Genomic DNA, 144,179 nt, shown 5'->3' with positions numbered 1-144,179 from the left:
CATATATATGTATAATACACACACACACACACACACATAACATCCATTGGTGTACCAAGGGCAGGGCAGTAGAAAAGTAAGTCCTGGGTGCAGACAATAAAACATCATATTGTCTGTGAAGAATGTAAAAGCAATAATAAAACTGACTAAAAGCCGGTATGTACTTTACTACCGTGGGCTGGAAATGCTAAACAATGTCATAATGAAATACTCATCTAGGAAAAAACATCATTTGTTGGTATAAGTTCTAAACCTGAAATATGATCCACAGACCTAAAGTAACCTGAAATCCTTTTAGAGAGTCTATAGGGTAAAAATATTTTCATAATAACATAAAACATTCTTTGCCTTCTCATTGTGTCGACTACGTGCCCTGATGGTCCAGAAACAATGGTGAGTAGAGCTTCTTGCTCCACAGTGAAGGAGTAGCACAAATCGTGCTGGTACACATCTCATTCTTCACCACTAGACACTCACAGTTAACAAAAATCTAGTGTTACTTAAGAATGTCCCTAAGGAAACAATAAAGAATTTATTATATCTCAACCCTTGAGCACCCATCTTTTTTTTTTCTTAAGCACCCATCTTTTTTGAGTAATGAAGTCTAAAGCACTCCGCTAACCGAAGGAGGAGCACTGTAGTGATTATTTCAATTGACAGTTGATCCAGCCACTTCTATGGGATACCATTTTGAGTTATAAAAAAATATCTGATGGGGCGCCTGGATGGCTCAGTTGGTTAAGTGTCTGACTTCTGGTCTCAGCTGAGGTTTTGATCTCAGAGTCCTGAGTTTGAGACCCACATTGGGCACCATGCTGGGTGTAGAGCCATCTTAAAATATATATATCAACATATATAGCTGATAGACTATAGTTATTCAGACCTAGTTATTTAGCACTATTATCTCAAAAGTGATCTAAGTAAGCCTAACATTATCAAAGAAAACAACTTAAATATTCATTACCTAAAATTTGAGCTTTCAAACCAAAATTGAATGTTGGAAATCTGAATCTGCTATTGTGAGCTTAAAAGCTTCCATAAACATACAGTTTTTCTGAGAACAATGGTGAAATTAACAAATGGGATCTTGACCTGGATGGCTCAGTGGGTTAAGCCTCTGCCTTCGGCTCAGGTCATGATCTCAGGGTCCTGGGATCCAGCCCTGCATCGAGCCCCTCATCAAGCCCTGCATCAGGCTCTCTGCTCAGCAGGTAGCCAGCTTCCCCAGCCCTGCCCCCCTCTCTGCCTGCCTCTCTGCCTACTTGTGATCTCTGTCTGTCAAATAAATAAATAAAATATTTTTTTAAAATGTGATCATTTTGCTATTGTAAAAAGAAATGTGTCAACATTTAGAAAAGCTGCATTAATTGCAGGGAATAATATTTTCCAAATCACCAATGCCCAATGTTACAAAGTCATGCATGAGAAAAAAGATGCATTTGGGATGTAAGATAAGCCAACAGATTTTAATGTAACAGAGTATGAAAAGTTTATGTGGTTTCAGAACACATTAAAACTAACCTGAAAGAAACTATTTCTTGTCAAGTTTTAGTGTAGCATCAAGTCTTTGATATCTATAATTATTTCAATAGGCTATTAAAGACCCTCTCTTCTCCAGCTACATACTTGTGTGAGGCCAGATTCTTTTCATATACTTTAACTAGAATAACATATTGCAACAAATTAGATGCAGAAGCACATATGAGACTGCAGCTGTATGAATATGAGAGGATGTCATTCTTATTAAAAATTTGTGTTTGGTTTTGGAAAATTAATTATTTTTTATAAATTTGTATTATGTATGTTAATAAGTAGTGAATTATGCATTTTTAAGATGGAAATTTAGTTTAAAAAGAAATATTTAAATTTTTTTCAGTTTTAATTTCTAATAAGGTGAATAGATATAACACACAAACCAAAAGCAAAGGGCTCAATGATTTGTAAGAATGCAGTAACATCCTAAGAACAAAAAGGTTTTTTTTTCGCCTGAAACCAAAAAGTTTGAGCACTGTTATTCCGAACAACGGTAGCTACTATTGCTGAATTTTAGTATTACATGTAAGTATCAAGTTAGCAAACCTTTATAACTTTTGCTGTAATAAGCATTTTATTTGTTGTGGAAGCTAGTTCAAAGAACTTCACTTTTTCTTTTTTTAAAGGTTTTATTTATCTATGTCAAAGAGAGAGAGAGCCTGCACAGGCAGGAAGAGCAGCAGGCAGAGGGAGAAGCAGGCTTACCTCTGAGGTAAGAGCCCAGCTTAGGACTCAAACCTGAGACTCCCAGGATCATACCTGAGCCCAAGGCAGATACTTAACCAACTGAACTTCCCAGACATCCTCAAAGAACTTCATTTCTACAATTATCCAAATACACACAGACTCAGCTACTTGCATTCATTTTACAGAATAAGTTCTTAACTCAGAATCATTCAAGCTTGCTTCATGCATAGTTCTTGTCTCCACCTCTGTGGAAACACATATTCCTACATTTAAAAAGTGGATTCAAAATAACACGATAGAGCAGTAATCATAATAAAGACAAACAGAGTTCAAGTTGCTTCAATTCTGTAATTCTATGTGACCATTTGGAGCTTTTATATGTGTTTAAAATTTAACACAATGAAACTGGAAACTGTGAGGTACAATTTTTTTTTGAAGGGTGAATTTTAGTTCATAAATGAAGTATTTATTAAATTTCAATAGGGATGAAATGTCTTCTTTTTAAATTGTTCATTGTTTCTTAACCTAAAGACCAAATTTAAAAAATAACCAATTTTACTACTTATTGTTGTTGAAAAAAATTTTGTCCTATTAAGAAGACAAATGACATTCTTCAGTTGTTGTCTGTTTATTAGGTAATCACCACCAATGATGACATTTTGGATACTGTCCTCCCAAGTTCAACATCAGGGCTTGTGTTTTAAGGATGCCCACAGAATCTTCATATGTCCCCTTTGTGTCTGATTTTTTTTTAACTACTCAAAATTATGACTGAAATTCATCCATGTTGGTGAATGTATTTGGAGTTCAAGTTCTTCAGACTTCTCAATACAGGGTCATTTTCCACAATGTTGCTCTTGTCACTCTTTAGTGAAGCCCTCTCATTTCCTTATGCAAGTAGGCACTCCTTCTGTGCTTGCACAACATCTTGTAGATATTCAATTTAGCTAAAAGCTCTTACCACATTGAAGTAAGTTTATTATCTCCTTTTATGCTAGAGAGCTGGGGAACTCACCTCTTAGCACAGGGTCTGACATGTAATAGAATTGCATTCATTGTATTAGTCAGGAGATACATATGTATATGTGTATATGTGTGTGTGTGTGTGTGTGTGTGTGTATATATAAATCTATAGCTGGAGACACAGGAAACCTAATACTGTGGTTCCCGTCTGAGTGGAGAAGACTAGGAAGGACCAGGGTAGCTAATGGTGTAGTTCTAGTCCAAATGTCATCAGGCTTAAAACCCAGGAAGAGCCAATGTTTCAGATTAAGTCCAAAGGCAGGAAAAAAACTGATGTCCCAGCTTGAAAGCGGTCAGGCAAGAAGAGTTCTTACTCAGCCTTTTTGCTCTATTCAGCCTTCAGCTGATTGGATGAGATCTCACCACATTAGGGACGGTAATCTGCTTTACTCAGTCCACCAGTTGAGACATTGACCTCATCCAGAAACACCCCCCACAGAAACATCCTAAAGAATGTTTAACCAAATATCTGGGTACCCTGAGGCCCAGTCAAGGTGATACAGAAAATTAACCATCACATTTCTTAATGTTTCTCTGCCTGCCCTGGTCTTTGCCATCAATAACTCAGGGGCAGAATAACCATGTAGAGTTCCTACTTGTAAGGCAGAATGAACCAGGGCTCACGCAGGGTATATAGAAGGCAGGTTTCACTTCATCGAAGAGTTAACTTCTTACTGGAGGAGCAAAGATGAGTAAGATTTGGATGGGAGGAGACGAATGAAGTGAAGGCAAGATCTTACAGACAGGAAGCAGCTTCAACGCAGAAGGCTCTTCGGCGGGTGGATCAAGATTGCATTTGTAAGGCAGTCTTTGGCTAAAGAACGTTCCAGAGACTGGTGCTCAGATAACTAAACATACAGGGCCCTTTCCAACCTGGGGTAAATCCAAAAAAATGTTCCTGTGCTGGAATAACCACTGTTGTTAGCCTCAAGGATCAGTCTTGGCCCTGAGTTAGTTACCATGGAGACCATCTAAATCTTGTGCTTTTCCTTAGTGATGTCCAAGAAAAGTCAGACTGATAACTATTCAGAAAATATTCTAATATATGGCTTTACACCAAGATAGATGATTAAGTCCTTGGTAGAAAACGAAAGCAATGGTGCTTGTGCAAGAATGTGAAGGCCAGAGTTCTCTGAAAATGCAAAAGTTGATGAATATCTATAATCGCTGTTTACATTTTATTTCACTTTTCTGACTTCTGAGTAGAACATGTTTATTTTAGAAAATTGGGAAAAGACACAAAAACATAGAGAGGAAACTTAAAATCACCCCTAGTCATTTTTCTCCATTTATGGTGGGAAAGAGTATAAAGAAAAATATTCAAGCCTTTTCCTCCTCCCCTCCACGCTCACCAGCCCCATGCCTGAGATAACCACCTTCATCAGTTTAGTCCTTATCAGCCTTGCCAATTTCTCTCTTGTTTATTCATTTATTGATTTAGCAAAAATATATGGAGTAGCACCTTGAGCGAAGCCCTATTCTAAATGTAGCCTTTTCACAGCTAAATAAATCTGATAAGATCTCTATTCCCATGGGTTACATTGTAGTAGCAGAACACCTATAAGAAACCGGTAAACAAACGAACAAACAGGAAAACACTTGCCGGTAATGAATGTTATACGGAAAATAAGATGGCACTATTGTGTCTGAAACTAGACTGTGAGGATAAAATCAGCCAAGAGGACTGACAAAGAGTACGGGGAAAGGCCCTGTGGTCGATACAGAAAGAAAGCCAGTGTGGATCTATAGCATGGTGGGGGTGTAGGGCGGGAGTTAAGAGGTTGGAAGGGTGAGCCTGGGACACAATGCCGAGGGCTTTTGGGGAGGAGAGTGTCAACAGAGTCTCGCCTTTAAGTCCAGGAAGCCACTGAAGAGTTTTAACAAGGAAATGACAACCTTTAATCTACATTTTTAAAATTTTCACTCTGGCTTTACTGTGGAAAGTATATTTAGAGCTGAGATTCCCAACAGGAGGTCTACAGACATGCCCAAGCAGTCCACAGATAGCATTCAAGGGGTTTATTACCTCGAAAGGGATAAAACCACCTGGCCCAGCCCCTGTGGGAAGTAAACATCTCAAAATTATCCTATTGTGTTTATTCTCCAGTTTCGGTTCCCAGAATATTAAAATGATCCTCTCTGGTTTCCCCAGTGCCCTAGTGGCAGGATCTCAGTTTTTTGGTTTTTTTTTTTTTAAGATTTTATTTATTTACTTGACAGAGAGAGAGAGAGATATCACAAGTAGGCAGAGAGGCAGGCAGAGAGAGAGAGAGAGAGAGAGAGAAGCAGGCTCCCTGAGCAGAAAGCCTGATGTGGGGCTCGATCCCAAGACCCTGAGATCATGACCTAAGCCAAAGGCAGAGGCTTAACCCACTGAGCCACCCAGGGGCCCCAGGATCTCAGTATGACAGGAAGTCTCTTCTTTTAGTTTTTTCATTTTTCTTTTAGGGGAGTATTTCCATCTGAATCCCACTGCAGTCCCACTAACTTAAAAGGCTTAGATTCAAAAAATGAAAGTGAGCAGATTAAGAGGGACTGTGGGGTCAGGGCCAAAGAATCCTCACAACTCAAACCCCGTACTTCCATAACTTGCCCCAGCTGGCCTCAGATTCTGGTTCCTTGCTGCTAGCTGCAAGAAGCAATCAGACTTAAGAAAGACCTTTAAGAGGGCAGGTCAGTGGGGCATGGGAAGCACACTTATAAAGAAAGAAGAAATAAAATGCTTCTTGAAACTGCTTAGCAGTCTTTCCCAAACATGGGCACTAGTTAAAAATACAAATACCTGCGCTCCGCCCTAGACGTCTTGACTCAGAGTTTCCAAAGGTGGGGCCTGACCATCCCTGCTGGTGATTATAATGATCAACCTGTTGAGAAAGCACCATAAATATCTGTGGGAGAAAGTCTAGGAGACCCCATGGAACATTTGATTAGCAGGCCCAGACTGAGAAAGCACAATCTTACTCTTCTAGCCCTCATCACTGGTTTGTGGCTTAAATAATTGTGGGCATTTTCATTGGCAGATCGTTAGAAGGGTGGCTGATCAGCATATGAATAAACCAAACAATTGATATTTGATAAAACCGCTGAGATGGCTGACATTGAAAAAGAGAATGACTGAATTTATCGTTCATTGTGCCCCTCAAGATGTAAAATTCTTTTTCTTCATGCTGCCAGAACAAGTGGACTCCATTTAATGTGGCCGAGGACCACACAATTTATTAAATGATACTTGGAAGTCCTCATAAAAGTGATTAATATGTATGCACTCAGAGCTCTGAGTATAGTCATTTTTTAGACAGTCCATTGTTCTACATTCAAAGAACCAACCTGAGTGTGTCTGCGCTTTGTAGGAGGAAGGGCTGTTTTTCAATACTTCTTCTTCTTCTTTTTTTTTTTTTTTTTTTTTTTTGAGGTGTGGGGCAGAGAAAGGAGAGGGATTCCTAAGGAGATTCTGTGCTGAGTGGGAGCTTGAGGTGGGGTTTGATCCCACGACCCTCATGACCTGAGCCAAACCAAGAGTCAGACTGGGCTATTTTTCAAGAGAATCACAGAATATTACAGAATTGTAGTCAGTGTTCTCATGTAGTCTCTCATGGCCATCAATGTTACCTATACACTCCTACCCCTAAATTCATACCTCTGATTCTTACTGCCCCAAACCTCAGATTCTTATATCCAACCATTTACATGTCATCTACACTTACTTTAATATGCATCTAAAACTGTAAAAGGCTACAGCTGAACATCAGCTCTTCCCCTGCATCCATCACTCTTTTCTTTTCCATCCAGTTATTAAGAACTCTGTTTTTCTAGTTGTTTCGTCATCCTTGGTTCTGGTTTCTCTCCCATTCCACCTCCACATCCATGAACCAATTCTTTCTACCTTCCCTCCAGAATATATCCAGAACTTACCTACTTCTCTACATCCTCACCTTAACCATGCCAAGCCACTATCAACTCTCCCCAGATAAGTGCAGGAGCCTTCTAACTGGTCCCCTTGGCTTCTACATTGGCCTCTCTTCCATCTATTTATAACACAGCAGCTAAAGGGTTCTTTTCCATTTCTTTCATTTTTATTAAGGGAAGTTTTAAACAAATACAAAAGAAGAAAGAAGAACACAGCAAAACTCTGTACCTGCTCATCATTCAGCTTCAACGATTAATTATCAATGCATGGTCATTCTCGTTTCCCCTGTATCCCCATCCACTTTCTTCCCACTGCAGTGGAACCTTGTTTAAACCCTCCAATGACTTCCTATCTCCTTCAAAATAAAATCCAAAATCCTTTCAGTGCCATACGGGTGGCATAATCAGTCTCCCTCATCTCTCTGCTGTCAGGGAGGAAGAATTTTCTCTGCCCTTCAAAGTCCTGCTAGCTGGAACTAAGAATCAAATTGACATGAGACAGATTAACAAGAGAAAATCAAATTTAATAGCATAAAAATTTAATAGCATATGCACAGGGAATCTACATAGACATGGAAATTCCAAGGACAGTCAAGTAACATGACACTTATATGAGCTAAGGAGAGGAATAAATGTCAGAGGATACAAACAGAAAAAAGGCCATTCTCAGGAAGGTGAGAGGAGAGGTTTGGGAAACAAAGATTGCCCTATTAGGTAGATAAGTTTCTTTCTTTCTTTCTTTCTTTCTTTCTTTCTTCCTTCCTTCCTTCCTTCCTTCCTTCCTTCCTTCCTTTCTTTCTTTTCTTTCTTTCTTTCTTTAAAGTAAGTTTCTTAGGTAAAGAGGAATCTCTGTGGACAGCTCTCTTCCTAGTACTAGCAGGCAGTTGAGGTAAAGAGCCTATTCTGAATCTGCCGGCCTTGGATAGCTTTTACTTTAGAATAATGTTCACGCCAAAGTGGCCCATCTTGGGAAGACCTGCCCCTGACCCACACACTTGAATAAACATATAGGCCTGACACGGTCTGTTTCTGAAGTACAGCAGTGGTTTCGGTAAAAAAACAATTATTAGAGTTAATTTTTTAAATAAAAATGCGTGTAATGCGAGGATTTTGACAACATATATGATAAGCTGTATTATAATACTATGTTGATAAGATGGCAAAATGTGGTTTGTATTGGCGTACAGAGCAGGGAACATATAACTTCTTGAACAAGTACGCCGAAACAATATTCACTCCATTAGTGTTGACGACTGGTTAACACAAACCCTTCCTATGGACTAGTCACCAGACTAAACACTTTACCTGCTTTAATACCATTGAATCTTTTTATTATTATTATTTTTTATTTTTTAAAGATTTTTATTTATTTATTTGACAGACAGAGATCACATAGGCAGAGAGAGAGAGGAAGGCAGAGAGAGAGAGGAGGAAGCAGGCTCCCCGAGAAGTGGAGAGCCTGATGCGGGGCTCTATCCCCAGACCCTGGGATCATGACCTGAGCTGAAGGCAGAGGCTTTAACCCGCTGAGCCACCCAGGCGCCCCAATACCATTGAATCTGGACCGCAACTCTATGGAAATATTACTGATTTACAAATGAGGAAGGGGAAGCACATCTTAGTGAAATAACTTCCGGGTCATAAAGCTAGTTATCATGGAGCTGGGACTTGAACTCCAGCAGATTTCATATTAGTGCACTCACGTGTAATTGCCATGCATCCTCCCTCAAAAGTAAGCTGATTACTTTGTCCTTATCCTATCCTACACCATCAATTTTTATTAGTAATTTGGATAATGGTATAGATGGTATGCTGATCAAATGTCGTTCATAATCTAAAGCAGGGAGAAGCTATGGTGTTAGAGATCAGAGTTGGGATTCAAAATTATTTCAACAGGTTTGTTTGGTGCTAGAACAGTTAACAACGGACTTTGCAATTTCTCAGCCTCAGTACTATTAAGATTTGGGGTCAGTAAATCTTTGTTGTGAGGAGCTGTTCTGTGCATTGTAGGATGTTTAGCAGCATCACTAAATCTCTACGCACTAGGTGTGAGTAACAGGCTCAAAGGGTGACAACCAAAAATACATTTGCAGACATGGCCAGTGTCACCTGGGAGGCAAAATCACCCCCAGCCGAGAACCTCTGTTTTAGTCTCTTGCCACAGTCGTTTTTACTTAACTCTCATCATTCTGATAAGAGGCAGATTGATTTGACATTGAAACCAAAGTTATCTGATTCTGGGTGCCATGCTCTTGTCAAGAAGAAATTAAGGAGAGATGAATGTGAATTCCCGCACTTAGATCGAAACAACAACAAATACGTAAGGCCGTGATGGGAGAAGTGTAGGAGGTAGCATTTGTGGAAGGAAACTTGTTTTTAGATGGGTAAGGACTAAGAACCTGAGCGAACCTTTGTTAATGATTTATGCTTTTACAGATTCTAATATGTGCTATGTACACAAGCTCATTTAATTCTCACAGGTAACTCCATGAGATAGCATTATTATTCCTGTCTGAGAGTATAAGAACATTGAAGCTTAAAGAAGTAAGGCGGTAAAACATAGTGGCAGAGGTAAAGTGATCCTGTCAGGATTTGAATTCAAGCAATTTAATCCTAGAGTCAGTGCTTTTAACTATTTACTAACACACACACACACACACACACACACACACAAATCATCAGTGTAATATATATGGCTGGGATAAAAAATTCTAGGGTACATTAATAGATGTCCCAGACAAGAGTGAGTCTCGTCCTCTTCTGCCCTGGTGGCTAGGGGCCATACCAGCTTAATGCACAGGTCCCAGCTGACCTTGCACAGGCCCTGAGGAATTTGATTAGCAGGAGCTGAATCTGTAGTCTACATCTGAAGGAAGGTGGAAGTCCCTTCCCAAGAGTTCCATAGATGCCACTGTCTCTAAGCTTCTGTTGTGCACAGACTGTATTTTGGGCTACATCAACCCAGATGAGGAGCTGAGTCCGTTTCTTAAGGTCACAAATCATACAAGCTGACCCAAAGCTTTCCAGGGTATAGTAAATGTCATTTGTCTGTCATGGAGTAAACAAGGCCCCAGAGTCTAAAATCTAGGGGCACGTGGGTGGCTCCGTGGGTTAAGCCTCTGCCTTCGGCTTGGGTCATGATCTCAGGGTCCTGGGATCGAACCCCGAGTCGGGCTCTCTGCTCAGTGGGGAGCCTGCTTCCCTCTCTGTGCCTGCCCCTCTGCCTGCTTGTGATCTCTGTCAAATAAATAAACAAAAATCTTTGGAAAAAAAAATAAAATCACACATTTGACTATTCTGTACTGAAATTCCTTCAGGCAGAAAACACCAGGACCTTCCCTGGCATAGGCTTTGTTAAAAACTAACCAACCAACCAACCAACCAACCAGGCCCCAAATGAATTCTCTTACCACCACCCCAACAGCAAACCAAGACTTAATTGGAGGAATGTGACCTATAACCAGTCAATCTGGAATTTCCTGATCAGCACTAGTGAGGTAATTTACATGATAGAACCCCCCTCTCCCTCCCCCCAAAGAAGGTGACCTTGTCGGAAACAATCCTTTCTTTTCTTTTAGGAATAACTTCCTCATCCCACCTAGTTTCTGCCTAGAAAAGCATTCCATTTTGTACAGCAACTTCTTTCTAATTGTTAGATGGAATGCTGCCTGATTTATGAGTCGTCGAATAAAGCCAATAAGATCTTCACATTTATTAAGTTGAATTTTGCTTCTTAACACCCTTCCTCTCCCTGCTCTCATCCTCATCCTCTCCCTTCTGAACTACAAATAATCTTTCCTTTATTATGGTGAGCAATCTGCTCTTCCCCAGGTACGAAGATCTTTTGTTTTCCAATAGGAAGTTTAAGTCCTTGTTATATTTGGAATTTCATATTTGTTTGTTTGGGTGGGTGGCTAAACCAGTAGTTCTCAGCCAAGAGCAATTTTGTCCCCAAGGGACATTTGTAGGAAAAGGTCATTTATTACCATTTACTAAAACCTTAGTCATGAGACCCTTCAGATGTATATCAATGGGCCATATGCTTGGGCGGTGGTTGCCAACATGGATCTTGGAGGTTTAGAGATAAAGGAAGTTTCCAAAAGAACTCTTATAAGTTAAAGTAGGCTTGGGCACCTTGGTGGCTCAGTCATCAGGCACCTGCCTTTGGCTCAGGTCATGATTGGGCTCCCTGCTCCACTGGAAGCCTGCTTCTCCTTCTCCCACTCCCTTTGCTGTGGTCCCTCTCTTGCTGTGTCTCTCTCTGCCAAATAAATAAATAAAATCTTAAAAAAAAATAAAAATATAGTAGGCTTACAGGATCCTGGATTGGGACGAGGTTTAGGATTGCCTTTTGCCCTTAGCAAAGTGTCAACATCAAGGCAGTTGAGTTTCTAGAGGAATGTAACTCTGCCTGTTTCAAGGACCTGTCATAGGACTTGTAGGTAGTAAGGAACTTTCATAATTTTTTTCTGCCTTTGTTTCCAACATCAATTCCCCCACAGCAAAGAATTATCTGATTCCAAATGTCAGCGGTTCCAAGATTGATGAACTCTGGGCCACTGAAGAACAAAAGCTACTCCAGAGGAAATTCGAAGAAGATAATAAAAAAAAACTTGAAATTGTACACATGGAGAATGGCTGAAGGAGCCACAGCTGTTTAACATGGAGAAGAAGAAATCTTGGGAGAGCACGAGAACTGCTTATGAAAATCTGAAGAGGGTCAAGGGCCATGCTGGATCATGGAAAAATGGTGGTACAAGCAGAGTGGCAAATTTCATCTGGATTACAGAAAGACCATCCTAAGGAAGATGTTTGAAGGGGCCCCTGGGTGGCTCAGTGGGTTAAGCCTCTGCCTTCGGCTCAGGTCATGATCCCAAGGTCCTGGGATCCAGCCCCTGAGTCGGGCTTTCTGCTCAGCAGGGAGCCTGCTTCCCTCTCTCTCTCTACCTGCCTCTCTGCCTGCTTGTGATTTCTCTCTCTCTGTCACATAAATAAAATCTTAAAAAAAAAAAAAAAAGAGGAAGAACGATAGATCAATAGATAGATGTCTGAAAAGAAAATAGGTTTCCATAATCTTTCTGTTGTTAAGTTGTTAAGGGAAGAGTTAAGTAATAAGCTCAACCACATCGAATTTCTATTTTTATTGGTCAGAAATGGTCGCACATCAGCAATTTCATAAAACTTGTAAACTAGTATTTTTAAGATCTCTTCACTATGGAGAGCTTGGGTGGCTCAGTTCATTAAACATCTGACTCTTGATCTCAGCTCAGGTCTGGATCTCAGAGTTGGGAGTTCAAGCCCACATTGGGCTCCACACTGGGTGTGGGACCTACTTTAAATAATAAAAAAAAGAAAATCTCTTCATTCTAGGATTCAGTAAGCTACAATGATGTCTATGGGTCTCTTAACTCAGTACTGACCAGGATTCTCAGTATTTACGTAATTGAGCAAGCGCTATGACAATAGAAGCAATTTGAGGGTGGCATCTCAGTCTTGAGCCTGTCTTTCCTTTTTGTCTATTTGTATTTATATTCTTGGATAATTTCAGCATGGTGAAGAATTATTTTTCATTCCATAGGCAACTACCCTGTGCAGGACTCCACAGAGTACCTCAGTCCAAATAAGACTTCTGCTTCTATGCAAGGAGCTTGGTCCATAGAGTGTGTGATGCTATGAAGACTAAAGCTTTTACTTCCTTTCCACTTCTCTGGGCTGCTGAGTTCCTACATATTCTTAAGTCTTTGATATGGTTTTATAAGTTGTAGGAAATAATGGCAGGCTAACAAATAAAAATTGAAGTTTTATGTGTCACACTTATGTTTTTATTATGAAAGCTTTGTAAATGCAGGAGGTTGAAAGAATAATACAGGAGTGCCTCAGTGGCTCGGTCATTTAAGTGTCTGACTCTTGATGTCGGTTCAGATCATGACCTCAGGATCATGAACTTGGACTCTGGGCTCAGCACCGAGTCTGCTTGAGATTCTCTCCCTGTCCCTCTGCCCTACAGAGGGCTCGCACACTCTCTCTCGCTAAAACAAAACAAAACAAAAAAGAATAGTACTATAATCACCCACATACCAATCATTTATATAAAAAAAATTTTAAACATTTTACCCTTTAAAAATATATTTTACATGCACATTTGTATATATATTTCTTTTCACTAATCCATTTGAAAAGAAGTTGCAGACAATCTATCAGTTTATCTCTAAATATCTCAGTCTGCATTTCCTAAAAATAAAAATAAAATATCCTACACAACCGCGAAGCCATTATTGTATGTAAAAAATTAACACCAAATCTCTATTTTTTTTTATTATTTATTTATTTATTTATTGAAGATTTTATTTATTTATTTGACAGAAATCACAAGTAGGTGGAGAGGCAGGCAGAGAGAGAAGAGGAAGCAGGCTCCCTACTGAGCAGAGAGCAGGATGTGGGGCTCGATCCCAGGACCCTGGGACCATGACCCAAGCTGAAGGCAGAGGCTTTAACTCACTGAGCCACCCAGGCGCCGCCTCTCACATATTTTTAATATAGAATGTTGTTTCAACTCATCTTTGATGATGTTGAGTATTTTATGAGATCGGGCAGTTGTGTGGTAGAATGTCCTACCTTATGGATTTGATCTATGGTTTTCTTACAGTGTGCTCAACTTGATTCTCTCTTACTTGTATATATAAACTGGAAATTCAGATCTAAAGACTTTAGTTCAGTTTGGGTTAAACATTTGTGGCATATCTATTTCATAGATGGCACTGTGCATGTCAGATTGCAGGCAATTACTAAACAGCCTACTATTTATATTTCTAAATTTGATGACTGGGTTAAGGCGATGACTGTCAGGTTGCTTCAAAGTAAAGATACTTTTTGCCTTTATCTGGGAGAAAAGCTTTGTCATCGTGAGAGTATTCTGTTTTTGACAACTTTCCACTCAATTATTTAGCAACTATTGACGACTCTTGCCTACATCAATGATCTCATGAAACAGGGGGACACAGAATTCTGACTTTCGAATTATTTTATCTTTTTTACATTTATTAGCTGATATTCTTTTGTAAAGGAGCATTTGTCCTCATTAACAAGCACTGAACTACATTTCTTTCTAAAAAGGCACAGTAAATGCTTAATTCTTTCCCTCTAATTAAGAAAAATGAGGATTTTTAATGGTTTTTATTAAGAAGTTTCTACTCTTTGAAATAGAGTAAAAATTCTCAAAACTAAAAGCAAGAAACTGTCTCTAATCTTCTTGGAGAAATAAAAGGAAAACAGAATTTTAATTACCATCTATAAAATGCAATTTATTTCTGTAATTCCTATGTCATTACATAGGAATTAAACTGAAAATTCACTATCTTCAACAACAGTTTCAAAAAGCAATAGACTGACCAATAACTAATTATCATATATTACTGCAGCAAACATTACTTTAAGAACCATGTTAGAATATCCTTCATTAAAGAAATGAACAATCAATTGCAACAAATGAAGGTTTATTTGCAAAAATGTGAAATTATTAGCCATAAAATTAAATTATATTTATTTTCCTTTTATATAGTTCAGTGCAGTCAAGTTTAAAAAGTCAAACCACAAGGAGTTGTGAAGGAAAATAAAATACATATAGGAAGGTTAAAAGGAGAACTAATATTTCTTAAATAATTGATCACATGGTTTAAAAAAATTAAAATTTCAGTGCAGAAGTATCTACAGTCTCTAAAATTTACTTTGGAATTGGCTCCAATAAGTATTCATTCCAAGAAATGACCTAAAATTATATCACAATAAAATAATAACAAAACCTGCATAACCCAATCTCTCATGCCCATTTGGCACCTTTTCCTATACTGCCCCATTCCTTCCCCAATTACAGAAATATGAAGAAATTTTCTTCAGAAATTTGCCACACTAAGGAGATACCGCACCCATATGGCCAACATTATAAATGTTTTATCATTTTTATTTTCCTGTGGGGAATAGAAGACTCAAGGTCTTCAAGGACAAAAGAAATGTATTCCTAAATGGTTAGCCATTCCTGAGAAACTTAGAATTTCTTTCAAATTGACCATCTGCAGGGGAAAGAGGAAGAAAAAAAAATTAAGTAGCCACAGTGAACAACCTGAAAAATCAAAGGAACAAGGCAATTCTTCAGATGGCACCAATTTCTCTAGAGAATTCCCTTTCAGTTTTGACCACATAAGATTAGTATCAAAGACATGTTTGATTCTACGTCATTCTTTGGAACACGTGGGATGTGATCAATTCATACACATCAAGGAAATGAGATTGCCAGCGCAGGAACATCCACGGTACAAAATCTTTCCTGGAGTGGGGAGTGAGTCAAATGACGTACCAGGCTTCCACAATCTCACGATGTATTTTTTCAGTGCTCCTTGAAGGGGAGGTGGAGATTCCCTTTGTTATTCTGTCAGTTCATCTGAAACTTCAAATTATTCCAGTGCAATTGATTTATTAGGGGATGACTTCAGCAAAATGCAAGTTTTGCATTTGCTTATGTATAATTTTGTCTGTGAAAATACTAAGGAAATGCAGAAAACGATTTCCAGCTTACGTGGACTCTGAAATTGACTCCTTGCCCGTTTACACTGCGGCTGTGATTCCCATGGAGTATAGCCAGCCAGTGACTACGAGCTGCAGAGATCTAAGGCAGGTCCATTCCTAGGAGATGGGGGATTCATTTGACTTGTTACTTTGGCTTAAGAATTCTCCCTCAGCTTTGCCGAGAGTTTCTTAAAACCACAGCGAGGTCTAAAACTTTCCCTACCCAAACTTCCTTCTTCCTTTCTCATCTCCACAGAGGTTAGACCTCGTGCTGCAGTCTGACGGTTCTCCAAGTCTCCTCTGTCTCCCTTCCCCCAGAGCTATTTTTCCCAATAAATCTCTTGTCCATCTTATCCTGTCTTCACATTTACTTTTGGAGTACCAAACCTAACACAGCGATCAAAGAGCTATGTGTGAAAAAAAAAAAATGCCCCTCTATGGATAACTGTTGAAGGTAGGTGATGGGTATATCGGACGATCTGTGTACTATCAAACAAATAGGAAGTCCATTGTACTGCCTATTTTAATTCTTTTAAGATTTTATTTATTTGAGAGAGAGAGAGAGAGAGAGAGAGTGTGTGTGTGTGTGTGTGTGTGTGTGTGTGTACTAGTGGGGGGGAGGGGCAGTGGGACAGGGAGAAGCTGACCCGCACTGAGCAGGGAGTCCATCGTGGGGCTCGATCCCAGGAACTCGGAATGATGACCTGAGCCAGGCAGATGCTTAACCAACTGAGCCACCCAGGCATCCCTATTATAAGTCTTTTTCAAAAAGTGAAAAGTTCAAAGGAAGAGAAAGGAGGGAGGATGGAAAGAAGCAAGAGAGGGAAGATAGAGTAATAAACCTGGGTGAGATGCCACTTAATTTTAGTAGACCCTGCTTTGTGATCTTTGGTTTTCCAAGAGAATATGCATTTAAGAAACCAACTGTGTGTGAAGCTTTCATTTTTGTATATGTGGCCTTAAACAATAGTCATTACAGTCATCTTTATTTCTCTCCCCCAAGTTCTTGGAAACCACTAATCTACTTTCTATCTCTGTAGATGTCCCTATTCTGGACGTTTCATAGAATTGGAATCCTACAATGTGTGCCTTTTATGTCCGGCTTCTTTCAGTTAGCAAAATGTTTTCAAGGCTCATCCATGTTGTAACATGTCCTTTTATTTTATTTTATTCCTTTTAATTTTATTCCTTTTAATGGCTGAATAATAATCACTATATGGATATACCACATTTATTTACCCATTCATTAGTTCTTTGACATTTGGGTTGTTCCAACTTTTTGGCTGTCATGAATAATGCTGCTATGAACATTTGTGTCCAAATTTCTATATGGACAGATGTTTTCAATTCTCTTGGATGTATCCCTAGAAATGAAATTACTGGGTAATATAGTAACTCTATTTTAACATTTTGAGAAACTTCCAACCTGTTCTCCAGAGTGGCTGCCAATTTTGCAATTCATCCAGCAATGTACGAAAGTTCCAATTTCTCCACTGCCCCCACAACACTTGATAATGTCTGTTTTTCTTTCTTTCTTAATGGTGTAAAATACTATCTCAAATTCTGATTTGCAATTCCCTAATGGCTAATGAGATCGACCATCTTCCCATGTGTTATTAGACATTTGTAGATGGTCTCTGGAAGTATATCTGTTCAAATGCTTTGCTCATTTTTTTTTTTTTCCCGAGAGAGAAGACTCAGGTTATGATTCTCAACCTGACCCCATCTTTCCCACTTTTGGCTCCCACACTACACAGAGCTGCCACCCACACCCACCCTCCCCCATGTCCCTGCCATAATAGTGAAGCCTCTAGGAGGTGAAGAGGGTAAACTGCAAAGTGAGAAGGCCTGTGAAAAGCCAAGGTCGTACAGTTCTCAAACAAGGAAACAAACTATAAGAAGGGCTCATTGATTGGACACAGTCACTGTGAGTTGGCCAGTATTCCCTGGACATGGCCAAATGCATAAATAAATCCCTGGCTTCTTGGCCTCCGTCATCATCCAAGGTTGAGGCTAGCAATGCTTTGATTTCCACAGGGTCATGGACATCATCCATGACGTGACAGGCTCTGGCAGGCTGGAGATGCGCAGGGCCCATCTGGTTCAAGGTCCTGATCTCTTGCTAGGGCTTGGGCTTGCGCAGCTTTGGGCGTTGTCCTCCAGATCATCTAGGAAACTCTCCTGGGACATAGAATAAAAGGCGTAAACATGAATAGCGAACACCAGAACCAGGTGCCCACGCAGGTTACCATGTTGCGGTTTGCTGCCATGGCAGTCTCCTGTCACTGCCGAACTGCACCTGATGCACAAACTCCTCAGAGGTCAGCTTGTCCCATTTGCGCCAGCGGAGACTTTCCATTCTGAGCATCCACAGGGTCACCAGTTCCTAGGGCCGCCATGTTGCTGCTCTTACCTTTATCCTTTTGCTCATTTTTAAATTGAATAATTCCTTTTTATTTTGAATAGTGAGAGTTTTTTGCATATTCTAGATGCATTCCATTATCAAATATGTGATGTGCCAGTAATTTCTCTCCTTATAACTTACATTTCTTTGATGGTGTCTTTTAAGGCACAAAAGCTTTAATTTTAATGAATATCAGCTTTTTTTTTTTTTAATGTCACTTAGGCTTTCGTTGTCATGTCTAAGAAACTGATGCCTAACCCAAACTCATGAAGATGTTCCCTTCAAGGAGTGTTATAGTTTTAATCCCTACATTTAGGTCTGTGAGCCATTTTGAGTTAATTTTTCTATGTGGTGTGAAGGAGCATTTCAACTTCGTTCTTTTACCTATGGATATCCTGTTGTCCTAGCACCATTCATAGAAAAGACATTTTTTTCCCCGTATTGAATCGTCTTGGAACCCTTGTTGAAAACCAGCTAACTATACATGTAAGTGTTTATTTCTGGACCCATAATTCTGTTCTGTTGACCTACAGTATCATCTTGTCTTGATTAAAGTAGTTTTGCAGTAAGCTTTGAAACTGGGAAATGTAACTCCTCCAAATTTGTTTTTCTTCTCAAAATTGCTTTCCTATTCTGGATCCCTTGCATTTCCATATTAATTTTATGATTACCTGGACAAATCTATGAAAGAGACTGCTGGGATTTTGCTAGGCATCACATCAAATGTGTAGATTAATTTGGGGAATATTGCCCAATATTGTCTTCTAATGAATTTTCATTTGTTTAGGTCTTCCTTAAGATTTTTTTCTATAATGTCTTATAGGTTTTTTTTTTTTTTAAGATTATTTATTTATTTATTTATTTGACAGAGAGAGAGATCACAAGTAGGCAGAGTCGCAGGTTGAAGGAGAGGGGGAAGCAGGCTCCCTGCTGAGCAGAGAGCCTGATGTGGAGCTCCGATCCCAGGACCCTGGGATCATGACCTGAGCCAAAGGCAGAGGCTTAACCCACTGAGCCACCCAGGCACCCCAGGTCTTGTCCTTTTTTTTTTTTTTGTTAAATTTATTCCTATTTATTCTTTTTGATGCTACTGTAAATGGAGTTATTTTATTAGTTTCATTTTTGGATTGCTCAACACTAGTGTGTAGAAATACAATTGATTCTTATATATTGATGTAGAATTCTGCAAATTTTCTAAACTTACTAGTTCTGATAATTTATTAGTGAATACCCTAGAGTTTTCTATATAAAAGACTGTGTCATCTGTGGAGAGACATGTTTTTATTTCTTTCTTTCCAACCCAGATGCCTTTTATTGCTTGTTCTCGCCTAATTGTTCTGGCTAGAACCACTGGCACAGTGTTTCTGAGTCAGAGTCAGTGAGCCTGTGGGTTGACTGGGAAGCTGTGCTTCAGGCTTTAGTTTGGTTGTGCTTGGCTGGGCTCAGTTGGATTCTCTTAGCACTTTAGAGAGGCTCCAGATTCCAGAATGCAAGTTGAGTTTAGGTCTACTCCACACATCTCCATATTCTCTTGGGCCTGCGGCTCCCACTGATTGTGAACCACAAATGTGCAAGACTAAACCCATACCATGGAGACACCTTTAAAGCCTCTGATCATATCAGTGAGAACGTAAGTACATTCTGCTCATGGAGAGAGGACATTTCAGAGGTAGGTGGAAAAGGGGTGAATGTCTATTTTTATTAGAGGGGAATGAGTAACTGGGACAATAGGCCCAATTTTAAAAACTGTGGGCATAAAGATGGAGTCAGAGACAGGTTAGAGAAACACATTAGATCCTCAGAGTTCTATTTTTCTGCTTATATATTTCACATGGGCAGGGTTTTGTTTTGTTTTGTTTTCCAGACCCTCTAAGTAATGAAATTAGTTCATTCCTTCATTCAACCAACATTTACTTCTCTTATCAGGTAACTTCCTTCAGAGCTTTCTCCTTACAGATTCCGGGAATGACTCCCTTGCCCCTTCCTGTCTAGAGGTGATAGGTTCCTGCTCTAGTCTTTGTGTGCTTCCGTACAATCTGCCCACATCTCTGTAGTATTTTTATTAAACTCTCCTCAAATTATTCCAGTTTAAGGGCACCTGGGTGGCTCAGTGGGTTAAGCCTCTGCCTTTGGCTCAGGTCATGATCTCAGGGTCCTGGGATCGAGTCCCACATCGGGCTCTCTGCTCAGCAGGGAGCCTGCTTCCCTCTCTCTCTCTCTCTGCCTGCCTCTCAGTCTACTTGTGATCTCTCTCTGTCAAATAAATAAATAAAATCTTAAAAAAAAATTATCCCAGTTTAAGACTCTTTTTTGTCAGAACCATGACCAATATACCTATTAATAGTTTCCAGCTAATAGTGCCAATGTAATTACTAAATATAGGACTACCCAGTATGAAGTTTATTGTACTTCTTTTTGTCCTAACAACATATCCCTCCAGGAATATACAGCCAACGTATAGTGTTTTATACTGCATTACTTTTCTATTGCTGCCATAACATATCGCCTATCGCCACAAATTTAGCAGGTTAAAATAACATAAATTTCTCATCTCACAGTTCTGCCGGTCAGAAGTCCAGTTTGGTTGAGCTGGTTTCTTTGCTTCGGGTTTCACAAGGCCAAAATCGAGATGCCGGTCAGCCTGGACTCTCATCTAGGGGCTCTGGAGAAGAAGAATTCACTTCCAACCATATCCCAGTTGTACAAATCGGTTCCTTGTGAATATAGGACAGAGGTCCCCCACTTCTTTGCTAGTTGCAGACATGGGGCCACTCTTGTCTTCCTGAAGCCCCTATTCCATTCGTGCACATGTGTCTTGCCGCGTCGGTGCCCCCCAAAATATGTTGAATCCTTGTCGTGCTTGCCATCTCTCTGACATCTTTTGTGCTCCACCTCTCGTTTCCAGCAGAGAAAGTTCTCTGCTTTTAAGGGTTTGTGGGATTAGACTGGACCCACCAAATAATCCAGGAAAATGTCCCGAGTATCAGGTCCATAATCTTCATCACACCCTCAAAATCTCTTTTGCCATTTTAATGTAACATCCTGAAGGTTTCAGATGTTCAGGTGAGGACATCTTTGAGGGGCTGCTGTTTTGCCTACCCTACAGACATTGGAAATTTCTCCTATCATTGTGCCACCAACTTGATATATAATTAAGATTATTTGCTTTGGTTCTTTTTTGTTTTTTAATTTTGTTTCAAAATAATTTTAGACTTACAGAAGAGTTGTAAAGGGAGTACAGAGGATTCTTTATTCCTTTGTGTGAGTTAGTTTTTGATTTTTAGGAATTCTTTTATTAAATATTAAAAACTTTTGCTTTGTTTTTCGTTATGTAAACTAACTTTTACATACATTTACATGGTTTACATGGTTCCAAAATAAAAAAATTATTAACCAGGTACCTTGCAAGATTTGGTTTTCACACGATCTCTCCTTCCTTTTCTTTTTCTTCCTTTTAAGAACTCCACCTGCCTCTAATCTGCCAACACTCCCCATTGCTGTTACATCCCTAAGCCGCTCTTACCTGAGAAGGTTATTCTTCAAGGTTGTTTCCTCTTTCCTCCCATGTCTTCCATCAGGAAAGGGGGAAATACAATGATAAAGGTTAGTGACATCCACCACCTAAATAGGGCAGAGGCTGGTAGAGGTTTCCGATGGAACATACAGGGTGTGTTCCTGACCACCAGCCACATACCCACCTCTCCTTGAAATCCCTGGATATCAATAAAGTTTATCAGAATTACTTAAATGGACCATATTTACTGTACTATAAAACATCACTGAGCACCTGGGTGGCTCAGTCATTAAGCATCTACATTCCGCTCAGGTCATGATCCCAGAGTCCTGGGATTGAGCCCTGTGTGGGGCTCCCTGCTCAGTGAGATGCCTGCTTCTCCTTCTGCCTCTCCCCCTGCTTGGGTATCAAAAGCATAGTTCCACATAAACAAGCACATAGACAATAGGGTGCATCCCAGTTTCAAAAGTGTAAAAAGTACAATATAAAAATATATCTTAGAACAAGAGAAAGGGCTATGAATAACATAGTCCAGATCATTCCATAGTTAAATTAGGTCCATTCTAAACACTGTCTTCTTTCTAATGTTGACATTTTTTTTTTTCAAATTTATTAGGGAGATACCACAGCCTGCACCTTTCTTAGAAATACATATTATATTTTCAGTTAAATATAGTTGTTTCTTATTATTCATGGTAGTTATTGTCTGTACTGTATCTGCAAACACTAAATTAGTGTTTCAGTGAATTTGTGAATTAGTTTTAGTGAATTAGTGAATTAGCAAACACTGAAGTAGGAGCCATTCCTTCCAGGAGAAATCCAGATTTAGTTTCCTCTGAGACTTTGGTCACAGAGTTTTCACCAACCCATCAATATATAATCTTGTTCTATGGATGTATCTCTCTAATGACTCCTTATTTAATATCTACTGTTCATTCGTTAACACTGAGCTAATGACCAGCACTGTAACCCGTGCCTGAAGGCAGCTTCTGTAACACACACCCTCTTTCTCCCTAAGACCTGCCACAGTCTTAGCCAGCTTGGGACACTGGACAGTATTCAGTACTCCATCTAAGGGCCATTTTAAACCGTGGAAGTATCAACAGAAAGCATAAAGATGCAAAACAGGAGGCACTAGACAGACGACGAAAGCGATACTTCTTACTGTATAAAAGCTGAAACAAACAGGTTGAGTGTTCCCCTGTTCTACCTTCAGAATGTGTGTACCAGGTGACTCCAATTTTGCAACACTGCACGTGTCTGCAAAATACCGAAGCAGCACTACGTGTATTGATCTGGGGGCGAAAAATACATTTTAGGGAGGAGGGAAATTCACAAATATGGAATCCGCAAATAGTAATGACCGATTGTATTTGAAACACCCAGAAAAGTATTAAAACAGCTTGCCATGCATCTTCCAGCCTTGTGAAACCTTAACATTTCGTTACATTGGCATCCAATTTTTTATATACTTATTTTTATTTTTATTTTTTTAAAGATTTTTATTTATTTACTTGGCACACAGAGATCACAAGTAGGCAGAGAGGCGGAGAGAGAGGAGGAAGCAGTCTCCCTGCAGAGCAGAGAGCCCGATGTGAGGCTCGATTCCAGGACTCTGAGATCATGACCTGAGCCAAGGCAGAAGATTTAACCCACTGAGCCACCCAGGCACCCCAACATACTCTTTTTTTAAAAAAATATTTTGTTTACTTATTTGTTAGAGAGAGAGAGGGAGAGAGATAGAGCGTGAGCACAGGCAGACAGAGTGGCAGGCAGAGGCAGAGGGAGAGGCAGGCTCCCCGCCCAGCAAGAAACCCGATGTGGGACTCAATCCCAGGATGTTGGGATCATGACCTGAGCTGAAGGCAGCTGCTTAACTAACTGAGCCACCCAGCCGTCCCCAACATACTTATTTTTAAAAGAAATAAAACATTACAGACACAGCTGAAGCCCGCTGTTATCTTCTCTTTCTTAGAGGTAACCACAATCTTGAAATTGGTGTTTATCGATACACATGACGTCATATATACACGGCATATGTAAGTACTCACCAATGATGATTGGTTTGCCTACGTTTAAATCATATTATATGTACTATGTTTCTGCTGCTTGTTTTGTTGTCCCTTAACATATTTTTGAGAATTATCTATATGGATACATATTGCTCTAGAGAATGTATTTTTCTTGCTATGCAGAATGAGTTTATCTATAAACTCTCCCACTGATGAACATTTCTTTGTCCCCAGATTTTGCTGTTTCACGCAATTCTGCAAAAATTCTTGTTAATGTTGCCTTGTGTACATGTGTGATTGCTTTCCAGAATGCATACTAAGGAATCACTGGATTATAAGAAACATCCATTTTCAACTTTATTATTACTTTTATTACTATTTTATTACTATTTATTACTATTAGTTAGTATTACTAAACTGTTCTCCAGCTTACCGTTCTATCAGCAATGAGTAAGACAAGAGTGTTCTCGTTGCTTCATGTTCTCACCAACACCTAGATTTAAATTTTGTTGGCAATATGAAGGCTATGCAAGGGTATTTTATTGTGGTATTAATTTGGATTTCACTTACTAGTAGTAAGAGTGAGCATTTTGTCAGCTGTTCATACGCAGTTTGGTCTTCTGCTTCTTTCAAATTGTCTGATCACTATCCTTGCCTTTTTTCCCTCTAATGGACTGTTTTGTTTTGTTTTGTTATTCACATATGGGGTTGTTTATATATTCTGGACACTAATACTTTGTCAGTTATAAAAGATGCAAACATCTACCTGCTATATGCAGTCTCTTAGGGGTCCAGGCAGACAGGGGTTCTGCCATCTTGAGTTTGTGCTCCCTGCGGGGGCTCTGAGGGTTACCATTACAGTTAGCCATAAAAGAGTAAAGAGGACTATGCTTAAGATTTTTTATTCTTCATGTGTGGCAGTGGCATACATCACTTCCATTTAGATTCCACTCTGGGGAACACGATTGTATTCCCATGCCCAAATGCTAGTGACGTTGGGAGATTTTGTCTGAGTGCCTAAAAAAGGAAAGAATAGTTTTGGTGGGTACTTAGCAGTCTAATGCCTTCAAATTAATTTCTTTCTTTCTTTCTTTCTTTCTTTTTCTTTCTACACTGCCATTTTCTCGTTTTAGGATAAAGTTTATTGTCCTCATAAAATAGTTGTGAGTTATTTCCGTGTTTTCTATTTTCTGGAACAGTTTGTATAAGACAGGGATTATTTGTTCTCGAATTGTTTGGTAGCACTCTCTTATAAATCTTTCAGAGCTTGGAGGAGAGTATTTTTTGGAGGAACATTTTAAACATCTGCTTCAATTTGCTCGATGGTTACAACCAGGTTTTCTATTTGTTCTTGGCAAATAATGTTTTTCGTACAAAAACTGTATTTTTTTTAAGATTTTATTTATTTATTTGACAGAGAGAAATCACAAGTAGTCGGAGAGGCAGGCAGAGAGAGAGAGAGGGAAGCAGGCTCCCTGCTGAGCAGAGAGCCCGATGTGGGACTCGATCCCAGGACCCTGAGATCATGACCTGAGCCGAAGGCAGCGGCTTAACCCACTGAGCCACCCAGGCGCCCCCAAAACTGTATATTTTAACTACATTTTTTGTTTCTTGTCTTAAAATTGCTTATAGGTGTTTCTCCTTACCTTTTTTTCCTTACTGTCTCCTACTAGTTGTTTATCTGGCATTTTGCTACTTTAGCAGCATCCCTTGTGTTTGATTAGTAGATTTTAAATGATCATTGTTATAAATGTCTGTTAATTTTCATATTTAATTCACTTCTGGCCCACAATTTATTTAGAAACTATTTTAAATTCTTTAATATACATAATATATATTATTTTAGTTATATCTTATTAATTATTTAATATTTAATTGCATTATTATCAGAAGGCTTGATCTTGGTTTTATGGCAAGGCAAGGAATCATGTTTGGTAAGAGTATAAGTCCTATAATGAAGCCATTTTCAGTAAGAATTGTATATATCAGGGCAACTACATAATCCTAGCTACTGAGAAAAGACTCTTCTTTACAAAAGAATGACAGCTGAAATTACTGATTGAAACTAGGATCATCCATGGATGTTGAAATCATTAGGTCAAGTGATGACAGGAGACAAGATGACAATGTATCCGTTGCCATGATGTCGCCCTGTCTATTATTTGTTGGGAGAAAAAGGTAAACCATAGGCAAGAGTGAAAACTGAATGTCACCTCTTTAACTCAGAGATTAATCTTAGTGTCCATTTTTAGTCAACACCCAGACATTATGTTCTTCCTCTATGTGTTACGATGTGAAGCATACAGCATCACCTATGAAATATTCTTGTTAAGAATGTTTAACTTGAATCTGAACAAGTTTTACACCTAAATTCTGGTTTTTAGGAAACACAAAGGGCAGAAGGAAAAGTTAAAAACCATATTAAAGGAAGGATTGGGCAAATCTAGAAGTGGGGTATTGCATAAGTGTCTTCAGCATTTTAATGACATGAGAAAAGTGATGAAAGGGCTTTATAAAAATTAGAGACTAAAGAGACCCAGAAAATGCAATGCAGTATGTGTGGTCTTTGGTTATATCTTGGTTTGAATAAGCAAGTTGTAAAAAACATACTGGTGACAGTCAGGAAAATGATGATATCATTAGGGTACTAAGGGGCTCCTGGCTGGCTCAGGCAGTAAAGCATGTGACTTTTGATCTTGGGGTTGTAAGTTTGAGCCCCACATTGGCCATAGAGGCTTACTTTAAAAATAGAGTACTGTTACAGTATGGAGTCTTCACTGATAGTAAGGGAATTACTGTTAATTTTTATTGGTAATAATAATTGTATTGGGGTCATGCAGGAAAACTATTTGGAGGGAAACATTGTAATGTCTCTATTTTACTTTAAAATATCTAAGCCTACCACTTTCTTCTTTGGAAAGAAAAAGACAACTGTTCTGATTTATTTCCTACAGGATGAAATCCAAATTCATTCCTATGGCATTAAAAAAAAAAAAAAAGCTTCAAAGCTGGTCACAATTTACATCTTTAGTCACTTTCTCTCTTGTGGCTCATGTTCTGGCCTCATTAAGTTTTTCATTGTTTTTGGTTTGCCATTAGCCATAGTTTCCTCATCAAAATGCCCTTTCCTGGGCGCCTGGGTGGCTTAGTCAGGTGGGCATCTGCTTTCAGCTCAGGTCATGATCCTGGGATCCTGGTGATAGAGTCCCGTGTCAGGCTCCCTGCTTGGTAGGGAGTCTGCTTCTACCTCTCCATCTCCCTTTGTCCCTCCCCGCACTCAAGCTTTCTCACTCTCAAACAAATAAATAAAATCGAAACACACACACACACACACACACACACAAACACACACACATGCACACATACAAACAAAATGCCTTTTCTTTCCTTCTCCAAATAACTATTAACATGGATTCCCATGTGTATGTTCACTTTTGCATATGCATCCTCACCAAAACAAAACATTTTTAATAATCACAAGTATTGGCCATCATGAATATGTAAAATATAAACTGGAAGGAAACCTGTCTATCGTGGAAAAGAGGCAGGGAATCAAACTGAGTTGTTATTGTTCTTTTATTTATTTTATTATTATTACATGTTAAGTAGGCTCTACACCCAGCATGGGACCCAACACAGGGTTTGAACTCATAACCCTGAGATCAAGATGCTGAGATCTTGACCCAAGTCAGTGCTTATTTGACTGAGCCACCTGGGCGGCCCAAACTGAGTTGTTGTTAAAGGAGACTAACTGTTTGAGTACACTGTCGTTTTTAGAAAAAAGGAAAATGATAAAAGAAATATGGCCAAATTGCAAAACTTATTAATTTGGGGTGTTGAGAATGTGTGCTTGTGTGTGTCTTATAAAATTTTCTCTCTAAAGGAAAAAATGTGCATGTCTACAGACTGCATTATTTTGTACTCCAGTCCTCCAATTTGTCATTTGAGGAGCTGGGGCAATTTTCTAAAATTTTTTTTAGCCCGAGTTTCCTCATCTTAAAAACAGGGATAAAAATAGTTACATACTCAAGTAGGGTTGTTCTGAGGATTAAACAAATGAACACATGTGAAGCAGTAAAGCATTTAGCCAGCACCTGGCACAAGGCAAGCACCTAGTAAATATGGGATTTTGTGTGCTGAGACCTGCTCTGTGGCTTAGTTCATTACCACTTTTGGTAAATTATGTGCCTGAATAGAGTGCTTGTTTCATAATTGTTGGGTGTAGGTATACCTACACACACATACACACACACTTGATCAAGCCTGTTAATTGTGTTTAAATCTTTCATTCTTTTTAATTTTTCATTTGCTTCATCTTTCAATAGAGAGATGTGCTATGATCACATCTATGTGATAAGGCATTATCACAGGAAGGCATTTTGGAAAGGCATAAGGAAAAGGCATTTTGTTTGTATGTGTGCGTGTATGTGTTGTGTGTGTGTGTTTAGATTTTATTTATTTGTTTGAGAGTGAGAAATCTTTCAATAGAGAGATGTGCTATGATCACATGCTATGATGATTGTGGATTTGTCAATTTTCCACGTGATTTTGTTAATTTTAAATACATATATGTGAGGCTATATTACTACTACTTAAACATAAATTAAACATTATTATTTAAACAAATTTTTAAAAAAATTTTCATGGTTATTTGTTCCTTTAATTATTGGATGCTTACTTTCTTTTATATCTGACAGCACTTTTGATTTCTTTAAGGGGTTTAATCTGACTTCTTCAGTTTTCTTTTGATAGGTATCTGTATAATACATCTTTTTTCAATCTTTTATTTTCAAATTTTTAAGTCTTAACAGTCTTGTGAGAAAGATGGCTAGGTTCCCCCCCGCCCCCCGCCATTCTGGTTATCTCTGTGCTTCTATAGGTAGGTTCAATTATAGTTTTTATGCTTTCTGATATATATGTACAAATTTCTACAATCTTTGGGTGTATGTGTGTGATTTTTATCTATTCTGATTTTCTCTTGCTCTTCTCTTCTTTTATTTTTTTAAACTTCCCAGTGGATTGAACAAGTATTTGCTGGTTCTCCTTTATTCCCTTAACTGATTCGTGTTAAAAATTTCATTCCTATACATACCTTCAGTGGTTTACTTTAAAATTTTAACGTGCATTACTCAAAAAAAGAAAAACAGCAAGTGAATCATTCTCTTCACTCTCCTTTTGAACATCCACAAAGGCTTTAGAATGCCTTAACTCCAATTCCTCTCTCCCATTTGTTGTTATTTTCCAGTGTTTTATTTTTCCCTAAAATGGCAATTATTATTGTTGGTTTTTAAACTCTCATATTCATCACCATTATTTTTTATATTTTTTACACTTATGTAGTCAGTATTTGTTTAAATTTAGACACTTCCTTCCAAGTTACTTTGCTCATGGTTCTTTCTTGTATCTTGCTGCTTCTAGAAGAACATCTAGAAAGTCTCTGAGCTGGACTGTGGTAATGTATTTGTCTTAAAATGTCTTTAATTTAGTCTTGTTCTTTTTTTTTTTTTTAAAGATTTTCTTTATTTATGACAGAGAGAGCTAGAAAGAGAGGGAATATCAGGGGAGCTGTAGAGGAAGAAGTAGGCTTCCTGCTGAGTGGAGAGCCCAATATGGGGTTTGATCCCAGAACCCTGAGATCGTTACCTTTGCAGAAGGCAGATGCTTAATGACTGAGCCACCCAGGTGCCCATAATTTAGTCTTATTCTTAAAGAGTATCATAGTTGTGCATAAATTCCTATTATAGTCATTTTCTCTTAGCACTTTGATGTTATTATTGTATTGTCTTCTGGCTTCCATTGTTGCTATTAAGATGTCTATTAACACTCTAATTATAGATAATTGTCTTTTGAAGTAGTCTCTGTTTTTGGTTTTCTCTCTGGTTTTACATAGGATTGTTTTAATTTTTTTGCACTTGTTCTTCAGTTTTTACCAATATATGTTTGAATTCCTCTTGATATAGTTCTATTTTTATTTGTCCCATTCTATTCTTTTTTTTTTAATAGGCTCCACGCTCAATGTGGGGCATGAACTCATGATCTTGAATTTAAGATCGAGAGTTACACAGTCTACTGACTGAGTCATCCTGGTGAAGCTATCCTATTCCATTCTTATTTTACTCTTGAATATGACCATTCATATTTTTCTATCAATTATTTAAAGTTCATAGCCATTATTACTTAAAATATTGCCTCGATTATTCCACTTTGTTCTCTAATTCTGAATACCTACTAGATATATGTGGGACCTTGCTTTTCTTTTTTTCTTTTTTTTTTTTAAAGATTTTATTTATTTATTTGACAGAGAGAAATCACAAGTAGTCGGAGAGGCAGGCAGAGAGAGAGAGAGGGAAGCAGGCTCCCTGCTGAGCAGAGAGCCCGATGCGGGACTCGATCCCAGGACCCCGAGATCATGACCCGAGCCGAAGGCAGCGGCTTAACCCACTGAGCCACCCAGGCGCCCCAATGGGACCTTGCTTCTCTAACCTTGCTCTTATATCTCTGTATATCTCTGTGCTGCATTCTAATTTCCTCAGATCTATCTTCTAATTTGCTAATTCTCTCTTCAGCTGTTTCTAGTCTGCTCATTAATTTACTCCTGGAGGGTTTTTAAAAAATTATTCACTTAATGAAAAACTGCTCAGCTGGCAGTTCAGGTGTTCCCAACTAAAATAAGAGAATGCTGAAAGAATAAAAGCCCTGCTCTCATGCTCCTGCTTCTTAGATAAAAATAACCAAGATATTCAGTCACCAACTTTCCTCCACTTTTTGACAATATCTAACTCAGAACTAACCCTTGCCCTCTTAAACCTTGCTTAGAATCACCCAGTTCAAGCATAAATCCTATAACAAACTCCTCCCACAATTTCTGTGGTATACATTCTCCTTGTTGCAAGCTAAAGAAAGTTAGCTTTTGTGGCTGCATGTGTGTTCCTGATCTTTGGTTAATTGATTTTTAGCCTACTATATATCTTAAGTTCCAAATATTTTCTTTGGTTGCTTTGTAATTTGTACTGTCCTGTTTTCAAGTCTGTTTGTGTGTTTTTCTATCTTATGCTTTCTGAACCTTCTTTTATGGCTTTTATTTTAAACATACTTATCTAATCCAACTCTCTCCAACACTTGTCTTAACTGAAATTCTAGAGATACCACCCTTCTTGTTCTTGTTCTTCTTCTTCTTTTTTTTTTTTTTCAAAGATTTTATTTATTTATTGGACAGAGAGGGAGATCACAAGTATGCAGAGAGGAAGGCAGGGAGAGTGGGGGAAGCAGGCTCCCTGTTGAGCAGAGAGCCCAGGACCCTGAGATCATGACCCGAGCTGAAGTAAGGGACCCAACCCACTGAGTCACCCAGGTGCCCCACCATCCTTCCTGTTCTTTACTGTTTGTTAATTTTTATTTGAGAGGGATTATTTCTCTGTGTATTTTATAATTTCCAATTGTAATCCCATTTTCATTTTGAGACTGTTTCCAGAGGAAAGTTTTGCTTATTTCTTCCAGGTTAAATAGAAATACTACCATCTTCATGCCAAATATTTTTGTTAGTTTATTTTCTTGGTTGGAGTTTACATAGGTGCAAATACCCTTTTTAAGTATGTTTGATGAGATTTGGCAAATATATACATTTGTGTAACCACTACCACAGTGAAACTCTAGAACATTTCCATCATTCCCAAATTTCCCAAACCAACCTAACTTTTAAGATGGGGGGGGGGGGATTTTTTGGACCATGTAGGTAGTATGAAGTATATACGTGAAATCCCTAACTCCATGAGGCTTAGGTTTAGATGATAACTTTTCGAAAGGCTTTTTTTTTTTTTAAACTCTGAAACCAGTTTAAGGCAAACAAACTTCCTTGTTGCCTTCCTGTTTGCAGGTAAGAAACTTTTGGCATGGTGTGGCTTTTTGATTGGCATTTTGTAGGTTCCTGCCTTGTATGGCCCCAAGCCCCAAATTCTGTCCTTGATGGGCATTAAACTCATGATTAACAAGCCCCACAATGCTGTTGCTCCAGTCTCAGCAACCAGGTCATTACTGTGGTTTATAGTGACTCACTCCTCCCCCCGCCTTTTTTTTTTTTTTTTTTAAGAATTTATTTATTTATTTGGCAGAGATAAAAAATAGGCAGAGAGGCAGGTGGGGGGGTGAGGAATCAGGCTCCGTTCCAAGCAGAGAGACTGATGTGGGGCTCCATCCCAGGACACTGGGATCATCACCTGAGCCGAAGGCAGAGGCTTTAACCCACTGAGCCACCCAGGGGCCCCTGTTCTCCCCTTTTTTGATTTATACATTTTGTTGAAGTGCAAGATACATACAGTAAAGTACATAGATCATAAATCTATAGCCCAATATCTTTTCACAAGTGAACATATCTATGTAACAAATAACCCTGACAAGAAAAAAATGTTATTAGAAATCTTCTAGTACCCCAAACACTATCTCCTCCAAAAGACTATCATTATTCTGATGTCTAACCTCATAGGTTAATTTTGCCTATTTTTGAACTTTATATAAATGCTATCATACAGTATATACTCTTTTGTGTCTGTCTTTCTTTGCTTATTAATATATTTGTGAGGTTCACTCATGTTGCTTCATGAAGCTGTAGCTTGCTCATTCATGTTGCTGTATATTATTCCATTCCATGAATATAATAGGATTTATATTGTAGGTGAACATTTGGGTTGTTTCTAGTTTTCCTCTTTGCTTTGGAGCCTGGGATTTCCCTTTACTTTCTTTCAAGTTATGCTGTGCCTTTAGTATCATTTAAAAAAGCATTTCTGGATCAGGAATTCAGTAAGTTCTGCGTCAAGACAAATTTTAGATTTTCTAGGTTGCCAAATATCTAGACATAAATCATATGTTTCATTTTTTGTTTTTTATTTTTGAAATTCTTACTTGATTCTCATCTAATTTAGCTGATGACATATCTTTTTTGTCTGTCATTTGTAGAGACAGTTTTGATCTCTTTGAACGAATGATGAGTGAACACAAACAGGAGGATAGAGGTGAGATATATAATAATCTTGTAGTCATGATCTTTTGCCAGAGTGGGATGTGGGGTATGCAAGACTAGTTTGACATCAATAAGTGTAAAATATTGAAAAACAAAAACAAAACAAAACAAAATGTTAAAGAAATGGGGTGGTTGGAGATAAGCAATAGTAGGATGGATGGATATATTTCGAAATCAACTATTTTTTCAAGAAAATGATAACACTAAGTGGCCCATTCTTCTATGATTCTATCTGAATTCTGGCACTCTGATAGCCAGCTCATATTGGCTCATTCCTATTCTTTTCAAAACTGCAACAACGGGTCTTGCCACCACCCACAGAACCCATTCCGAGTTTGAATGAAATCACTAGCATGTGGCATTAATGTAACTAGGTATGTACAGCAATTTATATATAGTCATAAAAAATAAACAAAACTTCCCTATGATTTATGGCATTATTTTAATTTTCCTATTGGAAGGTTCAAGGCCATAGAGTAAATCAGCTGCACAAAGGGCATTAGACAAAGAAAGATTGTGGTGTTGTGCCTATAATTAGATTATAAGGTATTCTTTTCCTTTGTCGTTATATTTTGCAGCTCGAGTTTAGGGCAAAGTTTAGGGCAAAGGTAAATTTCATTATTTCTCCCATGGAAGTGATTATCTAAATATGTCTTCTTCCTCCAGGCAGCACACACTGCCACCTATCCTGATTCATTTCCCCTAGAAAGCTGAGAAGGAGTTTTATAATGATATTATTCGTTTTGTAACTAGTGTTTCCATTGTAATGTTATTACTGAACCAATGTTGTGATAAATGGTCTGTTTATAAGGGGAATCACTTTTACAAGAAATAGAAAATTAGACACGCTTCTGCTTTGCAATAACAATAAAAACCACAGTGAAAAAAATATTCCCCTGTTTATTCCCATCCGTATCAGCAGGGAAGCTTTAGAAGATGGCTTTCCCCCCCCCAAAGTCTTCTAAACACAATTACTGCCTACAAATCCCATGTCAAAATGCAGTTTTCCTCCAGATTCTATTCAAGACTAATACATGTTTAAGCTTCCTATAACATGGGCCCTTTAAGAAAGTCAGGCGCTTTAAACCCCACCCCCATGCTGACTTGAAGGAGTCAGTCTTTCTGAGGTAGTTGGTGATAGAGCGAAGAGAGAGCCAACTTGCCCATTGCTCTGCCTGGAAGGAATGTTTCCGTTGCAATAAGCTCTAAAAGTGGAAGCTTTAAGATACTATGGGATAGGGAACAATAGAAACTTGTGAAGTATGGAAGCCAGACCGGCTCTAAGATTCTATCACGGAGCTGAATAAAGTGGAAAGAATGCAGTTAAATCTGAGTTTCTCCCGGGGCTGCCGCTCCTTGCTAGGTTTACTCTCCCCATTCCACCCAGCAAGTGAGTTTCCCAGAAGCTGTTTCTACTTGAACGAGCTGCTTGTCTCAGGTACCAGACCCCAAAAAGAAAAGTCAGGAAAAGAAAGAGAAGTGAAGTTTCAGGGAAAATTACACTGGATCACTTCTAACAATTTACATTGGCTATATGCCTCTGAAGAGCCAAACCCATTCTTTTTTGTTGTTGTTGTTGTTGTTTCCTGCCACACCAACCCTGTTTAAGTTCAGAAGTCCTTTAGCACCAAAAAATAACTAGGAGGGTTAATTGCAGTTGGCATTTCTCAGCTGTCTGCTAGAAGCAGCCATCTTGGTAAGAGATGATGTCATTTGGAACACTTGGAGTTGTAGTTTGTTCCGAGGTACCAGTTTCCATGAGCCACTGAATGACAGTTTAATCATTAGATCAAGTTTAGGTTTAAAGATAAGGGGAGGAGCGAGAATAAAAAATCATTAAGTCCCCCTCTTTATTCTTCCTGACACATTATAATGGTTTCCAAAAGTTCAAAGCAATAGAAAATTTTCACACTTTTTTTTTTCTCCTCTATTTTCTGCTTCCAAGTGTTTGTTCTTTCCCTGACTAAGCTCAGATAATAACTAGTCTGGTCAGTTTCACTTTCCAATTTTTATACATAAGTGAAAGCTGTTTTGTGTCAACAGTTTAAAGATGTTTAGAATCATTTCACCTGCTGGGCGGACTTCCTGCAAGACTTTCTTTGGGAGGGCAGAGGGGGAATCAAAGTTTTGATTTCAATTATTTTATACTTCAAAACTAGAACCCTGAATTAGATCACATTAGACTAATGTTTTATTTTTAACCTAGTAAAAGTTTTTATGGTTATGCCGTATTCCCACTTGATCATTATTTGTATAGCAAATGCTATGTCTAAGGAAAACTAGCACTTAAAGAGTTGGGCTTTAATCCACAGAAAGTGTTTCTTTTTTTCTTCGTGGATTAGACAAGTGTTAGTGTCTCAGTCCTATTGCGTGACGCGTCCTGGCACTGTTCTCAAGATGCAAAGAGGAAAAGAAAAAAATAAGTTGCACCTTGTCTGAACAATTGAGCGCCGTAAGGTTTATGAGATTATTAGGAGGAGGAGTAAAGAGAGCGGCGTGTCTTTTCCGTAAATTCTTAACAAGGTTAACCTGTGGCCGCTGTTGTTGTTTTCCCCCTATGGGCTCCCTGCGGGGGAACTTTCTGTTCTCTTAGAGCTAGTATCCTAGGCTTCCCCGTGAAGCTCACCGAGAAGATAAAACTGAAAGAAGCTGCGTCTGTGTTTGAAGCAGACAGAGGGAGACAGGAGCACACGCAGTCGGCGGAAGATGGGGCCCCCACTCGTCCAGGGCTGGATGCGGGAGCCGGCGTGACCTTTCCACGTGTCCCCAGCACCTGCGAGGCTAGCGGGGCACTCGGTTTTCTTTTCTCGGGAGCCGGCGCGAGCCCGGAAGAGGCTGGGCGGCCGGGGACTTAGGTCTGGGGGCAAGAAGGCCCTCCCTCGGAACACGTGCGGCGGGCGCGCAGCTGGCGCGGGGGCTGGCCTGGCGTTGCAGCACCCGCAGGGCCCGCGCGTCCTAGGACCAGGGGCGGGCGCCGGGAGGCGGGTCGCGGCGGCGGCGGCGGGCGGGTCCTGGAGCTCTCGGCCAGCTTTGTAGGGCGGCCTAGCGCGCGCGCCAGGCCCGGCTGGAGCGAGCCCCAGTGCAGTACTGCCCGAGCCCGGGCGGGGTCTCTGTTCTCTGGCAGAGGAGGTCCCTTGGCAGCGGGAAGCTCCCTCTCTTTCTCTTGCCGCCGCTCGGAGTCTGCGCCCTGCTGCCAGGCGCCCAGCTCGGCGCTCCCCTGTGCTCGCCCGGCGCCCACTCATTCGCAGCCCAGCCTTCGCCGCCGCCGCCGCCTCCCTGCTCCTCCTCCTCCTCCTTTCCCCAGCCCGCCGCGGCCATGGCGGACAGCGCCAGCGAGAGCGACACGGACGGGGCGGGGGGCAACAGCAGCAGCTCGGCCGCCATGCAGTCGTCCTGCTCGTCGACCTCGGGCGGCGGCGGCGGCGGCAGCGGCGGAGGAGGCGGTGGCGGTGGGAAGTCGGGGGGCATTGTCATCTCGCCGTTCCGCCTGGAGGAGCTCACCAACCGCCTGGCCTCGCTGCAGCAGGAGAACAAGGTGCTGAAGATCGAGCTGGAGACGTACAAACTCAAGTGCAAGGCGCTGCAGGAGGAGAACCGCGACCTGCGCAAAGCCAGCGTGACCATCGTGAGTGCCCCCCGGGGGCGCGCCGCGGCGCCGACCTCCGCCCGCCTCCGGGAGAGGCTGCACCTGGACCGGGCAGCCCCCGAACTCCCCGAGGCTCCCGAGAACCCGCAGCAAACACACTCTCTGCCAAGAACTGTTGGCTCCCGGGGGGTGTGGGGGAGGGAGGTGCCCCTCCGAGGCCACGCGAATCTGGCCTCTCCTGGGGGTCAGACTCCTCGCGGGGTGTGGGAGAACGCTGCTGGACAACCACGTTCCCGTTTCGCCTCTGGGGAGGAGGCCCCTCCCGGGAAGTGCTGGAGGCTGGTGGCGTGGCTGGGGGGCGGGGTGGGACTTTTTTCAGTCCTAGCAAGCCTAAGGGGTGCATCCAGAATCTGGGGCTCCCTAGGCTGTGGGAGAGGGAGGAACCCGGAGTCAGTTCCAGGGGCCTGACTGGGGGTGCTGGGGGGGTGCGTAGCTGGTCTGGGCACTTCGCTGGCATCTGGAAGGCGCTAGCTTGATCGCCCGGGGAGGGGGCGGGAGAGAGTGGCTGGGAATCCGGGAAGTGGAGTTTTCTGGCCAGGATTGAGAGGGAAGGGCGGGTACCGTAGCTGAGGCTCCCACCTCCGTTGGAAGTCCTTTCCTTGGTAGGGGTTGGGGTGAGGGGTGGCAGCGGCATTATACAGCCGGGCGAATGCAGCATCTCGTACTATACTGGATAGAGTGAAGGGTATGAAGCTTGGACGGGCTCAAACCATGGTATTGACTGACTCCTTTTCCCTTACGGAGCAAGATGTACGTGTGTTTGCTTCATTGGTGGTGGAGTGCCTGGGGGTATTTTGTCTGAGTCCAGATTCTTGATGAAAGAACAGGCTGTCTGTTCTGTTTCCACCTAGCCTCCGAGGCTCCCCCGAAGAGGGTAAGATTAGGTGTTGTCTTCTCCTTCCTACTGTAGCAGGCGATTAGAAAGGCCACTGTAGCCGTGATGAGGCGAAACATAACTGGCAAAAGTACACCGTGTGCTCTCACCTAATATCCCTGCCAGCTAGCCACATCATTAACATGCAGAATCCCCATACAGACAACTCTATTCAGATCAAAACAGTTTCCCAGCCAGGAGCAGAGAGGAAAATGTCAAGAAATCAAGGGGATAAATTACCATAGTTGCTGCACCAATAGCTGATTAGCCTGAATCTTCAGATGGAGGAAAAAGGCATGAATTTGGGAGTGGATCAAAAATGACAGTCTGGGAATGAAATGGGGCAAGTTTAGGATGCCCCTGTGCCAGCAAAAGTCTTTAGCGGAGGAGTGAGTGTGTATGTGTGTGTGGGTGTGTATGCTCCCCCAGTGCTAGCTCATACGTGGGACCTGGATGGCATTCTGAATTTGCTTAGGAAGCAGATTTCCACCAAAGTTTCAGTGTAATTGGCAGCCTAAATAGAAATTGATTGTAGAAAGACACTTTGCATGCTCAAATCCAGTCCTGGTGAATGGAATTGGAGCAACATTCATGCGTTTCCAGACTGTCAAGTTCTTGAAGTGCCCTTTCGGTAGGAAGAGGGAGGAATTTGCAGAGGCAGCCACTTCCAAGCCTCCTCTGTAGCTTTCTTGGCCGAGAGAGATGTCTCTTCTGAGTGGGGGCTTGAGAAGAGGGGGAAGTTGGTAGAAGCAGTTTATTTAAGGTTTGAGTTAGTAAATGAGAGGGTTAGTCTCTTGGAGAATGTGAACCACGGAAAGTAGTAAAACTCTATGAAACTGAATCCCTAGCTTCTTGCGAACAGTGAGCAATTCAGGCTGTTTTTGTTTGTTTGGGAGAGGATTAGGGGGTGGAGGTACTATGAAAGGGTATCTGTTTGACACTTGACCATATTATAAGTAGGTCTGTAAATTGTACACAAACATGTTGGCTTTGCACGGACAAACATGTTCATTCCTGGTGTATAAGATCAGAGACCTTCTGAACACTTGGTTTGAAGAGTGTGTAAGGTGGTGGCTTTATTTCTTAGCACTTACCCTCAGCTAAAACTGACATCCAACCAAATACACTTTGTGAAATGTTCTGTGGCCTTACTGAGTAGAGTTTTAAAATTGTTTTAGATGACAGCCTACAAGTACGAAAAGCCGCTCAGTTCTTCTTTAATCTCTGATTCATATATTCAGGGAGACAAATAAAAATGCCTGTGGTTTACCTGGTTCCCTAGGACTTGGCAGGTGTTATTAAAGCAAACGCAGAGAAGAGATCCCTCTAAGCTTTTGAGAGTTTCGGTAACTGGTCTGGGACCCAGATTGTGTTGAAGTGGTTTTGACCTCTTAGGTATGTAAGTTGGGTTGAGAAATGTGTGTGACTACATGAAATGGGTCTGTGCGTGTAAGGGGTCCATTGAACAATACCATATCATAATTTATTGTTGCGGTTAAACTGCACAACCCATAACAACTCTAACTTAAACATAACCCTTGTTAGTAGCTGCCTAGAAAGGCTTGTGTTCAATTAAATAAAGGCCTTGCTCGATTTTTCACTATTTTAGTTAATCTGAAAGGAAAATGGCACCATAATCCTATTACTTGCCTTCCTGCCTTTTATTATTTCCTCTACCTATAATGTTAACTTTCATGTTCTTGGGCACTAAAGATAATTATGAATGTCTTTCCTCCCCCCTGAACACGTTCAGAAAGATACATTGCTCATTAGCCACACCCTGGAGGAGAGGTACCCTCTTAATCTGTCTCTCTCTTTAAACAGTTTATTTTTCAGAGCAGTTTTAGGTTTGCAGCAAAATTGAAGGGAAGTTGCAGAGATTTCTCTTAAACTCCTTATCCTGCTTCCCCTCCCCCATTATCAACATTCCCCTCCAGAGTGGACATTTGTTACAACTGATGAACCAACTTTGACACATCATCATCACCAAAGTCCATAGTTTATATTAGGGTTCACTCTTGCTGTTTGTACATTCTGTGGATTTACCATTATAGCATCACACAGAGTAGACCAAGTGCCTTAAAAATCCTCTATGCTCTGCCTTTTTATCCCTCACTAACCTGGCAACCGCTGATCTTTTTTACTGTCTTCATAGTTATCCATTAACCTACTGAAGGACTGGGTTGCTTCCAACTTTTGGCATTTTTGACTAGAGCTGCTACAGACATCTGTGTGCAGGGTTTTGTGTGGACAAAAGATTTCTGCTCCTTTGGGTAAATACCAAGGAGAGAAGTTACTGGATTTTATGGTAAGAGTATTTTTGATTTTGTTAAAACACTGCCAATTGCCCTGTGTGTAACGGGGGCCGGGGGAGTGGTGGAGAGAGAGTATCTTTTTCTTTTTAAAGATTTTATTTATTTATTTGACAGAGAAAGACACATCTGGAGAGGGAACATAAGCAGGCTTCCCATGCATCAGGGAGCCCTATGTGGGGCCCTGGGATCATGACCTGAGCTGAAGGCAGATGCTTAATGACTGAGCCACCCAGTCCCCCCCTTGAAAGAATATCCTTAAGCAGACACCCCACTGAGTGTGAAGCCCAGTACAGGGCTCTATCCTAGGACCCCGAAATTGTGATCAAGCCGAAACCAAGGGTTGGCCACTCAACTGACTGACACGCGCCACTCCACTCCCCATGTGCCCTCTTTTAAAAACAGTCCAAAGGCTAATAGAACTCTTAACTGTGGTAATTTCTGTCTGTCTCTTTTGGTATATAAGTACTTGTTTGGGTCAAGCTTTCCATTTAATAAAGGGCTGGTTTCATGGGCCTGTGTGTTCCCAGCACATATATGATAGAGGTAAGCATTATGTGCAGGGAAGAATCCTCTGTATGAGGCCCTTCATGTGTCCCAAGTGCCTGAAGCATCTGGGAGTTACAAGCTTGACCCTGGGGCTCTGGGGTGAAATGGAATGTTTGGAGTGGTTATCCAGTTTCTTCTAGTAAATCGGTAGTGGAACCAGGTTGCTGATTATAGATCATAATTTCTTCTTTGGAGTGGAGAAAATAAACAAAAAACAAATGCTCAGTAACTGTTGAGTAGCTTTTAGATGTTAGGCTAGATCCATCAGCTTGTATTGTGGGTGAAAAATGTAATTGGAGGTGATCTGATTCGTTGTCAGGAGAAGTGTCCATGGGTGGTGGTGTCCGAGCAGATGAGGAAATGCGTTAATGGGCATTCACTGGATGACTTCACGGTTCTGGACTGGTTAGTTGCTGGGCTTCTCAGAGTATAAGCAGAGCTTCATACCTGGCGTGGCTAGTTCTCTAAGGTGTGGGCTTTTCTGAGACCAGTTCAGACCTTCAGCATGTGTCTGGCTTGAAAATCAAGGCCTGAAATTAGTCACTAGTATTGAAATATCTTTCTCTAACTATAAAATTAGTACTTTATTATAGAAGTTTAGGGTTACAGAAATAAAAATGCATTTTGAGGTTATGGTAGAAAAACAGGTTGGTATGGCACGATTAGAAAACCTGGCTATTTTAAAGATCAACGGTGTAAGGATCTCATTAACCAGTAAAAGCCACCGTATAGTAAATGTTGTGGATATGGGATTATTTACTCTGGAAGCCTAATACACTATTTTCCATTTTTAAGACTTCATTTTGGCAGACTCTGATGCTTTTGGATTAACATTGCCCTTGTAAAGAGGTGTAGTGTGTCTTTTTTTTTTTTTTCCCCTGTTAAAAAAATTTTTTCCCCTTAGATTCTTAATGGAAACGCCCAACTTGAGATGCAACTTTGAGAAGTGTATGACCTAATTGTACACAAGTTCACGCTTCTTAAAAAGGCTATATTGTTAGATTTCTTCTGCAGTTAAAGTCCTTCATGTTCATAGTTCCCTTCAGTGTATCTCATATACCGTATTTGTATTTGATTAAAGAAACACAAAACATTGGAGGAGATTATGTCAGTCTTTTGCTGTGTTCTCCTTATTTGTTTTGCTGGGGATGAGGAATAGTTCAGAGAATCACCAGGATCTGGTTTGTGATTACTCTTGTTTAAGACCAGAAAGACTGGCCTATAGCAAAAATCTGAAATAGTTATTGCTTATTAAAAACTTTGGATGGCCCCCCATTACCCTCTGAATCCAGGTAGACTTTCTGGTTGTTTCCCAGGCTCTGCTTGGTCTGGCCCTTGTGTGTTTCCCAGAGGTACCGGTCATGTTCATACCCCTCACTTGGTTGAACTGCTGGTTCCTGGAATTTAGATTTCTCTGACTCCTCTAGGATGTACTTCCCAGCCTTAATCTTATTCCTTCCTCCTCCCTTCCCTGCTACCTCATAAATGCAAGTAGACTAGATTGCCTTTCCCACCCCCACCGCAGTGTGCATGGCATTGCCTCTTCGCCAGGCACACAGTGGATTTTGTGCCCATTCGTGTGGTCCCACAGGACCCATCTGTTGCTCCTTCTACATCCCCATCACATAGGTCTCCCCCGGCAGATGTGTAAATTCCTTTTTGGGGGGCAGAATTTGCTTTGTTCACTCCCATTCCTCAGTGCGGGGCATGTGGTAGATACTCAAGGGTATATTGGCTTGACTCTGGAGGCATTGGGTGGTGGAGGTTTTTGTTTTTGTTTTTAATTGGATGAGGGTGCCCGTACTGTCTCCTGACTTCACTAATAGGGCCACTCTCCTGCCTGTGTCATGAGACACTGTCTTTGCCCTGGTTGGTTAAGCAGATCAGATGGATGGATGGATACACTGTATACTTTGGGAGACTACTACAATCAAGGGGCCTCCCAAGCCTTTGCCCTCTAACCATGGGTGATGTTGTAGGCTACCTTGTAGCATACATCTACATGTTCGTGATACATTTCACCTCTGAAAGGGGTACAAAGTGTCTTTAGGTTCACCTTTCCATGGATTTTTGAGCCAGGCTTTTAGGGGGGAAAAGTGGCTCAGTTGGAAAAGTTCAGATTCACCCCTTCACTTTTGGTGATTGATCACTCTAGTGTTTCTCATAACTAGTTAATGGTAAAATGCCCCACAGCTGCCTCTGGGAAGCAGCTTTGGGCTATAACGCATCTATGCAGGTACCCCAGTAACCCGAAGCTCCAGTTGGGGGAGTATTTGCAGGCAGGATTGGGAGACTTGCTGAATCCTTGTGGATGACCACGTGTGGCTTACAGAGTGGGGTTCCAGGGAGTTGATATAGTGTCCCACACAGTGTACTTTTTTTCTTAAATCCTTCTTTGCAGAGATAATTGCATTTACACCTAGAAATGCTAATCTGAGCTTTTAAACCCCAGCCAGGCTGAACAAGGAGTAACAGTCCTCTTCCTCTTTTCCTCCCATACCTCTTCCCTCCGTGGGTAGGAGTTGGTTTTTGTTTTCAATCACAATGCCGCTGCTGTTAGATAAATTGGTGGTGAAGTAAGGTGGTGAAGTAAGTGTTCACAGGTTCAGGGTGTTCTTGCTTGGTGGTGGTTGAAGCTTTTTTGACAGGGAAACTAATGCTTGGGAAAATGTTTCTAATTGTCAGGATCTTGGAGGGGTGTTAACTTGCAGACTCTTCATTCTTCCCCCAAACTGTCCAATTTTCTTACCTTTTTTTGGCTGTCAGGTTTACAGCTAGGGATTTTATTCCAGTGCTCATTCTAGTAAATTAGAAATCTCGCTTTGTGGAAGTATTCTTTTTTATGGAGAAGAATGCGTGAAAGGGTTAATAGTTTGATTTATGGTTATTTAGAAATAACTCACCCTCTTATTTACTATTGGTTTCTAGATCTAATGTATGGGGTGCAGTTTAGTGATTAAAATTCATTATAAAGTCTTTAAAAAACATATTTTATTGTTAGAGAGCACGAAGGGGGGGCAAGGGAGAAGCAGACTCCCTGCTGAGCAGGGAGCCCAGCATGGGGCTCAACCCCAGGACCCCAGGATCATGACCTGAGCTGAAGGCAGATGCTTAACCCACTGAGCCACCCAGGCAACCCGGTTTTATAATACTAACTTAATGATGGGAAATTGTCCGTGATTTCTCTCCCCCTTTGCCTCCTCAGTACAGCTACAGGTACTTAAGAACGGCCTGCTGTGTGCCAGGACTCTGAAATCTCCAGAAGGAATGTAAGGGCCTTTCTAGCAGCCAGCCAAGGGTCGCACTTGACTCTCGTCCAGCTTGGCTCTGGCTTAGGTGCTGTAGAGAATTAAGAGCAGAGGGAATGGTCCTTCTTCCCTCTCCAGCACTTTCCAGTCTGAAGACTTGGGAGGTGCAACAATTGCCTGCATGTGGGGTGAGGAGCAAGAAAGGAAGTCCAGACTTTTGTCTGGGTTCCTGGGAGGGCTGTGTTACCCTGTTTTGTTGAGTACCTTGAAGAGAAAGGATGTGTCATAATTCACTCACAGTTTAATTAGCCCGTAGTTTATTTTGTGAGGCAGAGAGATGGGGAGAGCTGTTATTCAATTTGTCTGTGTCAAGGTGGCACTGGGAGGCTTTCTGTTTGTTTTTAATTTTCTTTTTTATGTGGTGATGATTGAAAAGAAATGTCATTGATGTTTTAATTTCATAATTTGCATCGGCCGGTAGATCGAAATTATCTAGGTAGTTTTGCCTCTACCCTGTTACGCCCTGAGGCTGACCCACGTTCCTTTCAGGGAATATTGTTGGACGGATCGAATTTCCTAAGTCTTTTTAATCCAGAACTATGTGAAAGTAAAGACTTTGTAAGTTAAAGTTAATTAGAGATACTAGTTTATGTGCAATTCCAAATTCCAGTTTTTTAAAAAAGCAGTGTTGATGGATGGGATAATCTTCCAGGCATCTGTTCCTGATCAAACCAGCCTCCTGTGGGTGCCAGGTGTGTGTCCAGAGGGATCTGGTTAATACCCTCCAGGACATCTCAGGGCACTTGGGATCAAATAAGGCCACTTGGTACTGAGGAGTGGAGCTGGGATATTCAGCCAGACGTTGGTCATGATTCAAAAAAGTTTTCCTGAAAAAAAACCAAAAAAGTTTTCCATAGAAGGAAAGAGGAAAAGTGAAAGAATGAAAACATGGAGTGTGCCTGAGCTAAAGGAAATTCTTAGAAATCTAGTACCTGCACTAGATTAAACACAGCTATGCCTTGCTTTTCTAAGCCAGAAGTCTTCTCTGTGCTAACGGCATTTTTGGGATTGGAGTTAGGCTAAAATAGTATTGAGAAAAATAATTTATTTGGTGTTTAATTAAAGAAAGAGTTTCTCGACTTGTGACATTATTTGTGTGTAAGTGGTGATTTTTTTTCCCCTGTTATCCTAATATACCAACTCAAATAATAACTTTTATTCTATTGAGGATTTTTTTTGGTCTTCACTAGACAGGCCTTAATTTATCTAAACAAAGACATTTGCTGAGAGTCAAAACATTGTGTCTCTGCTTCATTTAGTAGCTCCTGATTATAGAAACACTAAAATTTGAGGGGGAAAAAATTGGTAAGATGATTTTAACATCTTTGTTAATGAAAGAGTACTATTTAAATATATATGTCATTAAGTAGAGGCTCAGACTCAATCAGGTACAGATCATTAACTGCTAAGGTGTCATTTCTTTTGTTAAGTATATTAATTATTTCACATCGTTTTGAACCTTGAATGCATGTAGCCTTTTTTTTTCTTTTTTAAGATTTTATTTGTTTATATGAGAGAGAGCGCAAGATGAGCGGGTTGAGAAGGAGAAGCAGCCTCCTCGCTGAGTGGTAACACCCCCCCACCCAAGTGGGGCTCAATCCCAGGAGTGCTGACATTATGACCTAATCTGAAGTCAGATGCCCAGCTGCCTAGGCCAGCCAGATGTCCCCTGTAGCCTTCTTATTGAGAAATACGTGCCTAGTGAAGAGGGCCAGTGACTTTTGTGTGTCATTTAAAAAACAAAAATTATGGTAAAATACATAACATCAAGTTACCAGTTCAACCATTTTTAAGGGTACAGTTCAGAGGCATTAAGTACATTCACAGTGTTTTGCAGTTATGGCCTCACCCATTTCCAGAACTTTATCATCCTAGACAGAAACTGTCTCTGGACAGTTATTAAACAAAAACTCCATTTTCTCTTACCTCTAGCCCCTGATAACCTCTATTCTGAGTGACTTAAAACCCTTCTTTTTTTAAAGGAGAAAGTGTGCACGGATCCCCAAAAGTAGCTAGCTGGCTTTTGTTTGTTTGTTTGTGGTCCTCATGTTGAAGTTATAAATTTGGTCCTAAAAACATTTATTTTTTGAAAGATTTATTTATTTTCGATAGCACAAGTAAGGGGGGGTGGGTTGCAGAGGGAGAGAGACTCCCTCTCTCCTGAAGCCGACTGCCCACTGAGCAAGAAGGAACCAGAGGAGAGGCTCTATCCCCGACCTTGAAGTTATGACTTGAGTTGTGGAAACCAAGAATTGGCCACTCAACCGACTGAGCCACCCAGTTGCCCCTGGACCTAAAAACATTTAATTTTATTTTTTATTTTTAAAGATTGTATTTGTCAGCGCACAGGCAGGGGGAGTGGCAGGCAGAGGGAGAGCGAGAAGCAGGCTCCCCACTGAGCAGGGAGCCCATGCAGAGCTCCATCCCAGGACCCTGAGATCATGCCCTGAGTGGAATGCAGATGCTTAACCCACTGAGCTACCCAGGCACCTTTCGACCTAAAAACGTTTTAATTAAAGTGAGGTTGATATATTGCTCCATTGTCAGTCTCTGTGGCTTGTTGTCTCTCCCACATCTGGTTCTTTTCTGTCCTTCAGCAAACATAGACAATAGACTGAGCCCATGCTTGGGCTCAATGCTTTGGTCCTTTTGTACTTAGAGTAAGTACCCAACGGTGGAGGACCTTGGGAGGGAATAACTTGCTGCGAAGACTTGTCCTCTAGGAAAGGAAAGCACTTTGTCCTGACACCTCATAAATAATGGCTGCTTTAAAAATTTTTTCTTATTCTTTATTTTTAAAAAATAATTTTTAAAGGTCTTATTTTTAAATTTTTTTAATTTTTAAAACTTTATTTAAATTAAATTAACATAGTGTATTAGTTTCGGATGTAGTGTTTAGTGACTCATCAGTTGTGTATAACACCCAGTGCTTCTTACATCATGTGCCCTCCTTAATGTCCATCACCCAGTTACCTCATTCACCCGCCTTCCCTCCAGCAGCCCTCAGTTGGTTTCCTAGAGTTCAGACTGTCTTATGGTTTGTCTCCCTCTCTGATTTCCTCTTACTTTATTTTTCCTTCCCTTCCTGTATGATTGTTTTGTTTCTTAAATTTCTTATATGAGTGAAATCATATAATTGTCTTTTTCTGACTGACTTATTTCACTTAGCATAGTAAAAGATTTTATTTTTTAGTAATCTAATGTGCAACTCAAACCCACAGACCTGACATCAGAAGTCACATGCTCTGCCCTCCACTGACTGCAGCCAGGTGCCCCTCTTTTTTTTTTTTTTTTAAGATTTTATTTATTTACTTGAGAGTGAGAGAAACAGCAGGAGCAGGGCAGAGAGAGCAGCAGACTTCCTGCTGAGCCGGGAGCTCCATTCCGGGACCCTGGGATCATGACCTGACCCAAAGGCAGATGCTTCACCAACTGAGCCACCCAGGCATCCCTCCCTTTTTTTTTTTTTAATGAAATGTGTTGTAAGCATTTATTTTCCTTGGTAGCATTTCAAGTAAACCGTAATTTAAGAAAGTTCGAACAAAGGTTGAAGAAATGAATAACAATTCTTATTTACCAGCATTGCTGTGTTTCCAAATCCTGTTGTGTTGCTGTGGTGACTGCTCCTGTTCATGAAATGCTTACTGTGGGGAAGGCTTTGCTTAGAGCTGCTTGTGGAACCCTCGCTGCCCTTCTGTGGGATCAAGGCTGCTGTCGGGCGTGGCTAGGCTCAGAAAGGTTCTGTCACTTGGCAGCCCATCCAGGTCAGCCAGGTGGGGCTGGGATTTGAACACAGGCCTGGCCTCAGAGCCTAAGTGCCAGGCTATCCAGCCCATGGGAGGGTTGGCTATAAATCAGCTTATGATAAGTTTTATCTTTATTTTGTTGTGGGCATTATCCTCCTAGTTGTTTCTTCAATGAGACTGGTCAGGGCTACCCCATTACTCCAGCACATTCCCAGGATGCTGGGCCTAAGGGAGTGTTTCCAGGGTAGCAGACTCCCTTGGAAAAAAAGCAGTGATGGAAGGGTGCTATCTGTTCATGGAGGTGGGGCAGTCCCTGCTCCCATTTCTGTCTTGGTCACCCTCCAGGGGTGGGCCTTAGCCGGTCCACCGCTGTGCCCTGCCCAGAGCACCCCAGGAGGTTGCCGCTCTGCTTACAGCACAGCCACCTGGGCTTGCTCTTTTCCCTCCCGTCGCCCCAGCCCAATCTGGAATCGATCTCTTTGTACTTATTTATAACCTTTACTTAAAAATAGTCTGACTAGCACAGTCCTAGTGGATTTTATTTTATTTTTTAATGTATCGATCACCTGCGGTATACAGGCAGTGTTTCATATATAACAACTGGGACGAGATAGCGCATGGGAAGTTGGGGAAGGGCCCTGACTCCATCTGGAAGTGGGGAACCGTAGGCAAGGAGGGCTTCAGCTCCCTCAGAAGGGGATTTTTAAGCAAAAACCTGAAGGATAAATGGCAGCTCATCTAGAGGAAGATGGGCCCAGGGGCGTTGTCGGGAGGGACACACCCCCCCTGACTCTGAAAGCTGAACATGGGATCAGAAGGCAACCTGGGGAGGAGAGCAGGACCCTGCTGGGCAAGTCTGGTGGGCTCTGTTCCTGGGTTCCGTCCAGGGGTTAACTGCAGAAGAGGTGGGGAGGGAAGGAGAATGGGGGGAAAATAGGAGCATTTCTGTTTTCATCATCTGCTCTGGCTGCTCGGTGCAGACCTTTGTGTTTTCCTTCTACTTGAAGGCAGGTACTTTGGGACTCAACACCTGTGAGATGATCTCCCTTATTCCATGAGAACAGTAGCTGCATGGCACAGTCTTAACTGTGTGGCTGGTACGGTTCCAAACACTTAAGTTAGGGACTTGCAGCAACACTTTTCCATCTCCGTGTCCTGGGTGAAGCAATGAGGTGTGGGAGTGTCAGCAACCTCTGGAAGGTCACGGTAACTGCTGGGATCGGGGTTTGAACTCAGGCAGCCTGAGGGTACCTCGTATGGTGACTGGTGCATAAAAGCTCTGGCTTTGAAGGATCACCTGCAGCTTTCTACATCCTTGTCGTTCAGTCAGTGTTCATGACACTCAGTAGATAGATGCTCGGTGGACTTTGTGGAATTTGTTTTGTGGGGTGCCCAGGTTTTCTTTTTGTAAACTGATGGGAGTAGGATATGCTTACAATGAAGGGCATAAGATTTGAATGCACACATTTATGCTGAATGAACTTACAGATGAATTCACCAGTGTACTCCTCATCCGCTCAAGATACATGCTATTATCAGCATTTCCTCTGCCAAGCTGCCCTGTACTGTTCCGGTCACTGCGCCCCCAAAAAGTCACCTTGTACTGACTTCTGTCACTGTAGATTTGCTTTGCTTATTTTTAAACTTAATGTAAGTGGTTTTGTGCAGAGTGTATTCATTGTGCACTGGATGCTTTGATTGTTGCCGGAGTTCATCTGTTTACTTATATGAAACAGTGTGTCGTTGCACACAGAGCTGGTTGTTTTTGTTTTTTTTGTTTTTACTGCGGGGCAGTCTTCCACCATATGGGTATCTGTGGAATTGTTTTGGAGTGTACCCTCGGAGGCACCCCACCCCCTGTACCCTTTTGCTCACTGTGTGAAAGGAGTGTGGCCCACCAGAGGATACCAGGCCCTGCAGGATGCAGGTTCTAGTTAGTGGAGGTTCTTGGTGCTTTACTAGGTAAGTTATATTGCACTGAGAGCCGTTGGACCTTGGTGGACTTAACCTGGTAAAACTACAGTTTTTAGGGCTAATACCGGTGTCACTGTTGTCTTTAAGGGTAAAATGAGACAATACACATCAGAGTGTTTTGGTAGGTTGTGTATTATTATTCCTGTGGAAAATGGGATTTAAGATAATTAGTGCCCCCCTAATACTTTCTGATGTTTTCCAAAATGTATTTCAAAATCAAAACTGTTCTTGATACTTCTGTAAGATGGTGGTATCAAAATAATGTCTGGAAACTGATGGGAGGAAGTCAAGGCAGCAGGCCCCGAGCTCTGGAGACCTGAGCCTGGGGAGCTCTTTGTCCTGGCTTCTTAGGGCCTGCGGTTCTCTGGCACTTGGTGGGGGGATGCCTGGGAACTTGGCCCATACCCTAGGGTTTGGTGAGCCAAGATTAAGCCAGCCTCTGCGGTGGTGTCAGAAGGCAAACGCGTGTTTCTAAAAGATCCATGTTTTTTTTTGCAGGTTGGTTCTAAGGCTCTTTCCGTTATTTCTTGGAAAAAAAGGCCAACGTGCATTTTCCCAGTTTTCTGTCTTTAGCACTGGGGGCAGTAGACAGTCAGCCTGCTTCTCAGTCCTGTGACTTTTGACCCCTTTCTCAAGGAGCATGGATTCCAGAGGGTGGGCTTTGATGGATGGCTGAGAGGAGAGAGCCACTCTCGTCTAAAGAACTCCTGGTCTAAAGAACAGAAGCCACATGTGAATGTCTTTGAAACTGACTGACTTCGCAGGTTTGCAGTACCTACTTGGTGGAAGGACAGCCACAGCTTGTGAGCCAGGGACAGGTCTGTGGGAGGCCAGTAGTTTTCTGTTTGCAGGGGACTCCTCCAGTGACCTCTTTTCTTTCTGTTGCCTCTGGGTCTCCCTCTAGCAATAGAAGTGGTTGCCTCAGGACTTTGGAAGGTCGAAGGAACACGCTTTTCACCGGAGCACGGATGTACTTTTATTGCCCTGGTGTGGAGGCTTTTGGGATGACGGAAGGGGGCAAGGTGGACAGTTTGTATAATTCAGGAGCTCAGCTGGCATTGTAAATAAGGTAAAGTAAGCCTTCTTGAACCCAGGAAAGCCCTTAGCTCTGTCGCTGAGGAGGTGTGGCTGTAAGCCAAAACTATTTGAGTCTTTTGGTCTCTCTGCAGTCTGCCTCCCAAACTACTTTGAATGCCTTCCCGTTCTTTTTCAGGTAAGGGAGATTAGCACTAATGACTTTAATCCCTTATTTGGTTGGTTCTTACTTGGCCCACAGCCTGGCAGCTCTGGGTCATTGGAATCTCTGTTGGGCTATGTGAAAAGGCAATTGGAATTCGCTTGTTAGCCCACAAATGAAAACCATTAGGCTTTGCTGCTTTCCATAAGTACAGTGTACTCTTTCTGCCGCTCTCACATTCCTGTGGGTCCCACTGCTCACCTTTGTTTTTATGCTCTGAATTTTATGTGTTGCAGATTAGCATTCTCCATTAGGCCATCTGTGTGAATTGTCCCTCCTTTTAGTTTTATTCATTAGCTCCTTACTGTTTTTCCACCCCAGGATTCTTTGAGTGAACTTGGTGTAATGGAGAGAGATTTGGAAACCAGATAGGGTTGCCAGCGTTAGCAAATAGAAGGAAGGATGAGGAGCCATATTTAAAGTCCAGATAAACAACGAGTAGTTTTTTAGTATATATATGTTCCAAATGTTGCATGGAACATACGTATACTAAGAAATGAACTGAAATGCAAATTTAACAGGGCCTCCTGTATTTTATCTGGCAGTCTTAAAGCCCATAGGACTTAAAAAAAAAAAAAAAAAAAAAAAAAAAAAAAAAAACCTCAGTTCTGCTTCTTTCTCGTCTGTGATCCTGTGGCAGTTTACCTGACCCCTAAGACACCGGTCTTCTCTAAAAATGGGTCATAGTCTCTTACCTCTCCAGTGTGAGGGAGCCCATGTCTTTTCTCCTCTTTGTTCAGTGATTATGGATTTGCCCATCTTCTTTTTCTCTCTCCCATGAAGCCATCTAGTGTCCTTTTCTTATTGGGGCTCTTTTTTTTTTTAAACCTTTGTGAACCAAAGGACATTATTTTTTTAAGATCTTATTTTATTTTTCTAAGATTTTATTGATTTATTTGACAGAGAGAGAGAAATAGTGAGAGAGGAAACACAAACATGAGCAGTGGGAGAGGGAGAAGCAGGCCTCCCATCGAGCAGGGAGCCTGATGCGGGTCTTGATCCCAGGACCCTGGGATCATGACCTGAGCTGAAGGAAGGTGCCCAACGACTCAGCCACCCAGGCGCCCCCTTAGTGGGGCTCTTTTGGGTTTTCAGGATGTCAGCCCCTCTTCTTCCTCAAGCTGCTGTCAGTTTGCTTTCACTTTTTTCTGCCCTTCTACCACCGACTTCCTTATTTCTTCCTCTCTGGAAGCTATCTTTGACTGTATGCCTCAGGTGTCCCTTTTATTTGGCCACATGTGACCAGCCCTCTTGTTTCATTTCTCCTTTCCTTCTGAGCCTCAAATGGCACAGAGGGAACGGGGCCTCTTACTGTTTGTGGGACCAGGCGACACTCACACATCATTTTGGGGCCTCTGCTTTCGCTGCTCACTGGGAGGGCTTGTTTAGAGATCAGGGATGGCAGGCTTGCATTTGGCCCAGAGCAGGTGGTTTTGCGTCAGAGTTTTGAAAAACTCCTGCAGGGGGCGCCTGGGTGGCTCAGTGGGTTAAGCCTCTGCCTTTGGCTCAGATCATGGTTTCAGGGTCCTGGGATGGAGCCCCACATCAGGCTGTCCGCTCAGCGGGGAGCCTGCTTCCCCCTCTATCTCTACCTGCTCCTGTGCCTACTTGCGATCTCTCTCTCTCTCTCTCTGTCAAATAAATTAATAAATAAAATCTTGATTAAAAAAAGAAAAAGACTCCTGCAAGAGAGTGTTGTAGGAAAGGCATGGATGCTCTGGTTAGTCTTGGCATCACCCCTCCCGCTTCTCACGCCTGTGGCTGCACATGCTTGTTTTCTTCCTGTTCCGATGGCAGTTGAATTGGGGACCCCTGGAGCTATGCTGCAGATCGTGACTAATGGTGGCAGTATGCACTGAGTTAGCTTTTGAAACCAAACCACAGGCACAATTGTTCCAGCTTTCCAGACTGCGAGCGCCTAGGTATGGGGAAGGTAACTTGCCAGGTCTTTCAGCTGGTAGGTGGGGGGGCCGGGATTTGGCAGCCCGCCCCCTGGAGGCCCTCTCACAGTAACCACTGTGTCTTCGCGCTGCTGCAAGATTCTATGAAATTCCTTGTAGGAGCTGGAAATACAGACGGTTTTGTTTATTTAAATTCGTAATGTAAGTCTTTGCCCTACTGTTTGGGAAATTGCTGTAATTCATGGGTGGTGAATCCGTAGAATCAGTTTCCCCTCCGAAGCATCCTTCTTCTGTCCCTTAAAGATGTTTCCAAGAGTTTTCTCTTCCTGTGGCCTTCTTCTAACTTTTATTTATTTTTAAAGATTTATTTATTCGTTTTAGAGAGAGAGCCTAAACCATGGGGAGGGGCAGACGGAGGCGGGAGAGAATCTCAAGCAGACTCCCAGATGAGTGGGGAGCCTGATGTGGGGCTCCATCTCAGCACCCTGAGACTATGACCTGAGCTGAAACCGGAAGTCGGACACTCAAATGACCGAGCCACCTAGGTGCCTACCCCTTCTTCTAACTTTGAAAAGATTATGAGGTATCCTTGTGTTTATTTAACTCAGTAGCTTTTGGATACCTGCCAAGTGCCAGCTCTACACTTGAGATGTCCTTTAAGGAGCAAGGCAGCCTCATGAATAACTGCATCCCCCCTGCCCCAGGCTCAGGGCGTCAGAAGCCCAAGCAGACCTCAGGGTTTGGAAAAGCAGGACATCACTCCCATCTTCCTCCCGGAGGGCAAAGTGGGAGGAGGTGTTATCAGAGCCCAGGGACCCAGGTGGGCCTAGAGACAGGAATGCTGCAGGAGGTGGAGAAAAAAAGGGAAGAGACACCCTGATTCTCCCTTCTCCCACCTTCCAGGCTCTTGCTAGTGCTTCTTACTGGCCGAGTCCCGTGGAAGTGAGTTGGCTTCAGGGACCTGGGAGTTGCAGCCCCTAGAGGTCACCCCCACCTTGCAGAGCAGGAGAAGGACAGTGGAGGATCCTGGGCCGGACAGACCAGGGACTGGCTCAGGAACAAATGGAAATGGAAGGGCTATGTTTGGCCTGGGCAGTGTTGAACACTTTACAGATGATAGAATGTTGGCGAACTGGTAGGGTTTTATTTCCCCTGGAGGATGTGAGTGAAGGGCATTCCAGGGAGAAGGATCTGCATGGGCAGACTCATGGCAGCTTGAAGCCACAGGCCCCACTCAAAGGACGCCTGCAGCTCTGAACGGCTCCATCCATCTCAAGCTCTTTCTTCAGCCTCCAGGCCCCTTTTGTAGATGGCTGTCTTGTGTGTCTGCGTTGTCATTTATGGCTGACAGGAATTTTCTCTCGGGGGAGAGCCAGGTGGGGAGTTCAGCACCCTGTATAACCACAAGTGAAACCGCTTCGGACAGCTCCGGCTGCTGCACCAGCGAAGAGAGGTCCTGGCCGCTGCCATTTCTGTTTGGTACCTGTGGCCTGACTTGGGCCCCAGGGCTCCGGTGACGATGCTGCTGCCTTGAGAGGAAAACCCGCTGCACAAGTTGGTGACTTCGTGGCCTTGTCTCCTCCTGGAATGTCTGGCACGTGATCATGCTGTTAGAATACATTTCTTACATTCTCCTACTGTGAAATTTGTTTTTATGATGCTAGAGGATTTTGTTTAAACTTTTTTTATTATGGAAAATTTTCTGCATACGCAAAAGGAAAGTGAATTTATAAACCACTGGGCTGGACCTGTTATCAACATGTAGTCAGTCTCAAAGTTGTTTCACCTATAAATAGTTCAGTTTGCATCACTGATAAGGATTTATAACCACATACCATTACATACCACATTTTAAAAAAGTAATATTTCCTCTAGTAACTTTGTGTTGGAAAGGTAAACGGGAGAGTCTTTTCTGGACTCAAATGTGTTATCCTTCCTTCTCTGCTTTAAGCCTTTACCTCTGTGCTGGGAGGCTGCTGGCTCCAGATTTAAATCTCTTCCTGCTTAGTGTGCTGGCAGCTGGTATGGGGACCTTTTACCTGCTGCTCTGCTTCTTGGTACTAGTCCCCCCAGCATCCTAGTCACGCTGGTTCTGCCCTCAGGAAGGTATGCAGTCTGGCCTCCCTGCCCTCATGCTGTACAGTGGGATGTGTCTCAGGTCACTGGCTCTGGCACACGGGGCAAGCATCTTGGCTTCTGCAGTTGTGCTGCAGAGAAATCTCAAGTGAGGTGTCCTTTGCAGTCTTCGCCTGGAGCTTTTAGCTGCGAAATGTCTGAGCATTGTGGACGAAATACACCTTAGGAAGACGGGCTAGCATCTAGAGCTTCTAGAAAGTCTGGCATGGTGTTGTATGTGAAGCCATCTGGGGCTGGCGAGCAGCAGACAGGAAGCTGTGGGCAGTGTGTGCAGACGGATGTCTCCTGGACAGGTAGAAAAATGAGCATCTTTGCCCAGAATCTGCAGCTCTGAAATCTGCAACTTGTGCAGCACATAGATTCAAAATGGTTTCAACTTGGTTATTTCATGAGTCTCACAGGAAGTCTGTGGGGTGGGTCGTGGGAGTCTCGACTGAAAAAAGACCAGGTGAAATGTGTATAAGTTATTGGCCATGGAACAGTGCTGATAAATGGAACAGTTGAGAGTGCAAGGTAGATGGCCAGGGTTCTTCCAATCTGTGGGGTGGGAGGTGGCGAGACTCCTTTTACCAGAAGTTCTCCAAATCTTGGCTGGACCTCAGCAAGAGGGACCAGTCCAGGTGGTAATGAAGCCTCAGTGGAGGGTGGTGCCGGGTGGCCAAGCCCTGAGCCTAGGAAAAGAAATGTGCCGAGGGATGGTCTAGACAATGTTACTTTGCTCTTTTTTGCCCAAGTCAACTAAGATTTAAAGTGGGTGGCTGACTAGGGGTTTGGGATTTGGCTTATTTTTAGAGCAGTTGCTCTTTGATGGGATTAATTTGGCCTCATAGCTAATAGTGGCTCAGCTTTCAGTCTGTGGGTCCCAGACGATCCTGTCCATCCGAAGCACCTGGAGAACTTCAAAAGTCATGATACCTGGGGTCACATCCTTCAGTGTCTGAGGATGGGAGCCCCTGGCATTGGTATTTTTAAAAGATTCCCTGGTAATTCCAAAATTACAGCAACAACATTTTGGAACCACTGGTCTGTACATTTGTATGTACAGTATTTATTAATTAAGGCTTGAAAAAGATGTTGCCAATAAAAATGTTTTGGTTTTTTTCCCCACTAGTTATTTTTTTCCAGCTTTCTTGAGCTTATAATTGACATGTAGCACTGTGTAAGTTTAAGATGTACGTGTCGATTTGATATTCTTATATATTGTGAAATAATTACCCCTATGGCATTAGCTAACAACTGCGTCAAGTCACATAATTACCTAAAAAATTCTGATTTCTTAATTGGCATTCTTTGAATAGAAAGGCATCTCATGATATGCGCTCCCCTTCCCTATTACACCAAGAGTGGTGTAGATGACTCCTTGTTGTATGCCTTTTTTCTCCTCCACTTAGTTATGCCTTGGAGATTTTTCCTTAACAGTACATTCATTATGTCCCCATTCTTTCGTGCAGTTGCATGGTAATCCGCTGTATGGCTGTCTCTTACCATTGGGGATCCAGTTTGCTGTCAGTTTTTGGTCTCACATTGTTCCAGTGATCTTGAACATGGATCGTTTCGCGTGCGGGTGAATCTATCTGGGACACCTTGCATTTGGTAGTGCCTATCTAGTATATACCATGTATATGGGCCACTCCCTTCAACCTTTTCCTTAGATTGACTGAGTCCTCCCATCAGGCCGTGAAGTAGCAGTATCTCCATTTTACAGATGAAAAAACTGGGACTTAACAGGATTTGGGTGACTAGCCCAAAGTCACGCCCCAGAGAGAGGCAGAGCCAGATTTCACACCTGGACAGGTGGACTCCAGAGACATTTCTTTACTTTGAAATACTGCATTTCTGGGTAAATTCCCAGGAGTGACATTGCTGGGTCAGATGCACTATGTATGCTGTGATTTGAATAGATGTTGCCCAGTTGTCCTTAGTGGGGCTAGTGCTAATTTACATTTCCATTAGCAGGATGGGAGACAGAGTATGGTGGCCCCAGACCACACTTTTATCCAGTTGGGATTTTGTCAATATGGTAGATAAGAAATGGCATATTGGTGTGATGGGCATTTCTCTCAAGGGGATGGGCAGACATTTTCTCCCATGTTTGTAAAGCGCATTTGTGTTTCCTTTTCAGCAAATGCCCACCTCGTAGTCTTTTTGATTGCCTGTTGGGATGGTGGTCTTTCTCTTAGCCATTTTCTCAGCGCTCTGTATATTTCAGAGACTTGCTCTTTTTTCTAATTTTGAGTTGGAAAACAGTTTCCCACTGTCACTTATTTTTTTATTTGGCTTTTTATTTTTTTTTTCCCCCCACAATGTTTTTTTTTCTCCACGCTTTCTTACATAATTTATAATCTCAGGAAATAGTATTATGATGTTAGGTAAAAATTTACTGTGTATTTACTCCTTTGGAAAAAAATGTAGGATGGCTACCTATTGTGTTTTTGTTTAAATGATTCACAGTGCATTTAAGAGAGATTCAGAAGAAAACGTAGAAGCAGTCATATTATATATTATTTTAAACTGCTGAATGACTTAAATTTATGGCTGAATATTAGAGCACATCTCCTGGTGTCTTTTAGAGTCTCCCTCATCTTTCTTTATACTATCACTTCATATTTCATGTACAATCCTAAGTTAGGATAAATCTTCCATAATGAATTGATTACTGCATTATTTGCATCTTGGATACTATTAGTGTAACCTTTTCCTCTCTCCAGAACCTTCTTAAATGGACTTGAGGTTAATTGGCATTATTTCTCTCCTGGTCAGTTTCAGACTCTTTTATCTGGTGGTTTTATTTTACTCTGCAGTATTTTCCATTTCCCCTGTTTAAAGATAGGTTGAAAGCTCTAGACCTTAAATTAAATTGAACCTCCTTACCACTTAGCCAGTCATCTTCCTTCATCTCTGAAGTATTTCTGAGGCCATTGTTTGTCAAGCACCATGGTAGGGTCTAGGGAACATTCCTGCCTCTTAGGGCTTATGTTCTGGCTGGGAGGAGAGGAGGAATAGATATCTGACAATTAGTTTTAAATTGTAGATTTAAGATTGTGATAGAAGAAGGGGTGCCTGGGTGACTCAGTTAAGTGTCTTGATGTTGGCTCACATCACGATATCCCTCTTCTTCCGCCCCTCCTCCTGTTCCTGCTCTCTCTTTCTCTCAAATAAAATCTTTTTTTTTTTTTTTTTTATTATGATAGATGCTTTCAAAGAGATGGTTTTCAGAGGATACAATCAGGAACTCAGCTAGTTTGGGGCAGCCAGGGAGAGCTTTCCTGAGGTGCATTTAGGCTGCTATCATTTGAATGATAAAAGTCACCGTGGAGGGGACTGGTAAAAACATGTTGTGGGCCAAGGGAACAGGCCATGCAAAAATCCTGAAAGCAACAAAAGCATGTCGGGTTTGAGGAACTGAGAGATAAGTGTGGTCAGAATGTGATCTGGATGTGGCCCGAGGAAGGATCTGGAAGTAGGTGGGGCCAGTTTTGACAGGGTTCATAGTCTGTCTTCTGATGGCTGCTGTGAATAAAACCCGAACCAGTGGTAAAATATGGAAGACATCCGTTTGAAGGGAAGAGACTTTTTAGCTTTATCTCTTATGGTCTTCAAATTCTGGAGCTGAGAATACACTAAGTGTCCTTTATTGCCAGTCTAATGCTTATTTTTACAAAGGATAGACCAAGGAAATGATACTGGTAGCCAGGAGTTTCAGAACTTGAAACCACGTCTCTTAATAAACTGTTCTTTGTACTCTGCACTTTCTCTTCCCTCTGAAAACATGCATTCTGACTAAAAATTGAAATTTGTTCTGATGTGTGGTTTTATCCTGATTTATATGAGAAATATTAAGAAGGTATAAAAATTAAATCACTTAAGAATTTTGTTGAGTAGTGTTTATTGTCTCACAGAAGAGGAGACTGTCTTCTAGAATGTGGACTCTACTGATGTCATGTCCATGCTTCTAATGCTACGGCTTCAATACAACTTTTAGTATCTAGATCATCTACTTCAAGGAGCACTGCTGGCATATGTGCTTTTTAAATTAGGTATAAGTTTGATTCCAGTGACTATGCCATTCTAGAACTTTCTTCAGATGAATAAATTTGGCCTGCAAAAATAGCATTTTAATCCATTCTTTTTTAGTTTTTCATTAGGATGTGTTTTTGCCAATAGTCTTCATATTTTAAAATCCAAATGTGGCAAAAAGATTTACTGCTTGTTATGCAAACTTTCTGACTTGGTTGGGGGATTGGAGAAAGAATGAAGATGGAGAGTCTGTAGATAGAGGAGTAAATGTATCCAAAATGGACCTCCCCTGCCTTCACACTTTGTTCTGTGCTCATTCTAGTTAAAAGGTAAATAAGTAAGTAGCCTGTTCTTTGCTTTCTTTGTACAAGGGAAGAGAAAAGCGGGAGATGACAGGGGTTATGTTCTTCCCACATTTATTAGAGTCTTAGATCCTCATGTGATAGACTTTTTTTTTTTTAAGATTTTATTTATTTATTTGATAGGGAGAGAGCATGAGAGAGAGAGAGAGAAAACCCAAGCAGGGGAACTGTGAGAGGGAGAAGTAGCTATCCCTCTGAGCAGAGAGCCTGATGCAGGGCTGTATCCCAGGACCCTGGGATCATGATCTGAGCTGAAGGCAGACGCTTAAAGACTATGCCACCCAGGCGCCCCTGGTAGACTCTTTGCATGCCCGTAGTGGGATTTCTTGGCATCTTAGTAGTGTGTTGAGGAGTGTGTTGTCTTTAACCTGCACATTGAGTGAGTCAGAGACTTTAGACCTTCCTTTATTGGAGCCTGTGCATTTTTGTGTTACAGCTAACTCCAGAGTGTCTCATGTGCATTTCGGATCTTGACTGTTTATGTGGGGGATGGAAAGGGAGCCTAGAGGAAAAGGTGGGTTCACTGGTACTACCATTGAAGTAGGCTAGAGGCTGGGGCCAGAAGGGAGGTTATAGTGGGTGGGGATGATCCATTAATAATTAGAATCTTGGGTGCACCTGGGTGGCTCAGTGGATTAGGCTGCTGCGTTCTGCTTGGGTTGTGATCTCAGTGTCCTGGGATCATGCCCCGCATCACTGCTCACTGCTCAGCGGGGAGCCTGCTTCCCCCTCTGTCTCTGCTTGCCTCTCTGCCTGCTTGTTATCTCTCTCTCTCTGTCAAATACAATAAATAAAATCTTTAAAAAAAATAATTAGAATCTTGGTTGGGGTCTCGGCAAGGGTCAGATCTAGGTAAAATTCCTTATGTATGGATCTGGTGCCTGGGGAAGTGGAGAATAATTGGGTTATCTAGGGTGTGGTCTGGGTTTGCAAGGATACAGGGAACCCCACCCAACAGGGCTTTCTTACCGCCCAAGTTTGTAAGGTAGAGAGAGAGCTCTTCTGTATTTCCCTGCCCAAGGCTGTTCTATCTCTTTGCATATTGGTGGGTTTAAGTCTGTAGGTGAAAACAGGAATATCCTATTGGCATTTCCCCCAAAATGCATTCAGTCATTAAATATTGTTAACTGCTCATCTCTTTTCCCTCTACTTCCCCCTCTTTGTGGAGATCATCTGAGACTCCTTTTCCACCAATAGAAAGTGCATAGGCTCCATGTTAAAACTGAAAGAAGACAGTTTTATATATTTAGGAAAGATACGTTTAAAAAATTAATGTAATTGGTGCATTTGAAATTGGAGCCATATAAAAATGAAAGGTAATGTCTTATCCTTGACCCTGGTTTGTCTTCATAGGCATAACTGCTATTATTGGTTTCTTAGTCATTTTCCAAAGTGTTTTCCTGGGTATATTTTATGCTGATACAATTGTGGGCCTATATTGTGCCCTTAAGAAAATACACTGAAATGGGAGCGCATTGCATATGCTCTTCTCTGTCTTGCCTTTTTCACTTAATGAAATATTTGAGTTTCATTCTTGAGTTTTGAAGGGATTGGCTTTCCTTTCAGAAATAAGTGCCATGTTGCTTATATGTATATTTTTCCTGGAACTTAGTCAACTTTATTAGCAATGCAAACTCTCCTTTTTGCCTAAATAACTTAGATGGCAGCGAGAGAACAAAGATACATGGCTTTTATTAGTAAACTCTCCTTTCAGTAGAATCTGGAAATTGATAGGTATCGGGAATTCAAAACTGTTCTGTTGGAGTAGCACTAAAGACCTGTCTTTGGCTAACATGGGTCACTCTTCTGGGTCACATAAGAAGGTGACAGTCTTTGTAAAATGCTAGGACATGTTATGACGTTTGTTCAAAGTTTAGGGCTCTCTATTGAGGGTTTTGAACCCCTACAACAGCACATGGAACTTTTTCTGGCATCGACCGTGTTCAGAGTCTACAGATCCAGTTTCTTAAGATAAGGCTGTACTCCAGTCACCATCAGCTCCCATGACCGGAGTCCTAGCTCACGTTCTCAAATATATTTTAGGAGTTTAAGAGTAAAGTAGATTTCCCCATTAAGTACATAATCAATTGAGTTCACTCCAATTTATGTAAGTGGAACCAGTAAAAGGAACACAAGCTTTTAATATTATGGTCCTGTTGGACAGGATTTATAATTTGAGCAACCTTGCAGTAAAGTGTACTAATTAGGTTTTTTCTATCACCTGTGCTTACATGGGTTCAGCTGATAGAATAGGGAAGAGCAAAGAGAAGAAAAAGAGGAGCCTGGGTTTTGTTTCGTTTCGTTTCTTTTTTCTTTCTAAGATTTTATTTATTTGAGAGAGCGAGTGCTCGAGTTGGGTGAGGGGAGCTGGGATGGGGCAGAGGGAGAGGAAGAAGCAACACTCCCATTGAGTAAGGAGCTCGATGCTGGGGTCTATCTCAGGATGTGGAGATATGACCTTCACCGACAGGGCCACACTGGTGCCCTGAGCCTGTGTTTCTAAATACAGAGCCTCAGGGGACCCGATGGCTCCTGTCAAAGCTGGTGCTGCTTCTACTTGGGTCCTCTGCTGCATCTGAGGACATCTCCGGGTCCTCTGCTGCATCTGAGGACATCTCCATGTTTGACCGTTTCATCCTTCACAAGCTATTGATGCCATCATCTCAGTAGAAGCCACAAAAGGGAGAGTTTATTTCCTTTCCTAGTTCCGTGGCCCCCAACTTCCAGTATCACTTTGGACTTTATAGTTTCGTCTTCAGCAGAACTGATAGACTATATGGTGGTTGTAAAGACACATGGTGTTTAACTCAAAGACTAGGGTGCCGAGGGCTGTTGCTAGTACAGAGAGAGGAGAGAGGTCCTAGTGGGCAGTGAACCCAGACGGTTACTTAAGTTGATGGGACCCCCCTGAATCCCTTTTACTGTGTTTTGGGGGTAACAATATATTCTCCCCCCTTTTTTCTTTTTCCTCTGAATTATTATAATTATTTGGTTAAAATGTAGGCAGATGAATGAACACCCTCATACCCCTCACCTAAATTCACCAATTTTTAGCATCTCCTGACGCCCATATCCCACACACCCCTCCTTCCCTTTCTCTGTTCCCTGTTGCCCAACCATCTGAAAGTAGGTTTCAGATAACGGGTCACTCAGTTCTGAAGTATTGAGTGTTCGTCTTGGGAACAGGGATGTGGGGTGAGAGGATTTTGGAGTGCCGTCTACCTGCCACACTGTCCCTTTTATGAGGACTCACAGAAGAAATTGTTTTCTTGGGTCTTAATACCAAGTAAAGCTCCTCAGTTTTTGGGCAACAAAACTGCTAGGCTGCCAGAACACTCAGAACTAAAATTTCAAAATGTGTAGGACCTGTTGATAAGCATCCGTGGAACTTTTAGTTTTACTTGGCTGCTAGACTTTGTCTTTTTTCCCTCTGTCCATCCATGCTTCCTTCTCTCTTAAAATCTTACATATTTATGCAAAGAACCCTGGTGAATTTTAGAATGAATCGGTGTATAAAAATGAGCTCAGGGGTGAATCTGCAGTTGAAGGAAGCCCTCGGCTGACCCTGCAGGGGAGAATGGCTCAGGGGAGTCTGACCTCCTTATGCCCTCCTGGGACACCCAGACAAAGCGGGTGGAAATTCCCCCACCTAAAGCCCCAATACTTTCCTTTTTCTTTTGAATATGCTGCCTTAGGTTCATCTTAAAGACATCTCACCTTCACCCTTATGGCCGTGTCACCCCCCAGAGCATGCCTACTACTCATGTTTTCATGGGGCAGCTCTGCCTGCTCTGACCAAGCATGACTCTTGGTACCAGGGGCCGGTGACATCACTGGGAAGTGCACACCCCTGCCATGGTTGCGTCTGTGAGAACAACAGGAAGACAGTAGGAGGAAATGGACTGAATGGTACAGTGCTCTTGGAGGGTTGAGAGTGGAAACGGATGCTCTCTGAGATGGTAGATGTGGTGGAGAGGGTCAGAAGGCAGGGATGGTGGGAAGAGTCTGGTGAGACCTGAGCGGGCCTAGAAGGCCCAGGATGGGGAAGGAAAAGGTAGATAAAGGGAGTGTGGATGGAGTTAGCCGGACGTGGATCTGCTGTCTGCCGTCTCCCCAGGACGTGTCAGATGACTGCTTCTCACCAAGTTGTACAGAGACGCCGCTGGACAGAGACTGGAAGACAGGATGTCCGTCTGGTGGAAACTGCGTGTTCTAGGCACAGGCCCGCGCCAATGACAAGCATGATCTCTGCCAGCCCTCAGAAGAACTCTGTGGAGAATGAGTGGTTAATCTCATTTACAGCTGGACAAAGGGGCTCAGGGAGGTTGGGAAACTGGCCTCTGTGGTGGACATGTGCTGTCTTCAGAGTCTCAGTTAAGTGGGTGCTGCTCTGTGATATGACATGTCATCCTGCCCTTCTTTAAAAAACTTTTTAAAGCGTAACTTCTTTTTTTTTTTTTTTTTCAAGATTTTATTTTATTTATTTGACAGATCACAAGTAGGCAGAGAGAGGGGGGGAAGCAGGCTTCCTGCTGAGCAGAGAGCCCCATGCGGGGCTCGATCCCAGGGCCCTGAGATCATGACCTGAGCCTAAGGCAGAGAATTAACCCACTGAGCCACCCAGGCGCCCCAAAGCATAACTTCTTTAACTGCACGTGGGCTGAATGTACAGCTTGGCGAATTTTCTCAGGTGGAAGGCACTTGGATAACTTGCACCTAGATCAAGAAATGGAATGTTACTACCATCCTGGACCCTGCTTTGCCCCCTGTAGTCTCCATCCCTATGAGTAACTCCTGTCCTGAGTCGGAACTCTGTTTTTAGCTGAACTCATACAATATGTACTCCTTAGTGTTTGACTCCTTTCTCCCCCCCCGTGATGTCTGTGAGGTTCGTCTGTGTTGTTGATCTCTTCCTTCTTGAAATTGGGTCTCAGGATCTAGGGTGTCTAGAGAAACCATTTCTACTCCAAGGTTATGCGGTCCTCTGAGTGTACAGTTGGTATGCTCAAAACCTGCAAATTTGGAAAATGTCGTCTATGAGGTATGCTCAGAGTTTGCCTTGCTTTGAACTTAAGAAGAAAAAGCTGTCTGAATTTTCAAAGTCCTTGGTGTGAAGGATTTTCTGTATTAATAGCGAAATGCATTTCCATATTTTTAAAAGAATGGAGCAAAAGTCTTGATGAATTTAGAGTCTTTGCCAGAGACATTTTGTCTTATAGATGTAATGTGCTTTTATGCAATAACTAGGATTCTGAAAAGTTTGTTAATGAAGTTAAATTTGGGTTTAACAAAATGTAAGCATATGTGGGATCTTGATGGGGAAAGAAAGTGGAAATTTGCAAAGTGAAGTAAGTTTGTGCTCTTTCGCCAAAGACCATCAGGAATGCACCTGCTAGGAAACAGGTTGAAGACATTCCTCATCTTAGTGCGAGAGAATGCTCCTTGGGGAGTAGGATGGTGTTAGAAAGAACCTATTTGGGTTTTGGATGGGTAATCCTAGGAAGGTCTACAAAAACACAGGTTCATTCTAGGTTGGGTGTTTTCAAAAAGCAAGGGCAGGTCTATGATTGGGTATCTCAGTACATCTTACCTATAGAGAGGACAGAATACAATACTGAAAGCTGTAATTTTTAAAAGAAGCTGCAGTCACTCATTTTAGCTGAGGGGGGATGTTTGGTATTTTGTGGGTTTCACAGGGATCTTGTTTTGTCTCATTTTGTCATGGTCACAGAGTGACCTTGTTTGATGTGGATGTCCTGTGAGATTGTTTTTGTCCTCCAGAGCAATGTGACTTAGCTGTAAATGGCCGTTTGGTTTGTAATAATATTGAGGTTTAGCTGTGAACATCACATCAGCTCCTGGATGTCAGAGGCTATCTTTTTTTTTTTTTTTTTCTTTCTCAAGGAAAGTTCCTAGGTTTTTTTGTTTTTCATGAGTCTACACATGATAATACAGGTGTTCTTAAAATAGGATTGACCTTCAACAGATACTTAAGATACTATATATGAATTCTGAACAGAAAGTATATTTAGAACATTATCCTGCAGGTTCTTGTTCTCAGGCTTCTTAGGCGACTAGGGTTGCCCTATGTGGACTGGTTTTTAGAGCTTTTAGGTAATCCTAGTGAAGTCACATGGGCCTTTGGTGATTGCTTAGTCACACTTGACTCTTCTTTCCTTACCTGTTGAGTGAGGGTAATTTTAACAGTGACCCACATTTCTTAATGGCCACCAGTGATGTCAGGGTTTGATCTCACCGTGAGATGGAATCTGCTAATTTATACAGTACCTGCTTCTGAAAATGCTTCAAGATGGCCAAGATGATGTGCCTTTTCTCTGCCAAGCGCTCCAGCCACGTCTTCTCCTTTCCTTCCCCCCAAAGAAAAATATTTTCTGAGAGAGTGTAGTCTTTGTCTAAGAAAACTTCATCTAGGGATCCTCTGTGTAGGTACCAAAGGAAGGAAATATCTCATTGTGATTGCTTTTCAAAGCAGGGTTTTTTTGTTTGTTTGTTTTGTTTTTTAAAGATTTTATTTATTTATTTGACAGAGACACAGTTGAGAGAGAACACAAGCAGGGGGAGTGGGAGAGGGATAAGCAGGCTTCCTGCCAAGCAGGGAGCCCGATGCGGGCCTCGATCCCAGCACCCTGAGATCATGACCTGAGCCGAAGGCAGCCGCTTAATAACTGAGCCACTTGGGTGCCCCATGAGAGCAGGCTCTTGAGCAGGAGACTTGCACTTTGGTGAGCCCAGCATTCTGATTATGAAGCGTGAGGGGCTGGGGTGTCGCATTTTGGGTTACCTTAGGCTCCTGATTCTGTCACATGGGACTTAACTGGCATATGCTTTTCTCATTTTCTTGTCTAACGGAGCATTTAAACTTCTGATTTCTGGCACCTTCGTTCTTGCTACTTGAATGCTTTGTAAACGTAGCCTTATCTGTGAGCTGCAGCGGTGTGTGAGGGCTCATCCGAGGTCCGAGAACAGAAGGTGGAACTGGCTGGTGAGGATGGTGCATTTCACCTTGCACTGTCCAGCCTGACAGTCCTTAAGAAAAGGAGGGGACCCAGAGGAGGACGAGTGTTTTGATTAATTGAGTAAGAGCTTCAGACCAGTGCAAGTGGGCGGAAAACAACAACAAGAAGAAAGGAGCTAGAAAGTAGACAGCCTTGCTCAGGGGTAGCGCTTCTTGTGCATATTTTGGGGGTACTGTCTGATTTCATTTTTGACTAAATATGTGGCCATTTATCCCATTGAAATGCTTTGAAATGGCATCTAAATTCCCTAAATACCCAGATTTAGTTGTGGACATTCCTTTTTGATTCCATCATCTCTATATTCCTGTGTTAATAACTGTTTGGATGATTACAGCTTCATAGTAGGTTTTACTCTGCCATATGGTGGGTTCTGACACCGTGTGTTCAAGGCTGCCATCGCTGTGACGGCTCTCCTCCTGCACGTCACGTCCCTGAAGTCTTGTGGGGAGTCGAGGTCAGGGAGCATTTATATCGGATAAATCTCCTGTTTATCCACTTGTTAAAGTTTGTGTTTCTTTATTTCAGCCCTCTGGTGAGGCTTTTAAAAAGACTTCATTTAGCACATTTAGCCGTTAGCCATTTTTCTTTTTCACGGGAACTTTGTCTTGCCCGTGTGAGCAGGACTTTTTCTGTTTGACTTTCTCATAGTTAGGCATGATTTTGCTTTGTGTTTTTTAAATGTCGCTTAGCCTCTGGTTACCTGCTGAACAGTTATTGGTTGGCTCTCTTGCACTTTCTAGGTGGATGACATCTGAAATGACAGATTTCTGTTCTCTTCCTTTCTAGCATCTTTTGATCTCTTACCAGAGAATCAGGTCATACTCACATTTAACTTACATGTTTCGCTATTTATACCTAGTAAACAGAAGAGAGTACTAATTTAAATAGTGCTGGCTCCTTTACTCTGAGGCTGCAAGCGTTCATGGGCCTTGGTCTGTTTCTCCTTCCGCCAGTTGGCTATGGATCTCTCCTTGTACCTTCCCACTGCTGCATGTTTTCCGTTGTTTTGTTTTGTTTTTCTAAAAGAATAGGGTTCTCTAGACACACCCCAACCATATCATAATCAAAGGAAAACTGACTTTATGCCATTTCCCACTTGCACGCTGGCCTCGGAAGTTAGTGTGAACGTAAGAAGCACCTTGACCATGTTTCCTTTCGGTTTATTGCATTAGTCAGGACATTCTGTACAACCTTGAATGATACTGATGATAGCAGGCATCCTTTACTTGTTCCCAACTTTAATGGGAGAGCTTCTTGTGCTTTAGTCTTAAATATGTTGTCTGATGAAAGCTTTTGGGAGAAGCTCAGACACAGGGTGTTTGCTTTGCTTTGTTTTGTTCTCACGAGTGAGTGGAGTTTTGTCAAGTGTTTTGTGTCTGTTGAGATGATACCTAAAATCTTAAGGTAATGAAATACAATAATACATCATCTTATGTTGAACTCGCCACATTCCTGAGAGAAGCCCTACTAGTAATTTTTAAAATTTTAGTACATTACTGTATTCATGTTCATTCTGCTAATACTTTATTCAAGATTTCTGTACACATATTACATAAGAGTGGCCTTTAGCTTTTTGTTGTACAGTTTTGGAAGCAGAATCACTTAGGGGTAGTTTTCTTAGATTTTTTTTTAATAGGTATAGTTTGTATAACATGGCAGTTATCTTCATCTCAAAAGTGTGGTGGAACTTAGCCATCAGAAACATCTGGAGCTGGTATCCTGTCTAGATGGGAGAGGCTTTTATTTATTATTATTATTATTACTATTATTTAAAGATTTTATTTATTTATTTGACAGATACCTAGAGCGAGAGAGCACAAGCAGAGGGAGTGGCAGAGGGAGAGGGTGAAGCAGGCTGCCCACTGAGAAGGGAGCCCAACTCGGGACTCAGTCCTAGGACACTGAGATCCCAGGACACCTGAGCCGAAGGCTTAACCATCTGAGCCACCTAGACACCCCGGGAAAGGCTTTTTAAAAAAATGGCAGAAGCTTTCCTGTTGGGAAAATAGTGGTGGCAAGTAGCCTGTTTTGTGAGGCAGCTGGGCATGTCGCCCTTCAGGGGTGATGCTCCGAACCATTTGCCAGGCGTGCACACACATTCGTGTCTGTTCTGACCGTCGCTCACACGCAGGCTTGCGATTGCGAAACTGCTCTTTGAGTTTTCAGTGACCATTTCATTTTCAGGATTGCAGAATTTACCTTAGTTATTTTCGTAGGAGTACGTAATATGAAATTAAGCCCAAACGTCAGTGTTCTTTGCATAATATCCTTGAACACGTTGAGAATGCCATGTGGCAGGCACGGAACGGTCAGAGCTTTTGTCTTGGTCTGTTTCAGCCAGTTTGGTGCCAAGATAGTTCTTAAAACATCCAAATGAGTACAGGGGTTTCGGCCCTAACATTATCTATGTGTTTCTGAAAACCTTGGCATCCTGCAAAATCATGAAAAACAGAAGGCTTGAAGCTGGGGTGTAGTGTTGGGGCAGAGCACCTGCTCAGACTGCGCGGCGTTGTCACGGCAGAACTGCCCACGTGGTTTTGTGCCCGGGGCGATGGAGTTTGGATGTGCCGAGTCACGGTCGGCAGGCCAGCGTCTCCCGGAGGTACTAGCGGTGCAGGAAGCACAGGCTGTGTGCCCAGGACGCGGACAGACGAAATAAAGATCTTTGCTCCTCAGGTTCACCTGGATGAGAATCCTTGAACTAATGTGCTCTTTGAACCTCCTTTTCCTCCGTCACCTTCCTCATCCCTCGGAGTGTGTCCTTCCCGGTCTTCCTGGTTCAGTCACCAAGGAGCCTGTCACAGCTACCTTAGTTGAGCACACCTCTGCCGGACTTTAAATATTTTCTTCTGATGACAAATAACTGTTCATTGTAGAAACTTTGAAAAACAGGTTCATTGTACAAAGACTGTCCTCAGTGCTGGTCCTCAGAGCCCCCTAAATCGCTTGTGCTTCTGGTTTTCTCTAACACATCTGAGGGTTGGGGTGAATTTTTTAAGCAAAACCGGAGTCATGTTGCGGCTCCCAGCTGGTTCTTTCTTGTGAACACGTATCACGGCAGTCGTCCCTTGTTCTTAATTATGGCAGCATAATTATTCCATTGTTAGGGTCAACAACCATTTATCAGTGCCTGCATTTCCCGTTTGTGCCATAACCAGTCACCGCAAATGACCTAGAGATGGGGAATGATGCAGATTTATTATCTTCCTGTTCCATAGGTTAGAAGTCCAGTTTGGGTCTCACTGGACTCAGATCAAAGTGTGGCAGAGCTACCTTCCATTCTGGAGGCAATAGAGGAGAACTCATTCTCTTGCCCCCTCCAGGGTCTTGAGGCCACCTGGACTTCTTGGCTGTTGGTCCCTTCTGCCATCTTTAAAGCCAGCCATAGCAGGATGACTCCTTTTCATATGGTGTCACTCGGACCTCTGCCTCCACTTATAAGAACATCTCTGAGGACATTGAGCCCACCCAGGTGTCCCAGGATAGCCTCCTTATTTTAAGTTAGTTGATTAGCAACCTGAATTTCATCTCTTTCCTTAATTCCAGTTTGTCGTGTAATATAGGCACAGGTTCTTGGATTTGGGACAAGGACACTTTTTTTTTTTTTTTTTTTTGGTGGGGGTGGGCATGATTCTGCCCGTCCTGGTCTCCTCTTGTTGGTGAATTGGTTGTTAGCATGTGTATGAATGACAATTCAGTGAACTCCTACAGACGTCAATCTCTGTGTTATCTCTGGTTGATCCATGGATCACCTTTCTGTACATGGACTATTTCAAAGTGATTGTTTTTAATATGTTTGACAAAGATGACCAAATTACTGAAATTTTCAGTCTTGAGCTATAGGAGAACAGAAGGCAAGTTTAAGTTGAGAGCCAAAGAGAAATTTTCAGAACTGGGAGGAGACCAATTTGTTCCTTTGTTGCATTTCTTTTCTAGTGTAAGGTTCTGTCTCTCATTATAGCTTTATTACATTCCCTGTGCCTTCTGGCACATGTCATACATGTTTATTGGCATAAATTTGCTAGATAAATGAATAAGGAAATGAGTATATACACTTGTCACACACATTCATGCACGCACACACTTCACTGTTAAATTCCTTCTTTTTCCTTGTTTCCCTAGTATTAAATATGGGTAGGGACTCTTAATTACTAACCAGGGTTAATTTTGCAGCATTTTGGATGTTGACGGCTCTTTGGGGCTTAAATGTAATACTGCCTCAGTATCACTGAAATGGGGAACATTTATTTGCCACGAAAAGCGTTGAAGATATATTTATTTATTTTTTTGAAGATGTATTTAGATGGTTTTAACTGTTCCGTCTTGCTAATTTTGAAGGCTAAATATATGTCCTGTGTATTCTCTCTTCTTCTTCCTCTCCCCCTTTAATACAAAAACAGTTTATTATAAATCTTCACATATTTATATAAATACCAGTCTCCAGAAACAGTGAACGAAACCTAGAGTTACTTTGAAATGGGCAGAATAAACTGGCACATTAAAATACAGTCCCCCGGTCTCCTGTCCATGGAGCGTGGTGTGTTTCAGAATTAAGGTTTTCGGTGGCGAGGACGGAGGTATATCCATTTCCTAAGTCTGCCATAACAAAGTGCCACAAACTTGGTTGCTTAAAACAACAGAAGTTTAGGGGCACCTGGGTGGCTCAGTGGGTTAAAGCCTCTGCCATTAGTTCAAGTCATGATCCCAGGGTCCTGGGATCGATCCCTGCATCAGGCTCTCTGCTCCCTTCCCTTCCTCTCTCTGCCTACTTGTGATCTGTCTGTCAAATAAATAAATAAAATCTTAAAAAACAAAAAACAAAAAACCCAGAAGTTTATTCTCTCACAGTTCCAGAGGCTGAAAGTCTGAAGCACAAGTTGTTGCAAGGCCATGCTCCTGGGGAAGCCTGCAGGAGGTTCCTTTCCTGCCTCTGCCGGCTTCTAGAAGCTCCTGGCGGTTCTCAGCTGCAGCTGCTGTGCTTCTGTCTCTGCCTCTGCAGTCAGCATGGCACATCCTTGTTCTGTCTTTGTGTTCTCTCTTATGAGGATTCTAGTCATATTGGATTAGGGCCCTCCCTGATGACCTCTGCTTAATCTGATTATATCTGCAAAGACCCTATTTTCAAATACGGTCACATTTACAGGTACTTGGAGAAAGGACTTCAACACCCCTCTGGGGGCGGGGTGGGGGGGGCAATAGTTCAACTCCTGACGGGGTGGGGCATGGGAAGGCAGTGCTGGGCCCATGCCACAGGTAATACCTCCAGATGGGTTGAACAGCACTCCGTCAGCAAACACATCCGCCAGACATGCGATCAGTCACACTAGGTGTGATGATAAAGGGTCATACTGCCTCGTGTCAGTTTAGATCAGGCTGTGCCACCCAGTGAATGCAGTTCATGCGACCTGGCTTCCTGCCCCATGGTTGCAGCTTTTGGCTTGCAGTCTTCTGGATTTTGGAGTGGGGGACCTGTGCTGGGTTTTCACCTTAATTCCCAACAGCAGGTTAGTGAACTTTGTTGGAAGTTGTATCAGGGGAAAGTTACTCCTTCTGTACTAAAGAGTTCTCTGGTTGAAACAGACTCAAGCGTGGATATCCAGGAGGTAATGTAGTTTGACCTCTATATCTTTGTGTGCAACCGGAATAGAAATGATATGTTGAACAGTAAACCCTTGTCAGGAGTTAAACCACCCCTCTCTCCTCCCTCAGAGAACCTTCATCCATCAGCCTCCCCATCCCCCCAACATCAAAGCCAGTCTTGCAGTTGAACCAAAGCATCATGCCTTTCCCCTCTTCAGAGAAGTTGGCTTCCTTAGAAAGTCAGTGTAGAAGCCAAACCCCAGATGCATCTGCAGGAGCAAGCAGATGATGAACGGGGGAGGTAATTGGCTACAGCTCTCTCACCTGCAGCTGCACGGGAAGCAGACAGAGCTTGGATCTTCGAAGAATGTCGGAAGCAGTTTGCTTTAAATCCCCGTATCCTAACTCCATCCTGAAACCCAGAGCTGGGGCATCTGCTGGAAGGAGCATCTGGCTAGGAGGATGTCCGACCCTGTCACGTTCACTGGAACAGTTCTTACAGCGGAAGTATTGGAAACATCTGGAACATCAGGGAGATGGGGCACATCAGTGAGATCAGATATTTCAGACATCAAAAATCACTGGAGGAACGTGTAATCAAAGAGAGTACTTCGAATAGGATAAGTGTGGTGAATGGATACGGCGTGCCTCTCCTGTGAGCCGTTTTATCAAATGTACAGGCATTTTATCACATTTCATCAATGTGAGTCTAGAGGGGACGGATAACAGTGTTAGCTGTGTTCTCCCTAGCAGACTACTTAACTTTCTTGGGAGTTTTCTACTCTTATAATGTTTCTTTTTTTCTCTTGCTGCCCCCCAGGACTTTCTCCCTTCTAGGTCTCTTGATCCAGAGGCTTTTTACTTTGGGGGGAGAATTGTATTTCCTTCTGTTGAATCAGAGTGCTTTGCTCTCTTGCTGCTCATGGCCCACTGGGTTTGGAGGATACTACATAAGAGTTGCTTTACAAACCAGGGTAATGTCCCCACTGTCTCCAAGGGCCAGAGGAGGAGGATGTGGGAAGATCACTGAATGGGGAAGAGTGATATTTGGGTTCTCGTTCCCACTTCCTGCTGACTAGCCATCTTCCTTGTCCTTAGTGTCCTCTGATGACAAGGTTTTCCCTAGAGTTCTTCTGGAGAATGTAATTGGTTTTTTCAGTTGCTGTGTTGTAAGGGACTTTGATTATCTCACCTTTTATTTTGTTTCTTTAAAGATTTTATTTATTTGAGAGAGAGAGAGAGAGAGGGCACCAAGCAGGGCTGGATCCCAGGACCCTGAGATCTTGACCTGAGCTGAAGGCAGATGATTCACTGACTGAGCCACCCAGACGCCCTGTATCATGTTTTATGGAGAAAGAAATGTAGGTTTAGGGTAGAAGGAAGCTTGCCAAGGCTAAATAGGGGTTCACAGCACAGCCAGGACCAGAGCCCAGGTCTATAGAGTGCCAGCACACTGTCCTTTCCTCTGCTTCTGGTTCACCAGCCAGCCTGGTCGGAACCCCGGGGCCCCACACCCCAGAGCCGACCCACTCTGTCAGGAGAGGGGCCTGGCATGGGTAGTTTATCTTAATGAATATTAGGTGTTGCTACTGTAACCTTGATATTGGGCTTGTAGGCAGGACGTTCCCTCCTGGGTCTGTGTGTCTACACATACACATGCCAAGTGAATGTTCATATTTGCAAAACTTAATGCTCAGTATGGGCAAAGTAGTGTCCTCAGCTCTGTGGGTATTGTGTGACGCCAGAGGCACTACTAACATTTCTTAGGTGCAGTTCTATTAATTTCTAAGATATTTACAATGATTTATATGCATGATATTTATGTGCATATGTAATAAACTGAAAATTTTTTTATTAGATGACTGCATTTTATATATCCTTATTAAATTGAACTTTACTTGGGAGGTCATAATACACATAGATTCTGCCACTTTAATTTACTATATCTTGGGGGAGCTTTTAATTTCTAAACTTAGATCTGACTTTCCTCTCACACTGATGAGTTTTCGTCTAAGGAATTGTACTACGGCAAGCTAAACTGCTGAAAGGGAGATCCAAAATGTGGCTCTGAGTCTCTGACTCTCCCTCAACAGCTCCCTGCTCTGTGCTGTTCATGGGCCTGGGGTCTTCTGTATCACTGCTCTGCCATTTTGTGAGCGGTTAGCCTGCCTCTGTGCCTCATGACCCTCAGCTGATTCCAGGCTGTGGGAAGGAGGAAAGCGGGTGACGATGCTTCCTTTTTAAAGATGCTGCTGCTTCCTTCTGTCCATCCCCTATAGACTAGATTGGCCTCAGGGCTCCCCTCGCTGACAGGGAGGCAGGGAGATGCAGTCTGGCTTGATGGTCACGGGTCCAAGTAGAGCATGAGGGCGTCCTATTGTGGAAAGGAGGAGGAGAGTTCAGGCTGGGGGTTAGTTGCCGTCCTTGGCTACCCCGACCGTGATGTGGCGGTGGTGATAGGAAGGTGATAAGAATGGAAGTCAGAGCTACCAAGTACAGGACTATGCTGTGGTGTTGGCGGCATCCGTGGAAGCCGATGGAGGCTGGGAAAGGCTGTGATAGATTTGGAATTACTGGACTAGCAATGCCAAAAGCAGTGACAGTACTCATCTTTTTGTCACAAGAAGCTGACGTTGCTTTGAGCATCTGCTAAACAGCAGAGTGAAGGGAGAAAGGCTCAGAGACTGAGAGAAGGCTTTTCCTGCATCTCAGGGAGTGCCCACGTATCCAGTATTTGAGTGCTTGCCAGATGCCTGGCACGGTTCTAGACTCTGGAGTTGCAGCAGCCACCAGCAGACCTGCTGTGCTTCATAAGCCAACATTCTGGTGAGGCCTGAGAGGGAGACAGAGAAATAAAACCAACAGAAGCAGAAACCTTGTATAATGGGATGTGTGACTATGGGCTGATTTTAGGTTTGGTGGCGGGAGCAGCCTCTTTGGGGAGACGTGGAATGACAGGTGACCAGCTGCCATGCGGCAGAGGGTCTAGCTAGGGCTCAAGTGCCTCACAGGAATCATGAGCTTTGCATGTGTGGGACGTGCTGGTATAGCTGGAACGCTGTGAGCAAGGTGGGGAGAGGCAGGCAGGGACTCCATGGTGGAGGGCTAGTAGATTACCGTGAGGAATCACCATTTCGGAGTATCTGGGAAGGCACTGGAGGGGTTGATGTAGGGCAATGGAGTGGTCAGTCTTCTGCCAAATCACTTTGGATGCAGAATGGAGCATAGATTATATGAGAGCGAGAAGGGAAGAATCTGCAGGGCTGGCTCAGCAGCTGTGGTCAGCTGGGTAAAAGATGGTGGTGGCTGGAACAGAGGCAAGGGGAAGGATAGAAGGAAACATTCTAGATCTGTTTGTTATAAACAAGGTGTTCCGATGGATTGAATTGGGCATAAGGAAGTGTTTACACGAGATGTTTACTCAAGATGTGTTTGATGTTTGTGTTTGAGGTTCCTTCATGATCTCCAGTTGAAGCTGGTAAGTAGGTGGTTAAGGGTCTGGAGATCTGGGGAGGTTTCTCTGGCTAAGGAGTCTCATGGCTTTCTCAGTCAGGGTGCACTTACATTCAGACTTTGGGTTATAGCTTATACCAGCACGCCGAAATCATTACAGTGTGATGGGTGTGCTGTGTGCTCCCATAAGCACCCTGTGGCTCCCATGGTTTTGGACAGCTAGATGAAAGGGCGTTCTTTTTAGATACAAGGTGAGCCCCGGTTGCCAAGACCACCCCCAGATTTGTGGATTTGCCGGGAGAACTCCCAGGACTCAGTATGCAGTCATGATCATGGCTAAGATTTATTACAGCCAGAGGCTACAAAGCAAAATGAGCAGGGGGCAAAAGTTCACAGAGCGAAGTCTGGAGGAAGCCAGGCATGAGCTTGTAAGAGTTTGGTCCCAGTAGTCCTACAGGATGTACTTACTTCCCCCCCACCCCCAGCCGCAGGTGTGACAACACCTCCGAAATGTTGTCTGTCAGGGAAGCTCAGTAGAGACTGAGCGCCCATGCTTTCACTGGGACTGATCACATGAGCCCCTCTGCTTAGCATGTCCCCAAATCCCAGATACCCAGAGGAAAGCCGGAGTTCGTCACAAACCATAACGTTTGTAGAGTTTTGACACAATGAGCCCCTTTAATCAGGATGGTGGGAACCCTTCCCAGTTCAAGTTTCCAGTCACCAGGTAAGGGCTAAGCTTTGTAAGCAGCCTTTCAGAGAATAGTGGTTAGGCCTGCTATACGTGAGCTCTTTTATACACACAGAGAGTGTGACTTTTCTTATCCTACAGTTTCCTATTAGACTTGAATCCATATCCTCACTTGCCTGCTTGTGGCCGACCTGTTCCCATGTTCCCGTGACCTCTCTTCCCTCATCCCGACAGACACATCTTCATTCACTCTGCAGGAGCAGGTGGAAGGGCGTGTGGAGTAACGCTAACTTCCAGAGCGTGCTGTCAGCCTGGGAACACCAGTGTGGGTACCATCAGGAAATTGGTAGCAGTAGCAGAAAGTGGTTCTTGGGTGCTTCTGAAAGGTTACCTGTCAGTCACCCTCCATTTAGCTAGTTCGTTTGGGAAAGGAAATTACAGGGTAGCTCCTCCCTAAGACCAGTTGCTTTGTGAAGCCCAGGCATAGTGCCATGGCCCACGTTGGCTTTAAGACTGAGCTCAGAGGTTCTACTTTCTGGAGCATCATTACCTTCCCTGCCCTAGGGGGAGACACTGTTGCTGGAACAGTGGAGTAGGCCATAAAAGGACTAGGAGCTTTGGAACCAGTCCAGGGCTTAGGTTTGAACTGTAGCCCTGATACTTAGTAGCTGGGACCCTTGAGCAAGTTGCTTGACCTCTCTCAGCTCTTGTTTTTATGTTGGGCTGAAATACGGGAGGCCCATGTATCAGTCGAATGAGATGTATAGAAGGGGCCTCCGGCAGTGTGGGGGTTATTATAGTTGTCCACAGAGTTAATGATTCATTTATGGATACACACATACATATGCATGTCTATAACATCAAGTTTGTATATTTGTTTATGTTTTTACCCCTCCTTCGGGAGTTGTTGGATTGCTTCTGTGCTGGGCCGTTTCTTCTGTTACTGCAGTGGATTAAATACTTCCCTTTTCTGTGCAGCTTACTCTCATTTTAAATCCCTTGATTGTTCAGGCTATTTTACGCAGCCAAGATGACTCCAAGGCCAGCTGCTAAGGGTATAGATTAATGATGTTACTTTCACCTAATTGCTAGGATTATATACCCCTTCAGGGCAGGGACAGTGTCAGTGGTCCTTGCTGCCAATCCGTACAGTGCTTGCCATGTCGGAGATTCTCATGTACTGAAGTACATTGTAAAACTCTGATCGCTGTAGTTGCTGCTTCCAAGTGTCAGCCATTCTGGTTGGGAACTTATTATGGAGGGAAGCCTGCTGTTGACGAGGGATGTCTCCTGGTAGTAGCTGGGGCTCTCCCCTGCCCATGTCAGACTTAGCGGGGATGTGGTTCCTAATGCAGGGCTCCTGATGAGTCAAGGCACTTCGTGAATGACCAGCATTCAGTCTGGAACAATAATCGATCGCAGTCTCCACTTTCCCTCTGGGGTGAAGGTGACCACCAGTGAGCTTATTCTTGGCTCGATTGTATTGTTGTTTCTAATTTTCTTCATGATGCCTCTGTCGATGAGAATGTACCTTCTGGGAGGAAGGATTCCCGTCTTTCTGCCTATTGAGCTGCCTTCCTCCTGCACTGGGGTCCCTGTACCACAGCTCCCCCTCTTGATCCTTTGGAGTAGGACATGCTTGCTGGATTCCTTGCTCTGCTTGGTTGGCCGCTGAGTTGTCAAGCCTGTTTCCCAAGCTTGTTGAGCTGTAGCGATTCCATATTCCTGTTCTGCGGGTCTCAGTTACTGCCCTGGCACCAAGTTTGGAAACCTTGAGGTGTTTGGGGATAGGTAAGGGTATAAAGGGTGTGGTATTCGTGGTTTTCTTGTGTGTGGGGGGGAAGGTAGAGGCCTCAGTTTTTATTTTTTAAGTAATCACTGCCCCCAGTGTGGGGTTTGAACTTATAACCCACGATCAAGTGTCACACAGCCTACTGACAAAGCCAGCCAGGTACTGCTAGAAGCCTCCATTTTAAGAGCACATCTTCCCAGAGCAGTGGATAACTTCCTCCAGGGCTTCTGAGCCAAGATGTACCCTGGAGATAGTAATAGCTTCAAGGTGAACAAGGTGTTGGGTTGAAGTTAATGAGTGATAGGAATCACAGACATAGAACCCTGATGTGCTCATGTCTGTCTTTGTGTCTCTGGTCCATCCAGTTTATGACCGTTGTTCTTACAGTTGTGTCTGCCTTGAGACTCCTTGGCGCAGACTATGAGTTTTGGTCTGATTCTCTTTTTTTTGGTCTGATCTCTTTTTATATATTGCTTATACATCTGAGATTACCCATCATGATCTTGTAGGACCAGTTCCTGTGTTTATAATTGGGAAAATGTGTTGTTATTCCACTGGGAGACTGTACATCCTCTGGTGCTATCAGGAAGCAAGGAAATGAGTTTTAGCAGTAGGAATTGATCATGGTATGATTCCCCCTGCCCCCCCCCAAAAGCTTCTGACCAAACTTAATATGGTCATTAACAATGCAGGTGGTCGTCCTACTAATACCAACCTAAAGTACTAACCAAATTCTAGAGTTGCTCCTCTTCCATGCCAATTATTTATAGAAAAACCTTGAGAGATTTTAGGATATCTGTGTCTTCAAAAGAAGAAGAAACTTTGAAAAAGGGAAGTATCCTGATTGAGTAGTATTTTACTGCTTCTCTCACTAAGAGATGAAAACTTTTTCCTGCTCCCTTGATCTTAGATCATCCTAGCTCACCTGTACTTCCAGCTGAGTGCAGGAGCGTGAGTGAGCTCAGTGAAACCAGCCAAGGGAATGCCTGTAGAATGATGACAAATGATACATTGTTGTTCACGAGCATTACATTTTGGGACGGTTTGTTACATAACTGGTAGAACAAAGATACTAAGCCAGTGATCCTATTATACCCTCCTGTCCTCTCATAAGAAATCATCAGGGTTGGAGAAAACAGTCTTTCACATTTTAGTATAATTTGGGTCAGTCTGATTGCTTCTCAATTTCCTAGTTGAAAGAGCTTCTAGATGCTCACAGCTTTGTTTTATAGGGAAAGGGAGGTAGCTGATTTGGGGCCATGATTCCTTTAGGGGAAGGATTGTTTGAGAATTATGGTATATTGGGGTAGGGCCTATGGAGCACTTTGAATGTACTGCCAATCTGGTAAGTGTACCAATAAGAAATAGATAATTCTTTGAGGGAAAATGAGAAAATACCAAAGAACTAGTATTTCAAAGAAATACAAACAAACAAAACTGTGCCTTGAATTGGTTCCATACTTAAAGAGGGGGAAGAAAAGCCCTTCTCCTTTCTCCTACTCGTATAAGATGTTTTTGCTTTTATTATTTTTATTTTTAAATTTTTAAAAAATTTTTAAATTTTTTATTAACATATAATGTGTTGATAGCCCCAGGGATACAGTCTGTGAATCGCCAGGTTTATGCACGTCACGGCACTCACCATAGCACATACCCTTCCCAATGTCCATGTCTTTTATTATTTTTAAGGTAATCTCTATACCCAATGTGGGGCTTGAGCTCACAACCCTGAGATCAAGAGTCTTACACTCTTCCAAATGAGCCTGCCTGCTGCCCCTATTTTTTTTTTTGTAACTTTTGATTGACTATAGATATTGTAGGTCAAAGACCGAGATAATAATGTTAATATTTATACCCAGAAATGAGCATGTCTCTTCTATTGGGCCATCAATGTGAGATTGAGTCAGTCTAATCAGTAATTGAACTAGATTTGAGTTTTGCTGGTGGTTGTACTTCTGTGATTGTACCACAAGCTTCAAATTGCTCCAGTACCTTATACATAGAGTGGGGCCTCTGATACCCCATTTTCCTCATGTTCTTGCTCTGCTGCTCTGCTTTTAGAGGTTCTCGAATGCCTGGGCTACAATAATCTCCATGCCTTTGCCCCTTCTTGAGCCTAGACCACTGGAGTGGTTTCTCATTGCTAGGTTCCTTGTAGAGGAAGGGGTGGTTCTCTGTTCATCTGGTCTAGTCTTCGGTTTATGTGCCTGGGCCATCAAGACACAGTGTTCCCAGCACCGCTTTTCTGTAGATTGTCTGACTTGAATCTGGTGGGTGTCTTAGGGACAGAGTTTCCCTGGCTTTTTCCCAGAGGCAGTGGGTCTTTGCTTGAGATCTGGGGGGAGGACTCTTCACACCCCCAACCCTTGGTCCACTCTTGGCCCAGGGCAGTGGGGAGTAAAGAGTTTGTTGTATCTCCCAGAGTGGCTTAAGCCCCCAACTTCATTTTAAATTGAGATCTAATTCACATACTATAACATTCACTCTTTAAAAATGTACAATTCAGGGGCACCTGGTCACTCAGTGGGTTAAACCTGTCTTCAGCTCAGATCATGATCTCCGGGTCCTGGGATTGAGCCCCACATCAGACTCTCTGCTCAGCAGGGAGCCTGCTTCCCCCTCTCTCTGCCTGCCCCTCTGCCTACTTGTGATCTCTCTGTCTCTCTCTGTTAAATAAATAAAATATTGTTTAAAAATGTACAATTCAGCTGTTTTTAGTGAAGTTATGTAACCATCACCACTATTTAATTACAGAGCATTTTTGTCACCCCAAAAAACAAGCTCATACTTTTTAGTGGCCATTTCTTACTTCACCCCACATTCAACCCTGATCACCCTCTAACATACTTTCTGTCCCATTGGATTTGCCCAATTTGGGCATTTAATATAAATGGAATCATATGTTCTATGGTCTTTTTTGTCTGGTCTCTTTTACCAGAAGATATTTTCAAGCGTCATCCATGTTGTAAGGTTAGTACTTCATTTTTTTAAATGGCTGTACCATGTTTTATCTATCTTTCCATCAGTTGATGAGCATTTGGGTTTTTCCCGTTTTTTGGCTATAATGATAATGCTTCTTGGAACATTTGTATACGCATTCTTCATGAAGAAAGGTTTTTGGTATTCTTGGGCATATATGCAGGAATAGTTTTGAGTCATACAGTCACTTGAGGGTTAACTTGGAGAATCATCCAGATTGCATGCAAAGGGCTGGCAGCACTCTGCTTTCCCACCAGCAGTGTATGAGGGAATAGCTGTAAGTTTATAGGAAGTCTCTCTCCAGTAGGGCAGGTTTCTTTCTCATACTCTTCTTTGGGAGGTCTGCCTCTTTTGGCCCTTGTGCTTTAACAAAGATTTTAGAATCAGCTCCTCAGGCTTCTCAAAAAACCCTGTTGGTATTTTGATTAAATTGCATTGAATTCATGGGTGGTTTGGGGAAGAATTGACACATCTATAGTAGTAAATTTGTAGATCTATTCTTGCATTTTTCTTTATTAAGTGTATTTCAGTTCAGACTTACTTTCTTCATAGAGATCTTGGATATCTTTTGGCGGATTTCTTCTTAGGTGCCTTAAAACTTTCATGACTACATTAAATAATATATTTTTGAAAAGTGTGTTCTGTTTATGGTCGGTATGTACAAAATGCCATGGTATTGTTTGTCTTCTAATTATTTGAATTTTTAGGAGAGTTTTATAGGTTTTTATTTTTATTTTTTAAAGATTTGTTTATTTGAGAGAGAGCCAGCATGGAAGCAGGGGGAGGGGCAGAGGCAGAAGGGGAGAGAGAATCTTTAAGCAGACTCCCTGCTCAGCCCTGAACCCAATGCAGGGCTAGATCTCAGGACATGGAGATCACGACCTGAGCTGAAATCAAGAGTCAGATGTTTAACCTTCTGAGCCACCCATGCCTCTGAGTTTTATACTTTTTAAATAATGCTGCCAATAATGATAGTTTTGTTTTTTCTTTACCAGCCATCGTACTTTGAATTTTTGCCTTACTTATTTTTTTTGTGCTTGATAGAACTTCCCAAAAATGTGTTTTGTTGTAAAATCCGTTTAAGACAGATATTAATATAATCCTGTATCCCTGGGGTTAGGTTATTGTTTGTGTGGTATATCTTTTTTTCATCTCTGTACTTAGAACTTTCTTCTAATACCTTCTCGGTGTTGAGCTTCCCCTCCCATCTCACAATCTGTCTAGTTTAGTCTTGCTTGTGTTTGTTATGATGACTAAGGTAGTTTCCTTCTTTCTACCATCTTTTTCTTTCTTTTTGTACCTTTTAACTTAAAATACTTTTCTGCTGGTTTAGGAGTTTTCTATTTCTATTCATTTACTAGTTATACTTGAAATTCTACTGTGCACATTTAAAAGAAATATGTTAGATCTTTAGGATATATGAGGACCTTAAAATGTTTTAATTCTCACCATCCCTTTAGACTGACACTATTACTATTTAGTATTTGGGTGCTGCGTCAGTATTTTTGTTTCTGAATGACCTAGCACAGCCCAAAACGCCAGAAGGAACAGGGGGGAGTCCTGGTATCCTGCTGTCACCACCCACTCCGGCTGGGTAGTTCCAGGGGGACTGGACAAATTAAGAGCATAGCCCCAGGCTGGGTTTGCCAACACTATTGCCAGATAAACTTGTTGCAGCCAGTAAGTATCAAGAGGGATTTGGAAAAGAGAAAGGGAGACATTTATTTTGGATGCAGTCAGGCTCAGTAAGCCTTAACAACTGACCTCCCACAAGGTCAACCCCTGGTGGTTTTATGGAGAGGTTCCGAGGGGTCCTGCAAGAAAGCAGATGGGGGACACATGGTCATGGGTGGGGTTGGTATATGTGTAGCCCGAAATCATGGGCAAGGAAGGGGATTTGGTGGTGTGTGGTCTTCTAGGTATACACTTCTGGTCTTGACAGTTGGAATGTTCTGGTCACGACAGAACATCTCCAATGCCTCCAGAAAGTGTGGTAAGAAAAGCCCAGTGGGTTATAGTTAGAGCATGAGCTAAGCCGACTTGTCTCTTTCTGGTTTTAACTATTGGGGTCTGTAGTTGAGCAAGAGGACTCACTGACAGTTTCACCTCACAGACTAGATGTTGTCTTTGTTGAGATTATCCTTCATTTTTACTAGTTTGTTCGCTCCTCAGTTCTTTGTGCATTGTAGACAGTTCTGGGATAAGTCCATCCTGTAGCAGCTTTCTTAGTGTAGATCTACTGGTAATAAACTCAGTGTTGGTTTATATTAGAAATGTGAGTTTTGTTTGTTAAAAGACAGTTCGTCTTGATTATCCCAGTACAGTTTGCTGCTTGTTGTGTCTTAGCATTTTGAGAATATTCTGTTGTCCCCTTTCCCTGTGGAGAAGTGATTGTTAGTCTGCTTTTTCTTTATGGATGACCTGTCTTTTCTTTAGACTGTTTTTAAGATTTTTGTCTTAATGTGGTACAGTTGGATCAAAATGTGTCTAGTTACCAATTCTTCGTACTTCCTATATCTGTAGATTCATGTCTTTCATTATTTCAGGGATGTTCTCAGATGGTATTTCTGAGATACACCATCTGAAACCATCATCTCTTCAAGTATTCTTTCCCTCTTAATCTTTAGTGAGATAATGTGTCCGATTTTTCATTTCCTCCTTGTATCTACTGATATCCTCCCCATTTCCCACTTTCTTGTTTCTTTGTGCTACATTCTGGATTAATTTTATGTCTTTCAGTGTTTGCTAATCAGCTCTGTCAAATTTGGTATTGAAATACAAAATGCAAGGTGAATTTAAACATTTATTTCAAGAAATTCTCTTTTCGTTTTTAAACCTGCCTGATCCATTCTCTTGCTGCTCATTCACCATATTTTCTTTCTTTGTAATGTTTCAGATAAAACTATTTTATAGTTTTATCTGAAGCCTTTGCTGAATATCTGAAGCCTTTGCTGATCATGAGTTAGTGTGTATGTGTGGAACTATAAATAGATTGTTTCTATTAATTATAGTGCATTGTGTCCTTGAGGTGTGGCTTTTCTTTGGGAACTCAGCCGAGGGTCCTTCTACTTCAGATATAAACATTCCATTTTGATATTTCACTTAACCATTTGTTGTTGGACATCTTTTCATGATAGTAAACGCAAACCATATATAAATATAGTATCTATATACATATAGATACTATATACATATACATATAGATATCTACATATAATATATATAATCTATATATCTATATATAATATATAATCTATATATGTAATCTAAAATATATAATATACTATCTATCTATATATAATTTTTTTAATGGTTCCTCAATGGTTTTCTATGGATGTGCCATAATTAAGCCCCTTTCAACTTTTCATTAAATGAAGGGAACTTCATAAGACTTCATTGTTTTCTCATTAATCCTCTTGTACATGCTTCTTCCCAGGCTTTTTGGTAACTATCTTTTGAGTGCTTCCTTAGGCAAGATACTATGCTGAGCTCTTTCTTTGAAGTATATGAATTTATCTTCACACCAACCCAGAAGGGGGTGCCATTCTTTTCACTTTACAGAGGAGAAAGCAGTGGTCCCAAGAGGTCACATGGCTTGTCTGGGGTCACTCAGCTGGAGGTGGACATCTTGTGAAGTAGGCAGTCTGACAAGTAGAGTGTTTGAGGCCTGGTGTTCACTGAAGCTGATCTGAGAGGCACAGCAGGTTGATAAAACCTAGTAGCTATTGGAGTCCTTCTTAACCTCGAGATTCTCTGAGTTCTTCTTGTCCTGTAGTCACCCTTTCTTGCTGTTTCTCTCTTGCCCTGTAGTCCTGCAGATGGCCTGGGCATAGTGTCTGGGGTAGAATAGCCCAGTGGCAAGGCTGACAGTGATTCTGCTCTGATCCAGTGTACTCAGTGACTTGCTGGCAATACTGGAATGCAATAAATAAGTGTTTGAATTTACTGATTATTAACTGTTCTTACTATAAGCCTAGGTAGCATGCAGTACATGGAGGAAAGACAAAACAGCCTAGTGCTTCCACCGACTAAGTGGGAAATTCTAATGCTCACACATCTGATGTGTGAAATCATCTCTCTTGTTCTTCTAATCGAAGAAGTGAAGGTACTTAATGGACTTATCTTCTGTGTCGCCTGCCACCCACCCCTGTGTTACTGGTACTTCAGTGTTAAACAGATCCAGCAGGACCGCGGCAGGACAGTGGTTTGTTGTGAATAAACCCAATGGTATGGCTGATATTCAGGCAAATCCTCTGAGAGGCACCAGCCATCTGGCATGGGTTCTTTTGAACTCAGCATCTCCCCGGACTGCGCTGTGGTGACCCTCGTAAATGACAGCGGAGACAGCACGGTTTCAGTCACTTCCCTGGCTTTGTGTTGGGTGGCTCCTTCGATTTTAACAATTTGGTTTCCGATGCTATTTCAAACTGAGATGTTAAGATCATTAAAATACAGATTGTAAGTGACTAGGCAACAGAATAGTGAATTTAAATAATATATTCAAATAGATTCCTAAATTTAGATAATTAAAATAATAAATAGAGCCTGCCTGGATTCTTAAGCATTTGAGCTTCAAGGTAATCTTACCTTTATGATTTTTTGTCATTAAGACAAGTCAGCAATCAACTTAAAAGTAATTTTTAAAAACAAATGCTAATGTGCTACCTTGGTAGTCACTCGTATCTTCTCTTGATTATACCCTCTACCTATGGCTGCTATCAAATATTGATTGCCTGCTTTAGAAAACTGTTCTTTTTCTCATGCTTGATAGATCAGGAATTGCATCATCCTACATGAGTTTGGTTTTGGCACTGGGATTTTTCTCATCAGCAGTGAATGCTACTGTTGAGAGTTTTTGAATTCTCCTTTCTCCACCCGCCTTTGATCTCCAAAATGCTGCGATAAAGAACAGAAACCCTAAACAATCACACTGGAAACTCCTATCAGATTTGTGCCCTGGTGGTCATCCTAGCAATGGATCAGAATGGGCTGTTTTCCTTCTTCACAGAAAATTGTGCTCAGAGTATGGTTGCCTAAATATGTGGTGACTGGGGAGAAAATAATTCTTCTAAGAATCTTGTTGGTGTTTATTTTTGCCAGAGTACTTCGTAAATTTCTCCTGTTCTGCTTTCTCCCCTATTTCTTTACTATTTCCCTTTTTTTTTGGTGTCGGATTTTTGATAGGCAGGGGAAAGAGTGAGTGATGGTGAGATGCCTTCTACTGTGGTCCTTGTGTTTACAGACCTCAGATGATTATCGCTAGGGGAATAAGTGAGTATGGTTACACCAGAGCCACTCAGTTTCTAAACACAACATCCAGAACCATATTGAACATGCAGCTATAATCACAGATATTGAAAAAATTTTCCCTGGATTTTCCCAGTCTTCGACTCTACAGACATAGGCAGAACACAGTAAAGTTTTCCTCCTTCAGAGCATTCCTAATTTTATGTTCACATTTTCTTTTGGGAGTTTATGGTGTTACAGGTGAACCATGATTCTTATATTTAGCTTTTGAAATACAGTTTTATTTTCAAATTTGGATGTCTTTAGGTATGCTGAAATTGTCAAGCATTTCGAATAAAAAGGGAAGCAGTAGCTTGTTTTATCTGTCCCCCTGGTGAATGGTGCCTGGGCCTTGCTTCTTTGCTCCTAGGCCACTCTCTCCCAGGCTTTTGTCTTTGGTGGTGGGGGGGGGGGGGGGGGGAGATAAATTGTAAGGTTAATTCACTTACAGCTTAAATAAAAGGCTTGTTTTGGAGTTAGGGGGAAAAAGAGCCAGGCCCCAGACTGGGCAGACACAGCCCATGGCATGGGAGACGGCTGCAGGGGAAGTGGCAGATGCTGGCTGCTTTGTGTGGCTCTCCACGCAGACTCTGGGCATCAAGTTCGCCCCTGGTTTTCCGTCCACTCTGTCTGATCTTCTAAACAATTTTCTCTGAGGCTCTCTTGGATATAACAGCTTGCCTTTTGTCCTCATTTATGTGTTCATTCCTACAGTGGTTGTGACCAGTTAGAAAGAGGGTGGACTTGGTTTAACATTTTTGGGGACTTGGAATCTTGTTCTCCTAGTGGTTTTCCTCTGGATGTCAGATGCCACGGGAGGCAGACTAACCACCAACCTGGGTTCGGATGAAAACGTGGCAAAAAGGAGGCCTTTGATGGAGTCTGTGAGGGCCTGTCCAGCCCCCGTGAAGTTAGAGAGGCTCCCTAGAGCAGTTCCGCATGTTATTCAGGGGTCCTGAGAGCAGCATTTTCCATTAATGGGCTTTGCCTAGAATTAAGTGGCTATTTTGAAATGGTGAATAATTTTGTTAGCTAAAGCCTCAACCTCACAACTGGTGTTGTGTCACTTACTTGGGAAGGCACTTTATAGCAGATCTGGGGCTCTTCAACGCCTCCCCACCCCCATCCTTTTAAAATTTTGCTGCTTTCTCTGAGAAGAACTGCAAAGGAAGCCAGGTGCTCTGTGAAATACAGACCCTGCTAATTATTCAGAGTGCTTTTTCTTAATCGAGATATAATTCACGTACGATAAAATCCACCCTTTTAAAGTGTATACACCTCATTGATTTTTAGTATATTCACAAGGTTGTGTAAACCGTTAGCACTGATTTCAGAACATTTTCATTGCCCCAGAAAGAATTTGTCCTGCGCTCATTAGCAGTCGCTTCCCATCTTACACGCACGCCCCCTCCCCCGCCCCCCAGCCCCTGGCAAACACAAATCTGCTTTTCATCACTGAGTTCTGTTTTATGTTATACTGAAGTCTGTTGTCCCTGAAACTTAATGGTTAGATGAAGGGAGAGGCAGGGGAGCAAACTCCACCGACAGACACTTGGGGCTTGTGCCTTATTTCCAGCTTCTTACTTCCAGGCCCCAGTGCGAAGGGGAGGGGTGTCCCCGGAGCCTGGGGAGAGTCTGGCCCTCTCCCTGCTGGTGATCAAATACACCAGGTGTCTCAAATACTGAGCATGTGGCAACACGTAAGAGGTTGAGTCTGACCTGATGATAATAATGTATGGCCAACAGCCTTTTGAAAAATTAAGGGCAGAATTGCAGCATTATAGTTCTCTCTACCTTTCCATTCTGTAACTTTTAGAATTCTCAGGAATCAAATCATGTAGGATGTTGTCAGTCAAAACCAGAGAAACAGGTAGCTTGGACAGATTGGGGGCTTGGATCTGCATGTCAAGTGTGCCTCCGTAAATACTTTGGGTTCCTCCCGGTTGCACTAGTATTGACACCTGGACGTATGTGAGTTTTAAAGAGGAGTGGGGAGTCGTTCCAAGGCGGGGAGGGGAAGAAGCACCAGTCCTCAGGAGATTTTCTGGGTCTTATGGAATATCAGGTGTGAGGGAGCCCACTGGAACCTAGGGACCTCTCCCTGGGTGCTCTGGGATGGAAAAAAACATTTATTAGCTGAGACGTGCCCTTAGGGGCTCAGTTCTCCTGACCTATCCCAGGTGGTTTCTACTGGACCTTCTCCCAAAGTTCCCATTCTTTGTGTATCTCTGTTTTTCAGTTGAAGTACTCCGGGTGGCTCTCCTGTAGAATTCCTCGACAGGCAGTTCTGGGGACTGGGGTGCTTCCTTTTGGCCACAGAGATGGGGAGCACAGAGGACAGGCTCCCCAGAAACTGTGGCTGTTAGGGCACGGGCGCTGGGGAGGCGAGCGTATATGTACAGAGATCTAAACCACCAGACTTGGAGGTGGTTGTTGGAGGTTTTACAATAAAAGGTGGTAATTATTTAGTGCCACTGCCCTTTTGTCTCCTGCCCTCTGGCTTTTGTGTTATTGTAAGTGACAGGTGCTGGCGGCTTGGAATTGATGGAGCTGTTTCTGCCTCCACTTGGCTGATAAAACAGGAATGCATTATTTGTGATTAATGCATCACAATGATGGTCTTAAAAAGTGTTTTGAGTAGAGTTGAGTTCACTTGAAACAGGTTTTTCTGAAAAGATGAATTTCCTTTAAGGATGGTTAAGTTGATGGTTAAGTTTTTCTGTTTATTCTGGTAAAACATAGCATGAGCTAGGGGGATGCTACAGAAGAATATTTTCACCTCCGTTGAATTATCCAGACCCTCTTGTCTTCTGATTCTAAAATTCTGTTTTTAAAATATGTCTGTCTTTGCCCTCACCTCCAAAAAATTCCTAGTGGGAAATTAATAAAGTAAAAAATAAAACCCCTTTCATTCACCCTTACTTTTCACTGGTTGGATTCCTGCTTCTTCAGTAAGACTTTCTAGCCACTTGTGTGTTTCCTTACAATTACCCTTCGTTGTGCATGTCATCGAATTCATGTGGACCTGCATTGCTTTTAAAAGTGCATATCCAAAGCCTTTCAGTAACATCCTAAAGAGGTGACGGGATTTTACTTTCAAGCAAGTTGAACTTCTCTGCTTCAATAAAACTTGTTGCCTAGATATTTTAACTATAACCCTCTGAGATGTAGAGACCTGCAGGGAGTTAGCAGGAATGGCTGGCGTATACCCCACAATGGGACCTGTCTGCCATCTGTAGAGCTCTCTGTAGTCTAGTGATTGATTGGGATCGATTCTAAAAACTGTAATAGAAAGTCTTTATTAATGCCTTTGAAATATCACTTTAAGAAGAGAGGCCGTACATATACAGGAAGGCTCTTTGGGGGAATAGCCAGATTTGCTTTTGGGGTTGTGACTCGGCCCCTCTGATTTATGCATCTTGGGGGGCATTGGTTCACAGTTAAAAATAGAAATCTCCTTAAAATCTCCTTAAAATGGGTGCCCTCTCTGCAAATAACTGTATTTTAACTAGTAAATTTACTGTTTCCTTAACATATTTTCGTTATTGTTGTTGCTCTCTTTTCATTTATTCCCCCCCCCCCTTTTTTTAAACAGCAAGCCAGGGCTGAGCAAGAGGAAGAATTCATCAGTAACACTTTATTCAAGAAAATCCAGGCTTTGCAGAAGGAGAAAGAAACCCTTGCTGTAAATTATGAGAAGGAAGAAGAGTTCCTCACTAATGAGCTCTCCAGAAAATTGATGCAGGTAAATTTATCTTTTCTCCCTTTACGTCTTTCCCTGCCTGTTTTCCTCTCTAGGAAGAAATGACTTTGATGGAGCACTTGGCTTGAAACATTTGCTGATGAGGTTGTAGCTAAAGTTCTTTGGAGATTAAAAATACCAGGTTAAGATGGCAGCAATGTAATACTCCAGACTCTGGCTCTGTGACCCATCTGCTTAGGTAAGGAGTGATATTTTATATTTTGAGCGCCTCTCAAAGTTGCTGATGAGCCCAAAGCCTTAGCACAGGAGTAATTGCTATATGTGGTGTTTTGGGGGTTTTGTTGTTGTTGTTTTTTTTAAAGATTTTATTTATTTGACAGACAGAGATCACAAGTAGGCAGAGAGGCAGGTAGAGAGAGAGGAAGAAGCAGGCTCCCTGCTGAGCAGAGAGCCCGATGCGGGGCTCGATCCCAGGACTCTGGGACCATGACCTGAGCTGAAGCTAGGCTTTAACCCACTGAGCCACCCAGGCACCCCTATATGTGGTGTTTTGGAAATACGAGGATTAACACTAAATGTGGGACTTCTTCCTCCTTATACATTGAATCTATAATGAATACATAAACATTATTGCAACAGGAGTGGGTCTTTTGCACCAAAATATGAGTATATAAAGTGAAATGTCAATTTAGGAGGCAAATAAAAGATATCTATGGTATCTTGTTAAAATTACGTGCAATCAGATGTGTTCAGATGGGTGAGTAGTATGTTACTGAGCAGATGTCAGACAGCTATTATAACTTAACGTTAATCACTAATAGTTTATAGAAGACACAACACAAAACATGTAGGAAGGTTTGATTTTTTTTTTTTTTTCCCTAATTCAGAGGCTCCTTTTTTCCCCCTCAAAGCTTACTAGTAAATTACACAAAGTAAAATTTGTTTTAGGACAAATTATTTTGTGTTCACTTAATATGAACTTAAGAATAAGTGGAATATTAAGTTTTCATTATATACCACAGCTTGTCCAAGATCATGGGCAGATGTAGAATTATGCCAGGAGGACAAGTAATTCCACTTTGTCAGGTGACTAAGAGAGGTAGATGCATTTCCTCGTATCTTCTGTTCAGGGACATCGCTAACCACTCCATTCGTTGATATGGTTGAAGAATACATTTTAGGGAGGTTATAATAAAAGGATACTTGAGACTTTTTAAAAATAATGTCCTAAATCCTTTTCTAAGCTTCCAATGTAGACATTCCTGTAAGAGAAGGCTGGAAGCTCTGGGGTAGAAGCTCTAGTGTTAGGACCATACAGGGGTCCAGGCAACAGAATCTTTATTTCATTCTCATTTTTCTTCCTATTTGCTGAATAAAGATACTGTTACTCTCTTGCACAAAATTTGATTTAGCTGGTGGCTGTTGAAATGTGAAGAAGAGAGGTAGTCAGGAATTATTGTCCAGCAGAATTTCTGTGTGGAAACTCTATGGACTCATGTGCCTTTTGATTTAGAGGAAGAGAAGGGGAGGCGGTTAGTCTGACCTTTGGCGCTCTCTCACGGGGGCAACATCAGACCACTTACTTTGCATGTTACTTCGAGAACTGTAGGGATGCAATTATGGTCTGTTCTTCTGAGTTTAGTGTGTAACCATGTGCCCTAATTTTTAACCCTACAAGAAACATATTTTGTTTTCAACTTGAATGGTTGTTAGTATTTATAGTCTTGTACCAAATTATTTATAAGGCTGCCCGAAGCTAGCAAGGTCATCATGCTCTACTCCTGTTCTTTGTGAGTGGTTCTGTGATGTGTAGTTTCTTATCATAAAGTACCTTTTCCCCAAAGCCATCGATGTCTCTTAAAATAAGACACTAAGTAAGAGTGAGAACAGAAGAGCCATGCACAGCAGAAAAGGGAGTTAGTTATAATAATATATTTGGCGTAAGAAGGTTTGAACTTAAAGTTCTGAACATCCTATAAATAAAGCTATAACCTGCAGAAATATAGTGATTTTTTTTTCATATATCTTATATCTAAAAAAAAAAGTAGTTTACTTGGTCAGAAGAAAAAATTTTTTCATATATTAAAAACTGAGGGGAATGATGGATCTTTTCTGAAGAGATTAAAGAAGGTACGACCTGAACAGGGCAATAAATTGTTTTTGCAGGGAGTAGTATATAACAAGTACCATGTGGCCAAGTCTTAGGTTGGCCCTTTGTCAAAATAAAGGATTTCCTAAGAAGGTGTGATTCTGTTGTTGGGGGAGCTCTTGGTGAGACTGGCTTATTTGGGGTCTGACTTGTAGGATCTGGACAAATGAATGATCAGCATGTCTCTGAGACAGCCTCCCAAGAATCCCAGTGTGGTTCTTGGGCAATCTGTATTTGCCCCACCACCACCACGCATGCATACATTGTAGCAAAATAAACACTAACACAAAATTTACCATTTCACCCATTTGTGTGTGCAGCCATCACTGCTGTTCATCCCCAGAACTTCTTGAAAACCAGACTCCGTACCCATTGAACAGTGAGTGACTCATCACTCCCCTCCTGGTTCTTGGGCTCTTGAAAGGAGACAGGTGTCAGGGAGTTTGAGGTTGAGGTCTCTGGCACATTCTAGCACTATGTCTGTTCTGTGGAGTGATAGGTCATCTCTCACTTTTAGACATCAGGTGTCACAGTACACCATTTTGTGGTGAATATCCTTAATGGCCTCCTCTGGTTTTGACTGGTTGGATAGAGCTGGGACAGCTGCAAGGGAAGAAGGCTGCCCCCCTGTGGCGCCCATCCCACTGTGGTGCCCTCCCGCTAGGCTTGCCTCAGGGACTTCAGCCAGTCCTTTGTGGAAGGCTCACATTTTCTGCCACCCAGTGTAGAAGAATGGATCTCCATCTGGAGGCTTTTAGAGTAATTGGTACCAATAGACTTTTCTAATTGTGTAATTACTTTAATATGGCTCTCTACGATGGTGCTTCTAGAGAGACCTTTTTTGAAAAGCTTGCAAGAGACACTTCATATAGGTGTTGACAAGTGAGGCCATGGACCTGTTCACCAGGAAAGTGTTTGCTTAGCATTTTTCGCCCAAAGGCCACTGAGAGGCTGTTGGTAGAACAGTTTTGGTTTTGTCACCACGCTTTGACTGTTGTCTCTGAGAGTGATTGGCCAGAGCTTCTGTGTGCATTTCAAAGGAATTCTTTGGTTCTGAGGACAAATTGAGATTATTGCTGTGGAGGAAACACTTCCTTTCCCATTTGCCATGATGGAACTGGTATCTAATGCCTTTAAAAACAGAAATTTGTTTAAGCGTGGATGAGGGGAAGTCCTTCTGTCCTAGAATATTTTCAAATATGTTATTTTCAAATATGTTAAAATCACTGAAACAAACAACACACTAAAAGCATGCTTTCTCTCCTGTTTTTGTGTATATCCACTGGGTAGCCAGAAAATTATACTTTCATTTTATGAAAACTTGTCTGGAAAATCTGTATCCTTTTGAGCTATGGGATTATCTGATTGAGAACTGTCCTAAAAAGAACCTTCTAGTACTTTTGTAAGCCCAGCACAAGCCTACTTCAGAACTAAATTGAGCTCTGGAATGCCTCAAAGACAGGTTGTATTTAACCATAATTTATAATTAAAATTTATGAGAAATGTTTTGTAAGCAACCTCTTCATCAGTTTTTGATATATAACACGCATGTTGGGAAATATGTCTAAAAGACTGGTTTCCAAAATGTTAGTTTTAGTTATACTGGGGTGCCGAGCTTACGGGTTATGTTAACTTTCTTATATCCCTTTGAGCTTACGGGTTATGTTAACTTTCTTATATCCCTTTTCTTCTCCTTTTGTAAAAGCAACATATATTACTTTTGTAATTAGAAAATGTCTTATTTCCTAAAAAGGAAATTTAAAAATTCCTAGGCCTTTTTTGTCCTTACCTTTTGGAACCTTCTGTGTCACTGGCTCTGAGAGCAGAGATCTGTCATAGTTGTGTCTGTCTGTCACCAAGCTCAGTGGACTGAAGCCCACTGCACACTTGGGTGCATTTGCAAGTGATAGAGGATTCTGGAATGCTGTGATCATTAAGAACTAGTGTTATCAGAATGCTCTAATGACTAGCTTAACTGTCTTGTCAGTCTTGATATGATTTATTTCACTGGTCCTCCGCCATCAAACTTTTTTTTTTTTTTTTTTTTTTAAATAAATGCCTAACTCCCCTGTGAACTACCAATCACCAATGCCAACTGGAAGGCCTGACATTGCTGAGACTGGTCGTGGTTTTAGCAGTCGTGGATTTTTTTTCACTTGGCTTTTATGTAAGCCTGATGCATCAAGTTTACTTCCTGCTCCTTGGGAAGACCTGTTCTTGTCTGCAGTCTTCTCTCAGCCAGCACTGCTGCCAAGAGTTAATGAATACTTTTTCTTTTTTTTAAAAACCCTGGAATAGGACTGAGATAAGAAGGGTACTATATCTCTGAATCTTTTCAGTCTAAGCCAACTTTTAAATTTTAGACCTTAAAATAACAAATAGGTTAATAGTTTTCTTCTTTTGATTCACATTTGAAATTGGATCTGGTCCAATCTGGAAAATAATGCCACTATAGCTCTAACAGAAATTATTGTGCCCTTATGGGAAGGCATATTCCGAATGTTGATGATTCAGAGTACTTGAGAATAAGTCTTCCGGATGTCTTGTTCAGTGGCATGGCTTTCTCGTTACTGGCTTGGTCCCTTAGAATGCCTTCCGGAATGCACATAGTTGATGTTTCCTCGCATCCGTGGAAAGGTGACGGACAGAGAGCTGGGGAGGGAGGGCAGATGCCGCTGCGGAAGCTGGCACTACCAGAGGACGTCCCGCCGTGCGGTGCTGCAGGACGGCGCACAGGGAAACCTAGAGGTGAAATTGGAGTGAATCCCTGAATCTGCCTGTTCGTGTAGACAGAGGCGTATCACTTCATTCGCCCTTTTCTTCTCCTCCCCTCAGTTCTGGAGAAATAGTTTCTCCTTCCAGCCCCATGGCTTTCTGGAGTGGATGCTTCTGCAACCCCAGAAGGGCCGTGTGTCCGCCGGGCCCTCAGGCACAGGGGTGAGCACAGAGTGTCAGCGGATGCACCAGCATCTGGGGCTGCCTTTGACCTGGAGCTTACCAGGGCACTAGGAGGGCAGTGCTGGTAGCAAAATCACCTGTTGGGGCAACAAATATGGAGGAAACTCTCTAGTTAATTTTAAAGATACCTAACCTAGGATGCCATTGCCTCCATTCAAAGGAAAACTGTTTCTGCCCTCCCCATGGCAGAAGAGAAGAGACCTTAAAATACATTCTCCATTAAGGTAGCCTGGGCATTTGGGCCCTCTGGGCTTTTTTCAGGGTTGTTAATGCTGGTCTGAAAAATTTGCTATTACCTATAGCTTACAGAACAGTTGGATCAGAGGAGTGTGTGTGTGTGTGTGTGTGTGTGTGTGTGTGTGTTGTTTTTATTACAAAGTATCTGAAACCAGCTTTGTTGTTCTTTGTTTCTTTTCATGGAGCAAGGGGCTTATACATTGTGTTCCCGATACATCCGCAAAAGGGCTCCTGGGATGTTTTCAATGCATTTTAAATGATGCAGCCTCCAGAGGCTGAATTAGGAGCCAGAATTTTCCTGTTTAGTAGCCTGCCAAAAATCTCTGTCCAACACAATTTGCATTGTGATTAGAAAACACAATAAACTTGATGCAGTTGTTTAGTCTTAAGAAATCACAAGATTCTTTCCAAGTGTGCGTATGTGTGTTGACATCAGGGCTGGCTTGGATGTACCAGTACAGACTCCCAGGAATGTGAGGGCAAGAGGAAAGGCTTTTAAGCCTCCATGCTGACTTCCTGAAAAAAGTCAGGGAAAACACAGGTAGAGGGAAAAGAAAAGTAGAAGGAAAATGATATTAAAAAATAACTGGATGAAGCTGGAGTAGAGCTTGCTTTGTTCACCAGGGTAGGAGTCGGCATTGTTATTTCTAGTTGAAAAGATGAATGTTAGTAAAGGACCAGTGGCTCCAGTGGAGATAGCCTTTAGCCATCGCTGGAAACACTTTAAATGATTTTAAGACTTTGCACTTAGAAATGTTCTGCATTTCTTGGGTAGGTTCTCTTTTCATTTCAAACCCGTTTATAGTCCTCCCAGTCAGTGATGAACTTAAAATTCAGAGCTACATCCTGCTGCTCACTACCTTTACTTTCCTTTTTTTTCATCTTTATTCATAAAGGTGTGGCCTTTTAATTCACAGTAATGTTTCAAGTTTGAGTCAGTTCTTTCTTTGGGCTGAACACTCTAGTCCTCAGATGAAGAAAGTGCTAGTTTTGACAGAATGGGTTTTTAGTGCAGTCGGCCGACTGTAGGGCCGAAAGGATTTCTTTATTTGTGGAGCATCTTTTAAAAATTTTCCTCCTAACCAGATTTCTCTAAAGACATTAATTTCTCTAAACGCTTTCAGCACCATCATGTTCTGGGGGATGCAGGAAGCTCAAACGTGGCCTGTTAGATATTCTGGGTGGGTGGGAAGCCTGAACTCTCCTAGAGCCTCTGCTCTGAAGTGAGGACCTGTCCTTGGGGTTGAGGATGCTGACAAGAAAATAACATCTAAAAAACGATTTTCTGGAGAGACCTAGCTACTCCCTTGCAAAAGTTACATGTGCCTCCCCCCCTTAGGAAATGACAGATGAGGTAACCCAAACAAACCTCACTGAGGATAGACAAAAGCTAGACAGAATACTCTTACGTTTTTTAAAAAAGCATGAAGAACTAACAAGATGAGGAAGGTCTGCAGGTCTGTGCCCTGGGTGGGAGGTGGGAATTGAGAAGACCGCAGCTCCCAGTGGCTTTTGTCCTGAGAACATTTGCTGTTCTTCCTGGATCAGGTGGCACTGAGCCGTGCTTTGGAAACTGCGGGAACTGAGGTTACAGAAGTTGGAGCTCGGGGCTGACCAGAGATGGGGGCCTTGATAACTGAAGCCCAGTTGAAGCTGGAATCGTGAAGAGCTCCATCTCAGGATAAGAATTAACCAGTTCTGCAGCACTTGATCACGAAAAGATAGTGAGGCTTTTGTTGTGGATTATAATAGACCCAGGCTTCTTGTTCCTGGCAGAAGAAGATGGAATTTTTTTGGAGGAAGATACCATCATCCTAGGCTACAGGTTTTTGCCTAAAATATAAGTTCCAATACATTGCACAGCACACAAGGAGAACCAGGCACATGGGGGTAGGAGACTTCATGGATGTAAACCAGTGGAAACAAAAGAACAGAAGTGGACTTCACAAATACTGTAGCTATTAGATTTATCAGACATAGACTCCAAAGCAACTGCGCTTACTACGTTCAAAGAAATTAAAAAAAAGAAAAAACCAAGCTTGAAATCTTTGTTAGAAAACAGGAATCACATCACAACTTTTCTTACAGACATTCAAAAGGAGAGTGAGTAACTTAAGAATAATTTTATATGGCAGTACATTTGGAATTTTACATGAAATGGACAAATTCTTAGAAAAACATAGCTTTCTACAACTGGATGAGGAGAATTGGAACATGTGAGCTTTCTAGTCATTGGAGAAATTCTGTGTGAGAAACAGCCCTTCCTAGTGAAAGAATTGTAGGCCCAAACGATTTCACTGAGGGTGGTACCAGACGTTCAAGGATGAAATGCAGGTGATCCTGGAACAGCACAGGGGTTAGGGGTCCAACTCCTCCTCCTTATCACTCAATCAGAATCTGTATATCACTTCTAGCTCCCCTAAAACTTAACCATGAATTGACTGGAGGCCTTAACAGATCATATAAACAGTCAACACATCTGTATTACATACCATATTTTTACAGTAAAGTAAGCTAGAGAAAAGAAGATGCTTACTCAGAAATTCATTTATGATGTCTAGACACTCACATGAAGATTACAGATCGGCAGCAGCACTGATTCTCCCAACAGAGACATTTTGCTTAGAGAAGAACAAAGACATACCATTGGCAATCATGTAAAGTGAATGTGTAGACAAGCCACAGGGTGGGAAGAGATATTTGCAACTTTATATAACCAACAAAAAACTACAGATTAGTAAGAAAAATGGACGTTCCCAAAGAAAAATGGACAGAGACTTGAACAGACCATTCACAAAGGCAGATAGCCAAATAAGAAGTGAAGGAACAAGTACACATTAGTAATCAAGAAAGGCAGAATAAACCACACGATCTTACTAGAGAAGCCTTCTGAATGCTGTCAGAACGTGGACGTGGTTGCAGCTGCTTTCAGAGCGATTTGGCATAACCTAATGATACTGGAAATATTCACTGTGTGTGACTCGGCACTTTCACTCCTGGATGTATTTCCCAGTGTGTGCACATGTGCACCAGATGTATAGAAGAATGTTCTTTGTGGCATTGTTCGCCAGAGTAAAAAACCAGAAATGACCCAAATACCCATTATCCATGAGTGGATAAATTGTGTGGATAATATCATTGGGATATTATAAGGCAATAAAAATACCGTTAGAATCAGTAATGTGGGTGAATGAAATCACAAGTTTATTTAGCAGAAGCTAGACAAAAAAAGAATGCAAAACTAATGTTTAGAAATACATAGGCATCAAAGTCATTTTTTTGTTTGTTTTTTTTTTTAAGAAATGCAAGGAATTCTTATCCTAGGTGAGAATCAGGAGAGTGATGACCTCTCAGGGATGGGGGCTCTGGTCTGGAAAGGACATAGCAGTCTTTGGGGGAGCTGGCAAATTTCATTTCTTGAGTTTGGTGCTGGTCACCTGAGAGTACTGTGTTTGTAGTAATGGCACCCTTGATGCTTGCCTAGTGGTTTCGTTCATCTTGATGCTTCTTCTAAAGGAAGTGAGACTTTTATCATCTCTCTAGTCAGTATTTGCCCAGACAAGGCATTTTCTGCATGATCTGGAATGGAATTCGTATGTGCTAGCCACTGCTGTTAGCGGAGCTTGCAGTCCTATCAGGGTGATTGAGGATGTATGCTGGAGCTTGAGGGGGGCTGCACATGTCAGGGGAAGGGACAAAGGTTCCAAAGGCAGAGACCTTGCTTTTAACCCTAGATTGACCCCTTCCCCCAGCTGTGTGACTTCGGGCAGGTACTTGACCTCTCCTCACTGTGGTTTTGTCCTTTGTAAAATGCAGATAATAGTATCCACCATTGTGGACGTAAAATGCTTGGGACATAATATCTGGAGCCTTGACGTGTTGGCTGCTTTTGGAAGGAACTCATAGGATAGGAAACACACCATGAACTAGACATTATAATGTATGGGTAGAACAGTGTGCTCCTCGCAGCTTGAAGAAGGAAGGAAGGCATGTGGGAAGGCTCTGTGGAAGGTGTTTTCTGAGCCGGCCCACTCTTGCGGTAGGTTGGAGGGAGGGATTCAGGCACTGTACCAGAGGGCACAGTGTGATCAGGGTTGTGGGGCCATGGGGGCACAGCTCATGGTACCATGGTCCCACGTGACTCACAGAGCTTGTAGTCTGTAAGCCTGGACTGGAGTGGTCTCCAGAAGTGTTTGCCCAGCATGATGGGTTTTGTTTTTTTTTTTTAATTTTATGTTTTAGGAAGAGTCTTGAACTTTGCCTTTATCCGCAGTTAAAACCACTCTCTGTGCTGAGGCTCATCCCTCTTTGCTAGATGTCTGAACCCTGAAGGCATTTAGGTTTGCAAACCTTAGGATGTCATTTGAGAGTGTGAAATAGCATGAGGAAAGTGAGGGAAACTTTTGCAGAGGGACTGGATCGTGGAAGGACTTGAATGTCAGGCTTTGGCATGTTACACCTTTGCAGTTTGTAGGGAGCCAATGAAGGGTTTTGAGTGAAGTCCTGAAGTATTAGGCTTTGTCTGCCAGGATGACCTACCCTGGATCTTGGGAGATCCGTTAGGAGGCTTTGGCTGTGGCCCAGAGAAGAAGAATGAAAGAGTTGGACGAGATTGGGGCCGTGAGCACAGGAAGAAGAGGGTGGTTTGACAGCTGTTATGGAGGCTGACTTACTGCCAATTGGTAACTGATGAGATGTGAGGTGTTGATTGAGAATAATGGTACCAGTAACAGAAGGGGTTTGGAGGTGGGAATAAGTGTGGGCCCCAGAGGCATTTAGTGGTGATATAATGGATTTGAAGTAGGAGGCTGTCTTTCTGCTCAGGCTGCTCAGTGGAGCAGTTGAAAAGTTGGTTCATAAAAAACTCAGTGTTGTGAGAGATCTTTTTGAACTTTTTTGCAAAGCTTCTATGAATAACATTGATAATTGTTTTTAAAAACCCAATGACTTAATAGTTATTGTCCTCTGGGGGTCTCTACTGGGGGCAGGTAGTTCTAGTCCTTGGTGGTTGTCAGTAAACCAAGGCTGTCGGCTGCAGGGCTGGGTGGTGTAAGTACCCAGAGAGAAATACTAGCGTGGACTAAGGAGAGCCGAGGTAGGGGCAGCTTGAGCTGATTCAGAAGTTGCACGAAAACCTGGGTGCTGGGGCCGGTGGCTGGAAGTCTCGCCTCACTTGGCATTGGCTGAACTGACAGCAGTCCCAGAATTGCACACGCCCATTCCGCCCAGACTGGAATTTGGCAGACCTGCCGCATGCATTGCTGGGTGGGAGGCCTGGCTCGGGAGCCTACAGGTGCGCCTGCGGGGGTTCTCCCAGCTGAACGGTTTTTAGTGTCTCTACGTGCTAGAGAGTGAACTCTTCAGTGAAGTGGTCTTGAATCTATTACGTAAGATGCCTGGTTCACAGAAGTGGCTCCAGGAAGCCGTTGTAAATCATAAAAAAGGTGGTAGTTATAAGTGATTGAATGATGCGTAAGCCTAGCCTGTTTTAGCTCAAAATAATGTTATACTTGCATTTTGTAATGGGCTGGAAGTTTGCTTTTGGGCTCAGTATGTAACGAGTGGATAGAGTAACAAAATGCTCAAGCTTTAGTACTTATAATTTTATAGGTTTATACTTTGTATCTTTGCTTATGGCTTTCTCAGTTATGTTTATTATTTATTTATTTATTTATTTTTAAATGCTGAATCCTAAGGAGTAAACCCTCGTTCATATAACCCTAATTCCATCAAAATTATGCTACCAGTGCATCATCTGTTACATAATAGAATTTCCATTCTACAGGGGTTTTTTGTTAATGTTAATAATATATTGCACAAGTAGGAGTTATAAAACTCGGTTTCATAATCTTTGTGATTGACTTTATAAAGTGTATTTATAGAAAATTCTGATTAAAAAAATTTTAATCTGCCTAAGCATTTTGCTTTAGATATATTTAAGGGGAATACATGAGTTTATTTCAAACACATTAATAGAATTTGCTTGACTATTTACTTCTCAGTTTCAATTATTTTTTTGTTCTAGTTCAGGATCACAGACCTTCTTGGAAGATTTAAAATTGCGCATAAAGGAGCTCCTGGGTGGCTCAGTCAGTTAAGCATCTGCCTTTAGCTCAGGTCATGATCCCAGAGTTCTGGGATCAAGTCCTGCATGGGGCTCCCTGCTCAGCTGGGGGCCTGTTTTCCCCCTCTCCCTCTGCCACTCTGCCTACTTGTGATCTCTCTGTCTCTCTCTGTGTCTGTCAAATAAAATCTTTTTTTAAAAATTGCTTATAAATTGTTAAAACCTTTGATTAGAAATTTAAAATCATGCCTTGAGTTTTGTGCCTACTTCAAAGATGCCACTGAAAGTGGGGTTTATTTCTGGTAGCTGGTCTTTCGTCAGCCTAAGCCATGCTCCCTTTAGGGTTTTTGTTTGTGGTGTCATGAGCTACGACTTTAACACAGAAGGGTGGATTCAGGATGTGGGTTCCAGCCCCATTAAGGCTGAGTGGCTTGAATTTATATGGTATCTGTTGAAAACAATTCCTGAATTTTCCTCAGGTCAACTCTGTGGTGGTTAGTTTCTCAAGATCCCTTCTTTGCTCTGCCCCCTCCCTCTTGCTCATCTTTATTCTCTAATGATTTGAAGGGTGGGGGGGGGGGTTCTATATTTCTGTGTTCTCTTTGTATTGGTGGTTTCTTTGTTCCAAGGAAGAACCCTGTTTTCTGCTTCTCGTGTTCTGTTCAGAAACTCTATGCTTGCTCTGAAATTGCCTGTCACCTGAGAGATGGCAGAACAAAGCAGGCAGCAAAGCTGTTTGTTCCAGCTCTGTCTTTTGGGGACGATGAACCTTGTGAATCTTCGGTGAACAGATCTCAGGACGGCTCGATCTTTTCCAAATGGATTAGTGTAACCCAGGGACCTTACTTGAGTTACGGCAACAACAGCTTTAACCACCAAGTTCTCCTTAGGGTATAGCTCTTGAGAGGAAAAAGCCTCTTAAAATTGAGAGCTTTTATGGTTTTTATTACTAGTTTAATCTGTATTCTTAAAGGGAATATCTAATCAGATATTGACAGTATAGACCATCTGTCTGAACAGGAATGTTTTCCTGTAAGCCAAAGACAGCCTTACCTTTTCTCAGATTAACATTCTGTGACAAATGCGGCTTTGTGGGCCAGACATTTTTCAACGTTAGATTGCATCCTTTAGTGTTTTCATTTACCACAGGGTGGAAGAATAATGCTTTAAAAAAAAAAAAAAAAAGAATATAAAAAAAAAAGACTTTGTAAAGGGTTTAAAGGTTTTAGACTAAAGTTCATTTTTCTAAAACCAGTAGCTATCATTTAAGCTTAGTGTAGGTAAACTGCTTCAGGGCAAGGATGGTATCTTCACTAGAGATTGTCACCTATGCCTGAGGAAGGACCTACAGATAATGTTTATGAATAAAAACATTAGGTGGAGATGTGCACACTTTGCTGTTTTTTTCTTCATGAGTGGTAATTGTCCCATCGGGGTCTTTGTGTCTGAAATGCAGGAGCTCTCCTTGTTCTCTGTCCAGTTCTCTTGTTTCTTTTAATTACTGCTTGATCTTGCAGAACCTGAGTTTTAAAGAGTGAGCTAAAAATAGACTTGTCACTGTAAGCACCTTCTCACATCTGCTTTTTTTCTGGGTCCCTGCAAGGTTGACCAGCTTTTTTTGGAGTTGCACATCAAAATCAGTTAGAGGAAAACCAGCATCTGTTTAGTCAACATTTCCAGTATTAGAACACTATGTCAGATTTTAAACTTTTTTTTTTTTTTTTTTTTTTTTAGCCAGGAATGTGCTTGCTTGCAGAGCAGTGGCAGTTGTGTTCAGTGTGGAGAGGGTTGGGTGCACCCGTGTGGAGGCTGTTCAGGGCCAGCTAATCACGCTGTATGCAGCGTTTACAGGGAGACGTCCCATCCTCCAAGGGAGCTTGCAGGGTGGCTTGGTATCTCCGTTCGATCACGTGACTTTTTAAGCATCGAGAATGCACTAGAGGGATCTGAAGTTGATTCCTCTTAGGTTTGCTCAGGATCCAGTGGGAGAACGCCAGCCTGGGGGTCAGTGCAGGATGTGGGTCCCAGACTCTGCCACCGTCCTGCTGAATTACCTTGGTCGCCTCCTTTGTTACATATAAAATGGGTGTGGTCATGCCTACCTGATGCCCATGAAGAACCTGGTACACCATGCTTCCCGAAGAAATGGTTTTGAAGGTAAAAGTAGGGAGCAGTGTCCTCATAGATACATGCATAAAACTCTGTGTGTTTCATTGTTTTGAATAGCTTCTGCTTCACGTCCCGTTGATTTTGAAAATACCGGACCCCGTTGCTACCTTTCTCTCCAACTCCTGCTGTGGATCAGCACAACCCTCCCAGTTGGGTTCTTACTGAGAACCCCAGTAGCCAGATGTCTGATGGATTTCCTTTATTCCCTGTCGGTTTTGATGGTTGGAGTACCTTCTTAAAAAAACTTTACAGTGACACCATAACTTTATCTTTTAATTGCATAAATGAGAGGCCTCCCCGCCCCACCTTGGTTTTTAGGAAAGATGTAGGAGGTGTGATGTATGTTCTCATTATAGAAAGATAATTAATTGTACTGATTTTTGCCAAAGGATGCTCGTTAGTATATTGGGAAATAGCATTCAGAATAATTTACTAAGTAAGCTTTGTGATTGTGACATCTTTACACACATTTCTGTAAGCCTGAGTAAACGCATTCATTTAAGAAAAATTGACAGTGTAAAATTTCCATTTTTATTTAATTTTTATCATGGTATAAAACCAAACTGGGGTGTGTGTGTATATGTGCGTGTGCGCATACGAGTTTCCTTCCTTACCTCATTCTGTAGCCTCCCAATTCCTCCCTACAGAGGCAACCATTTACATGTTTTTAAAAAACAAATCTGGGTGTACTCATAGTTTGGTGCTCGGGTGTATCTGTCTTGTCATTTTCAGCCTTTTGCTCAGGCCAGGTGCCTGTGTACATGCGCTGTAATTTTTGGTTGCAAGTTAGAGGAACCTGGGAGCAGGTTCCTCGTAGGCGTACACTTGGATGTTGGCAGACATGAGGGTTGTAATTTCTGTGATGATACCTCTTACTCAGTGGAACCAGCTTTTAGAGCCCATGTTCACCCTGGCTTGTGGGTGTCTTGATTTTCACGTCTGTGTTTTTCCCATTTTCTAGTTGCAGCATGAGAAAGCTGAACTAGAACAGCATCTTGAACAGGAGCAGGAATTCCAGGTCAACAAACTGATGAAGAAAATTAAAAAACTGGAGAATGATACCATTTCTAAGCAGCTTACATTAGAACAGGTAAGATGTAGTTCTCTCCATATAGCTTTTTCCCCTGTTATCAGCTTGTTCCTTCAGGCCTTCAGATACCCTAAGGAATGTAAGTGAAAAGTATTTTTCAGCTGTTTCTTCCGACAGTGGAGACTTCATTTCTGAAGTAAGCATTGACAGAGCTGCATAGCACCTGTTCTCTCTCACACACACTTTCTCTTTTTTTAAACCGCAATTAATAAAGTTTCTGGAGATATGTTGTGATGTACTGATTTATAGGCAGGAAATCTTAGGTTCCTTTTACTGAGGGGAAACAATGTGTTTTTAACCACAGGATAGTTTCTGTGAAAGTTCTTGAGACAGTGTGGCTGTGGAACTAAAACTTTTCTTTTAGGGGTTCTTCAGCACAAACAGCATTTTTCTTCTTTGAATTAGTAACAATATTATTAGCAGTCATTAATGGTATTATTTGAGCCCTATCTTTTCCCAGCTTGATTAGTTGATAGACTTGGTTGTTTATCCTGGTTCAACCACTAACTAGTTGTATGACCTTGCATTGACTTTACTCACTTTTCTGGGCCCAAGTTTTCCATTTGTAAGCACAGGAGAACAAACTAAAATCCTGGATGGCAAGCTTAAACAGTACAAAAGGTGGAAAGTAATTGTGTATAGTCCCTTCGTCCATTGCCCTTGGCAGACATTGGTATTAGAACATGGACCTTGCCTGGGGAGTCCAGTACGGTCTTTATGCTCTTCGATACACAGAACTGTGGACAGCCATTATCAGCCCATCCAAGTTGGCATGTCAGATAAAAGCACTTGTTATCCCTAGCCTCAGTGCTCCCTGATGCTTTTCCCCTAATCTGATATCCTGAGATTTTATTTTCCCTAAGAGAGATTATAAGAGACTGACCATAGTGTACTGCTATCTGGTTTCTGTGTAAAATTCAGTGTATTGATGAAAATCTTCTAGTTCTTTGTAATTTCAACCATGATTGCTAATTCGATGGTTTGGCTTAGCCGTTCAGGCAAAGTTACCAGATTTATCCCAACTTCAGGGTCTTTCTGTGTGTCTCGGTTCATGCTGACTGGTTCTGAAATCACCCCCAGGGCCGCTCTAGTTTCATTATCGTCCCTGAGAATGAAACGGTGACCGTCAGCTTTGAAAGGAAGTCAGTTTTACTCTAACTGGCATCTGTTTTCTGTGTTATTCTTGAGTCTCCCTGTATCAAAGGGAGGAATGTCACTGCGTTTTCTAAGACTGTGAATAATGATCCTAAAAACATTTCTCTATCCCTTCCAGGGAAAGGGGAAAAAAAAGTTCTGTTTGCAAAGGTTGGTTATTTATTTTATACATATCCAGAGTAATGTAGACTTAACATTTGTCTTCAGAATTCAGATGTAATATCTCAATTTAGAAAACGCCTACCACACACAGTTTAAAAACATTTTATTCCAAAGTTCACCTCTTTAATTCCTAAGATAGGCAATAACAAGTTCCTTCAAGTGAAAACGTTGAAGATTCTTATTTAAGGTCCTGACACACCAAATACTTGTTATCGGAACTTACGAATCAAGAGCTGACCACGTGACCAAGTGAAGTTCTCACAGGGGTGGGCGTTGTGAGAGCTTCACTTGGTCACGGCCTTCATTGGTGGCTGTCAGGAATTGGAACAGCTTCTCTCTTGCATTTATTTATTCCAAAGCTGAGGAGACTTTGGGACTGGGGCTGTGACCCTCAGGGTTTAGCTGTGGCCACAAGGTGGAGGTAGCGGCCTGGCTAGGGGACAGTCTGATCTTAGAGTCCATGGGCGAGAGAGAATGGATTGCTGCACTGTCTTAAGACTCTCTGGGGACTTCAGAAACTGAAACCCTGTAAAATGATGTCCAAGGCATACGTTCTCACCAAGTGCACTTTCAGGGTTATTTCACACCTCAGTAATAAAGAAATGGCATTCGACTATGGAGTTCATTTACTGCAAAGCCCTATCCTGGAAATAAACCTCAGATCTAGAATATCAAGGTCCTGTTTTAATTAAGATGGAGAATTTAACATCATCATGAAACGTCCCCTCTTTGTTTTGGGTATGTCTGGGATGATTAAATGTTGGGGATCTTGTTCTGTATTTTGTTTAGCTGTAAATAGCTTTAGTGCTTTGGGGGAATGTTTTTTTCCCTCCAGCAGGAATAAATGTCTTTTGTTCTTCCATGAATGTGATCTGATCCTCTCTTGTGATTATCCTCCGTGTGATAGACTGTAGGTCACAGTTTGTGTTACAGAATATATCCTCTACTGTAGATCATTATCAAGAGCAAAGGCGTGTACTACATTACATATTACAATGATTTGTCTGTGGTGCATGCCTTTGCTCATCTATCTGACAATAAACGTATTTTTTAAACTGTATGCTATTTGAAGGCAATTATCCCATGTGTCTTATGGTCTACCACTGCTCTGTTGGAAGAGTTTTAAGTGTAGATTTGGCCAAGTAACTGGAAAGTGGTCATTTGTGTTTTGGAAGGAGATACAGTGTAGTGTTTAGAGCCTGGGCACTGGATTCCAGAGGAACTGGATGTGAATCTAGTTCTTCGCTTGATATCCTAGGTCACTTTCTTTTCAGCAGTGCTGGTGATGGTAGCAGCTTTATTGAGATAAACTCACATACCATAAACATCCTCCATTTAAAATGTACACTTTATTGGTTTTTAGTCTATTCAGAGTTGTATAACCGTAACCATGATCAATTTTAGAGCATTTTCATCAGCTCAGAAGGAAACCCTGTGCCCTTCTGCTGTCACTCTGAATTTCCCATTCCCCTGAAGCAGCCACTGCTCTACTTCCTGTCTCTGTATGAGCCCATTCTGAATGGAAGGAAAAATGGAATCATACGGTGTGTCCCCTTTTGTGAGTGGCTCCTTTCACTAGGTATAAGGCTTTTATCCATCTGTAGCCTGTATCAATGCTTGACCCCTTTTCCTGACTGAATAACGTTTCACTGCATGGCTGTGTCATATTTCATATATCCATTCATCATTTGGTGGACATTTGGGTTGTTTTAACCTTTTTTTTTTTTTTTTAAGATTTTAATTATTTTAGAAAATGCACTTGAGAGAGCAGGAATGTGGGGCAGGGGGAGAGGGACAGACAAGGAGAGAATCTCGAGCAGACTCCTTGCTGAGTGCAGAGCCCACCATGGACCTTGATCTCATGACCCTCAGGTCATGACTGGAGCTGAAACCAGCTGAGCCAGGCGGTCCCCCTCTTGAACAGTTTTTCGTGTGGATTTGTGTTTTCATTTTTCTTGGGTACATATCTAGGAAGATATATGCTGGATTACATGGTAACTCCATGTCTACCTTTTGGGGGCATTGCTAGACTGTTTATTTTTGTTTTTCTTTCTTTAAAGATTTATTTATTTTAGAGAGAGAGCGCCTATGAGCTGGGGTGGGGGGAGGGACAAAAGAAGAGGGACAGAAGCAGACTCTGTGCTGAGTGTGGAGCCTACTGTGGGCCTCAGTCTCAAGACCCTAAGACCATGACCTGAGCTGAAATCACGAGTCACTCAACTGACCGAGCCACCCAGGCGCCCCTGGACTGTTTTTTCAAGGTGGTCGTACCATGTTGATTAAAGCCATCTTGGTCAATGTGTAGTGGTATCTCATTGTGGTTTTGTATTTCGCTGATGGCTGATGATTTTGAGAATCTTTTAGGTGCTACTTGGCCATTTTTGTATCTTTTATAAATATGTCCATTCAAGATGATCTTATTGAATTGTAAGAATTCCTTATATGTTCTAGATATATTTCCCTTATCAGGATATATCGTTTGCAGGTCACATGCCAGGAGGCCCTCACTGTAGACTAGGTTTAGTCTAATCAACATAACTTCAGTGTTGTTACAGGTTTTTTTTTTGAACTGGTGGCCACTGCCTGCAAAAGCCTTATTTGAAAATTTTTGTTCAAACATGGTCATTGTTAGTCTCTTAATTGGTATTCACATTTTCTTAGGTGACAGTAAGAACATTTAGAACTTGGAATATTCTCTTAGTGTCAGGAAATCTTGACCTTGAATGTTTTCTCCCAACCAGGAAGGATTTTTCTTCTCTGGAGAAGGAGAACTAGCATTAAAAGACAGGCAGCACTGGCGTATTTATTAAGTGAAGTTCAAGTCAGCAGCTATGGCGAGCCCTCTGTGCACTTGGCATAGAAAACTGGAAAAGGAGGAGACAGCTAACAGAGCAGCTGCTAGGTGGACTGAGTACTTAACCATTGTTAGGAAGTACAACAGGAAAAGTGGAATGAATTAGTCCCGTAATTCAGCTAACATTCGCGTTATGAGCAGGCTCATCTGCCACGTACCAGACACCCTTTCTCTGTTCTCCTCTAGCTGTAATTTCTAGAATGTGAGGAGTCTTCTTTTATCTGAGATAACCCCGAATCGCAAAAGCAGAGACACTCCTGTCTAAAGTTGGATTTGGAATTGAATGGTAATTCCATTCATTAGCGTCCCATTTACAAATGACAATATCTTAGCCCATGTAGCATAGGAAAACTGTCTTGGGTCACACTGTTCCTTCCATCTGAAGAACCTGTATGATAATCAGCCCGCAGTTTGAGCTGTTTTGTGAAACAGACATGAATACCTAAATTCGTGGCTTTGTTGAGAGGATTACTCTTGAATCCTGCCTCTCCTCACACTCCACCATGGCGAAGTACTCTCATCCCTCCAGCCAGATCGTTCCAGTGTGGACAAGAGAGAAGTTAACATGGCGACCTCGGACACTACAATGTTTGTTACCATGTATCTGACGGAGACAAGTTTCCTAAAATAGCATTTCTTGTGCTTTGCGCTGATTTTCTATTGAATTCTGTTTCATTTTTAGCAAAATGTAGGTCACAGTGGTCTCATTTCACACTCCAGTAATGGTCCACAGCCTGCAGTTAGAAAACCATGCTGTGCTGTGCGCCATGCTCGCTTGCCCCCAGATCTGCACGGGTCCGTCTCTCCAGGCAGGCAGGGGCGTGCTGCCCCGCGTTCACAGAATGATCAGTACTGCGCCCCTAACACTTGCTACACAAACAGCAATTAGCAAACAATTAAAGTGTTTCTTCCCTATAAATTTTATAGTAAGCTAAAAGAGGAAAGGCACAGTGTTGACCTAACCACCAAGTCCCGGTGACTCACATCTAGTAAGCTCTTCAAAAACTGTAGCTGTTGCTGTTAATAACGGAAGTTTCATCTAATTTCTATGGTACTTTGCCCTGCCCATTTTCCAGGAAAATGAGCATGCGTGTTATCTGAACCTCAGATGTCTCATCACCTTCCTTGACCTGTTCTCTTCAGTTGAACGAGTATGGGCTCACATGTCCTGTGTGACCCAGCCCCTCTGGCTTTCTCTTGTGCCCATGTGCAGTTAGCCCATTTGTATGGCACAGAGCCTGCATTCACTCAGTTCATGTGCCTGCTGTCTGCACAGACTCTGCTAAGAAAGATGATGTTAGGTATCTGGCCTCATGAAGGCTGGTCTCCTGGTCTGGCAAGGCCAGTGGATGGATCTGTGGACGGCGAGGAGGGACGCTGTGTGCATGACTTTGGGGGAGGGGAGCGGTGACGCTCCTGCAGCAGCGTGTCCTCCCCCTGCCCCCGCTCCCAACCGCGGGAGATGCCCTGAAGCTCCTTGGCACCTGGTTTAATTATTTAATTGACACAGATGGTTGGATTGATCGAAGTCCAGCCTGGTTGCAGGGGAGCAGGGAGGTGGGAGGAGATAAATGGGAGAGAAGACATGCAGTAAAAAGTGGGTGTAGGGCCTGCATGGAGCAGAGATGCTGGAAACAGAACAGAGCTGGTGAAGCGGATATGACATTGAACCTCTCCACTGTGTTCCTGGACAAGGAAGAAGTGTCGAGGTGGTCTGCCTCCATGGTGTCTTTGAGGGCGTAAGCTTGTCTTTCCAGGCAGCATTTTGTCTGATGTAGGCCCCAGTGTAGATCGGTGCTGGGGACTTACCTTCAGCCACCTGGCAACGTCAGGTGACCACAGAGGCCTGACAAGACCTCAGTGTCAGGAGCGCTGCAGAAGTGACACCCACTTACCCCAGGGTCGTGTCTCACCCTCCGTGACTGCAGCAAATCACAGGGCTGGGGTTAGAGTGACACTCTTCAAGCCTTATAAGATTTAATTTTGTTCCTTTTTATTTTATTTTTTTTTTTTTTAAGTTGAAACAAGGAAACACTTAGTATATTTTTTGCTATTAGGAAGAAAAGAAGGTTTTAGGTTTCCAACTCTTAGAACAATTGTTCTTACAGGATGGCCTTTCTGCCTTCCTTGTGAACACGGTGATTCGTTCAAGATACAAACCAGTTTTGCATCTTTGGTTGATCTTTTTAATTGCTGTGGATCAGGGTATTTTTAAAGTTCACAGGGAGTGTGGCCCTGCCGGTTTTATTATAGTTCCATTCTGCTGCCCGCTGCCCTTTCAGGGTCTGGCCATGAGGACCCTGCTGCAATGGCTCTGGGTGTCCCTGCCAGCTTCTGTGTGCCATTTTGCCCCAAAGAAAGACGCTGTGACTGGAGGGTTCACTTCCATTAAGGACATGAAATTTAGTGACCACTGCATGCTTTGAAACTTGATTTCAAATGCTAATATCAAGTTCCGGATCTTGGGAGTTTTTAATTAAATATTTGTATTAGAAAAACGATCCATTGCTTTTTCAAGAAAACTTGGAAAACACAGAAGTACAGATATGGAAAAAAAATTACCTATAGTCCACCACCCCCAAACAACTGCTATTCATATTTTAATCTTTCCCTCTTTTCCTCTTTCTTCTTACCTCTAAAACACACACACACACACACACACACACACACACACACAACCAAGAAACAACAGGGTATTATAATTTGCTGTCTGCTTTAATTTGTTTTAAATAAAGCATCGTAACCTGTGCCTGCACGTGTAGGCAAGCTGCATCGGGGCACAGCCAGAATAATAATCAGGATAATTCCTGAAGTCCGCCTGTGGCAATTTGATTGTAGCAAATCCTTGAGGATGTTGAGGTCACTTGAGAAGCTTGGGTACAAGCATTTTACCAACTGCTTATTTGGGACAGATAGGAAAACACCTCAGAGCAGAGCTGAAACTCGAGCTGGATCTTGTGCCTGGGAAGGAGGCAAGCTAAGGGCAATCCTCAGCGCTCCAAGCAAGCTTTAGTGTTCTTTTGGCAGATTTGTTTTGTAATCCGTAAGCTGTCGGGATGTCATAAAGCAGATGAGAGAGGTCCCTACTCCAGACCTGGGAAAGTATACTTTGAGCTCCATCTGGGACACAGATAAGTCAGTCTGTCTAGAGGATGTGGGGGAAACAGTCTCTCAGAATTCCTTCGCTAGATCTCATTTCAATTAAATAGAAAAACTCACTTTCTTCCATCTTAACATTTGCTGTGTGGAAAGGTTGGTACACAGTGGCAGGGGGAAAATTCAAAATGTGTTCCCTGTATAACAAGAGAGACACCTCATCACATCCCAACAGGGTGTGTTTCTGGTCATGCCCTGGAGGTAAAGACTTTGCCTGTTAAACTGAAGGCCATTGGGTATGCCACAGTAAGGGCAGTAAAATCCAGAGACACTGTACTCAGACTTTGTGATTTTTGAAATGCATGAAATCTGTTTGTTTATGACCAGAACAGTAATTTAGTTGATGACTTAAGAAAGGGCATTCTTCTTAGCTCAGTGTGCATGGCTAAGAATGAATGGCTAAGTAAATCCAACATCTCTGTGCAAGGCATTGGGATGGAGGCAGTAACGATTCATCACAGAAACTTCCATTTTGGAGAAAGCATATCGAGAAAAGTTTTCCTCGTGTTATTTTCTTAAGCTCATTTTAGGTAATGGACTGGTGATAGCCACTGATGTGATACCGTATTTCTAACATGGCTTTGAGGGGACCTCTTTCCCATGGACTTCTCCACAGCACTCTCGATGTAGCAAAAGGATGTACACCCAGTTCCACTGATGGTACTCAAATGGTAAAAGTCCCCTCAAATTGGGAACCCATATATGCAGGTTTATATGCTTTTATGCCGATGTTAAGTGATGAACACTTGAGTCCAGAAACCATAGAAATCTGAGTAATTAATGTGTTTTTTTTTTTTTTTTTTTCATAAAAGACCATCGTTTCTCAACATGACTGAACAAAACTAAAATTTATTGAACTGGTAAATAAGGAAATAATGTCATTTTCACGTGTTAATATTGACGGGATATTAATGTTGTCCTGAAGTTATGTTCATTTCAAAGAACAAATCTAATTTTTATAGGAAGACGGTCTTTGAGAAAAAATATTTGGAAACTGTGGTAAAGAAGGTTGACTCTGGGTTATCTGGAAAATTCTCAGAATATTTCAAATAGCTAACATTTTATCCTCTGAGAGTTTATTGACTTATTCAGGATTTTGTATATGTAAATTAACATCCTAAATTAATGGATGTACTGTTAAATTGTATTGGAAATGTCAGCTTTTTTATTTTTAAAAGATTTTATTTATTTGACACAGACCAACAGAGAGAGAGGGAACACAAGCAGGGGGAATGGCACAGGGAGAAAAGCAGGCTCCCCGCTGAGCAAGGGAGCCCAATGCGGGGCTCAATCCCAGGACCCTTAACCAACTAAGCTACCCAGGCACCCCAGAAATTGTCAGTTTTTAAGATTAGATGTCTTTAAATATTTTGTTACAAAAATAATAAATGTTCATTACAAAATTGAGTGCAGGCAGGAAAAGGCAGGAAGAGAAATTAGCACCCGTATTCCTTCCTTTCACTGCAGAGCCAACCCTAATGATCTTGCTATATAGTTCTTTTATGGGTTTTTTTTTTTAATCTTTTTTCCTTTTTTCCCCGTCTATCAGTATATTTCTTATGTACACAGATGAGTTTTTTTCACCTAAATTGTTGACTTTCTGGACTCAAAGGGGAGCCTCCTTCCTCTCCTTTCCTCTCGCTCTTCACTGACTCTGCCGGCTCCTTCTGTGCTTGGTGTTGCCCGGGCAGTGATGATGACCTAGAACTTGGTTTTAATTTTGAAACCAGCTGCAGCTTGGTTAATCAGATAGGTACCTCAGGGGCTCTGTGGCCTGTGAACACCCATCTTAACTCATCTGTGATAAAAATTGGCTGTTGAATTTCTTAAAAAACAACAACAACAACAAATCCACCTTGTTTTAGAAGGCAGAGGTCAAATGTCTTCCAGCCTAGGAGGGGAATTGTTAGGGCTGAGCAAAATTCCACTGACTGCCTGGATAGACACTGGCAGAAGCATCCACTTTTGACCAGCTCTGTGTCTGCTGCTTTAATTGGTGAGTACGGCTTTGCTGTGGAACAAGGACCGTGGTACCTTGTACTCTGCTCTTTTCATGTCCGTTGCTCATCATCTGTTTTCAGACACCCCGCGCCCCCCCTCCATGAATCCTGTTCTTTCCCATGGATATGGAAAACCTTGATATATTCCCAAAGTAGGCTGGAAGGAGGTTAAGATCTTTATTGGCTCTACTTTTGTAGTAAAAACAAAAATTATCTTCTTCCATTTGGGCTTCTGCAACAACAAAGACTGGCTGATAAACAACAGAAATTTGTTTCTCATTTCTCATGGCTTTGGAGGTTGGAATTCTAAGATCCCAGCGCACGATGGCGTCGTGGAGTTCTGATGAGGACTGTCTTCCAGGTTGCACACTGCCGACTTCTCCTTGTGTCCTCATGAGGCAAGCTGTAAGGTCTCTCATGACTCTTAGAAAGGACACAAGTCCCATCACCATGGGGGCCCCCGACCTCATGACATCAGCTAAACCTAAGTACCTCCCAAAGGTCCCACCTCTATATAGCATCACACTGGGGGTTAGGGCTTCAACATAGGAATTTTGGGGGGACACATTCAACCATTGCGAAAACGTTCATTTTTCTGTCTGTAATTTAGTCATTTTTAAAATACGGTGCTTTTACTTTCCCAGGTATTCTGTATCTCCAGGTTAACCACTTTGAAATCTAATAGTGTTACATAACAAATTGATAGGAAATTGGGCTAAACTATTGATAGCCTTTAGATACTACCTGACCTGGAAGGTTTTGGGGGATTGTCATGTTAATCCCCAGCACCTACTTGTTTTCTTGGAATTTCTCTCTCGGGAAGAAAAAAATCTAGCCAACTTAGAGTTTGGTTAATGTGGGTGTTAGAAGACTCTGATTTCTTTTTTAAACAACGGGTCCTGTTCTTACATCATCACCATCTAAGTGCCCTCTCCTGTGTGTTGTAACAAACTTTGTGTCTTTGTTCTGTTTTTATGGCAGCTCTTATTTCATGGGCTTTTCCCTCTCTTTTATTATCTTGCCTTCAAAATTTGTTTTTTAAGCCAGAGGTTTGGGGTTCAGAATATATTCTCCAATAGAAGTGGGACATCTGGGTGGGTCAGTCACTTAAATGTCCAGCTTTTGATTTTGCTCAGGTCATGATGTCAGGGTCCTGGGATTGAGCCCTGCAACGGGCTCTGCACTCAGTTGGGGAGTCTGCGTGAAGATTCTGTCTCTCTCTCTCCCTCTGCCTCTTTGTAAACCATCTCCTCCCCTCAGCTCACAAACACTCTCAAATAAAACTTTTGAGAGCCACCTGGGTGGCTCAGTGGGTTAAGCCTCTGCCTTCGGCTCTGATCATGGTCTCAGGGTCCTGGGATCGAGCCCCTCATCGGGCTCTCTGTTCAGCAGGGGGTCTGCTCCCCCCACCCCCCACCTCTGCTTGCCTCTCTGCCTACTTGGGATCTCTCTGTCAAATGAATAAATAAAATCTTTTTAAAAAAATTAAAAAACGTAAATCCTTGGGGGAAAAAATGTGCATGTGATACATGATTCCCATGATAATGTGGTTAGAGTAAAAGTTTTCAATGTAGATTGAAAAAAAATTCATTAAGACGTTCCAAATTCTGTAGTTGAGCACAGTGGTGAGGCTGAAGTTCTCACCAGGTTTTTTGGCCAACCATTTCTTTCCCACACCTCTACCCCCACCCCCAGTGTCCCAGTTCTCTTTAAATGGGAAAACGCTACAGGGAGAAAGAAGTGTGGTGGTGCTGGGAGCCATCTCTCAGCCACTCCCCACCTTTGGCTTTTTTGATGTTAGGTTAGTATCTGCCCAGTGAGAAGATGGAGCTAGGAGAGGCTGTTGAAGTCACATGAACCAGCTAGACTTTTATGCACTTAAGTTTATCTACTGAAGTTTCTGTATTTATTTTGGGAACATAATAAGAACTCCTGGTCTGATGTTAATTAACTTGCAATGGGAAGGAGAGCTACTGAAGAGAAAAAAAGAATTTGGCAGTCCATTGAGCTGATTTAATTATAAAGCAGGCTTTTAAATGAATATTACACAAGTCAGTGATGATACCCATTGGGCTGGGCGCTCGCAGGATAAGCAGTCAGAAGGGACTTGGGTTCGGAGTGCCTATGTCGCTCGGTTGAGTGTCCAACTCGAGCCCCAAGTTGGGCTCTGCAGTCAGTGTGGCATCCACTTGTTCCTCTCCCCCGTCCCGCCCCTCCACCTGCTGGCGCATGCATTTCCACGCTGTGTTTTCATTTGACCATGCGATGTGACTTTGGCTTATTCACTGATAATAAGGTCTGCTTTGGTTGCTTTAAAAGACTGCAATTTATACATAGTGCTGGTCTCATCTTACTGTATATGCAGGGATTTTTTTTTCTCTAAGACTAATTTATTTATCTTAGAGAAGAAGAAAGCAGGGGGTGTGGCAGATAGAGAGGGAGACAAGCAGACTCCCTGCCAAGCAGGGAGCTCAATGCAGGGCTTGATCCAAGGACCCTGAAATCATGACCTGAGTGGAAATCAAGAGACGGCCGCTTAACTGACTGAGCCACCCAGATGGCCCTGTACATTTGATCAGTGAGGAGCTTGCCTCTGTGACCTGCTAAGGCAGTCTTTGTAGCTGTGCAATCAAAAATAATTTGTTGACTCGGTGATTGAAAAGGTGAGTTGCTATTCTAAGAGACAGTATAGGGGCAGTACCATAACCTTTCTTTCCTTAAAAAAAAAAAAAAAAAAAAAAATTGTTAAAATTATTTAATATCTCAAACAGGTAGAGAATTACAAAAAATGATATAACACATTCCCTCTGCACATTGCTGTGAAATGGATCATTGCACTTTTTATCCTTCCTGCCAGCCCTCTTTTTCTTCATAGCTCTTTCACACTCCACCAAAATATAAAATCCTATTTCATTTACTCTCTTGACCCCACTAAAATATAACTGTCATGAAGGCCGAAAATTCTGACTTTGATCCCCTGATACACCCTTATTAGCCAGTGACTGGCATCATTCATAGTATTTTCATATTGCCCAGTATTGATGGAGTAAATGAATTTTCCCATGAATTTTCTTTTCATGAAGTAGAATGCATTTTGGGGCTTCCTTGCTGCTGCATACTTTCCCCCAAATCAGACTTCTCTTCCCTACCTCCTCAGAGGTAACTGGCATTGTGCAGCCATTAATCAGTATAAAGAATTGTCTTGAGGTGTTGAGCTCTTTATATAAATGGTAATATAACCTTTCTGGTTTAGCCCTGAGCTACATGCAGCACTGGGGTCGGGGGACAAACCCGGAGAAGTCCTGGTAACAGTAGTAAGCTGAGCTCTCTCAATGCTCTCTGAGGAAGACTTTACCTGTGTCCCTGTGCCTTGAATGAATGCTGAAACAAGCGGTGTGACTCGTGTACCAGATAGCAGAGAATGAACCTGTCTCGGTTCTCTCAACTAAAGGTTAAGAACGAGATGCACTTGATGTGACTATGCCAGGAAATTGGCCATTTCTTTGCAGTTTTTTCCAAGTAAGGGGGTCCTCATGGTCCAAACAAACAAAAAAAAAATCTCATTAACAAAAGTTTAAATGGCTTACTATTCTCAGTAAAACTTTTTTCCTTCCTTTAGTTGAGACGAGAGAAGATTGACCTTGAAAATACTTTGGAACAAGAACAAGAAGCGCTAGTTAATCGTCTCTGGAAAAGGATGGACAAACTTGAAGCTGAAAAGCGGTTTGTTTAGTCTTGCTGTTCAGTGTGGGGCATGTGCACGGCGAGAGCGCTGCTCTGGGTGTGGTTGATGGAGAGAAAGGGGAGTTTTAATTCCTTGGGTGATGCACATTGTTTTAACTTGCCAAACCAAAAAAAAGTTGAAAGCCTCCTGAACTCTTCTCATGTTGCATCTTTCTATTTCTTTTTCTATTTCTATTTCTTTCTGTTTCTCTCTTCTAGTCCCAAATTTCCTTTCCTTTGGGACAAAGTGTATGAAGACATTAGTCAAGGTGCTAATGGTTCCTCTTTAAATTGTTCAGGAAAGATCGTTGCAATTTCAGCGTCTTACCTTATTGAACTGGCTTCCCCCGTTTTTTCAAGTGCTTCGGTTGTGGATGGTGTACGGCTAGTTATTACACATCTCTAGAATGTATTTCAACAGGAAGGCTGAGATTTTAATAGGAAAATTATTATCTATTGGCGTGAAGACTTACTGTAAATACTTGCACATTGTTAAGGTTAGGAATTGTTGTGCTAAATGTGTGTACATGGTGTGACATGTCCTTCAACAGCAGACGTTTCTTGGACCCCTTCGTGTCCTGATTTTTCAGTGGTGCATCCATTGGGTGATGGAGCAGGACTTGAAGAATGGCAGGGTGTTCTGTATGTGGGATGTGTGTGGGGGTGTAGAAAGGGAGTTTTAAAAATGTTCTTAATCTACTTCACTAGGATCTTTTGTTTGCTAACCAGAGTCCTTTTTGCCTTAAGTATTTGGTTTGGATGAGCATCCGTAAGCTATTTTGAGTTCATCTCTAAATTTGCAAAATACAGTCCTATCACAGGCTTTAAGAAAAGTGAAAATCAGAGCTGTATCTCTAGGGAAATATTCAAGCTGTTGTTGAATTGGGTGTGTTTTGCATTATTGTAGCGGTGCTAATAAATTGAATTATGAAAGAGTATTTAATACAGTAAATGCAGGACCATTACAATGTTTAACATGCCAGTTTTCTCAACAAGGGCAGGCCTGAAGGTAATTCACAATTTGCAGTTGGGCAAACTTAAAGGTAAAAGTTAAAAGCCAAATCAAACCAAGAGCCTAGCAGCTTATGAAAGGGGAGCCTAGAGGTCTATTGCCAGTCTCTCTTCCTTTACAGAACACAGTTGGAGGTTTTATATGTGTAAGTGCCAAAGTATTGTGTTAAACAATATGATGTATCATTTGGTCAGTGAAAAGCTGTTGAATATTCACATTCCTTGTGCCTCAAACTAGTGGTAATTGCTAGAGAAGGTGGGACCACCAATTATTAACCCAATGATTGTGGCTTGGTTTTGTTCTTTACCTTTTCACTTGTGCTCTGAATAGAAGCAAAGGGCCTTCAGCCCAGTTTGCCCCACTCCTAGGAATTTTTTAGGAGGGAATTTTAGAAGTGGAGTCTGTGTGGTGTCTCCTTCCAAGGGAACCCTAGTACGGAGTTCAGAAGCATTTACCAGAAAGCGTTGAGAGTGAAATTTCTTTAGTATCTCTGTTCCCACAAACCGATGTGATGCATTGAGTCAGCAGATAATTTGAGTGCCTACTGAATGCCAGGCATAATAATCAGAAACAAATGCTGACGACTTTTTCACTAATGCTTAATTACCGGCGAGCATTTAAAAGAAAAAAAGGAGGGTGGATCCTTCAGCTCTGCCCTTTGACCTTGACCTGGATACTAGGTAAGGGAGACCCAAAGTGGGTATAAAACGGGCAGAGCCTGAGTCTGTCAACCCTGTGAATTCTGATGACTCACAGGAGCTTGCCGTGAAAACAAACCCTCCAGCTAGTATGTTTTGTCTTTTAAGGGAAACTGTTTTTCATTGTTGGAATTTTTCTTTTCACGGAAGAATCCTGCAGGAGAAATTAGACCAGCCGGTCTCTGCTCCCCCGTCGCCTAGAGACATCTCCATGGAGATAGACTCTCCAGAAAACATGATGCGCCACATCAGGTTTTTAAAGAATGAAGTGGAAAGGCTGAAGAAGCAGCTGAGAGCCGCTCAGTTACAGCGTACGTAGCCCCTGGTTTCTCTCCCCGGTCTTCTGTGTGCACAGGCAACCCAGTTACCAAGCACAGGCTTTTACCAGTATTGACCGTTGGATTTGCATGGGTCAGATCCATCCTGTAGTCCGTTACCAATACATGCATATAGAAACCTTTCTGTCCTGGAATGGATTATTTTTGAAAATATTGCAGTAGGACAGGCAAATAGTCTCAAGTACTTCTAGAAAATCAAATAATTGTGGGAGGGTCCAGAATCGGGGTATTATTTTTATGCTTCTCCCTGTGTTCACAAATGTACTTTCAGGGAACAAAGGCAGAGACCAGAGCATGTATCATCCTTACTAAATTTTAGTGTCAGCTAACATTTTCGCATTTGAAGAATAAATGCTTTAAAAATGTATCCTTACGGGGGCACCTGGGTGGCTCAGTGGGTTAAGCCTCTGCCTTCGGCTCAGGTCATGATCCCAGGGTTCTAGGATCGAGCCCCGCATCGGGCTCTCTGCTCAGCAGGGAGCCTGCTTCCTCCTCTCTCTCTGCCTGCCTCTCTGCCTACTTGTGATCTCTGTCAGATAAATAAAGAAAAAATCTTAAAAAAAAAAAAAATGTATCCTTACGGATTGGGAAAATGTCCAGTTGTTGAGTTGGAAATCAGGGGAACTAGATTTCTGAACACTTGATGAGGTCACTGTGCATTTGCTTGGGTTTTCCCCATTTCCTTGTGCAGGCTGCTCAGAGGCGTTTGAACGGACAGTGCCAAGCTGGGTGCGCAGGGGAGGAGGGGCTCTCCCTCTCGCCCCTGACCCCAGCCGCCCATGTCTCGTGGTTAGACACTTTTTTATCTTTTCTTCCAGATACATGTATGTGTCTGGATAAACTTACTTTATACTAAAAGCAGCACAGCGAGCACACTCTTTTGTATTTATCTATTTTTCCTTACTGTATCTTGCAAGTTTTTCCTTGCCAATACATGTAGAGAGCTCTCTGATTCCCTTTCTAAAAGGCTGGTTCGTATTTGGTTCTGGGGATACACCACTGCCTTCTTACCTACACAGCTTCACTTTCCATAGTGTCAGCCCAGTCGGGAGGCAGGTGACCCTCCTGCCTTACGCTCAGAAGAGCAGTAGAAGCCTGATGATGTGTCCCAATGCCTGTGTCATTCCCCTCACTTCATCTCCTCACATAGGCATCGTGTCATGTCACATCATCACGAGGAGGGCAAATACAGCCAGGCAGGATGTTTTGAGAGTGTTGGGGAGGAAGACCTTTCTCTGCCCTTCAAGGTTCTTCTAGCTGGACTACGAATCGAATTGAAATGAGACAGATTAACAGGAGAAAATCAAATCTAATAGCATATGTACGGGGACTCCACACAGATGTGGAAATTCCAAGGACAGTCAGGCACTGGGAAGCTAACCTGAGCTAAAGAGAGGGGTGGTGTGCTGACAGTACAAAGGGAGACAGACCCTTAGCAGGAAGGTGAGAGGAAATGCTTAGAAAACAAAGGTTGCCCTATTATGTGGTTAAGTTTTGTAGATAAAGAAGAATCTGTAGTGGTAATTCTCTTCCTGATAAAGGCAGGCAGTTGGGGAGCAATAAAGAGCTTTTCCTGAATCTGATGGGTGTGGATTGCTTTACCTCAAAATACTGTTCCTGCCAAAGTGGCCCATCGTGGAGTGGCCTGCCCTGGGTCCCCCACAAGAGAGACTGGGACCACTTCATATAACATATAGTATCCTATATTGTTAAAATTGTTCTAGTTTATTATTACTTTGTTAACCTCTTCCTGTGCCCGATTTAAAAAATTAAACTTTGTCATAGTGTGTATATTTAGGAAAATACATAGTATCTTCAGGGTTTGGGGTCATCCTTAGTTTTGGGCACCCACTGGGAGTCTTAGAAGGCATCGCCCATGATGCTATATGTCCTGTGTCAACGGGCCCTTTCTGGTTGTCATGCTGCAACCACAGTGAACATCTGTGTCCCCACATTTGACACCCGAGCAAGAACACTGAAGGGATAAACTCTAGAAGTGGAATTACAGAGTCCAGTGACTATGCATTTAAATTTTCGGTGATAGTTACCTTTCTGTTTCCTTCTCTAAAGTTCATTGCAAGTTCTAGTCCGGTAGTGGATCTGGGTTGGTGACTCAGGATCATCCTTGGAACCTGTAAGAAATGGTGTTCATTTCCTCTTGTTGCCATAATAAATGACCACAGCCTTAGTTGCTTAAGGCAGTTCTGAAGGTCTGCGGTCTAGAATAGGTCTCGGTGGCCTAAAATCAAGGTGTCAGCAGGTCTGGTTTCTTGTAAAAGGCCCTAAGGGAGACTCTGTTTCCTTGCTTTTTCCAGCATTCAGAGGCTGCCTGCGTGTTGTGGCTCAGAGCCCCTTCCCTGCCTGAGCAGCATTCCTGCCTGCACCCATGGCACCTTTTCAGTCTGACCCCCTGCCTCCTTTTACGAAACGCTGGCCTGACGTTTGTCCAGCCAGATAATCCAGGATAAGTTCCCATCTCAGGATCCTTAACTTAATCCTATCTGCAAAGTCCCTTTTGCCGCCTAAAGTGACATCGTCATGGACCTCAGGAATTAGGATGTGGACATCTTTGGGGGTCTGTTATTCTGTCTAACCTCATAGTTTCTGGGCTCATGCTAGTAGAAACCAGCCCTCCATCTTTTTTTAATACAAGGAATTCTGATGTGTACCCTTGAGTTGAGAACCATGATAATACATTTTATGAAAACGAATCAGCGAGTTCTCAAATAATAGATATGTTAGGGTATTTTTTGAGTTTTTGGTTTGCCGGACAGACAGAGGTCTTTTTGTGCCACCGGCTTACATTTTTCTTTCTTGTGCCCCAGACAAAACCTTTAGAAGAAATTGAGGAAGAATTTTTCATTCCCTTTACTTTGTTCCTGTGGCAATATCTGGTATTTGAAGAGCCTGCCGATGCGGACAGAGGCATCCATAAGTGCCATTTTGATTTTGTGAAGGCAGAGAAGGCTAAATGTAAGGAGGGACACGTGGCAACGGGCTGGCTCACAGCTGGTCTGGATTGGTTTAGAGGATGAGTTAGTGACCGAGGTCAGGTAGCCTGCCTCCCTGGGCTGCTGCTGGGTTCTTGGCTCCTCACCCTCCAGGTCTGCTGTGTCAGAACTTGGACTTGTCTCCCTGTGGGTCTCAGCTCGGGATGAACATAAGAATCCCTTGGGGACTGTTCAGTACAGTGGTGGAGAGGCTTCGCCCACAGGGTTCTGATCTGTTTGTGGAGCGGCCTGGGCACCAGCATTTTCTAACCATAAAGTTGAAAGGGGATATAAAATGTACAGGCCACCTTTGGATCATAGGAGACCCAGCTGTTTGGAGTCTGTGAAGTCATCCTCTGTTGATGTCATCTTTGAGTGTTGCAAGATGGCTAAAGATGGTGGAAGCATCAGCTGTGGCCCCTAAGTCTTAGGGAGCTCTGTGTGAGAAAAGGTGACAGACAGGGTGACTCAATGGAGTAAATCCAGTCTTGAAGTCAGGTGTGGTGATGTGCCAGCAGAGGGCACCCAAGGCATACCATGGTGTCAGCATCTGAGGCTGGCCTGTGCCACCCAGAGGTGATGGGCCTGGTGCCTTCTCTGTCCTCTGGCTTCTGGGTTAATTGCCCAGGTGCCAGGAAAGTCCCCCAGCCATCACTCCTGCTGACTGATGGTCTTGTGTATAGATTATTGCTTAAGGATCCCCCTGCTGATATCCCCAGATGCTGAAGGGTTGCATCTGAAAGACAAAGACAGTGTTTCCTCTTAAATGATTATTCTTGAAGCCTCATAAATCCTCAGTTCTCTGAAACTTTCCTATTTATGGAAAAGAAAGGCAGCTTGCTCCAACAGCCACCCCTCTTATTCTAGAAACAGTAATACTCCAAGGACCCAATCTAGTGCTTCCTGTTGAGCTAGTGAAAAAATTCTGCCGGCTTGCATATTTGGGATGAAATAATTTAAATCGTTTATATTAAACGTGTACTTTGTAAATATTTTCCCAGCTTGCCTTCAATTAAAGAGATTTTTGCATCTGGATTAGACAGCAGGGTTTCTGGTTATATTGAAAACAACTGAGGGATTTAGTGTTTAGTGCACATAATAGTGTTTAATAACTTAGTGTTTTTGGCATTTTTATTTGAATTTCTAAAGTAAGGATATTCAAGAGCTTTTATAGTTTCTGTAATGATGCTGTCTTGGAAATCATGGAATTCCTACCATCAAAAGTCATTATTTGCTAAAACACCAGACCTTCATAGAGGTGCTTAAAACTGAAACTAATTGGATAGATTTAGGAGTCGAAGTAGGGTCAATTTGTGGGAAAGAAATGATTAGTGTGGAACTCTCACTCCTCCTTCCTTGAAAGAATTTGGAGTGGGCTAATAATACGGAGCAGTAACCTGTGGGGCTCTCTTAAACATGATTGTGACCGCTCTTGGGTTCGTAGCTATTTTTCACAAAAGAGAAGTAGATGGAGAGTTTACTTTTCCCAAGTTCATTGGCTGAGAGGAGGGAAAAGGAAGGAAGCAAGATGATGGGCTGATACTGAATTGTATATCGATATTATTTTGGTGACTTCACATATTCTGTCAGAGGTGGGGACAGGTTTTACCATTCACTGGAATGGTGCTGGCAGGTACCCCACAATCCGGCACAGAGTCCCCTCAGGAGGGCAGGGCTGGTGAAAGCTCCAGGGAACTTGGCACAAGGAGATTCTAGAACCTTATGAAGATGGCAGCCCCAAATTTCAGATTCCTGTAGAGTCAAAACAAGGGGCTCCGCCACTTCCAGTGTCTCATGCTGGGACGAATCAGCTCTGGGCTAGGAAACCAGTATTGTTGCTGTGTCCTTATCACACAGGGTGGTGCCTGAGGAACCTCAGAGAGGCTGGGCCTGGGTCAGGAAAACAGTCTCACAGACACACCAGAAATTCCACCTGACATACTCACCTCCAGTTGTTTACTGTGTCTGTTCCTATTTTCATAAACAGAATTCTGACTTACCAAGTGGGTTCTAGTGCAGCGGTCTTTCCCGGCGTGCTGGCGGGTGTGATGGGCTCCCTCTGTGTCTGGAGCTGAGGAGCAGCAGAGCTGGTGCCTCCCTGAGGGGAACCCAGGGCTGAGCTGGTTGCCCTGGCTGGGCCCCCGCCCCTGTGGGCTCCAGCAGCGGGGAAGGCTCCCGGTGCTGCCACTCCACCATTTCCTCTTCCCCAGGCTTCACTGTAGAAGGCACCCAAGTGGGCGTGAAAATACCTAACCTCCCAGTGCCATGGCACTTCTTACATTTCTTGTACATGCAGCTTGTTGGGGAACTGGGGTCCGTGGGGGTGATCTATAAGTCCAGATCCCCTTCATGTGGGAGAGGGAGCGCGATTCTTTGCGGCACGGGAACCTGACCGCAGTGTTCTTAGCTCAGGTGTGAGTGTGACCGCACGGAACACGGCTGAATGGAGAATTCTGGCCTTACAGATTCTGAGAAAATGGCCCAGTACCTGGAGGAGGAGCGCCACATGCGGGAGGAGAATCTGCGGCTGCAGAGGAAGCTGCAGCGGGAGATGGAGCGGAGGGAAGCCCTGTGCCGGCAGCTCTCCGAGAGCGAGTCCAGCCTGGAAATGGACGACGAAAGGTGCGCGCGCGTCTTCCCTGCCTCGTGAGGAAGCCAGACCAAACCAGGCTCCAGGGGGTCTCCCTTCACATCCGGTCAGATGTGGAAGGAGGCGGCCCCCACGCTTCTGCGTGGTGGTGACAGACAGCCGCGCGTGACAGCCGGGGCTGAGCCTGGGGAAAGGGAGGAGGGGACCGTTTTCCTGAAACACAAAAAGACCGAGAACTTGCCTTTCCAAAATTACGTGGTCGAGAGAGAAATGGGGGTTACGTATAGAGAGACAGAGTTTGCCTAGTTGCTGGGTTTGTCTCCTCCTGCCCTGTGTTTGTTTAAAGGACGGGAGCATCTTACGCCCGGATGTGGATGAGCAGGCTTCTGCGGCCTGAGGTAACGCACTGTGCCTGGGTGGAAGGATCAGCAGGAGGCAGGTGGGGGTTGCTGAAAGGAGAGGCCTTGCCTTAACAACTTGGAAACTTCTGGGCCTTGTTGGAGCTACTTTAAAAAACCAAAACCAGTGCGTCCCCTGTCTCTGCTCAAGAGTCTGTGTCAAGCCCTCTCATTGTCCCACTGAGAAATGGGCTGAAGTAAGAGGGTCATCTGTGGTTGACTAGAGGAAATGGCCCCAGCATTTGTCCCATCCACAGTCTTTCCCCCCCACCCCCAACTCCCACAGACCCCTTGTACTTGGGACTGAGGCGATTGTTAGAATCAGCAGCAAATCCAACTTGAAAAAACTAAAATTATTCAATCATCAGAGAAATCCAGCATTTGGGAAATTGGGCTTTCTCTGAACCAGATCATTTCTGCAGGGAAATTCTGTGTTCTGGATCAGGGTTGCCTTAGCCTTATGTGTTGGTGTCAGAGTGAGGGGTAAGACCGAGCCTCCTTGAGCGTTCCCTTCAACAGGACTGGGCAGTCAGATGAGAGCAGAGTCTGCAGATGACCATGATGAATCATCTTGACTTGTCGACACCAAAACACATCAAAATCATTTCCTTTCTCTTTCCATGGATAGCTCTAGAGAGTTATTAATAAACTTTTGATCAACTTGCTATATAGATAGTGGTATTATCATTTTAAGAAAAACCTGAGATTTTCTATAATGAAGGTCTGTATTTTTATAATAAAAAACTTATAAAAACAGAATAATGGGTTATATTTAAAATATCTGTGTGTGTCCTCATTTGGAAAGATGATTCTTTCTCAAAAGTTTATATCATAAAACTGTTATCCTGACCTTGAATTTCACTGATTTCTTTCTGACATGTTCCCTTCTCTCTGAAATCCTTGGCCTCTGACAGTCATTTGACTAAAAACATAAGCTTGAATACCAGATAACTATTTTATTAACTACCTTAAGACACGGAGTGGACCAGTTATTAACAGTACACAATGCCCTGTACTTGGTTTTGAAGGACGCACTCTGAGGGACAGTATCTTCCAACCGTGGTGAAAATACTGGAGCTACTTCAGGCTTCCAGATAGATAGATATATAGATATTTTCCAGAACTGGTATCGACTCCAGAAGATTTGCCTTATCTTTCGTAGGTCACATTATCCCAGCTAGAGTACTGCTGCCCAACTGAGATTTCTCCTCTCCCTGTTAGGAATGGTGATGTCACCTTGGGGAGAAAGAAAATAGTTGGAAACTTAAGTTGTCTAAAATGTGTTTATTTCTTAAAGAGCAAGAGGTGGTCTTCGCTGCCTGCGGGAGTTGGGTAGAGTCAGTACCTGGGGCCACTGTGCTGGGCTGTTCAAGAGGGCAGGCAGAGGTTGCAGGTGGCTGTCTGGCTGAGAGCTTTGTGGCAGGTTGGGGAGCCTGGTTTTCTGTGAGCCAAATGGCCCAGAATGGAAGTAGCCTTGGTAACGTTCTTGCAAACTGCCGGAGGACCTTTGGGGCTGTGATATTCCCCGGGACAGAGCGGCTTGCACGCGCGGCGCTTCCTTTGGCTGCAAGGCCTGTGGAGGGTAGCTGATGGGGAAGACTCTTGAGCAGAGATTTCTGCTTGTCAGCGTTCTGTGCTCATTCACAGAATGAAGGCTGACATTCCTGACCATCAGGCCTGAGGTTCCTCAGGTCTGGTGTGACTTCCACGTCCAGGAAGAAGTCTGAGCCAGCATGGCGTGGCCAAGTGCGACTCCCGTAGGTGTGGAGTGCTGGGTCTTTGGCTGTTCGCTAAGCCAGGCTTACCTCATAAATGATTGACCTCCAGTTTGCGGGAATACCGTGACCTTTAAGCTTTAAGCTTTAATTTTAATTTTAATTTTTGCGATTTGTTTTTACCTCTTAATTTATTTTTTCCCATTACCTGTATGCTTTAATTTGATGACATAAATCTTAGAGGGCTTGAGTGGGTTTGCGGCTCAAATAACAGTTTAAATATAGCCATCAAAACATGGATGTGTCTAATCTTCAGCACAGTGGAGGTAGATTTCTACATAGCTGTCGTGTGATGAAGAAAAGCCCAGCCCTCTCTGTCGTACAACACAGTTCTGTTAGGAGGCCTCCCCCTGGAGCTAGGATATTCCAGATTTCCCTAACCTGTACCCCTGGGAAGAGGGGCTTGCCAAGCAGTGGAGCTTTGTGACCCCGGAGTCTCCTAGCTTATAGTATCACTCTCCAAATACCCGGGGGTTTGACCTCAAGATTTGAACCCCGAACATTATCTCATAGGAGCTCCCTTAGGAACTATTGAAATGCACGCAATTCTGATACTTCCCCCCTTTCCTCTTAGGTATTTTAATGAGATGTCTGCCCAAGGATTAAGACCTCGCACTGTGTCCAGCCCGATCCCTTACACACCGTCTCCGAGTTCAAGCAGGCCCATATCACCCGGTGAGTACACGGTCTCAGTTACCCTGTGAGTGATCTCTGGTACATTTAATAAGCCTCCCCGGATGTGTTCCCTTTTAGCATATAAAAATCTTGTAAGCAGAGGAAGAACAGTCATGTGTTTTTCAGATACATCAAAAACAAATCACCATTAAGCCTGAGTTTTAGCCTAAAATTTTTAGGCGTAAATGTTACAGTGCCAGCTGGTGTTTTTAAATTTTTTGTTGTTGTTGAAAAGGAATTTAACTCCAAAGATTCTTTTTAAAAAGACTGTCTCTGACTGATTTTAAGTTCCAGTGGATTGACAAAGCCTTGGACAGATGTCTCAGATGGATCGTAACCCATCTCCTGTGGGTTCTGTTATTAGGTTTTACATACATCTTTTCATTTTTGCCGTCAGAATAATTAACGTAGGCATCATCTTCCCCACTGAGGAAGCAGTGATTCAGAAGTTAAGTGGCTCTGGTCACAGGTCGAGGAAGGGGGCAAGGTGGACCGGTTCTTGCTTCCCAAGCTTGGGTTCTTTGCAGCACAAGCTGCCCCCTGACATTCCTGGTGACGACTGGTGAGCAGGACTGGGGCCTAGTAGGCAGGCCCTGCAAGAAGGAGTTGGCCTCGCTTTTGGCTTTGCTCCTGCATCTGGCTTGGGTCTTCAAGCCTTTCCCTCAAAGGCGTGCTTGTCTTCATCTGACCCTGAAAGCTCCCCGCCCCCCCCCAGGGTCTCTGGCTCAGAACCAGCACAGCATGGGGCTGTCAGGCCAGGAGGGCAAGTAAATGATCCAGCAAGGAAGAAAGAGGAAGCAGGGGCGGGGGACTAGCGAGGGGAATGGAGGGAGGAAAAGAAAAGGTAGCGAGCCAAAGGTTCGCATCTTGTGACTGAAGGGACAAGTCTGAGTTTTTTGTGCTTGCTGGTAAACAGATTTTAAACAGAGCTGGCGAGAGAGAGAGAGAGAGAGAGAAAGAGTGTGTGTGTGTGTGTGTGTGTGTGTGTGTGTGTGTGAGTGTGAGAATTTCACAGCAGAATAAAGCAAGGTGCCTGCTTGGAGGGATGGCGGCAGGAAAGGCTCTGTGGTTTTGGAGAGTAGAACAGCTGAGTGTTGGGGACCCTCTCACTTGGGCTGTTGGAACTGTGGAAAGTGCGGAAGACCCTTCAGGGGGCCAAGGGGAAATGCCCCGGCAGTGCACGTTGCCACAGACACACCGAGGTTAGGGTCCTTCCCGGTGCTATGCTGCTGTGACCTTTCTTTCTTTTTTTCTAAGAGGAGAAATCAAAAGAGCCCAGCACAAAGCAGGGCAACTTCTATCCAGTTCAGGCAGGGTAAAGAGCTGTTTGCAAACCGAAAGGGCTTCGCATCCTGGATCAGTACATGATCATCTCCCCTTGTTCTTGCCCCAAGGATGCTCTTACATCTGTGTCTCCCATTCTCTGGTGGCCTTTACATCTCTCTGAAAGCTCCCTTTCCCTGCTGCCTCAGTTTCCCCCAAATAGCACTCAGGGTCCATTACCATGATAAAGGTCTTCTTTGCCTTCTGAATTATTGATGTAAAGGAAGGCATGCATTAGGAAGAAGCAATATGGAGATGATGGTACTGATTCATATTCAGTATAATTTATTTAGCTTTCTGTTTGATTTATCTAAACCTAAAGAGGTCCTTAGAGGCATCTGTTTTCCAATTCATTAAGTCTAATGTTGAGGTCTTTGAATAGAGAAAAAGCAAAAGTCAGACCTTGGTTGGGAATATTAACTTCTCTTGTTACAGGTATTCTACAAAAATATCTTACTCTGTGTACATAATTTGAACTCTCACTGTCCCTGTCCCTGTATCGGGGACTTGCCTGTTAGACAACCTGTTTGCTTTTCCTTAAACTAAGAAATAAGTAACACCAGATTCTTTTTTTTCTTTCAGCCAGCCTAAGTGAGAAGAACATTTGTGTCTTATTTTAAGTTCTATAATATCATCAAAGTAGATTTTATCTTATTTGGCAGCAGAATTACTCCTAATCTAGTCCCTTATAGTCCTATACATAGTACATGAGCAAAACCTGAATTTTCAAATTTGCTTTTCAATTCAGTTTTTATTGGAGGAAGTGCTCAGTATTAAGAATATCTAATCACTTTCTTAGTGGAATTATGTTGTGTGTGTATATATATATATTATATATATAGTTTTCATTTCCATTTTAATCATTTTGGCTCGTTCCTTCGCTTGCCGTTTCTGATTAACATTGGCAGTCTTGCATTTCATCAAGTTGTTGAAATACTTTAAGTTCTCCTTCAGTTGAATTGAAAGACATATTTCCAAGAGCTTATCAAAGATCCTCCTCTTAATAATGTGTGGACTTACATGTGTGGGTTACCACAAGGAGAGAGTTACTTGTCAACAGCTAACCTTTCAGGTTGTCCATTGTTTTAAGCAGCCTATTAGCATATTTTGATGCTAATACTTCCAATTAGCCTATTTTGATGTGCCTAAATCACAGATGTGGAAAAACGAAGTTCAAAAGAGGGTCTGCACCCCACTAGCCACATCCGAGTGTACCCACTGCCCAGATCTTGGTTTCTAATTCCCTTCTCCAGTGAAGAGAACTGGGAACTTCTTGGAGAAATGGCTCTGTCTAGGGCACAGAGCAGGCAGGGGACAGGATGAACCTGGGAAATCTGGGAATGTTGCAGGGTAAGGCAGTGCTAAGAAAACAGCAAGACACCACAGAGGTGCCAACCAAAAGAGCTCCCAAAGGCCAAAGCTGGAACAATCTGAGCAACAGAAGAAATGATGTCATGTTAGATTATAACCCAAACAAAAAATAAATATCCGTGAGTTCATATGAATATAAATAAATAATGGAATAAATAAAGAAGGGAGAAGAGACAGATCTGTCCTTTGAAAGAATTCCAGAGAACTTACGTGGATACTCTGCTCTCAAGGAAGTAGAAATAACCCCTCATTCTGTCAGTGTGAGAGGACATAGGGTCTTCCTTCCAAAGAGAAGTGTAGAAAAGGGTTAAAAGAGTAACTTTACAATGGAGGAAATTGACAGACCTGGCCTCAGCCAGGCCATCAGGGTCCATGTCAACAATGGGGAGCCCTGTCAGTAGCACGTACCCTCAATGTGATGAAAATGGCACTTCGCCTCTGTGGACTTCTTCCAAAAAATCCATAACCCTGCCTAACCATGTGGAAACATCAGACAGATCGCAGCTGAGGGATAGTCTGTCTGTATAAGACCTGACTGATACACCCCAAATGTGATAAGCTCGTCAGAAACAAGAAAAAATGAGGAACTGCCGCAGCCAAGAGGTACCTAAGGATGCCTGATGATGAAATAGTAAGTGGCATCCAAATGGGATCCTGGAACAAAAAGGGACCTGAGTTAATAATAACGTATCAGTATTGGTTTATTAGTTGTTTTTTGTTTGTTTGTTTTTTTATGATTTTATTTATTTATTTGTCAGAGAGAGAGAGAGAGCACAAGCAGGGGGAGTGACAGGCAGAGGGAGAAGCAGGCTCCCCACTGAGCAGGGAGCCCGATGGGGAACTCGATCCCAAGGATCATGACCTGAGCCGAAGGCAGACGCTTACCCAACTGAGCCACCCAGGCGCCCCTTGGTTTATTTATTGCGACAAATGTATTATACTCACATAAGATGTTAATAATAAGGGAATCTGACCGTGGACCATACAGGAATCCTCTTTATTACTTTTGCCACTTTTCTGTAAACCTAACACTATTCTAAAATTAAAAGTTTATTTTTGAAGAAAACCACAGAAATAGGTGAGACGTTGCCTCGTCCTAGTAGATAAAAGGAGCAGAGCAAAGCCCTCCTGTCTGATCCTGAAGCAACTGCGATATTTGGAGGTCAAGTATAGGAAGAAAACCTGGCGAAGGAGACTGAGAATTGGAAGGAAAATCGGAATATGAGCTCATTGAAGTTAAGACAATGCCTTTCACCCAGAAGAGAGTCAGCTTTGTCCAAGGCTCTCCAGGGTCAAGTACAATGAGGGCTGGAGAAGGTTGTCACAGCCCGCAGCTCAGAAGCACCACTGACCTTGCAAGAGCGGTGCTGATGAAGTCATTGGGACGGAGCTGGATTAGGGAGATTTAAAGAGGAAATTGTGTCTGTAGTTAAAGTTTTGCAAAGACCATGGTCTTAGGTGTAACTTACAGAACTAAAATATCTTAAAATTATAATCTAAAATAAAAACTCTTAAAAGGAAGAAAATGTATCTGTCTTTAGTTTGGCTCTATATTTTTTTTCACTGGCAAAAAGATATAAAGAGAATTTGGGGACAGTCAGAAGGGTAGAAGCAGAAATAAAGTCATACAGAATCCTCCTATCCAAAGGTAGTGGTAATATTTTAGTGTTTCCGGATGCTTCATTTTCCTACCCTCTCCTCCTGCAATGTTCCTTTAGATAGTTGGTTTCATACCAGATTATACACTTTTGTACTTGCTTCATTTTGCTGAGTGGTTTTTGTCATGAATTTTTGTCATGAATTGCTTTTCATTAACCATCTTTTTTAAAGTTGCAGCCTTGAGCTTGTGGACAGCAGAACAAGTCTTACCATTTTCACTTTAGTTAATGCCTTTCTCTAGAGAGCAAGAGAAATTTATTGTAGCAATAGCTTTGAAGAATCGTATTACTTGATTTATTAGTGGACTCGTGTTTGGGGTTTGGCATTTTCAACCCAGTGATTTTTGGATTCTCATCCTGTATTGTGTTTGTGGGCCAGAGGGTCAGATGCATGATGATTAGAACTTAAGGGAAAACAAAAAGTACTAAGATACGGTCTGGCCTCTAAGAGCTTATCATCAACCACGGGGCCTGGGGAAGGGGCTGGAAGGGAAAATACAAGAGACTCTTTTTAAGAAACTTTGCAAGGCCAAGTGTAATAATTTCATGCAGAAAGTGAAATAGCCGAACTGCAGGACATCCACTCCATGGAGGGTTATATACTGTACTATTTCATTTCTAGAACATTCTCAAAGTGACAACATTATAGTGACAGGGAATGGGTCAGTCATTGCTGGGGCACAGGGTGAGAGGGAAGGTGTGACATATGGAAGGACTGACTCGGGTTCTTTTTTTGTGTGTGGTGATGGAGCAGTTTTGCGGCTGGTTGTGATGAGAGTTACTCGAATCTGCCCATGTGATCAGATAACTTTGGGCTGTGTACACACATACACATGGGAACAGTGCAGTAAACACTGATGAAGTCCACCTCGAGCCTATGCCTTCGTCACTAGTCGGGGACCTGTGTCGGTCTCCTGGCGTTGATCCTGTGCTGTGCTTCTGGAAGAACTCTTTGGTGGAACCTGTAGTGTGTTTGCAATTTCATGCAAGTGGTGAATGGTTTCAAAATGAAAAGTGGTAATTGAAAAGAAATCTCAGTAGTTTAAGAAGAGATTCAAATTCAAAGAAGAGAGAGAGCTACCAACTTAGAGCACTTTTGAGATGGGCTGTAAAGGAGCTTCATGAGCCGAAGCTTAATGAGGCTATCGTTGGCCAGGCACTCTGAGCATTTTGTGACATTTACTCATTTCATCCCCACAGCAACCTTGTGAGGCCACTTCAGTAATCTCATTTTACAGTTGATGGATCTGAAGTCCACTGTCACTCAGCACCAAGTTGCAGAACTAGAGCTAATATGGCTGTCGGCCCTGGGGTCTAGGCTGTTTGCCTCTTGAGGCTGATTGAGGTCCTGATTGACAGGGGAGAAAGTACAGAGAAGCCACCTCAGGCAAAGGGCATGGTATGAACTGAAGTAGAGGTCAGGATTAAGAGTGGTAGGGGTCACTATGGTTCTTACCACAGGCTGCCCTGAGGCCCTGCTCCCATAGATTCTGATATCATTTGATTTGGGCCTGAGTTTTAATACTGTGTGTTGAGAACCACTGACCTACAGTATAAGAGATAGTTTGGAGCCAAGTGCAGAGGCCTTTATAATAGCCAGAGAAGAGAATTTTTTTTTTTTTCTTCAGTTTAGGTAGACAGTAGGGAGTCTTTGAAGATTCTTGATTCATGTTTAACATATCAGTAGTTAACCTTGTAATACAAAATAGGCTGCATCTTTTTTTATTATCATGAACTTCTCTGTCTTGGGATAAGAATCCACTTTCATACCCTTTCTCTTAAATTTCATCACTTTCATAAGAAACAGAATTAGGGTTGTATTCATCAGAGCTGTATTAATAAAACCTCTTCTTTCCTTCTCCAGCTGAATGAAGTGCTTGTGGTCAAAACAAACACAGCCACTTAGTTGGACTTAGACTTTACTCCAAACCTTCATTTTGTAAATGGGAACCCCACATCCACAATTGAAATGGGAACATGCCAAATAGAAAGCACTGTTTGATAGTCAAATCAAGAAATGAAATAAATTCTTGACTTTAGATGTTGAGGGCACAGACAAATTCTGGGACATGACACATAAAGCTAGGCTTGGTGGCTGCATGTTTCAGCCATGGAATCCAAAAGAAAAGTATCCTTAATAGCTTAAAGAACTGTGCTCATTACTTCAATTGCCCTCCTTAATCCCTGTTTTCCCATCCCCCCCACTCACCTCTTCTCCAGCAGCCCTCAATGTTTCCTATAGTTAGAGTCTCTTATGATTTGTCTCCTTCTCTGTTTTTGTCTTATTTTTCCTTCCCTTCCCCTATGTTCATCTGTTTTGTTTCTCATATTCCACATATGCATGAAATCATGGTATTTGTCTTTCGTGGACTGATTTATTTCACTTAGCATGATAACCTCTAGTTCCATCCATATTGTTGCAAAAGGCAAGATTTCATTCTTTTTGATGGCTTAGTAATATTTGTGTGTGTGTGTGTGTATGTGTGTGTGTGTGTACCACATCTTTTTATCTATTCATTTGTTGACGGACATCTGGGCTCTTTCCATAGTTTGACTACTGTTGATAATGGTGTTATGAACATTTGGGTGCCCTGTGCGCCTTCAAATCACCATGTTTGTATCTGTTGGGTAAATACCTAGTAGTGCAGTTGCTGGGTCGTAGTGTAGTTCTTGACTTGAGGAACCTCCATACTGTTTTCCAGAGTACATTCCCAGTTTGCATTCCCAGGAACAGTGTTAGAGGGTTCTCCTTTCTCCATATTCTCGCCAACGTCCATTGTTTCCTGAGTTGTCAGTTTTAGCCATTCTGACCAGCGTGGGGTGGTATCATTGTAGTTTTGATTTTTATCTCCCTGATTCCGAGTGATGTTGAGCTTTTTTTCATGTGTCTGCTGGCCATTTGTATGTCTTCTTTGGAAAAATGTCTGTTCATGTCTTCTGCCCATTTCTTGACTGGATTTTTTGGGGGGTTTTTTGGGTGTTGAGTTCAGTTTAGGTGGTTTATACATCTTGGCTATTTTGGATTATGTTGCATGATGTTGAGCATCTTTTCTTACGCCTGTTGACTATTTGTAGGTCTTTGGAGACATGTCTATTCAAGTCCTTTGCCCACTTTTTAATTGGGTTATTTGTTATTGAACCTTAGGAGGAGTTCCTTATGTATTTTGAATACTAATCCCTTATCTGATGTATGGTTTGTAAATATTTTCTCATATTCCCTGGGTTATCCTTTTGTTGATTATTTCCCTTGCTTTGGAAGCTTTGGGGTTTGACAGACTTCCATTTGTCTAGTTTCTGCTTTTGTGACTGTGTCACATCTGAAAAATCATTGCTAAGACCAATGTCATGAAACTGTTTCTCTGTGTTTTCTTCGAAGAGCTTATAGTTCTAGGTCTTACATTTGAGTTGATTTTGTATAGGGTATAAGACAGGGGTCCATGTTCTTTTGCATGTGGATATCCACTTTTCTCAGTACTGTTTGTTGAAGAGGCTGCCCTTTCCCCATTATGTATTCTTGGCACCTTTGTTGAAGATTACTTTACTGTTTATGTGTGGACCTATTTCTGGGCTCTCTGTTCTGTTCTAGGACTTGACTTTTACATTCCCTTTCATCTAGGAGACCATTTGGTGAGCTCACCAGTCTTATCTATGTTCATTTTTGTTGGTGATTGAGAACTTCTGCATTTTAAAGTCTTCTGGATGGTTAAAGACACCAGAGAATGGAGTTTGACATCATACTTGCCATGGTTATATTTCAGGTCTATCATACGCAAGTCACACAGTTGGTTTCACGCCACCAACTTCACTGACTAGAGCCGGAATGTCTTACTACAATTCCCCGGGTCTTCATGTGCAGCACATGGGAGCATCCCATGGCATCACAGTAAGTATCCAGAGGGGAGGAAGCCGCACTGGACTCTGTTGGTGGTGGCAGCAGCTCCTCCTCAAGAGACCAGGGGTGATGCCCTTAGACCTTGCCCTTTCTTCTCCCTCCCACCATCAGTTCACCTTCAAACTATAGCGACTTCCATCAATTTGATGCCAAATTCTGGTTTGGAAACTAAAATCCTTCCCAGGAGACAAAACTTCAGCTTCACTTTCTGTGAAAAATGACGCTTTGTGAAATGTAATTTGAACTCTGGCCAGTGCCTTAATTAAACCCCGGCCAGCTCTTTGCCATAACGAATAGTTGCTGGTTGCCACAATGTCTAAAATATTTATTGTCTGCATCTTCACAGTTCACTCAGTATTCTTCTTGAAACTAGCCTTATTTCTGGTTTCACTCCAAATTTTCTCTCCTGGAATTAGAAGGAGCCTTAAGTGTGTTTGGTTCAGACTTCACTCAGGGGAGTTTTTTCTTTAGAGCTGGTTAGTAGGTTGACTAATAGAATAGTCAGAAATGTAGCTAACAGGGGATTGAGAATAGGAGAGAAGTGAGGGTATTTCTGATAATGGAATCCTTAAAGCCTCTTATTCTACGAAAGCAGGAGGTATCTGGATTTTGGGTTTTGTTGGTTTGCTGGGTTTTATGTAAAAGACACATTTGGTTGAGCTGCATCTTTCAGGATGTTGACCACTTACCTGAGTGGTGGAAGGAACCTGGGGACATACAGTGGACGGAAAAGATTAGAGCGGAGGATGAGACAGCTGTTTCTTAATTCTAGGACTGTCCCATCGAAGGACCAAGTCCAGTAGTTTGGTCAGTGCACGTTTTGGGGTAATCTTGTATGGCTTTTTCAAAGGTAAAGGTGCAAATTCCACCTTGTTGAAGTTTTCATTAGTAGTTCAGAAACCAATAGGGGTAGACAAGGAGCTCTCTAGTTTCTTGTCTCTGTCGCTCCCCTTTCTCACCGTCCCCGGCTTATCAGGCTGTTAGAAATGAGCCTCTGGACCCAGACTGACCTGTTCTTCTGTCCCCTCTACAGAGGCCTTCACCGCGGAGAAGCAACAGTCCTGACAAATTCAAGCGGCCCACGCCGCCTCCGTCTCCCAACACACAGACCCCGGTCCAGCCCCCTCCGCCTCCGCCTCCGCCCCCTATGCAGCCCGCGGCCCCGTCAGCAGCCACCTCGCAGCCCGCCCCTTCGCAACACCCGGCGCACCCCTCCTCCCAGCCTTAATGCATGTGCTTAGTCCGCATCTCATGTTGGGACTCGTACAGCGGAGCCGTCTACTCAACGCCAAAGGCTTCTTCCCCTGGCATTTTTGGATCTGACTGATTTGCACTGAGGTTATCTAGGCTTCACTATTAATTGTGTTGTAAGTGTTTGTCGGAAGCGCAGCCAGTGTTGTGGGTCTACAACACTAAACAGACGACTTTTTCCATCAGTGTTTTACTTGAATCTACATGTACGTCCATTCCCTGGCTGGAACATTTGCTATTCAATATTTGGTAATTCAGCAGCAGTGTGCAATTTTTGCTTGGCCCCAGAGCTTCATTTTCCTGGCTTTTAGGTTTGTAAAATAAAAAGGGATATCTTTTTTATATTTTTTTTTCATGAATTTGCAGAAAATTACTGAGCTGTTACCTCTCCTCCCCATCCCCATTATAATGGTGTTTACCAAACATACCAATAATTCAGCACTACAGTTCAGACCTTTGAAAATCTAGCTTTCGGTGTAGAATGGAAAGTTAGATGCACCAGTGCCCAAGACAATATACTCTTTAATAGAGCTTTCTACAGATACACTTTTTATAGGTTACTTTCAGTATCTGTCAACATCCATTTCTTTTGTGAAACAGACTAAAAGTAATGGGTCACATGGCTGTACCTTTTCCACATACACGTGGGATGGATAATTAGTGTATATTAAGGTGTGCTTATCTTTAGTGTTAACCTACCCAGACGGGCCCTCCAACACGAGTCAATAAATGTTGTCCTGCCCACCAGTGGTTTTGACGGCGGATTAGAACACACTCTTGGATATCTGCTGCAGAAAGCAATGTGATTGTAACAAAAACAGCTATTTTCCCCTTTCCATTCTTCATGTTCCCCTAAGATAGAGTTTGAACAAATATTTTAAAGGTGCAAAATACTATTAGAAAGTACTATTTGAAATGAACATTATAGGAATATCATGGCCTAATGGCCACAGAATCCTTTATTGCTTGGCAGAAAAGACCAGAGGTGAGCGGAAAGGAGCCCCTTAGCCCGAGCGTTCGTGCTGCCCAGTATCAGCAAATGCGGTGTACAAACAAGTATACTCTGAATACATCATTTCCATTCATTTAGCACAAATAAATCGTTTGGTTTCACTTGGAAGTGGAACACTGTGAGTCACTCTTTTCTTAATACTTGCAACATCTTTATTTTTGCTTTTCAGCAGTAACTGTTTTGTACTTTGGTAGTAAAGTGATTTTTACCACCTGTGTTTGCATATTTATATATGCTGTGGACAAAAATAACTTACTAGAGAATGTATATTTTATGATGAGAATGTGTATCTGTTGGATATAATCAGAGAACTGAAAATTAATTTATCAGTAATTTTTAAGAGTCCATGTTTTGTGACACCCATCTCTAATAGCTAGCTCTTTATTGAACACACTCCTAAAAATAAGGAACCGTGACATTGTAGATATTTGATAGTGTACAGTATAGAAACTTCCGTTTTTGCCTTCGAATGCGTATTTAAAAATTACAGAATGAAGCAAGTCTTGTCGGAAAATAGTGTTTGATTAGCATTTTAAGAACTTGAGAGTAAAAGCAACAATAGGATTTTTCACCTCTTCCTGCTTCCACCCCTAACTCCCCAATTGGTCGATCTAAATTTTATTTATAATCTGTATGTAATATACATAATCATAGTACAGTTCTCAAATAAGGGGAAGAAGTGTGGCCTTTCATTATTGAGGCTTTAGGTTTTTAATTTGATCAGACAGGGTCCTGGCAAACCCAGGGACCTCACCAACAGCCTGTTGCCCCTCCTGGTACATTGCCATTCCGAGGAATTCTGAGAGGAGGCAAACCCATTTTGCCTTCATGGTACAGTTCTTGTTTTTTTTCATAGGAGAAGTACGGTCTATGTTTACAAAACTCTTTTTCAGTGCTGTCGGATAGTGGCTTGCACGCAGCCAAGATCGTCCATAACGCAACAAGCTTCCCTTCGCTTCCTGCCAATAGTGTTACCTCCCGAAAGCACAAAAGTCGTGACATTGCCATATGGTGAATGAAAAAGCACTTGGTGTGAGCAAACCATTGCTGACAATTGCCTTTTAGAAACAGGTTCTTGACTTTCAGACTTTGCAGAAATGGAGTGCTGGTTCCCCCAGACTTGTCATTTCATTTCAAAATAAAACACAGCTCCTTCAGACAGCACTTTGTCGACATAAATGAGTTGCCCCTCCCTGCAGACATTCAGAATTGGATCGAACAAACACTACTCTTTAGAATTTATGCTGTTTCAGGTTCTTCTCAAGTGGTTTCTGACCCCGGGTGCCACCCGTCACGCACGGGCAGTACACGTGCCAGGGACCCATCAGATTCAGACCCCAGCCCATGGAGGCAGGAGTCCCTTCACCCACGGGAAGCTGACTTACCACGGGTGCTTCTCAGTGGGGGCTGAATATGGTTCCTGCCATTCTTGTGGCCCACAAGCCCAGAGGCACCCTGGAGTGATTCCCTGAAGGCCTCTGTCCAGTCAGGAGCTGGCCCGAGGGCAGGCGGACGCACCAGGAGCTTCTAGGAGCTTCCTTTCCCTGTCTTGTGGACAGAGACCCTTGGCTACCACTGTGCTGCTAATAGGATAAGTACTCTGTTGCCAGATTACCATGCCTTTTATATAAAACCAAATTAACTTCTCTAAAACCTGACACCTCTGGGCTCTGAACTGCTTTCTCTCATCAAGCGTGCTGGCATTCTGGACAGAATTCTAAAAATTTGGCAGATGGTGGAAGTATTGGAAGATTTAATTTAACTTGCTCCTTGTTAATTGAAAGAAGTTTTAAATTCTGAGCTCCTGAGATACTGACTACAACCATGGGATGAATGTGTGACCAGAATGTGGCTTTGGCACCAAGTGCTGCTGTCCCTTGGTAATTGGCTTCTAACTGATTTGACCAGAGATCATTGATAATGTGAATTTTTGTTAACTGTTCAATTGTAGGAAAATAGACTATGTATCGCCCTATGTTAGGTAGACATGAACTTCTCCTGCACGAAGCCTTGCTTATAGAGGAAGCCCAATAAGGCAAGAAAAAGCGTAGTAACTTGTGCTTCGAGAGCACAATCTTTTTCTTACCAGTACGGAAGAATCGTTTCTATGTAACTTGATCTTCTGTCTAGTACTTGTCTTATAGGTAACCAACACTGAAAACTTTGTAGTGGTAACTACCAAAGAAATACATAGTAAAAACAACCTTTTATTTCCAAATTTATTAAAGAGCCAGCCATTGACGCTGCTACACGAGTTCCATGCTCGAGAGCCATTGTAAGATTAAGGGGTTTTTAGGTTTTCGTTTCTGGTTTCTTGTTTTCTCTTTTCTACCTTTTTCTTAAACACACACACAGCTGTTAGCATGACACTATGGGGAGCATTTTCCAGAATGCTTGGCATCGTGGTTAACAGCCTGGCCCCGGGTGCCTCTCCCGAGGCAGTGGGAGGAAGCCTATGTTCAGGATAGCGTGGGCGCCGTGTGTGTGTGTGTGTGTGTATGTGTGCATTCATGCCTTAACTCGGGTTACTGCTCAACTTCACTTCTTGACTTGGTCTGCACCGTCATCGAGATTGTAGTGTACATCTTGATCTGAACTTCATCTTGGCAAAAACAAAGTTGCAGGCACATCAGTTTAAGAACGCATTCCTCTGGAAGAGGTTTGGATCAGGTTGACCCTGAGCCGTTGGACCTTTATTTGGAACTCAGCATGGAAAGCAAAAGTGGACTGTCAAGTGGAAAGACATCAACAAGGAAGAGAGGAGAGCCAAGTGCTAGCATGTCTTTGCCTCTGCATCTCCGTGCACACTGTATGTTCATGGTTAGCTTGTTTACAACTTGACTAGGTTGGAGTTCTGGTAATAGTGGCAATCTTGACATTCTTGGTCAGAGTTTAGAGAGATGTAAGACTTCCAATTAATTTCTTATTTACTTCTTTATGTTGATTAGTCTTTGATACATGTGCTGAATCAGAAACCTAAATAAAGATAATTTTTTAAAATGCACCTCTTGAGCCTTAAAACCTCTCTCTTTCTGGTCTTTGGGTCAGAAAATTGAACATTGTTTCCCTGTTGCTTCTGATGGGCATCTGACTTTGATTCTAATCCTACAGGCTGCCTTAGAAAGTATATGTAAGGACTTAGAAAGTAAACGTAGCAGGAGGGGCTAGGACTGTTCTGTCTCATAAACAGGGTGCCCGTTACCTGGATGTATTGAATTTTTGAAAAGTCACTGAGCCGTATGTTTATAATTTGTGCACTGTTCCAAGTCCGGGTTGTATTTCAATTTAAAACCATAAACCTAGGAGATTATGAAAACTGACATTTCCCAAAATATATTACATATAAACAAGTGTGCGTGTTTACACATATGTGCATACACACGCTTGTGCACACACATACTTGGGCTTTGGGTCTGACCTCCACTATGTTTGTGGGCTTACGCTTGATGCCCATCTCTGTGGTTTCCCTCTCTCTCCTTTGTAGGAAGCACGGCTCCAGAATCTTCCAGATTTGTGTACCAGCTCTTTAAATGAGCTGGCTCCTTAGTCCATCTGGAAATCCAGTTCCTTCCCTGTGAGACAGGTTATCTGCCTTGCTAAAATGAGAAACCGGGAGATGGAAGCCTCAAGTGCAGCCCTTCCACGGGAAGGTACACACTCCTCCCACATGCGTTCATTTGGGAAGAAACACAATGGGTATTTGGGGAGACGTGTTATGCATGTTCGGGGGCTGTATTGTTGGTCAGCTGCACTTTCGTAAGCCCTTAGCATTGGGTGGGGAGGAGCACGGTACTGAGCAGGATCTGTCTTTGGAGCATCATCTTCAAGAACCTGGTTCTGATACAGTCTCATGGGGGCAGTTGTTGAATCTAGGCCCTTTTCTGTATAAAAGCATTAAATGGACTTTGACCCTTGACCTCACTCCAGCTTAAGCCAGATTACATGTTCACTATGGGCTAATGAAAGATTTTAGTTTGGCTTTTGATCAAGGCCTCTCTACTCCTGACAGCTACTAGGTTTTAGTGGAAAATGTGGCCCAAGTAATGGCCCAGGATCTCTGAATTCAAGTCTTGGCCCCTTTGGCCAGCCTCAGTGTTCTAACCTGGGGATAGCCATTTTAATTTCAGGTAGAGTGTGATGAAAACACGATTGAAACAAAGTGCTTTAACAACAAGTAAAGTCTACACTACCTGTGTACTTCTTTTCTTCTTTTAATACATTTTAGAGGCAGTGTGTCCACCAAGTCTACCTAAAATCGAAACTGTTGATGGAAATTTTGTGTTTATGTAAATAAAACTCTATGTAAATCTGGGTCTTTTTTTCTTTTGAAGGTTTTATTTATTTGAGAGAGAGCAAGAGAGCACAAGCAGGGGCAGAGGGAGAGAGAGTGGGAGAATCAGGCTCCCAGCTGAGTATGTTTGAGCCTAGGACCCTGAGATCATGACCCAGGCCAAAGGCAGACACTTTAACCAACAGAGCCACCCAGGCACCCCAGGGACTTTGTTTTAATGTTTATTTAACTTAAAAACTCATAGAAATAGTTGTATTCAGTCACTGATATCTAAGCCAGACCCAAACTTCGTAACATTCTCTAGAAATAGAGGAAGAAGGCAGTGTGTGTCTAATTTTTCATGTCTGATTTTTAAGGTTTTGTGTCTAATTTTTATTACAACAGAAAATTGGATTCCTGACCCTCAAACTTCTGATATCCCTAATTCCATATTACAATGAATGCTATTGAACTAAATACATCGAGAGCTTTTTCTGAAGATTGTATTTTCTGATACCCTATGCATGATTTAGTGCAACTTTAAGATTACTAATTATCCCCAGAAGGAATCTTATTAATTACTTAAAAATTTTTTTAATTAAAAAAAATTTTTTTTTAAAGATTTTCTCCATTTATTGGAGAGAGAACACACTTAAGAGCAGGGGGAGGGGCAAAGGAAGAGGGAGAAACAGACTCGCCACTGAGCAGGGAACCCCATGCAGGGCTCCATCCCAGCACCCCGAAACCACAACCCAATGGCAGACGCCCAACCTACCGAGCCACCCAGGCGGCCCCCCAATTTTTTTCTTCTTAAAAAGAAAGCCAGACTCAGAAGTGAAATGGATGACAGAATTAGTAGACAGCGATGAGAAAACTTCCTCCATGTGTTCAAAAACGCAGAAGAAGGTGTGAGCGTGACGAGAAAAACAAAATATAAAATAGACCCAGATTGAACATCTAGAGACAAAAAAAAAAACTAATGTCTGAAATTTAAAACATCGGGCTCTCTGCTCAGTGGGGAGCCTGCTTCCTCCCCTCTCTCTCTGCCTGCCTCTCTGCCTACTTGTGATCTGTCTGTCAAATAAATAAATAAAAATCTTAAAATAAAAAAAAAAAAAGTTGACCACTGAACGGTGTGCAGGTGAGTCTGTTGGCCTTGTGGGGTGTCCCTGAGGAGTCATTTAGAAGTGCCTCAGAATTGTCCCACCAGAGGGCAGGAATGCAGGGACTTGGCTTCACCAACTCCTTTCATCTGTTGGCTAAAGGTGCCCTGGGAGAGAACCACCCCCACATTTGAATTTTCTGGGTTGTGCCAGAGGCTTTCTCAAAAGCCTGAGGCATAAGGGACCCCTCATGGATGTGGTGAAACTAGGCGGCTGAGAGGCTGGGGGGCCTCGCATTGGTGGCCTCTGAGTACAACACCTGTCACCATTGGCTGGTTTAGCCCGGAATTCGCACGAAAACAAAGGGGGGGGGGTGGATTTCCCAGGAGTTGAGAAATGCAATGTGTTTTATTTACCTCTTTTTCCTCCAGCTTTCTGGAGAAATGATCAACACACACAGTGTGTGTCACATGCACAGTGTACTGATTTGGTAATGCCTCTATGCTGTAGAATGATTGCCGGGGTACGGGAGGTGAGCATATCCACCTCATGTAGTTGAGATTTCTAGTACTTTCTACCTCCAAAGGAGGGAAATTTCTCTTTTACAAAGATCCAGAGTCCTGATTTCTCTTGGCAAATAATGTCACGGCAGGGCCTCCTCCCTCTACCGCACAGGCAGAGGGGCTGAGCAGGCCCCTGGGTGGAGGGCAGGGAACAGCATGCCCTCCTCAGAGCCTGGCGCAAAGCTGCTACCACACGGTCCCTGCAGGCTTCCGAGTTTGCAAACCCCTGGCATAGGGTATTTGAGGAATGAACGAAGTTTAAGACAACCAGAGCTGTGTGTGCAGAGAAGAAAGACAGAAGGGCGAGGG

At 42.5% G+C, this 144,179-nt stretch overlaps 1 protein-coding gene across 1 annotated transcript; it reads left to right on the top strand.

The window, feature by feature from the left end:
* Positions 1-35,653: 35,653 nt before the first annotated feature.
* On the top strand, positions 35,654-140,938 carry CCDC6 (coiled-coil domain containing 6). The gene is made up of 9 exons (XM_059397459.1): positions 35,654-36,276; positions 89,127-89,276; positions 103,773-103,901; positions 116,848-116,951; positions 118,812-118,972; positions 124,455-124,611; positions 127,327-127,427; positions 135,538-135,662; positions 136,705-140,938. Exons 1-9 carry the CDS (start codon positions 35,968-35,970, stop codon positions 136,897-136,899), a joined length of 1,431 nt encoding a protein of 476 aa, XP_059253442.1. The 5' UTR covers positions 35,654-35,967; the 3' UTR covers positions 136,900-140,938.
* The last annotated feature ends 3,241 nt before the right edge of the window (positions 140,939-144,179 follow it).

The sequence above is a fragment of the Mustela nigripes genome, chromosome 4 (assembly GCF_022355385.1).
Source record: "Mustela nigripes isolate SB6536 chromosome 4, MUSNIG.SB6536, whole genome shotgun sequence".
In the NCBI taxonomy this organism is placed as follows: domain Eukaryota; kingdom Metazoa; phylum Chordata; class Mammalia; order Carnivora; family Mustelidae; genus Mustela; species Mustela nigripes.
Note: the sequence above shows the minus strand (reverse complement) of the source record. Positions and strands in the feature narration are given on the sequence as shown.

Coding starts and splice junctions, on each gene's coding strand:
- CCDC6 (XM_059397459.1), top strand. CDS start 35,968: ATGGCGGACAGCGCCAGCGAGAGCGACACGGACGGGGCGGGGGGCAAC. Junction 89,277..103,772: donor TCTCCAGAAAATTGATGCAG/GTAAATTTATCT, acceptor CCCATTTTCTAG/TTGCAGCATGAGAAAGCTGA. Junction 118,973..124,454: donor GAGAGCCGCTCAGTTACAGC/GTACGTAGCCCC, acceptor CTGGCCTTACAG/ATTCTGAGAAAATGGCCCAG.